General features: G+C 40.3%; 1 protein-coding gene and 2 long non-coding RNA genes across 3 annotated transcripts; 1 reads left to right on the forward strand and 2 right to left on the reverse strand.

Annotated features, from left to right (window-relative positions):
- Positions 1 to 5796: 5796 nt before the first annotated feature.
- Positions 5797 to 109580, forward strand: LOC308404698 (spermatid perinuclear RNA-binding protein-like). Its single transcript, XM_080894859.1, has 18 exons — positions 5797 to 6066; positions 49869 to 49987; positions 65709 to 65938; positions 67289 to 67454; positions 71268 to 71412; positions 80731 to 80849; positions 85834 to 85929; positions 86130 to 86241; positions 89859 to 89956; positions 93073 to 93166; positions 93363 to 93431; positions 100189 to 100397; positions 101800 to 101949; positions 104647 to 104781; positions 105929 to 106069; positions 106283 to 106406; positions 107567 to 107617; positions 107718 to 109580. Exons 2-18 carry the CDS (start codon positions 49985 to 49987, stop codon positions 107801 to 107803), a joined length of 2028 nt encoding a protein of 675 aa, XP_080750985.1. The 5' UTR covers positions 5797 to 6066; positions 49869 to 49984; the 3' UTR covers positions 107804 to 109580.
- Positions 53624 to 55279, reverse strand: LOC308404654. The gene is made up of 4 exons (XR_013973170.1): positions 55102 to 55279; positions 54122 to 54316; positions 53957 to 54033; positions 53624 to 53700 (listed from the first exon to the last, which is right to left on the reverse strand). It is a non-coding gene; the product is annotated as an uncharacterized lncRNA (long non-coding RNA).
- LOC308404699 lies at positions 62349 to 67277 on the reverse strand. The gene is made up of 3 exons (XR_013973177.1): positions 67096 to 67277; positions 64422 to 64561; positions 62349 to 63436 (listed from the first exon to the last, which is right to left on the reverse strand). It is a non-coding gene; the product is annotated as an uncharacterized lncRNA (long non-coding RNA).
- Positions 109581 to 144179: the final 34599 nt, after the last annotated feature.

Consider the following 144179-nt stretch of genomic DNA (forward strand, 5'->3'; position numbering starts at 1 on the left):
ATCTGGGTCAAACTAAATCTTCTTTTAGCATGCTAATATGGTAACTGGAACACATCCTCCATGTGCCCTGTTGGCCACACCTCAAAAACGATGACATGACTAGCAAGCCTTGTCATAAATATTCTTCCACAAAAAAAAAATCACGTCTTTTGAGATAAAAGGAGATATAAGATTTTTTTTTTTTTTTAAATAAACAGAGAACCTGGAGTGTATGTTTGAATGCCGACATGCTCACAGAACATGTGGTTTCCCTTTTTCTGTAATTTACACAGACATGTAATAGTTGCATTGCTTGAAAATGAAACTTTAACAGTCTTCACACCTTTGCTGTGAATCTTCACACAAATTCCACTGTCCCTCTCTTTTATTTAAATGAGCCCCACATAACAGGATTCAGCAGGGAAAAAAGAAGCGTTCTTGAATTTCATCAGTTACAGGACAGACTGTCCTCGTGTCCCTGAAACAAACATTTCATGGTACGTGCAGCCATTTATAACAGTGCACAGGTTCTCTGAGGTCAGCGAGGGGTAACAAGCAAAGACCATCATGCACAAAATCCAGACTGTCCTCGTTTAGGTGAAGTGGGAAAGCACCTCCTTTGCCAGTGCACATCAATTTACTTTTTGTATTTATTTTATTTGTTTTTGTAGTAGTAATAGTATAAGTAGTGTATTCATCTGCAGATGTCCAGGTATCATAGGCTGAAAGGCAGCATACACCCAGGAAAGCTTTTGAGTCCATCACAGTGCAAAAACAGCGAGCCAGACAACCACACACTCACATCCACACTTAAGGCCAATTTAGATTCAACAGTTAACCTGAAAGGCCCATGTGGTCATTTCTATGGGGAAAACTAACATGGCTGATCACGCCTTCTGCCAGGCAATAATGAAAAGTGGAAAAAGGGTGAAGGAGAACACGCATGGGTGCACCTGACAACCAGGTTCAAACCCAGAACCCTTTCTTGTTTTTTTTTAAAGGATATGATCTAATAGCACTTCCTACCGGTATGCAATTTACAGCCTTTTGGTGACTTCAATATTTCATTGGCACAATTGTGAGTGCTGTTGTCTGTCTGGTTGTACTAATTACTGTTGTTTCTGTGGTGTTTGCTGTATGCACCTTAATCCATCTCTCACTTACTTGTAGCCTACAGTATACTCTATGTATAGAAGAATAGCAACAAAGTTGAGTTTATCGCCATCTGTGCTGCAGCACAATAACTTATGTTTAAAAGAGATTTAAAAATACTTTAACACAAACAGAGGTGTATTAGAAGATACGTTTAAACAGAAAGCCAGATAGTTAAGTCAAATAAAATCAAGGTTAAGTTAAAGTAAAGTGCAAAAAAGGGCAAATAGGTGAATGTTAACATAAATAAATTAAATGAAGGAATAAAAGCAATAGAAGATTAAAATGTCAGTGTGCACGCTTCTTCAGGTTGTTTTACAAGTAGATGGTCCTGATGCCAAAACCGCAGTCACCTTTAGATCTAAGGTACACTCGCGCTGTCTTCACTTTAAAACTACAAATACACCCAGTGTCCATGAGGCTGATGTGTTTTATAACCCCTCAGTAGAAACCCAGTTTAAATCTGAAACGTGAGAGTTAGTGTTTTAGTCCAGACCAGCTGTGGAGAATAATCATGCAGGCACTCATATTTACCTCTTACCATGACTTAAAAATCAAGTGAAAACACATTTCAGATAGGCTCACATTCCTTTTGTGATTTCAACCTTCACGTGTGGGTGTCTTCACATCGCCATGACTTTGTTTGGCAATGCTGGTTCTAGAATTGCTCTCATGCCATATTTGACTGGCAGTGCCAATGGTTTCTGCTCTGCTAATCTCTTTTTGCTGTTCTTGTTCATCACTTGTATTATTTTCAATGTAGAACCAAGCCTTTACTTGCATAAATGCATGCAAGCCTATTGCCCAGACACTCACCTAGACCTAACAAACAAAACAGGGTTTTGATGGTTTTATGTGGATGTGATCTTAGTTCTCAGCCATGAACAGCAAGAAGGGCCCCAGAGAAGAGAAGAGGTGAAACTAGGATACGAATTCTGCAATGCAGCCTGAGGCCAGACCCAGATGGGTTTTGAAAGATTACAGTAAAATCTTAAGATTCACTCTGAAATGAACAAAAAGTTAGGAACTGGGTGAGGCAATGATGCCACCTCACCCACTTCCGACCAACAGCCAAGTTACTCCCTTCAGAGGGAGCCTGAGTAAAGAGAATCCTTTATGGTAGTGTGTGAATGTGTGTGTGAATGGGTGAATGACTGAATGTAGTGTAAAGTAAAGCGCTATACAAATACAGGCCATTTACCCTTTTTTTTTTTTTTTTTTTTTTTTTTAGAATGGAGGGAATTATGGAAGTCAAGGCTCCAGAAAATAAGAGGCTCAACTGAACGAATGGTTTATTTAATGGCACTAATTTTGTAGTACATGCTATAAATTGGATGTGTTTTTAAATTTTGAATTCATGTCTTTGAAAGCTGGTTGTCAGTTGGTGGGCATATGAACTGTACAGCTGTGTCACATTTTCTGTGGATAATTCAGCAGCAAAGTGATTCACACTAACTGGTAAGTGCACTGAGTGACTTTGTTGTGGGCCGAAGTCAAATTAGCTTTGAGAATATCGCGTTACAACCAGCCAGACTAGAGGTGCACGCCGGCCGCCGCAGAGGTCTGAGTGGTTGTTTTGCAGCAGCCTGCTATTGACTGGGCACAGCTTAAGAGTAAACAGTGCACCAAAGCACGGTGTGCAATGTCACGGCAGTTTTCAAATTAGAGGCTGCAGATGGAACATTTAAACAGTTGAATGGGAGGGCTTGCATGCACAGTAAGAATAGCTATGGACGATCATCCATTAATCTTCACCCAGCAGAGGCTAGCCTCCTGATGTAGCTACATTAAAGTTGTAATTTTGAGCTCTATTTTTAGTACAGCTGTGCCCAGAGTCCCTGAAAGTCCTTGGCTTGTGTTATCTAATCTGCAGGGAACTTACCTCCCCCTCAGCCTTTACACCTCAGCCTGAGTAAGCTGCACATCTCACAGAAAATCTTATCAACACTGCATCTAAAATGCAGAAAAGTACAGATTTACAAGCACAGTTTGCTTTGCTATATAGTGTACAGCACATTTAAGCCCAACAGTAGAAGCTCTTTTAGGCTCAAATTAAACCTGTATAGCCGAGTGAAAATCATGAAAATGCGTGCATGGTTGGTTGCAAATAGACAGAAGTTGCAGCACATAGATACAGTATCTGACTCAATCTAAATACCTGTGAACCCGAAGCATAACTGATCTATGAACTATGCCAAGGTACTGCAGATGGCATACCAGCATCTTCCATAGCAGCTGTGTGAACGAGTGAATGAGAAACACACTGTAAATAAGTTTGTAGAAGCACAAAGGTTAAATAAGCATAATGCATCTACCGACCATTGTTTCTGTGTTATAAATGAAATTGAGTTGGATGAAGAAAAGAAAAAAAAAACACATAAAGAAACTGTAATCTGGAATAAAAATCAGATGGAATATTCAGTGTTCCCAGAGCACTGACTTTTCTATTATCAATAATCTTTATTATTCACCATTCATTACCAGCCATCACTAATGAGCAATAAAACAGCTTTTAGTTTTAGTACTAATTTCTATCATCCATGGAATCAGGTATTTTTCTGTGTATTACTGACTGAGAGTGAAACTGTCAAGAAGCTTTAGCTTTTGTAGCCTAGACATACACAACAAATCACATAAATATAGACTGCCTGAGCATTGTGCTGATTAGACACATTCAGTTTTTCCTAAATTTAAGAGTTAATAGAGACCAAGTGTGGGAGAAATTGATATGTTTAATCTCATTCATTTTAGATTATCTCAGAATATTTTAAGTTATACCTTTCTTTTCCAAGAGTCTGGGTTAACCACCAGGCACCTATTGAAACTCAATAAAAGGCTAGATTTTAGGGAAAATTAAACTGTATTTGAAAATATTTTATATACTATATCAAATATATGATAGTCATGGTAACTGGTGGGTGCAGACTTACAGTGTCTCTCTGATAGAATAGCATTAGCTTTTATGCAGTTTTCTGTGTGTTCATAACTTGAGAAAAACTCCAAACTGAATTATAGATGAAAAACAACTTGCAAAAAATAAGCTAATTTCTGATTTAATTTTAATCCAGTTCCATTCTTTCAGTAACATTTTTCCACTCAAAAGGTCCTTAAAGGATACAAATAAAAATTCTACTGGAACCAGTCCCTGAGGATTTTATCAGAATGGACCTGGTGGGTTGTATGATATACGATCTTAACCTATATAATTTTAATATATTTAATCATCTTATAATTTCTTTTTTTTTTTTTTTTTTTGCCTGTCCCGTTTGGCTCTTTTGCCATCAGAATTGTTGTCTAAAGGCAAAGAAAGATGCCCAACGGATTTACTTTACCAAATTGACCATCCCAGCCTTGCCATAATGGTCCATTTGATTCACCTTTTATTGTTTATTTTATTTTCACTTACTGAACATGGGACAGACTTGACTGGGGGAAAGAAGGGGAGAAAGAAAGAGGGAAAGAGAAACAGCTGAGAAGAGGGACGGGGGAGAAGGGCAAAAACCAAAAACCAACAGAATGAGCAGAAAAAGAAAAAAAAGAAGAAAAAAAGAAAAAAATGCATATATCAATCACCTGGGTCACCTGCTGAGAAAGAAAAAAGAAAACAAGCAGAAGAGAACAAGAGTAATAGAATAAACAACATCACAATGATATATGGGAATATGACAGTAAATACTAAATGTTAAACATTATTGTGCAGCACATAAGATCAACAGAACACAGTGTGCTTTGAGGTAGGAGCCAAAAAGGGTGTAGTTTGTGGGTGTGATCACCCGTGTGTACACCTGTGAGCATGGACGCGCTTGTTTTTTGTTTTTTAAAAGGTTCCTTCATGTAATGATCTGCTAGAGGGTGTGGGGGGGCCACAGCCCCGTCCTCCAGGGCATGAAGCAGGTATGGAGGAGATCAAAACTCCAGACATCCAGAGGCCCCCAGAACACAAGAGACCAAGGAAGACCAACAGAGGGGCAGCCGCGCCACTGTCCCTTATAGAAATCATCTTATAATTTCTACAGAATCATGGAGGAATTTAGTGTGCATCTCATTCTGCCAGATTATTCCTTGGGATTAAGTGGAATAGGTGTTGAAAAAGGGGACAAAGATAATTAAAGAATTAGTGTAATTATTAAAAAAGAAACAAGCCCACATTCTCATATGTTTTTACATTTTGGAAATATAATATAATATAATAATATAACTACAGAATTTTAAATGTGCACCTTTTAGACTTTTAACAGATTTAATGCTACCCCCTTTTATTAAAATTATGACTTAAAATTATGACTGCTCTGCAGGTTAAAATATTATATAGGGGAAAAAAGACTGGTCCCAACAAACAGATTTTTATGCCAAAATGTTTGTTTGTTTTGTTTTGCTTCGCTTTTTAAAAACTTTTTTAATGGGGGATTGCAGCTTTTATATTGCCTGGTCCTATTGATCTGAAAATGTAAGACTGCTTCCATAGGCAGAAAAGGACAGAATGTAAGAATATTGCTTGAATTCTTGAATGTCACTAAATCTGAAAGCTGTACTGTACTCTAAAGATAGTGTGACCAGGGCACAAACCCCATTTATAGAGACAAACTGGACTGCAACTGCTCATTAGACGATCTCTGTTTTTGCAGTAGCGATCGTCGTGCGCATGCGCGGCGTCAGTCTCCACTCTCTCTCCCTGCGCTGAACGCTGACACGCAGCAGGCTGGCCGGAGACCGTTGGTGCTGCTGCCGTTGTTGTTGTTGCTTCCGCCGCCACCGGCTTCACTCCACGTTGTGAGCTTCCGTCCGGATACAAAGTGACGCCGGAGCGGGACTTACATTCAGTTAAAGGACAGAAACAACAGCAGCAAAGTGTTTTCGGAGGCTTTGGACTCGCTGACCGGCTGAGCTTTCTCCTCTCCCGTCCTCCTCCCGGTCGTCCGCGGACAGTGGTTTGAGGTAAGTGTCCGCTTTTTGTGACAGTTTTTGGGATGAGCGGTCGGCTGCTGCCCTGCGGGTGCCTGGTTTAACTTCAGACCGGCTTTAGCTCAGCTTCAGGACTCCGTGTTTTGTTTGAACGTGTTTGAACCAACTGCTCGTTCACGAGACGGACAGTTTAACGGGAAGTTTTCCTCGCGCGTGGAGACCCGCGAACCGTCCTGAATGTGGCTTTTAAGAGAAAACAAACTGTCAGCACTCCTCTACAGGGTATAAACCCTCTCCTGTAGGTAGCGTGTGTACTACCTGCTAGTAAATGCCAAATGAAGTTTTCGCTGGCGTTCATTTGTGGCTCTGACCAGCGGAGAAAGAGCACCTGTTTGTTGGAGTATTTGAGGAGGACAGGTAGGCCCGCATAGCGCAGATGCACCTACACCCTGCATGATTTATCACACATTACCCTGCAGGTTTCCACTGAACAGCATCAGTACTTTGCAGCCTTGGTAATGCTGCATGTTTAGTCTGCTGCACTGCCTCATAGTAATGCTGTAAATACAGCACTCCATCTGCTAAAGGCTGAAATATGGATCTTTTGGACAAACAGCCTTAATATTCATGCTACTCTCAGAGGCGTGTCGGGGGGGGGGGGGGGGGGGGGTCATTGGGTGGTACTGAGTAGGGCTGGGTATCGTCACTGATTTCTAGAATCGATTCAATTCCGATTCACAAGGTCCCGAATCGATTCGATCCACGATTCGATTTAATTCGATTCGATTCGATTTAAATCTGGGAAATTTTGACAGTCAGAGATATAATTCAGATCAGGACATTTACATATTTTTGTATCTATAAAAAGGAAGCTGACACTCTCAAGACTTTATCCAAGGTGTGAGCATCACAGCAGATGCCTTTGTGTCAAAGTAGCTGAAGATAAAACACAGAAAAACATGTAGGTGATTTTCCTGGCCTGGGATTTTATAAAAATATTCTGCAGTACATCAAAAACGAAAGAAAACCATTAATTAATCAACATTACCTCTGACGTTACAGCGGTTTTATTAGAGACATGGCTAAGCATTTTGCATTTTGAATAATTTTAAAAAGTTTCAATTTGTTCAGTATTGAACAGCAGAAATGAGGTTTTCTTTTCGGAAGAATGTAAAAGGGGAAAAAACAGCGGCCGACAGCGCTGTAAGCAACAGTAGACTTGTGTAACAAGCAAGCGAATAATGAAGAAAGCGAAACTGTTCGAGAGAGAGGGGGGGGGGGAGAGGGGGAGGGAGAGAGGGAGAGAGAGAGAGCTGCGCATCGCAATGGAAGCAAAACAGTAAAAGAGTGAATTCATGACGATGTTTATGTGAAGCGTTTGGATCTTCTTCTGCTGCTGGTTCGGTCAATATTGTTTGGAGAGAGATCAAACTAACAGCTTTAGAATCAGCGCATAAAGGGCGCGGACCCGGATCAGCGAGCTGTCGGCTTTCAGCCCCGACTGTGAGAAAGGCGACATCTAACTGATTCTGATCCGCGGGTCGCGCTGTGTGTTTAAGTCTATGTGCAGAATCCCTGTACCTGCTCTCATTTACTGTTTGGTGGTTCTTGAAATTTTGTGAGATGTCACCAGAGATTCTGGCATTTCGGACAAAATAAATTTATATTAAAAAATCGATTCAGGATTTTAATGAATCGATTTTACGTTATCGAAGCCAGAATCGATTTTAATCGATGAATCGATTATAAAAACCCACCCCTAGTACTGAGCCCTCTTAGTGTAACAAACAAAAAACCCACAACAGGACAAACTAGGAAGTTTTCAGCAGGTGCGCATTTATTTACCACCCACATCAGAGGAGAAAACCTTTGCTTTCCATTGAATGTGCTTCCTTGTCAGGAGAACAGACTGTTACGTACATGTTGTAGCTGTGCAGTGTCACCAGGGGGCAGTGTCAGAAATGTGTGGACCAGGTCTGTGGGCTACTCAAGCTTGTGTTTATGTGGTTGCTGTGTCTTTGTAGCTATTGCTGTTCAGTGCATGACTGTATCTCAATACCGAAGTACGCAAGTTTGTACTTGTGTACTTTGCTAGTACTTCCAGTACTTCCAGAGGACAAGTGGAATGGCAGTGTATCTGATCACATGACATCTCAGCTCAGCCCAACTCATCTCCATGTTTTTACTCCAATCCATCCATCCATCCATTCTCTTCCGCGTATCCTTTTTAGGGTAGCGGGAGGGCTGGAGCCTATTCCCCCCACCTTGGCTATGTTTTTACGCCCATTCCCCCTTAATTTCACGGATTAATATTTACGGTGGAAATTGCCCATGATATGCTTAATTACTAGATTTCTTTGAAGAAGAACAATAAGCATAAAAAAGCCATCAAGGTGAAATAATATAGAAAGATTTAGAAAATAGCTTAATTTAGAAAAATTGCAGTAAACACTTGTCGTTGGCTGTAGCTCAGGAGGTGAAGCAGGTCATCTACTAATCGCATGGTTGGTGGTTTGATCCCTGGTTACTCCAAGTTGGCGTGCCAAATATCCTTGGGTAGGATGCTAACCCAAAGTTGCTTTCCGATGCATCCATTGGAATGTGAATGTTAGATAGAAAGCACTCACTAAGAAAAAGCATAGAAGAAAGTGTGAATGGGTGAATGAGGTGACTGTTCTTTAGATCTTAAAACAAGACTAATATGATAGTAGTCAGAACCTCTAGATTTAAAATGTAATTTATATGGCACATGTATGCACATGTTACTGAAATGGGAAGTGGACTGGTTGTTATATGGCACTTTTCTACTCTGAGCACTCAGAGCAACCTCACTGCTTTTAGTCTTCATGATTATTATTAGTGATTCATATGATCTGTTTCACACTGTTTATTGAACAAAGACAAACTGTTCAGATGCTAGAATGATTTCATTTTTATTCTGGTAGACTCTCACAACTTACAACAGACAGCTGGCGTTTAGAATAGAGTTGAGTAAATATTAAAAACATAATTTGATCATTTATGGTTTATCGTTTCATAGCTTGACATCTGTCTCCATGAACAGCATAAACATGCTGGCCCAGATGTTTCTGCTTCCAGAGAAAAGGCTCATACTTTCCTCCTGGATTAAAATATTTTTAATGTTCGTTTTAATTCAGGAAAAGCTGCCGTTACAATAAGTACAGCACATTTCTACTTTAGGGAACAAACCAATTTTCTCAGAAACAAGTAAAACACTGAAATAAACCAAACATCAACAGTTAGAAATCATATGAGTGAATTATATCTAGTACCAGTGCATCCAGGAGATGTGTCTTTATAGTTTAACTCTGGCTGAGCCAGTGACGCCTAGGAAGAGTCTAGGTGACAACCAAGAAAGTTTGGTGACGACTGGAGAGACAGATGACAGCTCGGAAAGACGGCTCCAGGGGCGGGGTGGGCTAGCATCCTGGTCTGCAGTTTTCGCGAGAAAGCACCCAAAAAGCTATGGAAAGCCCTAAAGAAAGATACCCCCAGGAGACCCCGAGAGGGGGGGAGAATGAGGTCTCCAATCGGACGGACTTAAGGTTAACGACTAATGCAATGGAAAGGACTACGAGTAAGACATGTATCTGCGGCAAGCTGTGCAAGAACCAGCGTGGCCTAAAGGTCCATCAGGCTAGAATGAAATGTTTGGAGCGGCAGAGTGAGGTGCAACGCACAGGTCCTGAACCTGGTGAGACGCAGGAGGAGCCCGGCCAGGAGGCACCCCACAGAGCCCAGTCCCTCCATGCACAGGACTCTTCCAATCCAAGCAGTGTAGTTCCACAACAGCGGATTAAGTGGCCCCCAGCCAGCAGCCAGAGCGAGTGGCAGAAGTTTGATGAGGATGTCTCCAACATCATACAAGCTGTGGCCAAAAGAGGTGCCGACAGCAGGCTTAAAACAATGACCACCATCATAGTCAGCTACGCCTCAGAAAGGTTCGGCCTGATCGAGAAGTGTAACAACAAGACCCCTTACACCATGAACCGCAGGGCCATGAAGATTCATCAACTACGCCAGGAGCTTAGGAGCCTTAAGAAGCAGTTCAAGAACGCTGATGCGGAGGAGAAGCAAGCTTTAGAGGAGCTGCATAACATCTTGCGGAAGAAGCTGATTACCCTCCGTAGAGCAGAATGGCACAGGAGGCGAGGAAGAGAGAGAGCCAGGAAACGTGCAGCTTTCATTGCTGATCCCTTTCGATTTTCCAAACAATTGCTTGGGGTCAAGCGAAGCGGGCAGTTGGAGTGCTCAGCAGAGGAGGTGAATAACTTCCTTCATGAGACCACGAGTGACCCATTGAGGGAACAAGACTTGGGACCAAACAAAGCTCTCATCAACCCTGCCCCACCATCAGTAGAGTTCAAGTTGACGGAGCCAAGTTTGAAGGAGGTGTGTGAGGTCATCAAAGCAGCCCGCTCAGCATCCTCCCCAGGTCCCAGTGGCGTACCCTACCTTGTCTATAAGCGCTGCCCAGAGCTGCTCCGCCACCTGTGGAAGATCTTAAAGGTGATATGGCGGAGAGGGAGAGTTGCTGATCAGTGGAGAGGGAGTCTGGATTCCCAAAGAGGAGGATTCGAAAAACATAAACCAGTTTCGGAGTATCTCGCTATTGAGCGTGGAGGGGAAGGTGTTTTTTAGCGTTGTCTCCCGGAGATTGACCGAGTTTCTCCTTAGAAACAATTACATTGATCCATCAGTTCAGAAGGGGGGAATCCCAGGAGTTCCTGGTTGCCTAGAGCACACTGGTGTAGTTACACACCTTATAAGAGAAGCACATGAGAACAGAGGCGACCTAGCTGTATTGTGGCTGGACCTAACTAATGCGTATGGGTCGATCCCACACAAACTGGTTGAGCATGCTTTGCACCTCCACCACGTCCCCAGCAAGATCAAGGACCTAATCCTGGACTATTACGCCAATTTCAGGCTTAGGGTCACTTCTAGGGCAGTTACTTCAGACTGGCACCGACTCCAAAAAGGTATAATAACAGGCTGTACCATCTCAGTTACGCTCTTTGCCCTGGCAATGAACATGGTGGTAAAGGCTGCGGAGGTGGAGTGCAGAGGGCCGTTAACAAGGTCAGGTGTTCGTCAGCCCCCTATCAGAGCCTATATGGATGACCTCACCATTACAACATCATCAGTTCCCGGGTGTAGGTGGATCTTGCAAGGTCTTGAGAGACTCATCTCATGGGCAAGGATGAGTTTTAAACCTTCCAAGTCAAGATCGATGGTACTGAAGAAGGGCAAGGTGACGGACAAGTTCCGGTTCTCAATTTCAGGAACCATTATTCCATCCATAACGGAACAACCAGTTAAGAGCTTGGGGAAACTCTTTGACTCCAGCCTGAAAGACTCTACTGCTATCCAGAAGGCAAATGAGGAGCTGGGAGCGTGGCTTATTAAGGTGGATAAGTCCGGCTTGCCTGGAAGATTTAAAGCCTGGATCTACCAGCATTCCATCCTGCCCCGAATCCTGTGGCCCTTGCTTGTCTATACAGTTCCAATAACTACTGTGGAATCCCTTGAAAGAAAGATCAGTGGCTTTCTTCGTAAGTGGCTGGGACTTCCCCGCAGTCTCACCAGCGCTGCCTTGTATGGGACAAGCAACAGCGTGCAGTTACCCTTCAGTGGTCTCACAGAAGAGTTCAAGGTGGCTCGCACACGAGAAGCCCTACAGTACAGAGATTCTAAAGACTGCAAGGTGGCATCAGCAGGCATTGAGGTAAGGACAGGAAGAAAGTGGAAGGCTGAGAAGGCAGTTGAGGTGGCGGAGTCACGCCTAAGGCAGAAAACACTAATGGGGGTCTTAGCAACAGGGGGAGCAGGCTTGGGGTACATCCCAAAGGCCCAGGTCTGCAGGGCACAGGGAAAGGAGAGACACCAGCTACTCCAGGAAGAGGTCCGAGCAGGTGTGGAGGAGGAGCGAGTAAGCAGAGCTGTAGGCCTTAAGCGGCAGGGAGCATGGACAAGGTGGGAGAGCACCTTGCAGCGCAAGGTCACCTGGGCAAACATCATGCAGGCAGACTTCCACCGGATCCGATTCCTAGTGCAGGCAGTATACGACACTCTGCCAAGCCCAGCAAACCTCCATTTGTGGGGAAAGAGCGAGACACCTGCCTGTCCCCTGTGCTCTGGAAGAGGGACCCTAGAACACCTCCTTAGCAGCTGCCCAAGGGCCCTGGCCGATGGTCGGTATCGTTGGCGGCACGACCAGGTGCTCAGAGTAGTTGCTGAAAAGATTGCCTCAGCAATCAGCATCAGCAAGCATCATCATGCTCCGAGGAAGGCAATCTCTTTTATTAAGGCTGGAGAGAAACCCCAGGGGCGCCCACATTTGACAACTGGCCTTCTCAACACAGCCTCTGATTGGCAGCTACAGGCTGACCTGGGTAAACAACTAAAGTTTCCTCAGAACATTGCAGAAACATCACTCCGGCCAGACTTGATAATTATTTCTGAGGCCTCAAAACAGCTGATCATGCTGGAACTCACAGTGCCCTGGGAAGAGCGGATTGAGGAGGCTAATGAAAGGAAACGAGGAAAGTACCAGGAACTAGTGCAAGAGTGCAGGGGAAGGGGCTGGAAGACTTTCTATGAGCCCATAGAAGTGGGTTGTAGGGGCTTTGCAGGACGATCACTCTGCAAAGTTCTAGGCCGGCTGGGCGTGGCTGGGGCAGCCAAGAAGAGGGCCATCCAGGCTGTGAGTGAAGCGGCAGAGAAAGCCACAAGGTGGCTGTGGATTAAGAGGGCTGATCCGTGGGTAGCTACTGGTACGCAAGTCGGGGCCTGATCACCCCCGGCTGGGTCGCCTGGGCGAGGGTGTATGATGTTGTGAGACCCGAAACACCTGATGACCCTAGGATACATCACTGAAGATGCGTACCAGTGCATCCAGGAGATGTGTCTTTATAGTATAGTGTTTAACTTTCACTGAGTGGCAAAAGGGTTTTGAAAATGATGTGCCAGGACTCAGATTTTCTGCCAGGTATAATGATCCTTGAATGAGTGGTCAGCTGACAGCTAGTGGGGTTAGACCAGCAGAAATGGATATCTACAAAAACATCGGAGCACTTTTGCAAGCAGGCAATGTCTTGCTGATAAATCAAACAGATATTTGAAGTTTACAAATCTGCATTCATGCCTAAAAACATTTTAAAAGTTTGTTTAATTCATCAAAGACAGTAATATTTAAAATTTTACTTACAGTTTTGGCCGCTGTCCTCCACTATTGCCGCTTTTGAGTTTCAGATGAAATGAATTCTGGGGTACTTGGCTGCACCAAGCACACACAAGTCATGATTAATGTACCCTCGATAGAGTGGGCGGAGCAAGAACACATCTGGGCATTTTCAGCAATTTTGAATTGGAACTGTACTGGGGTTGCTACTTATTACATTTCATAAGTACAGAAGTACACACATGTGTGCATTTTGAAAAACGGCCCATACCCAAAATAAGATTTGTTCTAGGAGTGTGCGAAAGGGCTCCTTGTTCCGTCTTTTCACAATAAAAGTTCTTGTCATACACTGTGTGACTGGGCTGTGCCATTTCATGTCATCCATGTATAATTTTTTGGAGTGGAATATTTCACAATATCATTGCTATCGCAATGCCATGTGTTTACATATCCAAGTGCACACAACAACAAGACAAGCCTCAGCAAGCCTCAGAGCTGGAGGCAAATCTCAGCCTCTGATAAAGATTTAGTACCTTCAGCAAACTCCACCAAAGCACAGTGCTTTGGAAGATATTCAAAAAAACCGTTCTGCAGCCCAAAAGTAAACAATATGATGGAAATTACTGATATGGTTATGTGGTGGAAAAGCAGCGATTTAAGCAGCTGGTTACAAAGACTTGAACGAAAATAAAACATTCAAGGTAAAAAAACAAAAACAAAAAACATTGTTTTATTTTGTGGCAGTGTTTTGCAGCGCTTCTCAAGTTATAAAGTTAAATTACTCTAGTTGTTGTTAGTGTTACAGTTATTTTATACTTAAAAGACTGCATAAAATTTCCTGGGAAAACATTCCTACTACTACCAGCAGTTTGGTCTATAAAATGACAAAGTGGCCTGTCCAACACAAGCATACAATGTACTATAGTGAGTTTTAAGGTAGGGCTGCTCGATTATGGCAAAAATGATAATCACGATTATTTTCACTGAAATTGAGATCTCGATTATTTGACGATATTTATTTAACAATAACAATGTGTTGAATAATGGCTTTAAAGATTGTCAAAAAAGAATATAAAATAGTGTGCAAATACTCCTGCAAACAGTGCAAGTGTTTGCAATATAAGAAATAAATGAAAAATGTAAACATCTATGTTTAGTGAACTTTGCAGTGTTGCTCTGTGGTGCAGCTACGACACCGCAGCAAAGTTTACACACTGTCTACTTGATCCACGTCTGACTCCGCGAACCCGTAATGTTTCCACACCACTGAAGTTTTTTTTTTTGTTTTTTTTTTGTTTTTTTTTACCTCTCTTTTCAACCAACGGCAGTCACTCTCCTCTCCAAATAACTTCTGCTTAGCTTTCCAAGCTTCCCTCGGGTCCTCTTAATTGTTGTGATGCGTGTTCGAAATGCAGAGAGGTGCGCTCGATTTGCAACACGGAGCAGCGTGAGAGTAAAGCACGAGGGAGGTGATCGTTGAAAGCCCAGATCGTAATTTAGATTAAAATTCGATTAATTGAGCAACCCTATTTTAAGGTTTGAATAAAATATATGTAGGCAATGTGAAGATACATGGACATAAAATAAATCACCATAGTCCTGCTGCCATAAGAGTAAAAGCAACAAAGATCTTTCTCGTCTCAAAGGACTGATAATAATAAGTCAAATAATTTCATCATGGTTGTTGAGAATAAAGGCTCAGAGCTCTGCAGCCTCTGCAGCTGTAATGAGGATGTTCAGGTTACAAGGAGAAGGACTGGGTGAGACTACACTGGCTGTGTAATCATTGCCATCGCCTTGTGGTCATTTGAACACACCCTGGACCATGTTTGTTTAATGAGGAAAAGATTTGACATGCGGAAAAGAGTTTATGTAGCCATTGTTTTTGAAATGTCTCAGTTAGGGAACTTTAGTTTGTTTATATTTTATTTAAAACTGATTAAAAAAAATCATTAAAACCACAGGCATTCCTTAGAGAAAATGTCCTCATTTTTTGGAAATCTGATGTGTCATGTTCAAATGCAAAATGAGAATTCTTTCCTATTCAGACATTAATATTAATATGTACAATGTACCATTCATGCCTTGTAAATAATTCATTGTGTGTGTTAAATTGTGCCAGGCATCTTATAACTGTTTAATTATTAATTGGAGGATTAATTCTTCGCGCTATAAATAGCTGCAGCTGTGATTGTTGGTGTGTAAAAATGGTTGACGTGCCCGGCGTTTTTGGCGAACCTTGCCATTAACCTTGCCGAACGTTTACTAATGTTTCTTTCTTTACATCTGCCAAGGTATTTTTCCCTCCATTACTTTTTCCCCATTTAGAAGTTTTTGTTCTATTCACAACCTGAAAAACCATCAAAAAACTCACATTTCTTCTCTCCGCTTTCTGCTGGTCTTTGTTGGCATTTTTTTTCTACATGGCTATCTGCTGACTCCAAACACTGGCTCAGTCTGACTGGAAGAGACCTGGGCCATTTGCCAGTGATCATGTCTTATTCACATGTATAATTAGCCTGACAGTTGTTAAGTGTGTGCCCAATTTTAGACAGGATGCTACAAGATCATCATCAAAACAACAGATACCAGTATTGGGAGTATCTTTTGAATCTGCGAGGTTCAGTAGAGTTCTCAGGCAAACAATGCCAAGCAGCACCAAAGCTTTTGACAAAAGACGTTTCACACAAAAAAGAATTGAATAAGGATTTGGATTTACCATGGCAGTAGTTGAAGCTTTGTGACATTCAGGTGTGAAATTCATTTTAGTTAATTGGCTGCATACAGGCAGATATCAAGTAGGCTGAGCCGGTCAAACCTTTGGATAACAACTTTTATCTTTTTTTTTTTTTTTTTTTTTTTTTTTTTTGTATGTTCACATTTCATGGGTTACTTGATGTTTTTTGTGTTAGTTACAGAAAAATACTAACTACTAAATACTAATACTAAAAATACTAACTGTTACTAATACTAATGTTTAGATTTGTATAGGGCTGAATGATAAACAAATTATAGCAGTACTAAAAATGCCCTTTGTTTAAAAAGAGTGTAAATCATTCAGAAATTAACTAAAACTATCAACAGAATGTGAAGATGGCATCTTATGTATTGTGCTGCTTTGATACTGGTTAAAGTTGAAATGGGGACCATTGCGAGAGGGGAGAAATTGAAACCTGGGGAACACAACAAGGTGGAGATAAAATGAGAAATCAAGACAAATCCAGTGTGTATTTATATCAGACATCACAACTTCTACTCTTCCCAGAAAGTTAGACAAATTGATTCATTGTATTAAAATGCTTAATGAATGAAACTGCACATTATATTTATATGTCTATGTAAACGGTGAAGTTCTAATCTGAATTTTAATCACATTCAGGGAATTTGTACAGTTTAGATTTGTGTCCAAGAAGAGACATTTTAAAAATTATTAAAACTGGTGTTGGCTCAAGGTTTGTGTAGAATTCATGTTATTATTGTAGACAGTTGACATATTTTGTTGGCTAGAAGAGCTGATATTCCATTTATCCAAGGTAGGGCCTGGCACTAGGAGACACAAGCTAGTGTCACAGACCCTGAGGCTTGTTCTCTTCCAGGTCTGAAAGAAGGGATCTTTTGATGTAAAGTGAATGTATTAACCAGTACACCAGGGAACCATCGCTTAATCAAACTGAGAAAAGTAAAGCAAAATAAAATATAAAAACACACCATATTTATATGCTAAAAATGGGTAATTGTAGCCTGTTCCTAGGTGGTTGCTAGGCAACATGATGGCATCATGATATCTGATATAGATACAAACCTTCAGGTTCCTAAGGTGTACCTGGTACAGGTAATCAAACAAACCCACAGACAGAGTTGTGGTCACATAGAGCAGAGCAGCAGGCAACACAGCAGCAAAGAATCATACAGGAATCTTCCAAAACTCTGCCTTTAAACCTGAGAGAAATTATATTTTTATATTAGTGGTGATGGTATTTTTTTTTGCTTTGTCACCCAACCCTTTTCTTATTTTACATCCACTAAGGAGGTTGACTTGGTTTGGTTTGTCTGGATTTTTCAAAAATATCTGTATGTTAGCAAGAACGCTTAAAGTTGTGGGTGGGTTATTTTGCCTGAGTTTGGGCTTTGCCCAACTTGTAAATTATTAACCTTTAGAGTCATAACCAAGGACTCTTGATTCTTGGTACATTTGTCATCACATCTTCACAAATGCATATCAAATTAAGATAAGAAAAATTCAAAATTCAGAGTTCTTAAGAATTGCCCACACCCACCCAAGAAAATAATCCGAGACTGAAGTCATGCACTGTGTGGAGTGAATTTTTAGCTGTGGGGGAGGCTTGGAGTCTTGGACCGCTCTTATAACAAGTGAATCAGAGTCATTGGATTCAGAGGCCAAAAATAAGCCTTTTTACCAGATGTAAAGTAACTTAAAAAACCCTCATGCCTAATCTATGTTTAATTATATTACTCTGTCACATGTCTGTGCCAGATTGAACCAGCTGATTATGACTTAACAGTCACTTCTGAAGCTGCTGCTGTTTTAAATGACAGTTTGAGGCTCAAATGAAAGCAAGTTGGTATAGAACAGCAACAGATCCTCTCCTCCTCAGGTTTTACTGCTTGAAAGGCAACGGGGAAGAGAAATTGGGATCTTCTGGTCCTTACCTCTGCTGTAATGGACAGTCAGCAGCTTAAAACATGGAAATATTAGTGTTTGGGAACAAAGAGGAGCTCTGTACTATTACTGCTCCCCTGCATTTGCATTCCATGCATTTGCCTGAACCTGATAAATACACACACACACGCGCACACGTCACAGGTTCAGGTTTCAGATGGGGGGGTTGTACTCGGTGAGCAGAGCACTGCTCGAAGCAACTGGCTTCTCCAATCCCAAGGAAGGTAAATAGAAACGGTAACCAGAGCCTAACCTTGGAGCTCAGCCTCCTTGGGATGGGGTGCAGCTAAAAGTGTTGACGAGGATGCAACACTGCTCTTGTAAATGAGGATCAAGTGTGTGTGTGATATTTTGATTTCAATTAGAGTTGTCCTGTGCTGTATGTAAGGAATACACAAACAGTGAATACTAAGAGTTTATTTGAAGCTGTGGTGACCAGTGGTGCTGAGGTTGACTTCAGATCAGCACAAACTCACTGTGTCTGACATAAAAAACAAAAAAAACAAAACCATGCAGTGTTTATTTTTCCACCATAAGTGTCATGAGCTTTAATTTTTTTTCCTTGATACTTTTATTAACTGAGAAGTTAACAGATTAGGATGGGACAAGTTGGTAACTGTTTTGAATGACTTCCTAGTTCTTATGCCAATCAAGAGAAGAAATGTTACGTCACTGATATTTTTGTTGCACATTATGTAGAATTTCTATTGTAGTAAATCAAAGGAAACCCATTGGCTTGGCTTCTCTGGCCTAACTACTCAGAAAAATCTCTGGACTCATCACTTAAAGCATTAAATAACAGAGAACATTATCTATTATTAAAACTTTTTTTTCTCAAATGTAGTACTGCCAGTAAATCTCTTACTTATGTAGTGGTGAATGACAGGCCAATGACAGGCCATGATAACTTTGTTATGAAAAAGACTATAAAATGAACAATGATCCAGATTCATCTCGCTCAAATGAAATGAGGAATTCAGACTCCATGGGCGTAATCGATTGTTAAGGACAAAATACAGGTAAAAGTTAAAAATGCACGCCCTCCTTTTTTTTTTTTTTTTTACAAAGTCATCCAGTGGACGGGATTGGACGTTTTTGGTGGACTGCATGCTGGACATCCCAGCTGTGCAGCTGTCTAAAATCACTTCACGGTCTTTTCCCAACGTGTCGGTTGTGACATTAGCTCTGGAGCACCATCACATGGTATTTTTTTTTTTTTTTTTTTTTTTTAGCTATCCCCAGCTGTTGTGGGTCACTTCAGGTTCTGCAGTACATGCAGGGGATGGCAGTGATGCTGTCCTTTTGATTTGCCCTCCCTGCAGTAGCACACAGTGTCTTTATAGCAGAGCTGCCTGCACTAAGTGAATATCTCAGGATGTTTTATATTCCCTGTTGATCTTCCATTTTCATGAATAACATATACTGAGCATGCCTTTATTTTTTTTAGCATGGAAAGGCTTTGAAAACACATTTAGATGATCGCGGGAAGCTAAAGCTCTCCATGGAAACCAGCCTCATGAAAGTATTTGCTGTTAGAAGATCTCAACCCAGACAGACCTGCCACACTTATTTAATAACTACATGTATGAATGAGAAATGGTGGATTAACTTGCTAAAAAATGTGGTGATTAGGCCAAAACCGCTATTAAGTATTCACTGGGAACTGTTGTATAATGACTAGCTTCAAGGTAGCGTTGTTTTACTAATTCTTATAACTTTTTTAAGGCTGTAGTCGTTTATTTTATATTATTTAATATTGTACTACACTATATTTCATTCATCTCATTCTCTTTCTCTTGACAGTAATGTCTTTAAAGATAAGAAATGTGTTTTGGGGTCAACTTGAAAAGCAGATACAAAATGTCAAAGTGAGATCAGAGGTTAAATGTGACATAATATTTGGATGCTAACTGTATGACATTTAGATTTCCCATATACCTTAGTCACCCTTTGTAAAAATACACAAAGAAATCTAGCAGTGAAGGTCATACTTTGCTTACATCTTGTGGGAATCTCACTGGTGCATATCAATAGTGAAATATCTCTGCATCTCTTTAAGCTACAAGCTTCTCGTTTTTGTTGAAGAGTGGGGGATTAATCCTTTTAACCTGAAAAATATGTTCATAAATTGACTGTGCATTATTGAGATGAGATTATACATTTTTCCACCAATAATGGTGATGTTTAAAACTCGCAGTCAAACAGTAAATTTAGAGTTTATCACAGAAATAGATTGTATTTTATGACGGTAAATAGCGGCAATAACAAGTTCCTCTTACTTTCTTCTCCAGTGGGGGAACTTCAACTCCACTGTTGGACTACGGGGCGGTAGTCCTTGTTCTTCTGTAGCCTCAGTGAGCTGCAGAGTTACAGAGCAGAAGAAGAATTGGCATCGCCAGCCACCATCAAGAGTTCATCAAACTGAGCTGAAAGACCACAACATCGTCGACCTGTCAGTATTCTGGACCATAAGTCCATATAAGATGCATCTGTGATGCTGCAGTTCAAGAAATATCTAATAATGAAAACATAATCAAAAATCAAACATAAATAATGGAGATGGGAGCAATAAGATTTGATGTTCTTTAATAATGCATTATTACAGTGGAGGCCACAGATTCAGCCTGTTTTTAGAGACGGATAACTCAATATTTGGCTAGTAGTAGTAGTATGGCTTCTGTAATTCAAACTGTTTTTCTTTTCGTTTTTGTCCTGATATTTGTAAATTTGTCAGATCCGCACAAACCCATTTGTCCTTTTAAAGGACAGCCAATGCCTGAGATTAAGATTAAAACTTCATTTTCTTTATTTCTTATGACAGAGAAGCTTTGCAATGCTGGACACATGTAATCACATAAATTATGAATTGAAACTAACATTTAATGAAAATTACATCAGCATATTGTTCTCTCGACCTGCTGCCAGCATTGATCTTCAGACTCCGGTCTGCTCTCATGTATTGGCTGGTCTGCAGAGGCTTCTTGTTCTCTGTAACTGAACAGAGCTGTTGAGGTAAAACTGTGAAACCTGAGTAGAGACTTTCCTACCACCATCAGCTCCATCTTCTCTTATTTCAGCTCATCCTTCGCCCTCATTTCACCAAGCTAGAGAGCCCGGCTCATCCTGCATTACAAACCTCAGAAAGTAACCTTGCTTTAGAGCCCTGATGATGACAGAATCCAGTTGGAGCCGGCATCTCTTTGGTTTTGCTAGGGTGAAATGAATATCTCATCATCTGAGACATTTTTTTTTATTTTTTTTTAAACTTTTTTTCGAGAGTCCCTGAGGACATCTCTTCTCCTGAGCTGTTTGATGTGCTCTGAAAACAGAAACCCTGCAGCACTCTGGATGTTTGAATTGTGGTAGCTGCCAGTCAGTTTATTTCTGCCAGCACCAGAACTTGTTTACCAAACCCTGCATGGACTTTGATCACAGCCCTGTTAGCTTACATTTACACTCAATTCCTCAATGACATGCATCAAAAGCCAGACCTCTCTTGAAGTATTTCTTCATTTGCTATTTAACTATTTAATGTGTGTTGTGGTTGTGACTATGAACTTGTGTGGTGCTATTCAGCAGCTCACTGTGACTAAACTATGTCTGGTTGCTAATTTTATTTCTACTTTGCATGAGTGGCCAGTTTTCAAGTGGACAAGTCTCTTACTTTTATTTTGAAAGTTCCACTAACCAGCTAGCCCAAGCAGTACATCTCTGGAGTTGGAACAATTGGTGGTGGGCTATTTAACTGCTGGCTGGTATTTTGGCCTGAATTATAGTCAATATTTAACAGTTTAACTTTTTTAAAGTAGTGACTCGATGTCATAGCCTCTGAATAGCAATAAATGAATGTATAGATGGATGCTACCACCTGTGGAAAACCATTAAACCTGGAGCAGTAAAAGGTTGTGCAGCAGCAATAAAAATCAATGTTCCACCGAAAGTAGTGAAAAGGAAAAGATGGGCAGTAAAAAAAAAAAAAGGTGAGGAAGGGCTGAACATATCAGATCTTTTAAAAGGGAAAAGAAAAAAGAAGGGCACTGGGAGATGATGCACCCAGATGTGCAAAACTGACATGTTTTCAACAGCACAAAGCAACTGGAAGCTGTGGATAAAGAGTGAAATGTTGAAGAGTTCAGACTTTTAAGTATAATACTTGTCAATCTTTTACAGAGAATTTTGTATGCGACATTTGTATGTGGCCAGATATCACAAATCTCTTTAATTTTTTCAAAGATGACTTGCCTATGAGAAATACAAAAATTCATTGTATCCATTGTCTTTTTATAGTGACAAAAACCCAGTCTTCCACCAATATTGACCTATAAATTAGCAATGATGATCTTAGAAATTACTTTTGTCCTGGCTCAGTGGCCAAGTTTCTGCCACAGAGGTAGCAAGTACTTCTGAAGGAAAGATAATGTACTCTGGTCAGACATGCTCCATCTCCACCAACTTGGACTCCAGCTGCTGACAGTACTGCTTGAGCTTCATGTAACAGATGATTATGTTGTTTAGCTTTTTATTGGTCATGAAATATTTTGCTAATACAATGATTGCAGGAGAAGAAACATGAACAAGATTGTTTGAGAGTTCACTTAGAAAAGCAAATGTACCAATTTTCACTTCATCTGTGCCTATGTGTGTGTACACATCGGATATTTCCTGACTCAAAATGCATTTTTAAGAGAGAGGCTATTGTGCTTGTTACCATGATTAGTGTATAGTTGATGCAAAGAGTCCATGCCACCTAATTGAAGACGTCTTTGCATTTTCCTGGTATTTCTGCTCATTTATTTTTATAACCTTGATCCACAGATAATGAAATATTGTTATTGCCACTCTAGTGATTTGACTTTGGGAGAAGTCCAGAGTCTCTTTGGGGAAGGGTGACAAACTTTTTTTTTTTTTTTTGTATAATAACCGCTGTCACAAATACAATGTAAGTCTGTGAGGGAAAAACTGTTCTTCATAGTCTGATTGTCCTAACATCACCCTGTAAGACTGCCAATACCTGATATGATTGCTGTGAAGATGGGTGGGGGAGGTGAGCATCATTTTAAATCCCTGTTTCTGCTGGAAATAAAACAGTGCAGTATGAGATGGGAGAGCCAAAACAATAGTACTCAGAATAACTGCAAGGTTACTAATAAATCTGTCACTTAATCACTTGAAACAACTCCTGTCACATTTATTGGGTTTTCTATGTAATTTCTAATGTAAAAATATTGATTAATTGATCTTTCAGAGTCAGCAACACATGAACCAGTCTCACTTTAGGAGTTTGTGTGCTGCCTTAGTGCTGTCTAATTTATAAATGAAGATGCATTAGTAAACTTATGAATTTTTTAATCTCTGTATGCTGAACTTGCACAGACATTAATGTATACTGTATTACATTTTGGCACTGGTGCAGCTTCCTGATCAGCTGTCAGGCTCAAATTCAGTTCTGATGTGTTTACAGGCTGCTGGAAATAATGCATTGATTATAATGGTCAAAGGTACTCACAGTAACATGTAGGGGGTCAGTTGTGAATGCTGGGTTGCCAGTCCCAATCAAAGTCTGACATATATTTTATAACAACCAATCAACCCTGCAAAGAACTAGGATTTGTACCAGTCCTAACAAGCTATACGCATCCCAGTGCATTACCTGCACTAACCAGGCTGTAGTCTCCAGTTCTTCCACACAAACTCCAGTTACTGTGCTGAATCAGGGGTGATGGAAGCCTCCCAGGGATACAGGACTAGGATGGAGGATAGTTGGTTTCCAGATTTGGCAAGAACAATGTTCGCCTTCACAGTAAACGCTGTGCCTTACCCCTGAAAGCAGCATGTTTCAACTAAATGCTTTTACTGTCAAAGCGAATTTCCGTTTCTGGTTTGCGTCATTCTCGTCACACTTTAGCTACCTCTTAGCGAGTAGCTGGTTTAGTTGGATACTCATTTATTCCTAGCGACCAGTGGTTGCCAGGCAGTTGCCAATGAGTCTCTAGACCGTTTGAAAGAGATGGACTTGAGCCACTGCTTGTTTGAGGTTTGCTGGAAAAAGGCGCATAGAAGCAGGGTACTTTGCACACAGCATGAAAGGATGGTCTTCACTTTCTCCTCTGTGCATTCGCGTTCATCCAGCTTCCTGCAGATGAAGGACAGAGCTTATACACTGGATAAGCATAAAAATGGATTTCAGGGTGACACTGGCACATTGAGCTGAAACTAGCCCTTTTATCTATCATCAAGACATCAGCAGCCAATGATCCCTAAACACAGCATGAGGACCAAAGAAATATGCTGTGACTTTATTTCTGTAGATACTTTTTGTCATCATTCAGTCAGTCAGCAGGAAATACTATCAATTATCTGTTGACTAGACTGTTGGTGTCTATTTTTCCTAATATAATTCAGGTTGGTAGCTATGACACCCAATTAGGGCAATTAAACTGAAAATAATGTTAAATTGAAGCGTATCGTGCCAAAATAATTGAACTTTACAGTTTTCTTTGGAATGAATGTGACATGTTTGACTGCATATCATTTTGCTGTCCAGTAAACGATGTGAGCAACAAAGGATACTGGAAAACTTTCTGGGAAAATCTGGGCTGATTAAGAGAGACGTGCATCTCACTGTAGATGCACAGCTCTCATATCTAGAAACATGCTGAGTTTCTATTCTGTTAAAGGAAAGAAAAAGGAAATGTCACTAGTGTGATGTCAGTGGAGAGTTTGTTTTGTCTCAGTGGTCCACTCAGACTCTCAAATATGCTGTCTGTATTTTTGGCACGTAAATATCTGAAGTAGACTCAGATGGTTTGGATGAAATTACATTTTTTTTATCACCCCAAATGTAATTAATGCTATTGATATCTACGGTAGTTTTTTGGCTCTGATCCCAACCCAAGTTCAGTAATAGAGCAGACAATATTGAATTGACTGGAGTCCAGTGTTTACCACAGAACTGCTTTCTACTTGTGGTGATAGCAGGGGTGCATACACGTGTGGATGAGAGTTTGCATGAAAGATGGCGAATGCTGTTCGCATCCTAAATGACTTCTGTTTAATAAGTGATGACCTAATGATCCTATTTCTCGTTCCTTAAGCCTAGCGCATTGGATGAGCTCTCATCCTCATAATGAATATTTTCACCTAACAAAGCCACGCCAGGTGGCTGAGTTTGTTAGCTGCGTAAATCCATAATTTTTCGACAGTCCTTACTGTTATCATGGCTTCTCAGGGTGTGTTACCTGTTTTTGTGAAAACATGGTTTTGACACAGTTTAATGTGTATTCTGCTCTGTTCCTTTGTTGGGTTTTAAATAACTAGAATATCCCCACACTTCCAAATTAGGTCAAAAGGCGACAGTGTCCTCGTCTTTTCAGACTTGGGCTGTGTGTTGGGGTGCTAGCGCTGTTGCTTTAGTTTTCATTTTGTCTTTTTTTTTCTTCCTACGTAAAATCCTTACATACTAGTGTGTAGCAGCCCACACATTAGCACATGTGATGCTGCTGGCTATGCTCTGTGTATCAACCTAACCTGACATCGCTGTAACTCTATTGCAGCCACATGACTGGTCTGTGGGGTGCTATTACCATTGTCACTGGCTGTTCATGTTGTCTGTGAAAGTATGGATCTCTGTCAACTTTATATTGATGTTTTATATTGCGATAGAGGAACTTTTTTCACGATAATTATTTTAATGTTTTTATTGTCCAGCTGTACGTTGCTGTGCTAATATATTTATATTAGCATGCCTATAAGTCTTTTTGCTAGCCAAAATAAGCTCGACTTTACCTCCAGACATTGCTGGTATTTAGTTTTCCATCTTTCTACACATCCAAAGTTATAGCACTGCTCCTTTTTATTTATTTATTCTTTAATGGAAGCTTTAGAAACCAGATAACTACCCCAGACTCTGTTGATGCTTGTAAATCATTTTTTTCATGTCTATGTTGATATGAGATTTTCTTGTAACTGTTGGGAGAACAGTTACATGAGCTGAAAGAGTTAGCTCCCGGTGGTCTCAGTGTCTGTTTGCTTTTGGGAACTGGATCATTTGAATCTGAAATGAATAATAATGTCAGACTTAACAAGTGGATAAAGTAAGAGTCTCTACTTTTTGGAAGCACGCTGTCTTTTCTTCTAGCTGACAAATAGTCATTATTCTGCTCTGTAGCCCTGGTGAGCTGTAGGTTCTGTTTAGAGCGACCATGTTGCTCACAGTGGGTTTTGTAGAAGAACTACCATCTCAAGCTGTGATCCACAATAGTGGAGTTGAAATCCATCAGGCCACAAGAGAGACAACTTTCTGAAGAAGCATTTTAATGATATCAAGGACCACTGCGGTAGGGGTCTGCAGCTATTAGGAAAATCTGAAACTCTCATGTGAAATTTAGTATTTTGCTTAGTGTGGCCTGAGTTTGTTATAAAAAACCAGATCAAACTAATGAAGGAATGTAAATATTTGGTGATCAGATTAAAACCTGACAATTGAAACAACAAAACTGTCCAAATAACTTATTTGCAGGTTGTTTTTCTGTGTGGCTTAATATAACCACTTCAGTGCTTACATCTCGAGGTAAGGACTGTCTCAGGGTTTATACTATAAGATGGCTTCGACTGTCAGGCTGATGAGAGCTTACATTTCATCTCTTTGCTAACCCTGAGTGATATCTCTCATCTTTTGGTAGCATCATAGAGCTTTTTTTACTCAAGTCAGACTTTTGAAATTACTTGCTGCTGAACTTTAAATCAACTCATTAAACCAGGTTTAAACTGGAAGAAAATAAAAACACTTATTGGTGTATATGAAGTTAAAGCTGAGGTCATCTGATGCTGTTAGGATGGGTGATTTTTTTTTTTTTTTTAATATTTTTTTATTTCCCCCTCCCTCTCATTTCTTCGCTTCTTTTATTTCACACAGCAGGAAAGCTGTGAATAGGTATGTAAGCTGTGAGTGTGATGAGGTGGAGTCAAGAGGCACACTAATGAAAGCCATCAGTGGACTGAACTACTTCAGAGGAGACTCTCCCACAGCTTCACCTGAGCGCTATCCAGTACGGGAATTGCATCATGGCCCTCAAAAGCTGCCAGGGCTCAAGCTTTCATCTTCACTGTTGAGAACATAAAAGCTCAACTTTCTTTGTGTTTTTCATAGTGTATTTAGGGCCTGACAGTGAGTAGGTTTGGCTCAGGGCTCAGGACTGTTTCAGGCTGTTCTGATGGCCCAGCTGGTGGAAAGTACAGCCACAGCAAGCCGGTTGAATCTCAAAATGCTCTTTATATGTGAAAAATCACTTTAAAGTGAATGGACCTATTATGCTAATTTTCAGTTACAAGTGTTTATTCTTAGACTCCACTACAGTGGCTTTGCATGATTCACAGTTATGATTCATTTATGTTCTGCTCGGCTTTGGTACAGCTCCTTTATTTATAAAAAAAAAAAAAAAAATTCCTGTCCTAGCTCTGAAATGTAAAAAACAAACAAACAAAAAAAGGTATTTGAGTCCCTAGTTGTTATTGTTGTTTACATTTATAATAACAAGAAAAGAATTTTTTTTTTCCAAAGGTACAGAAAATTGTATACAATAAAAAAAAAAAAAAGTTTTTGTTTTTTTTACTTTTAAAGTTCATCTTACAAAACTAACTGCTGGTTTCCTGCTGTCAGTGTTGGAAGTCTGTGTGTGCAGGGCCACAGATGGCAATGGACTCTTGTACCTCAGGAGACCAGCAAAATGTAAAGCTTGTTGACTCTCCTTTGCATCATTTGGAAGAAGAATAGCTACTGCACTGCTGTCTCTAATGGCAGATCTTAATAAACTAAACTAGTCATCATGGCTCACGCTGAACTAAACTATATATGAGTTTGCACTTTGAAATCAACATTACAGTTTCCATGTCTTCAAATTTAGTAGGATTTTTGTGCGTGACCTCAATTTTACCGTAAGATGGTAAATGCAGCAGACTGTGCTGATGCTTTTGAAGTCATAACCTCTCTGAACTCGCCACTTTCCTACTTTACAGGTCTTTCTGTTTGTTTAGTTTGTTAGGGCTCTTCTTCTTCCTCGCATGTTTGGCATCATTTTGAAATGCTTTGTTCCTATAATAGGATCAACCAATCATCTGTCATTTGCATGTGACTGCGTATAGATCCACAACGGACTATAAAGGCAGGGAAAAATGCATCGCTATAAAGGAAAGAGCTGTGTTGATTTATTTAACAAGAATAAAATAGAGGAATAATGTTACCCTCATTATTTTGTTTTAATTGTTATTAGTGGCTCTATAGTGTGGTGGTGTACAGTACGTGTTTGCCTCTGATTTTGATCCTGGGAGGAGACACCTTTGTGGTTGCATCATTAAGGGCATCTGGTGTGAAAAGTCTGCCAAACCAAACATGCGGCACAACCCACTGTGACAGCCACCTGTGAAACAGGGAGCAGCCCAAAGTAGCTTTTTCATTTTGTTTTCATAGTCAATAAAAGTTAAAATCATAATGAAAATGTAAAATTCATAAGCAGCCCTATCTCAGTCATGAAAAACAGTTTTTCTTGGTGTTTGCTTTCATTTTCACATTCTGGTTAGGGAAGGTGGTCCACACTGCTAGGTTTAGACACCCAGTGTACTGTGCTGTGGAAAGAGATTAAACTTTAGGCCAAAATACATTATAGGAACATCTTACAAAGCTTAACACAACATTGATAATGAAACTTTTACTTGTGCGTCTTCATGCTGTTTATAGACTTCAGTTCAGCATTCAATACAATCCACCCCTCACAACTCATCAGGAAACTGACAGACCTGGGTATCAGTTCCCTCATCTGCAAATGGTTACTGGACTTCCTGACCAACCGCCCCCAACATGTCCGGCTGGATAACCGCTGCTCATCTACCATCACAATGAACACCGGTGTACCACAAGGCTGTGTGATGAGCCCTTTCCTCTACTCCCTCTTCACCCACGACTGCAGACCTGCTGATGGTTCCAACACCATCATTAAGTTTGCAGATGACACCACGGTGATTGGCCTCATCAGTGACAACGATGAGGCCAATCACCGTGGCCGCCTACAGGGAGGCCGCCTACAGGGAGGAGGTGGATCGTCTGGCTGAGTGGTGCGACAGAAACAACCTGCTGCTTAACACCGAGAAGACCAAGGAGCTCATCGTGGACTACAGGAGGAATGCTGACCCACATCCACCCATCCACATTAAGGGGACGGCTGTGGAGCGTGTGAGCAGCTTCAAGTTCCTGGGAGTCCACATCTCCGAGGATCTCACCTGGACGACCAACTGCTCCAAGCTGGTCAAGAAGGCTCACCAGCGCCTCTTCTTCTTGAGGACTCTGAGGAAGAACCACCTGTCCTCAGACATCCTGGTGAACTTCTATCGCTGCACCATCGAGAGCATCCTGACCAACTGTATAACAGTCTGGTACGGGAACTGCTCTGCCTCGGACCGGGAGGCGTTGCAGAGGGTCGTGAAAACTGCCCAGCGCATCGCCGGAGCACCACTTCCTGCCATAAAAGACATCTACAGGAAGCGGTGTCTGAAAAGGGCTGGGAAAATCATCAAAGACCCCAGTCACCCATCACATGGACTCTTCACCCTCCTGCCCTCTGGGAGGCGCCACAGGAGCCTCCGGACTAAGACCACCAGGTACCGGAACAGCTTCTTCCCCACAGCTGTCAGACTCCTGAACTCTGCCTCCTGACATCTGACCCACGTTAAACTCATGGACTGAACATACACACACCCACAATGGACAACTGTACCCTCAAACACAATAATAACATGGACTGAACCACCACTCACAACCACTAGCACTTTATATAGCCTCTGTAGAAACTATCTACACCCTCACTTATCTTAACTGCACTACTGTATAGCTCTGTGTAAATAATCATTCTGTACATTCGATAATCTTTAATCCTACAACTGTTTACAACTTGCATAGTTCCCATTTCTGTATAGCTGTATATCCCAGATTCTGTAAAGTTATTTATTTCATATTCTGTATAGTTTTTCATATTTATATCCTGTTCATATCCTGTACATAGCTTGTACTCACTACAGCCTGTACATACTTATAGTTATAGAATATTCACAACATACTTCATACCGTGTACATTATAACATACCATAATAGACCCATTTCTGTAATATACTCACATATCTATATTATTGCTAATATATATTGTAATATATCTATATCACTAAAGCACTTCTGGATGGATGCAAACTGCATTTCGTTGCCCTGTACCTGTGCATGTGCAATGACAATAAAGTTGAATTCTATTCTATTCTATTCTATTCTATTCATACGACCGTAACATCACCACCTCTTAAAGGCAACAGCCTACTGAGGCACCTAGAAGGTACAGAGACTCGTATCAGCTCAGGTTGGCCGTTCATTGAACTGAACTTTCAGTGAACACCGAGATCAGGTGCTGAAACCTCCAGAGATAATATTTAAAGAGCAACTCTGATGGTTTATGTGTTATGGTAAAGTCAGAGTAGAGAGACCGCTCAGGCCCTTGTGTGATTTGCTCTGTTTTGTGAAAGATTAAGGGATTCAAGGTAAAATCTAATGATGCTGCTGTACCTTGGATTTGGAAGCAGTATAAAAATGCATGTTTTTGTATTTGTTTCAAAGCACTATTTCTACGTATACTATCTCTTTTATGAAAGAAACCAACAATTTTCACCATTTGTGTTACATATCGTTTGAATTGAAATAAAATCCTTAAATTTCATGGCCACTTCATCAGTATTTTATTTTGATGCCAAATCTTTGCAAGGTTGCATAAAAGAGCTCATGTTGGGAAATGGATTTTTAAAAAATAAAACATCATAATATCAGGACAAAAATGGTCCCTAAATCCCTGCATAGACTGCCCCGAACTTTGAAAGTGGATTTCAGAGTGCGGCTCACAGCTTTATTTGATTCCTCAGGTGTAGTGGCAGCAGGTCTGCTGGAGCGCCGCGAGGTGAAAAGTCTGGCGGTGAGATAACTCTCTCCCAGGCACTGGATTGTATGAGGTGAATGGTTGTACTGAATTGGGCTGAGTCCATGAAGGCTGCCTGGACGGGAGCCCAATACTACGCTGCTGTGTATTATAATTAGCTTCTTACACTGGAACCTTATTCAGGGCTCACACAGGGCTCCCAGGGAAGTTTGGGAAAGGCATTTCATTCTGTGCACTCCCTTCAAAATACACAACAACCACACTAAAATAACAATGAAGGCTATGCAAGAAGCAGAAAAAATAGATTGAAAGAAATTTGTTTGGGCTCATTGGTGAATGGGTCAAATGTTTCAGTTTTTATATCATAAAGGGATGAGCCAAATGCTCAAATAATTCTATGCACCATTTACTGTAGCACACAAATAACTGCAGTGGGTTTTTGGTCAGTTTCCACAGATGATTTTTGTGCTGAACTCACTCCTGAGTGGACATTATTTACCTCACTTTATTTGTCTAATCGTGAAAAAAATCTAGCTTCTTTATCTGGCGTATAAACACATATTACATTACAATGTTTTTACGTGTCATTGTTACATGTTTTGAGTAATCATTTGAAATTGATCTTAAATGACAGTTTTGGCTTCCAGTGTTTATTATAAAAGAATCTTTGTGCTTAAGATGGTTTTTCAGTGTTTCTTTTGACTTGTCAGGTGTTAGGTGTTATTTATTCTTTTTTTTAATGCCTACTTAATCATTTATAGCTTAACTGTAAATTTAGTTAATTACCAAAATGAACTGAAACATGAAGTTAGTCTTTTCTAAAGCTCCAACACTTCAAGTTCATATTTGTAATTTATATTTTATTGTGATTTTATTCGTACTGCGATTTTACTGGAAAGCACTTTGGTGTACTTCGGTCTTAAAAATGTGCTATATAAATAAATTTTGATTGATTGATTGATTGATTTACTTGTGTTCTTGCTAAATGAAAAACTACACTTGTGTGCTATACTCCGAATGTCAGCTTGTTACTCTAAGCAGTAGCCTGTAGTCAGAGTGATACTGACACCCATTTACTCAAATATATAGTTGTTCAACAGTGCAGATATGTGAAATCGTTTAGGAAGGAAACGGCCGAGTGTAAGTGTCCACGTTCTCTGCCCTCTGAGTTCCTCTCTGCTGAGCTGTGAGTGGTCAGCCATGCATGGCCACATGATGTCTCCATTACCTGGCTGAGAGGCGGACATGCTGCCTGCCACACGCACACTTATATACCACCTGCTCCTTGTGTTCACTGCAGGCAACTCGCTTCATTGTCACTCTCTTCTGATTGGTTGCAGCCCGTGCCATGAGGCGAAATTGGATACAAGAAGTGTTTTACAGCTGCACATATACCAAAGTCTGCTCGCCAGCTTATTTGTTGTTGTTTAAGGAGTCCTCTGCAGGGCGTTTTGCACTAGTTCAGTGGTTCTTAACCTGGGTTCGATCGAACCCTAGGGGTTCGGTGAGTCGGTCTCAGGGGTTCAGCAGAGCCTCCACCGTGACATGCACGGCTCATTTTGTGCACCAATAAAAAGCATATCTATGTCTTGAATTTGAAAAAAATCATATTTTATTTTTCACTAAAGAGGGGTTCAGTGAATGCGCATATGAAACTGGTGGGGTTCGGTACCTCCAACAAGGTTAAGAACCACTGCACTAGTTATTCTTTGAGGCTGTATGGGTTGCATCCCTATTGTTGTCTGTTTTAATTATTTGAAGCTGACAGCTAGGAGAAAATGAGCAATTAATGTGGACTTGAAAGGTAAAAAATGGGTTTATTTAATGTGAATCTCTGTTTACAGTAGGACAGTTCAAAGCAGCTCTTTAACCAGGGTACAATAAAGCTGGAGTTGCCATTAACAGTTTACTTTCTTGATTAAATTTTTTAAGCCTTTATGAAAGTTGATATTTTGTGGGTTTTTCCTTTTTTTCTGTTTCTCATGGGGGTAAGAATGAATAGTAAAAAAATAATATTTTTACAGTGATTATTTTGTTTGGTGAAGGACCCGGCTCTATGCTAGTAAAATTCAAGAATTAAACATAGAGCTGGATATAATCATAACAGGTCCGTGTGGAATAAAAACTTCAGGTATCTTTAGTTCAGTAAAGAAAAGATACCCAAAAGATATTCAAATTTAAGAGCAGCACAATTTAACAACTCTGAATATTTTTTTTTTGCTTGAAAAATTGTTGTAATGAATAATTGTCCTGCCTATAAAAACTGACTTTTTTTATCTGGACGTAGTTCTCAAACTGGAAACGCTAAGTTCAGATGAACAGAACTGACTTTTCTTACCTGGATGATTGAGCATGCATCAAGAAATTTATTGGACTGGCTGTTCCTTAGATGAGGTGTGGCTTAAAAGCTGTTAATGGAAGTCAGGCGAAGGGCAGCCAGTCAGAAAAAAGGCTCCTAGGGAGCAGAGCTTTAAAGAGATGGGAGCAAAACGGCGGTTTTTCAGACAAAAGATGCACTAAGGCTCTCTGTGACTTCATGGTATAACATAAATAAGGATTATTGTGAATTTTGAATCGCGTAAAGCTATTATAAAATGGCTCAAGAATAAAAATATAGAGCTGGAAATGAGTTGGGTGAGGCAAACAACCTAAAATCTTCAGTGTGAAAAAACTAATACCTGAGTCCTGACATTGAAAAATTACTGCCTACCCACTGAATGAAAAAACTGTTTGGGTAAAATTTTAGCTTTGAGTTTCCATAGAACAGATGCAAAAAGGAAAAGGTTGCAGACTCCTGAAACTTTTCAAAGATTAATCCAGGCTTCATGTTCACGGTGACAGAATTTGAAGAATCCATAGAATCGACAATAAAACCAATGGATGTTAGAAATGCATTCAACAATGAAGACTAACCAGGCTTACCCTTACAAACACAGCGGTACTGTCTGTTAAAACAGAAAGCGGGTTTCTATTCAATTACTGTTGGTAAATATCCACAGTGCAAACTCAACTTTCCTGTTAATTTCCTGCAGCAGTTCACACAAACAGAAACACACGTACATGCATGAAATGTAAACTTAATCTGCTGCATATAAAACTTTCTTGGGCAGAAGCAAAAGTGCTTTACAAACACTATAAGGATAATAAGGAAGATGGTACAGCAAGCAATAAAAATGCAAGGCAAGCTTCCTTCTATGGATGAGAATAATAAGGCAGAAGTGAAGAAAGCAGCTGCTCTCTGTTCTGTCTCACAATTTCCAGGCGGAAATTCTTCTTTGAGTCATTGTCGATACAGAGACAGCTTTATCTGGGAGATGGTTACACTTCTGTGCTATGACAACATCCTCACATTCACAGTTTGACTCAGTTTTCCTTTGCAGGAAAACTTTGGTGGGTAAAGTTTTGGCTATTGTCAGCAGAGTCTGGCAAGTTTGAAATCCCTTACCTGCAGGGAGAAAGAAGGACAGAGAAGCACAGCTTAGTTAATGAATTCAGATCCTGAATTAGCTTAAAATGCTCAAAAAAAGTTAAAGTAAACATCTATGATCAAATAACAGCCAAGTACAGTCCATCTGGAGAAGCTGTTCAGTGGCAGCAACACAGCCAGACTCGAAGTTTGTGTCGTATTGTTATTCCGTCTTACCTGTTATACACTTTAGCTCAATTCCTTTGGGAGGGATTTCTATTTTCCTAAAAAAAGCAAGTGTGCACTCATCTAGAAGCCAAAACAACAACAACAACACAGTGCTGCTGAAGTATATTTGCTTTATGGTTTTTATTTTTCTCTTTTTTTTTTAACTCTGTCTGAATGCAGTGCAAAAAACGAGTGCAAAGAATAAAACACTTTAGCACTAAACAAATTTACAAATTATTATACAAGAAGCTCATTTTTTGTTATACATTTGTAAAATCTCTGCAGTAGATCCTGAGGTAGACATTCTGTATTAACTTAACTTAAATTTTGCAAATATATGTGACAGATTAGGTTTTTCAAATTAATAGCTCCAGAGGGACAAACAGAAATTCTGGTACCTTGAACCACTTTTGAAAAGGTTTTTTAGACCTGTCTGCTGCCCTGTTAGTGGGAATAAGTGGACAGATGGTAAAGATGGACAGTACTAGGTAATAACATTTGCTTGTTCCTTTTTTCCGTTTTTAAACTTCTTGGATGCATGAGCTAAACCCAGGCAGGCTTGAAGTCCAATGGCAAAAACTTTGCTGACAAAATGATTAGGCCTACTTGTGTCAAAGTACCACATTAATGGGTTATTGAAGGGTTTCACTTGCCTAGCTGAAATATAAGGTTCTTGTTAAAATGGTCCTGTTTGGACCATTTTGAGTTCTTACAACAAAACTGCTTAAATTTAGAATCTCTTCGTCCTAGTGTGACACAAGCCCAGTGCACAACATTTGTCTAAAGTGTGCATACAATTACACAAACATGGACACACACTGCTGCTGATGCTTTTTAGTATCAGCCAGGGATGAGATTGTTGTGCTTACTTGGATATTTTCAGGCCCTCAGTGCAGCGCTGATCCATTAATGCATTAATGAAGGCCTAATCCTCCTCTGGAGAAAAAAAAAAAACCCACTGAAGCTGCCGTTTCATAACTAAATAGTTGAGTTTCCTGAGCTCTCTGTGTGGGCGTCACCCGGCTGGGCTTTATAAACTTCACCTTCCTCCAAAGGAGCCTGACTGCAGGTGATCGTGCAGATAGTGGGCTCAGTCTATTGCTAAAACTGCTGCTAATGATCAGAGGTTAACCGTTCTGTGGAGAGACCTGAACACATGCCGCGAGGCGCCAGCCTAAAGCTTTATGTTCAGTGTGCATGCTCCAACACTGCAAAGATGACAACAATTACTCATTTATACATTTTTCTATCTGCTTGTTAATTTTTATTATTTTTTTTGTTATCATTTTGAGAGCTTACATCTGTACACATAACTCCTGAATTAAATGTAGGCATGTTCAGCACCAGAGTAGTTCAGCTGATTGTTGTCTGCACGACTTTGATGGTACAATTTTAAACAGCTGTAGAAAATAACAGGACTGGAGGCTGAAGCATGCTGTGCCAGACTGCAAATCGGCAAAAAACACAGCAGGGTGTTCTCCATATACCTGCATATACAACTGACAACCACAGTAAATAAGTGAAAATTTAAAGTACCGTTATTTAGCTTTAGATGTACATTTATAATAAAATATTTAAGAGGAAAACATTATTAGAAACTGTTTATACAAACAAGCAGAACATGGGTCAATATGGGCAATGAATGCTCTGTCATTGTGCTACGGTGTGAGCTTTGCACCAGGTGTCCTTTGGCACTGATGTCATCGCTACTGTTGGATGCAGAGAGGGATCACTGGCCTTCTAAAATGTTTCAGAGCCCACATTTGGATACTGGAGAGTGTCTCTTAGTGGAGACTGTGGTTAGGGTCCAGCTCAGGAGCTTTCGTGATTTTTGCTTTACTTAAGTGCTGCCAAGCATTGAGAATTAGTTTTATTTTTAAAATGTTTTTTCAGACACAAGCTAGCTCTGTTACACTTACTTATGTATTTAAAAGGCTCGCCATGACTGTTAATTACACATGTAATGACAGAAAGAGTTACTATGGGAAAAGAATGCAAAAATATCAAAAATCCAAATAAAAGTTCTCTGGGCAAAAAGGTCCTCAGCTGATATCAGTCCGGAGCGTGGTGCATGAAATGATTTACTGTTCTGTCATCAGTCGCTGTGTGTCTGAAGTAGCAAGAACTGCACCTAAACTCCCGCCAAACAGCTGTTATGGCTTTGTCACACAGTATGTAGTGTGGTGGGTGGATAGCCAGTGGGTCTAACACTTTCATGGTGGAAATCCAGAAAACCATCCACTGTTAGCACTGTCTTTTTTTTTTTTTTTCCACAATCACTTATTCATTTTCATAGTCAAATGTGCAAATGTTTGTAATATTTGATTATATAATCAAATTTAGAATATTTTCTGACAGGCTTACCTGGCTCAGCTTTGACTCGGTGCCATTATGGTATTGGCTTAAAATACACTCCTTCAGAAAATTAACCCAGACCTTTTTTTTTTCTTTTCTTTTTCTAACAACCATTTAATTGTGACACCGGGGGATCCTTAACAAGCTTCCAAATATGGCAAGGCCAGACTTTAACAAATACTGCTGTTCTGTTAATTTTGTCCAAATGATGATTTCAACAGAAGCCTGAAGGCTCTAGTCAGTCTTCGGACTCTCCCTGTTGGTCCGAGAGTCTTGATGGTGCATTAGGGTTCAGAGCCAAAGAACAGAGCTGTGTGTTTGTTAAGGAAAGCTTATTTCCAACAGTGATACAATATATAATCTGCTGATTATTGAGGATTTCACACGTACACTTTTATTGCGCGGGCTGTCCTGGTGTATTGATGGCCATCTGTGCATAGTTTGTCACGTATTTTAATGTTTTATCCATCCGAGAACATGCAAACACACACGTGCTTCCATCCACACTTCAGCCGCTAATACAATCGAATTCTGTGGAAAACACCATCAATAATTTATAATTAGCAACTTTTCCTTAAAGCTAGTATGAAAGAAGCATGCAGTCACCCATTGGTTAGTGTGTTCCCACGACAAAGTCTAGAGCTGAGCGTTGGTGGTCGGATCTCAGTGTGAAACTGTACGTTTTTTGGCTAAAACTTTAGTGCATATAGTTCATCATGGAATGAACTGTGTTCCAAAAACTGGGGATTGAGCCGATAAAGGACCAGTCATGTCACAGAGAAAGTAAGCATGTTTTCCCAGACATGCTCTTTTTCTTAGAGGAGTCTCCCCCTCCTGGCAAGGCCTTTTTTTATTCCTTACAAAACTGAGGCTCACACCCTCGGGCCCACCTGTGTTTTTTTTTTTTTTGTGTTTTTTTTTTGTTGTTGTTTGTTTGTTTGTTTTATATATCTATACCCATATAAGCAAAAATACATAACAAATGAAATTTTTCCCCCTTTAAAAAAAAAAGGTAGGACTTGTGTAGTTCATCTCACACAGCCAATAATCTAGTTACTATCTCAAGACACCTCAGTTGTATATCATAAATCTTGACCTCAACTAATGGATCTTTACAGCCAGTACCAATTTAAGATTTAAACGCAAACAATTGCAGAGAAAACAATTGAGCCCGGACAGGCCGTGGTGTGAACTGTTAGTCGATATGCTCTGTTTTAAATTGTGTGGACCGTCACCCTTTGCTTTGTCTGCTTAAACTACGACCAGGATGCCTGATGTTTGGAGGCCTCTGCCTCCAATTAGCACTTTTCTAGAGACCCTGATGTGGTCTCGCCTCTCATCTTTAAAGCAAATGTGTAGAAATTCTGCAGATCCCAGCCTGTGATATGGGATAATGGCTTCTTTAAAAAGACTGTGAGCAGCAGCTAAAACTTCACAGACAACCAGGTGTTAATTAACATCCCTCTTAATTTTGATGATATTTTACACGCTATTTTTATCTCTGGCTGTTAGCCCTGACTCTTCTTTCCAGTGCTTGGCTTTGTTAAGATCTAGAAATTGAGTCTTTTGTACAAATCTTTAGAGGCTCACTGAAATGTATAACACTTATTGTAACATTACTCCCTTTTTCTCGCATTCTAGTCTTACACAGGAAACTAGGCCTGGCTCAGACATCTCACCCTGTCTGCGACTCCTGGCTATAAATTCAGAGCATGCTGTGATATTTTTTTAAGGTAAATATTAGAGATGGCACGATACCACTTTTTTATGTCCGATACCGATATCATAAATTTTGATATCTGCCGATACCGATATGAATCCGATATAGTGTTTTTTTTTTTTTAATCAATAAAACTGTTTTTTGTTTTTTTTTTAATATCTTGCTGCATTTTGTATACGTTCATACTCAAGTTTAAATAAACAACAACACTAAAGCTCATCAATACTGATCAAACTAATAAAGTTAAACCTACTCCATCCTTCCTATTCTGGTATTTTAAAGAGTACTTAGCAGAAATATTAAGCAACCTAACTAATAGGGTTGCAAACTCCCAGCAAAGAAAAATAGGGAACCACCCCCCACCCTCCACCTCATGATGCTTAATCGATGTAATCAAATTTAATTTGATGCAGTGTGAAAAAAAAATGCACAGAAATAAATTATTTTTCAAGAATAATTAAATAGATTCAACATCTTTCTTCAACAGAATTGCAGACTGCACAGATGGTACCTTCCCAAAGGAAAAAGTACTATAGCTTACTAGGGTAAATGGTAAATGGCCTGCATTTGTATAGCGCTTTTCTAGTCCATAGGACCCCAAAGCGCTTTACACTACATTCAGTCATTCACCCATTCACACACACACTGGCGATGGCAAGCTACATTGTAGCCACAGCTGCCCTGGGGCGCACTGACAGAGGCGAGGCTGCCGGACACAGGCGCCACCGGGCCCTCTGACCACCACCAGTAGGCAAACACGGGGTTAGTATCTTGCCCAAGGACATTTGGCATGCAGCCAGGATGCAGCCTGGGATCGAACCACCGACCTTCTGATTAGTGGCTGACCTGCTCTGCCACCTGAGCTACAGCCACCCAGTATATTAGACTTAACAGTTACTATATACAGTAATGGACTTCTATATATTTCACACAAGATTAAAACTTTGGGTGTAAGATCCAGATAATTATTTATTAAAAGCTAGACATTTTAATGAGAATAAGAAAGAAAAGTATGTCTTTGTGCCCCCTTTTCCCTGTTAATGCCCTATCGGCCCCCCTGGCTAAACTTTGCTAGATCCGCCCCTGCACAGTTACCAGCCATCAGCTGCGTAGAAAAAGATCCTCGAGTAGAAAGTAATAATAAATAAATTCTAACAACAGCTTATCAAGCTTAAACGTGCTGCTGTTGTTCAGCCGCTGGTTTCCTCTTTCTGGTGCAAAGTGGGCCAAAAACAAAGAAGAGAGACGGACTCGCGACAGAAAAGCCGATCAGCTGATCATTGATCAGTTTCATGATTGAAGTAGCAACAGGAGAGGGAGGGAGAGAGAAGAGGCAGTCGCTCCATATATCGGTTGTTAAGCTTAACGTGTGGAATGCTTTACAAACATTCAGAGATCAACTTACACACTTGCTTTACTTCTCTCTGGGAAAACTTCCTCGGAAATGAAATGCTGGTTTGGTACCAAGGCTACAAATACACACAGCCGCTCTATCACGTGAGCACACTGCTCTGAGGTGCTACGGTTATGAGCCGAGTTACGCCATGTCGCAAGTTTTGCGAGGTGCTTTTTTGATATTTGATGGATCAGATTACATTTTTTATTTCTCTCCGATATCCGATCCAGTAATTTACGTCAGTATCGGACCGATACGTAATATCGGATTGGTCCATCTCTAGTAAATATAGCCTTGTCCCTAAAAGCATCTACCTTCGGATGTGTACCTTCGGATCTCTGTTGCTGAGTGTAGCTCTTCCCTGCCAGCTGTGGCTCACATTTATAACATTTGTAGTTGGGTTTATTGGCTCTGCAGCAGAGTCGGACATCTCGGGCTCTGCCAGGAGATCACAGAGGATCTGTGCAGCTGGTGAAATATGTTCTCTGCTGTGCTGTGAGGCGTCATAATGTTCAGGGTTACAGTACCTGCACTGAAACGCATTATGATTCTGCAGAGCTGGTGGGAGCGCCCACACAGATTGCCTCAGTGTTAGGAGAAAGCTGCAGAGAATGAGGCTCTGTCACCGAGGTTAGCGGGTCAAGACTCACATTGTTTTTGAAATTAAGTATAGAAGAAGGAGTTTCTGACCCGTCTTCACATCCTGCACATCTGTCATAATATGTGCTCTCACACTGAAAACCTGCAGCATGCCCCAAAAATATCCAAATCCGGAGTGTGTTCTGGAAATCACATTGCAGTCAGGATAAAGGAGTGAGTGTGCACAGACTGATGGACGGGGGAGATGGTGAATGAGGCTACGGTTTCATGTTGTCAGGACTTGCATGTATTTTTCTGTACAACCCTTATCAGTTTGATTTTACATTACACAAATTTTTCATAGTAAATTAGAAAAGTGTATACTTGAGTTTTTTAATGCTTATTTTTTCCTTTTTAAGTTCTCTTTTTTTTTAAATGAAAGATGTTAATGTATGGAACATTACAAATAGTAATGAGAGAGAGACTAGGATGCAAAGGTGAGTCTCAGCTTGAATCTGATTGGCTTGCTGAAGCAGCCTAACAACTTCCTGTTTAATATTTGACACAGAAATCCAAACCGACAAGCATTTTGCGTTAGATTCATAGATTGTATAAAATATGGATGTAACTTTCTGGTCAGAAAAATGTCAATTTGGAAGTGCCTTAAACCTGCAATTCATCTGAAGGTCACCAGATGGCGATAGTTGTGGTTGCAAAAACGCTTGCAATTGGCTGGGAAATGGCTTTCTTTCTGGACCTCTGTAAATACTTACGAGTTTATGGGCTCAGTTGCTCACCTTGTGTCATACTGAATAAAACCAACACTCTTATTTTGTACATTTTGGTCATACCACGTTATAAAAAGGTGGATTAGCCATGTTTTCCACGGCACATTGACTAATGTCAATCACAAATCAGCGAGCAGTCAATTTGTTTTGGGGTTTTTTGTTTTTGTTTGTTTGTTTGCATTTTTGTGTAACCAAGATGACGGAGGCCAAACATTTTTTTTTTTAAAATAAACCATGCTCGATGTAGACAATTGGCAAATAAATAACATTAAATGTTAAAGATTTATCAAGTCAAGCTCAGAATGAAGTTTGAAAGGACTTCACAGGCAGAAAAACATATTTAAAAATGGGAGAAAATTAAAATTTATCAACATATTGAAAATGCGAAACATACAAATACACAAGGAAAAATCCAAAACAACCAAAACTTTAACATGCATTAAAACCAACCGAGAGAGAAGATGAGAAAGAGCGAGAGGAGGAAAAACACACAAACTTAGAAGAAAACCAAACAGCCAGCATGGTATAGATAAAGAAAATGTGCATCGGCTTGACCTGATTACTAAATGTGACTGAAACCTAACAGTTGGTGTGTCTGGTCTCTGAATATATGCTTGCTCAAATTGGATTCAGATTCATTTTTGACATTGGCTATTTGAGAGTTTGGCCTCATGCTTGGAACAAGCTGCATCCTGTTTTGAATGAGCTTCATTCTGCTGAAAGTCCAGCAAACAACCCTTGTAGTAATACAGCTTTCTAGAAAGGAAATGAGCGTGATGCATTGATTACTTGACAGTGCAATTCTGTCGGACACCTGGCAACAAATCTCCTGGGAAAGAAACTAAAACAGCCAGGCTATAGGCTTTTGTTTTCCCCAAGCTTTTGGTAGTTTTTCTCTGCTTAAGTGGTGGATGGTAAAACTGGAAAATACAGAGGAACTATACTTCACAAAATAAATTCCTGAGAGAGAGGGTCATGGAAACAAAAACTAAAACATGAAATCATGTTAATTTTATTCTCATTAGTTTTTGAGCCGTTTTACTTTAGTTTGCAGGTATCACTTCAGAAGCAAATCTCAAGTGTAGGAAACAGTGTCATTCTCAGCACTTGGATTATTATGAGAGAGTCTGGATTGTCTTTTGTCGTCAGATCAAATGTTAGTCAGAAAAGCTTTGTATAAGAGAAAAAGCCTTTTTCTTCTCTTCTTCCCATCCCCCGCTGGTGCAAGCTCACAGGATTGCGCAGGGCATTATTTGAAGTCTTGTATGAACATAAAAGCCTGCTCATAAAAGTTCCCTGCAGTGAAAACGACCTAAATAAACACAGCCCTGAAATAAAACTCTCCCCAGGTTCAGCTAACCTTTCCTCAGAATGGAGGATGGGGACAGGAGAGGCTAGAAGAGGCATTAGGGACCGAGTGCCTGAGCATGGGATGGTTTTGTAGTGGCAGAATGCAGCTATTTGGTGGATGTAGTTGTCCAGAGTGCATTACAGCAGCATGAGTGGTTGCATTTTTAGCCAGGCTACAGTCTGACCTCTGACGCTGGTAGTGATGGTAGTGTTTCAGTCCCATTGGGGATGGAACCAGTAGCACTTCTGCCTTTCTGCACACACAGTCGCACACATTCACAAAGGTTGTATGTGGAAGTTGTCTATTTGAATTTCAGTGAGATTTCTGAAAATATCTTGAGCTGTGAAGCTGTTTGTTTGTCTGAATGCATCATTCATTCATACCTTAGTCGCCTACTGTGGCTCACGCAATCCTAGCAATCTCTTACAACATCCTATATTCTGCCAGTTGTGTTTCTAGTTTCCAATCTTCTGACTGACACCAGGTTTACTGCATCTGCTCACGTCTCCTATCGGATTGCTTTCTGTATATGGCCACATTCAACAGAACATGTAAAATACAAACTAAGTGTAACACATCCGAAAATGTGATCTGCAGTATTGAAAATACTGTGTTATTCAGGCCACTCTCATTCCAAAATCTTGTGACGGTTTGTGTAACACATCCCAACCACCTAAACATTATTACTGCCCAGGGCACACCCAGATCTCATCAACCTCTCCCACAGTTCAAGGAACGTGCTCAGAAAGAGCCCATAGCTGAGTGACTGTCCAATAAAAGTATCTGAACATGTGTCAGAACAAGCCTGATCTGCAGAGGTCCCAACCCACAAGCCACAGTGCATCCTCTGCCAGTGGTGTGTGGTAGACACCAGAGGTCTTTTGTCCGTACCGCAAAATATGAGAGCTGTTGTGAAGCATGAGTGGGACCTACCCACTGTTACATGGTTTTAATTTTATAGCTGATCAGTGTGCAGACATTGTTTTTTTGGGCTCAGCCTATGACCTGTGCTTTTTTGCAACAAGCCTTGCCACTATCGCCCTGCAATAAAAGCTATTTTCAGTTTACTCTTTACCTGAACCATTACACACCTGTGCACACCAAGACAGAACATGATCTTAATATAAAAAAGGTGGCTAAATGGACCCCAATGACAGTGTAGTTCACTACAAATCATGCTAAACATATCAATAGTGTCCTTGCAGTTAGCTACAGTAATTAAGGATGCCTTCATTTCTTTGCCATAGCTGTTGCTTAATCCTCCTCCTCCTGGTTTGTATGTTTTTTTTTAAATTCATGCATTGAAGTGCCACATTTCATTTTACAACCTTTCGAAGCCCCTGTTGGTAAAGTAATGAGAGCTCAACAGCAGTGTTGTGGGATGGTCACGACATGGGAAGATATAACTGGAGAATTCCTTTCACATTCAGTCTAATTTAGAATTCACGTTAATGTAAATCTAGACTACAGGATACTTTTAATTCTTATTGTTGGTTAAAAACATATTTTAATACATTTTAAATGCACATAATTTGCTTTGTTTTTCATGTAACTTGCAATAATTAAAGAAAGTGCCTCACAGAAGAAAAATCAAGCAAATATAATAAAAGTGTCATCACACTTGTTGGCAGATGCTAAATATTAAAAGCCTAGGTCTGGATTATGATATCTTTGTGCTCCTTATTATTTAATTAGGGACATGTAAGATCCCTTCGTGTAACTGATCCCCCTCTCTGTGCCTGTCCTCACAGCCAAGTTGTTGCCTGGCTCGACCCTCCTCTGTTATAAATAACCAGTCCTCATAAGCAACTAAGGTTATTTGTATTCCATGTGCAACAAGCACTGCATTTGTACCACGTCACTGAAGCGCAGTGAAACTAATTTTGCTTTTGTTGCTTAATTCTTGCAAACATTTGTCTTTGACAGGAGTTTAATGATGTTAATGACTGTTTGACAGAATCAAATGAAATGCATTTGCAGAGTTTTTGTTCTTGCCGAAGCTCTGAGATTGGGGAGTGCGTTTTAATTTATTGTCCTATAATGTGGGTGTTTTGAAGCCCTTTGAGACTCTAGCTGTGATTAAGTTTATTCAAATAAACCTGACTCAAAGAGAGTGGATGCATTTAACGCAGTGTTTACATCCTTTATTATGCAGGCTTTTCAGTGTAAAACATGTCAGTCCAATGATAAAAGTTGTGTGGAAAGTGTATTTTTAACAGTCTTGCTTGCTAGTGCTCGCTCCCTGGCCTGCTTTTTACTTTTTTTTTCTTTTCTTTTTTTTTTTTAAATCATCATTGTCTTTTTGTCACATGCTGAGCTCACCATCTGCCACTGCTGCAGTATCGTCAACGTCCTTAAAAAGTCATTGCTGTATACTTAATTATCTTGCTTTAATCACCTGCCCTCTTCAGGGAGATGAAAGGTTATTAGAAAATGAGCCCACACGGGGATTTTATTAAAACTGAAGCACAACTCTGTATGCAAGTGTATATACAGCCACGGTTGGGGATGTAGGTCCTGTTGTCCTTGTACCATGTGCTTCTTTTTTTCTTTTTCTTTTTATATGTGGTTGAAGCTACATCCATCACACTTGAATCCTTCCTCTGGCTGTATTTATATTAGTTCTGTATGACTTGTTTGTGTTGTTCTGGTTTTTGTAGTGTGATTGATTTTAGATCCTCCTACAGTTCTGATCAATTCCACTTTTAATCATAAAATGCTGATTTAAGAAAACAACACAGTCAATGAGATAATTTTGTTTTTGAGCATATTGAAGTTCCGACATGTCACATCACAAGGAGGCTCGCCTGCTCTTTCTTAACGAAATTAATATAATATAATATGATATAATATATGACACTAAATAATGGCACATTAATCAGCTGCCTCTGTAGTGAGTTTCCTTGGGATACCTCTGGGATCTTGGACTGCAGCGGTAGTCCAAGGAACACGAGGAAATCACCCAAGTAATAGCAGTGTGTTTACCTCCACCTGCAGCTCTGTAAAACGGTGAGAGCAATTTTGAATTTTTCTATTATTTTGTCTGCAAATGTGTCACTTACACGAGTGTAGAGAAACCCGTGGCCTGGTCCTCGGTCTGTCTGCCAACAAAAGAAGTGGTAACTACATCACCTTACTGCGTCCTCCATCCTCTTCCTCCTCAGTAATCCATCACTGGCACTCAGTCAAATCACACTTTTCATGCTAGAGATGTGTTAACCAAATGGGAGCAGAGATGTAGCAGAAAAGTGGAGCGAGGAGGCCTGAATCCTGTGGCAGAAATGCAGCTCTCTTAGTGTGAGAAGCAGGCTCGTTAGCATTCATGTGTTGCGTTCCTGGTCTCTCACACGTAGCAACATCCTCCATTATTGAGCAGTAGTAAATGCTTTGAAGTTGTGCTGTTTGGGGAGTTTGTGCTCCAAAAGAGAGTAGGAGTGGGGACGCGAGGCTTTGAAAGGCAGAAATCTCAGCTAGTTATTGTGTTGTATTGATCAAAATCCTTTTTCCTGATATTTCTCTGCCCACTGTTGCACTGTGTTTTTTCCTTTTACTGGATGGTAAAAAATGGCTGTTCCACATAAAGCAAAAGAAGCAGCAGCACCACCAGCCTGCTCTGGTCTGTCATTGAAAACAAGGTCAAGGTGACGGAGAATCTAATTGACGCTTGGCTCAACCCCGCCAGTCCCCCCGGGATGTTTAACAGCAGCGCTGCTCACTCACCCTCCTGCACCGCCATTGCCACGTGGTTACACCACAAGCTGCGACTTGCATCTCATTAGCATTTGACAGTGTGGGCCAAAGCTGCAGTTTCATCTAATGCATTTAATGGTGAGACTATATTCAGAGTAATTTAATTAATGCCTTAGTGTGAGTCTGCGGTCAGATAACATTAAAACAATTTCACAGCAGCGTCACAATCAAAGTGGTGTGTTTCAAATTGTTAATAGCTGGTTTATTTTTATTCATAATAGGGAGCACATCTTTGATATCATCCATATTAAACATAAAGCACCATCAGTGGGTGAATTTTTAGATTATTATAGCCAAATAACTTACACTTGGTACATGGTACATGTTTACAGGTCTGTGATTTGAAGGAGTTGTTGAGCAAACTGAAGAAATCCTATGGATGTCATCATATATCTTTTCTTTCTGTTTTTCTCTTTAATTTTGACTGTTTATTATTCTGCACATGTGAGAATTCAACCTGGTAAATATTTTCAAGGTGCAGTTGCTTAGTAGCGCCACATGGTAGTGGAAAGGCAGTTCCTGTTAATAACGTTGGACAGAAATTGGAGGCAGCCAAGGGTGTAGCAGGAGGTAGCCCTCGGCGAATGGAGCTAAGGGACTAAAATACTTATTTCTACATTTACACCTGCTTCTAGACTTTTTAAAAATAATTTTAATTTTCACAAATGTGAAATGGATGATCTGATTGGATTTATAACAGGACAGATTCCCCTGATTGCATTAATTTCCAAGCAATAGCTAGAGATTAAATCACAACAGAAACTTGGGTGCGTAACAAGCTGCTGACTTTCTTGTGTATAAAGTACAAAATCCAGAGTCTAAATTCCTGAATATATTAGAAATATTTTTGGTAAAGAGTTGTGGAAAGACACTGATATGTTTTGCTGAAATATTCTGCTCTTTTAAGACAATACGTTTATTGGTTTATTCATTCTTTTCAGTTATTGTGGAATGGAAAGCAACATTTCAGCAAAGAGTCGACCAATCACACACATTACTAATGCAAACTCCTCACAGAAAGTGGTTATGAAATTCAAATCTAGAAACAAATAATGCGCCATTGTGGCACCTATAAAAAAGAAAATCACTGCTCAGAATAATCCCCCCTGGGATTTACAGAGTATGTGATAGGTTACAAAAATTAGGTGGTGAATGATGGTTAGCTTTCAATTCAGTTTCATTCAGTTTCATTTCATTTCAAATCTCAAACAGTCACCTCAAGGCACTTTATTTTGTAAAGTTAAAGCCCTAAATTATTAGAGAGAAAACTCCAACAATTGAACGATCCACCCGTGAGTAGGCAATTGGTAACAGTGGGAAGGAAAAACGTCATTTTAACAGGAAAAATCCTCTGACAAAACCCGGCTCAGGAAAGGCCAGCCATCTGCCAAGAGAAGAGAGCAGAGGAAGGTGGGACAAAAGAGACACAAACGAGAGAGCTGGAGTTTAAAATTACTGACACATAACTGTAAACAGGACTTTAACTCGGGAGATTGTGGTTCATGCCCTGTGTTATTACTAGAGATGGCACGATACCACTTTTTTATGTCCGATACCGATATCATAAATTTGGATATCTGCCGATACCGATATGAATCCGATATAGTGTTTTTTAATCAACAAAACTGTTTTTTAAAATATCTTGCTGCATTTTGTATAAGTTCATACTCAAGTTTAAAACAACAACTACACTAAAGCTATTCTGTTATACCTGTATACAAAAAAAAATTTCATAGTTCAGCAATACTGATCAATCTAATAAACTCAAACCTACACCATCCTCCCTATTCTGGTATTTTAAAGAGTACTTAGCATAAATATTAAGCAACCTAACTAATAGGGTTCCAACTCCCAGCAACAACAAAAATAAATAAATAAAAAATAGGGAACCACCCCTCACGCTCCACCTCATGATGCTTAATCGACGTAATCAACCTTAATTTGATGAAGTGTGAAAAAAATGCACAGAAATCAATTCTTTTTCAAGAAATATTAAATAGATTCAACATCTTTCTTCAACAAAATTGCAGACTGCACAGATGGTACCTTCCCAAAGGAAAAAGTACTATAGCTTACTAGGGTATATATATTAGACTTAATAGTTACTATATACAGTAATTGACTTCTATTCATTTTACATCAAATTAAAACTTTGGGTGTCAGATAATTATTTATTAAAAGCTCGACATTTTAAATGAGAATAAGAAAGAAAAGTATGTCTTTGTGCCCCCTTTTCCCTGTTAATGCCCTATCGGCCCCCCTGGCTAAACTTTGCTAGATCCGCCCCTGCACAGTTACCAGCGTCAGCTACGTAGAAAAAGATCCTCGAGTAGAAAGTAATATTAAATAAATTCTAACAACAGCTTATCAAGCTTAAACGTGCTGCTGTTGTTCAGCCGCTGGTTTCCTCTTTCTGGTGCAAAGTGGGCCAAAAACAAACAAGACAGACGGACTCCCGACAGAAAAGCCGATCAGCTGATCATTAAGCAGTTTCACGATTGAAGTAGCAGCCGGAGAGTGAGAGGCAGTCGCTTGTTAAGCTTAACGCAGGAATGCTTTACAAACATTCAGAGATGGACTTACACACTTGCTTTACTTCTCTCGGGGATAACTTTGTCGGAGATGAAATGCCAGGTTGCTAGCGAAGCTCCAAATGCTATCCAGACCACCGACAGGTCCCGCATGCCACAGCCGCTCTATCACGTGATGCATACTGCTCCGACGTGCTAACGTTCTGAGGTGAGTTACGGCGTGTTGCAAGTTTTGTGAGGTGGTTTTGTGATATTTAATGGATCGGATTACATTTTTTATTTTTCTCCGATATCCGATCCAGTAATTTAGGTCAGTATCGGACCGATACGTAATATCGGATCGGTCCATCTCTAGTTATTACCATTTTTTTATTTTCAGAGTAGAATTTCTGAAACAACAGTGGAGTCTGTGGCAGATTGACGTCAGCAACGTCAGATTTATGTCCCGCCCTCACATAAAAACTAAAAGATGTGGTGGATTTGTGGAAAGTGTGGTTCCACTCCAATCTTTGCTTTACTCTGATGCTTTTCTGAAAGTTTTCTCAGTTTTCATACCTTCTGTTTTAAGTCCACTATAGTTGTACGAGGATGGAAGATTTGTGATTAATAGATGTGCAACATGGAGCACAATGTCCAAAAATGTGACATTTGGGATTATTGTTTAAGTCTTGATAATGCAGCTTCACATTTATAGCATGTAGCTGATGTTTATTCAGAGCAGCTTAGAATAAGCTCTAAATCCTGGATCACCCACATTATAAGCAACAAACTGTACAAATACAAAGATTAAAGCAATACCAGCAATCCAACAAATGAATAAACTCTCTGAGTGTGTGGGTGTAACAAAGGTTAATGGAGGACTTAATCTTTATATTTTGTCTCCGCAGTGAGACTCTGACCGAGGAGCCGACAGTCGAGAGGTGTTCGACTGCATGAGGAGGCCGAGTGACGGGACTCTGGTCCTCACCTAAACCCCTCCCACGACCTCTCCAAAAGCCTGGACATGGTGAGTCTCCTGATTATGTCTGGTGTTTGTATATTTTGTGTGTTTAGCTATCAATAGTGTGTTTCCAGCTGTTATATACACATATTCACCTGTAGTGTGAACACTGATCAGGTACATGATCAGTCAGCACGATGACCGATCATGTCTACCTCGTTCAGGGAGAGGAAAAATACATTGAAAACAAAATTAAAATGCTAGAATTCTCCAGTATAGCACGACAACTTGATAAGAAGAATAACTCTACTTTTCCATGTCCTATTTTTGAGAAAAAGCTGATTGGATGATGCCCTGTGATCTTATCACCCCAATCATAGCTGTTATTAATGGTTATCAGTCACATACACATCCCCAGCGGGCATCTTCTCTCCCGTTGAGCAGGCTCCATAGACTCTTACCATTCATTGTAACCACTGACCAGCGGAGAAAACCAGATTATGTAGACATCTAGTGGTTGTGTGAAGAAGTGCATGTAAAAGCTCTGATGGTAAATGCTGTGATAAATGTTGTGACAAAGTTTAACAGGCTGGGTTTTAACCCAGACTGTGATTTATTTTTTATTTCCTCACCCTAGAGCTAATTGTCAGCAACTGCAGTTCCTCTAGAGGCCACTTGAGGCTGTTTCAAAGGGAAGTAAATCCCTACTGACTCCCAGGTTACAATGATAAACTTTACAGCTAAAATAATAATGTACCACAAAAAAGGTTTTGGCCTGTATGCCTTGTTCCCTCTTTATATCGGCTTTATGGTGGATTGTTTCTTCTCCACTGTTGCTAAGGCTTTAGGTGTATGAGCAGTCAAACACCTAGTCATACAACACGGGCAGCTGTTCTTGTGATGCTTGTGGTTCTTGTGCCCTTTGGACCATTTATAATGGAATTATAATGGAATTATCTAACAAATAATTCCAGGAAGTTTGGTCTTGAGATTAGTCTGTCAATAGACTACTTGCACTAGGGCATGTGACGTATTTCCGTTTCCAAATAGTACCGCTTGTGCGTTTCCGGTACGTTTGCTTATCTATCGGTAGCTATGCTAATGTCGCTTCAGAATGAGTATAAAAAGGAAAGTATTTAAAACAGAACATTTTCAAAAACAGGAGAAGAAATACTCCGAGCATTGCTGTGTCCCACTTTGTTCAGCTTCAGCCAAATTTAATGGCATACTAAGTTTTCATGCCTTTCCGACCCATTCCGACTTGAGAAGACAATGGCCGGTAAACATACGCCGGGATCATTTCACGATCACCTCTCACACCAGGGTCTGCTGCAGACACTTTGCCAGTGATCAACTCATAGAGCCAACAACCCTCGATGGTCGAAGGAGGCTTATTAAAGGTGCTGTACCAACACTTTTTGAGTGGAATGGCTATAAAGTTGAACCACCGCGGCGTAGTGTTTGGGAGAGAACGGAGCGACGCCCTGAACTAGTTCCTCCTGACGATCAAGAAGAGCAAAGTCTTACAAGAGATCATGACTACTGCTCAGTCCCTGAGCCGTCTGCATTGGACATATCTGCATCAGCTGCAGAAGACCTGTCCAAAGACGTGGAGACTCTGAGGAAGGAAATACAGGAGTTACGTGTCCAGCGAGAATTTGGGTTACAGCATTTTGCTGGCTCCGACACTGACATCCGATTCTATACCAGGTACACCTAAGTTCTATTCAAGCTAACTGTTTAAAATATACCAAGGTCACCATCAGTTAAATTTCGAAAGTTTTTCCAGTCTTAATGAAAACAAAATAGATATTTACTTTTCATCTCTAATCTGTATGCTGGTTCGGTTAGTGACAAGGAACTATTCAAACAATCAGGCATTGCTGAGAAGTTGACTGAAGACATGGCAGTGATGGTAGATAAGGGCTTCCTAATCACTGATTGTTGTAAATGCAAAGTGTACTGCCCACCTTTTCTATCTAAGCAGAAGCAGATGCCAGCATACCAGGTTAAGGAGACGCAGGCCATAGCCAGACTCAGGGTACATGTGGAGCGAGTCATTAGGAGGATCAAACAGAACAAACTTTTTGATAGCATCATTACCATGTCACATGTTTATAATATCAACCAACTGTTTGCAGTGGCATGTATGCTGTCAAATTACCAGAACACAGCATTAGTTAAAAAATGGGTTAAGTGAGACAAGATGGATTTTTCCCAAGACACCAGTGCCAGTAACTTATGGAAAATGACCTGCAGCTGAGGCCACTACAGTTGCATTTCTTCCTTCTCAGCTGACAATACTTGATTACAGAACTGGTACTTGAGTGCTGATAGTTGAGTTTCAGTTATTGATAATTCAAATTCATTGCAAATGTTTAATGTTAATAATACTGTTTAATTATATTACTATATTACTATTCAGATTCAACAAAACTGTTTATCAAAATTATAAAGTAAATCACTAAATCGTTTTAAAATCATAAGTGACATTGAGCTTTTGGAACATCAAAAATACCATTTGTCATTTTCTACAGTTCAGTTGTGTTATTGTCTAAATGTATATCAGTATGCTAGGCATGGAGTTTTAAATACTTACCATGTAAATAAGTTCTGCACAAATTCAACGTTTTAATGTGTGTTTTTAAAAATTAAATTGATGCCATTGCTTAAATAACAGTTTATTGATGTCACATAAAGGTAACATGTAACAACAAAAGAATTCATGAAATATATTGAAAATAAAACATCAGTTATTTTGTTCCAGCCAGCCTGAAGGATCTGTTTTTCTTTTTGCTATGTTTTCACTGTTCATTTTTTCAAACACAGGTATCTTGGCATATATATGTAAAAAAAGAAATAGTCTGCCTTTTCTCTGATTGCATTGTGCACATCTGTATCCATGTATATTCTTTGCACTAGGTAGTCCTCTTGTGCCCACACAACAAAGTCACACCACTGCATCCCACTGATGAGCAGTTGTCCTTGCACTTGCCAGTAATATGCGTGGCTCTTTTTTAGTTTAGGGGTACCACATTCCATCTGCACATATTTGCAGTCAATAAAGTTTTGTACATTGGGACATTTGAATTCGACGAAGCCAAACTGGGGGTATTCATTGGGGTCAAAAACAACACCATCAGGAGATGCAGCAAGCAATGGGGTGAATGACCAGACCACAGGGTGAGTAGTTAACATTCATTAGCCTACTATACTCTGCTGCTATTGCAGGCTCCATCTCAGTTCCTCTCCTCATGTCTGCTGTCTGCCTTGTTCCCTTCAATATACGCTCTGCTAGTGACTCGGCCGAGCTCTGGCCTCTGACGTGACACACCTCCCGAAACCTAGAGGCAGTCACTCTGGGCCTGCGGAGCTGATGCCACTCAGACGAAGAGCTTTGCTCACGTGTAGCTTCCTCTATTTTGTGAGCCATTTCCAGAGTTACAGACAAGCTTTTCAGATGCAGAAGCTCTTCTTCTGAGCACACAAACACACAATCTGATGGCAAGATGTCATACCCCTCCAGAGGCAAGTGCGGTGTTGGTGGTGCATCGCGGTGTAGTGTGATGTACCGGGTTGTCAAAACCGGCTGCTGATATGACAGAACACTGCCCTCCTGCACCAGCCCAAAGGCACTTTTCACAAGGGGCTTGTCAGGTCTCATGTTCATTGTGGTCACAAGTGGCCTGTCCTCAATATTAAATTTTGCATATGCCGCCGTTATTCTGAACAAGCAGGGATCTGGTAACGGACCCACCATGCCTCTGTAGAAGCCACTCCTAAAGAAAACATCAATGACAATAATGTAAGGAAGAAGGTTGTTATACTGAACAACAACTAAACTAAAAACTAAAAGGTGTAAAACAGTGGTGCATAAGTTAGAGACTGGGATGTATATGTACATGACTGAGTTAGCCGTCTTCAGAAAGTGTAATGTTGTATGTAAATTAATACCTATTCTGACACATGTATGTATGAAAAAAATAGCAACATACATTTGTAACACGTGAAACCAAATTTTACAAATCTAATTACCGTACTCCAGTCTGGGCCATCCTATTTGGTACCGGCTTAGTGAAGATCATGGAGTTGATGGGTCCTGGCTTCACACCCTAACAGAAGACACATTTACTATGGATGGTGTTGCTGTTCATATGTAAACATGGACTAATTCAAAAACTTTAACCTCATTTAAATTACCACTGTCCGTGGCTTGTGCCATTGCTGTTCAGATTCCGTGCAGCTATGCACAGGGGGGACAACCGGCACTCTGAGTTGTGAGTAGTGTGCTGTTTGGAAGAGCAGTGCCACTGTGTGATTGCACATAACAGCGCCTGCCACACAGGAGCACTGGCTATGTGTCAGTATCACCGGCGATGAATCCAGAAGCTTAATCTAAGAAGAAAGAACGAAAATTAAAAATGTAACATCTTCATGGAAGAGCCGAACAGGAACATAGTTCAGTGTTATGGTTACGCACCCTCCTGAATGCTTAGTGTTTCCTTCTCTCCCTATTAAAACAACTTAACCATGCTTGATAACTGTAATAACTTAGATTGTGTATATTTGCAGTATTAACTTGTTGTCAAATGTTTCTGATCACCCAAACACACGTTGATTTAACTATCTGACTAGTCAAATTAGGAGTGATAAAGCAGGGAGACAAGGAAAACATTCAAGTTGATGGGCCTTTAGGAATGAACTTAACTAATGCTTAAATGAACTGAACCCCACTGAACGGGGATTAACAACTTTACACAGCTTCCTGCCTACACTTAGTCTGTGTGGTGCCTCACTCTTCCTCATTGACCTGTAGCACAGGGCTCTCACACCGACCTCCCCTGACAACCTGTCTTTATTGGACACTGAATAAAGATACAAGTACCATTAGCATTATTTCTGTCTTAAACATATATATTTTACACTTAGCAAGAGTAGCATTAGGTAGTTAACTACCTCCATAGTTAGCCAACTACCTAACGCCATTATAACAGTGTCTAACTACAAAAGTGACATTAGTTAAGAAAACCTCAACTATAGTTTAGGACGACATAAAACACCGTTTAAGAAAACATGTAATGTAGAGAACTGACATCAAATGAAGGACATAGCGGAGTAACGTAGTGTTTGCATTTGACGTTAGCTAGCGTTTCTTTGTCAGTTAATTTACGTTTTCTTACCTTCGTAGTTGTGTATATATGATGCAGCATATAACTTAAATCCTTTATCTAATTTGCTGGCGGGGGTAGTCGTCACTCTGCAAATCCGATGAACATCGGTGATGTTCAATTTTGGGAGCTCTTGTAGGCAGCGAGTGTAGAACGTCGCCATGGTTTAACCGCACCAGAAGCACTGGGGCAGGACTACATAGAACGCGGAAGTGTTAGTGCAAGTAGTCCATTGGCACTAATTGGCACGCAGGCCTCTGGGCTTTCACAACGCAGTCTTGTACTTAATGAATGACAACAAGATAATCACTGCATATTGGGTACTTTCAGAATTGCCTTAAACTTTTATGGCATAGGTTCAAGAAGCATTTGTCATGAATTTTAGTGCATGTTGACATGATAGCATCACACAGGTGCTGCAGATTTTTCAGCTGCACATACATGATATGTATGTTCCAACACATCCCACAGGTGCTCTGTTGGGTTGAGATTTCAGAGATGCTGTTCTGCTTGCTTTGGTTGAAAGCAGTCATCTGACACTAACAAACACGTCACATTCAAAGACACTTAAACTGCCTTTCTTCCCCATTCTGATACTAATTTTGAAATTCAGCACACGACCTTGACCATGTCTATGTGCCTAAATTCACTTATTTTTACAACCATATGATTGGGTTGATTAGATATTTTACAAACAGTTTATCAAGTACACCTAATGAGGTAGCTGGTAAGTCTAGTCTATGAACCAAACAGAATTTGTGAAGGAAATGTTGTTAAATTGCAATCGAATGATGGATCCAGGCACCGCCACACCTCCAGCCTTCAAATGTAGATTTTTGTTGTTTTCTTTCTGACTCGAGACACAGCAGGAGAAGAAAATAACCACATTTGCATTAGAGTATACAACACTTTAAGCAGAAGAGGCCACCTGCGTCTGATAACGACTGATAACAGTCATTTAGTTAAGTAACGTTTTCACACTCATCCTGATGGTAAAGATTCTCTGAGGTAAACAACATCCAAGGAGTAGAGTCTTCAAGTACTTTTCTGATAAAAGTGAAGCATTAAACACAGTAATGGAGTCCAAGTCTTACACTCTCACCTGTCAGGCTTTTAAACCTCTGAATCACTTTCTCTTAAAGTCGCAGTTTGCACCCGGTCCTTTTGAGCTCCAAACAAAACCGTTTTGAATGGTGCCAGTCAATCATTCCTGGTGCTGAAGGACTCACTAAGAATGGACTGAAAACAGTCTTTACCATCAGACAACCCCCACCTTTTATTAATAGCAGAAAGTATCATCCTGTATGTGTCAGCCTGTAACATTTTGTGTTCACGCTACTTCCTAAGTTTTGTTTTTAACCAAACAGAAGATATTATCTATTGCATTTTTGTTTGTGCACTCACCAGAAATAATGTCTTCTGGAGAGTACTGGCAGGTTAGTGGCTTGTTTATGTGTCAGACAATATAATTAATCGTAGACATTGAATGCGCCAGCCAAAAGGATTGGAAGCTTGTTTATGTTTTGTTGGGGTTTTTTTGTTCATTATTTTTAATTTTGCCATGTTAAAAAACACTTGCCTCCTTTCCTGCTCTGAAATGGTCTAAAATTAGTGGAACTCTTGTCAGGCAGTACGCTGAGAAAACCAAAATAACTGCAATAATGCCTAAAGCTATATTACATTAAATTTCACGAATGCTAACTGTTAAAAAAAAAGTGTCTTTACTATACAGATTTTAAAAACAAATACAAATGTATATTTTACTTTGTGGTGGTCAAAGATTCCACGGGTGGTTTAATTACTTGCTTTCTGTATTTAGAGCACATTTGCAGACTGTCATGAATGAGGTGTGCGGACAGCTGAGGTAGGGCTGTTTGGTATAACGATCTATATCGGATGTCGATGTAAAAACATCTATCGTTTCATTTTACGCTATCGTTTGTTTCGTGATGTCGCAAAAGAAACTGTTTACGGCAATATTTTTTGATCGTTTTGGTGGTCATTGTAGTGGCTACATATATATTTGTTTAAGTTCTCTCTTTCTCTTATATTTAATATAAGCACATTATGGACGGACAACCGCCTGTTTTTATGTGTTGTTGTTAGCAACGACGGTAAAACCATCACGTATCCACTAGAGCTGGGCGATATGAGATTTTTTCATATCACGATATGTTTTTTTCATTTCAGGCGATAACGGTATCTATCACGATATAAGCCAAATAACTATATTTGTAAGATTTAAATGTGCCGTTGCTCACAAGTAAAATGTGAAATAATCAGCAGCTTGTTTTTATTTAAATATTTATTTGCCATAATAAGTTCAACAGGGTAGATGTACTTAAGGAACATGAGACTTTTTCAGATAAATAAAGGCAAATATTGCAAACTACACAAAAGGCAGCCACTAAAGCGTTTAAGTTTCAAAATAGAACAAACAAAACAGACTAAATTGTCAATTCCACTTAGAAACAAAATATTAATTCTAAAAATAAATCTTAGTTTGTGTTACAGAAGAACAGACAAAACTGACTAACTTTTGTCAATATCAAATAAACTGAGAACTAAAAGGAAATTCTCAATCTCTCCTTGTTGTATAGCTGAGCTTTTCAAACAGTTTTAACAGTTACTTTAGTCTGACAAAAGCCGAATGACGAATTAGCGCTTCCAGTCAGAGACTGAGGCTACGTCCACACGTACACGGGTATTTTTGAAAACTGAGATTTTCCATTTTAAAAAATAATCCCGTCCACACATAAAGGCAGAAATGAAGGAAAACGCTGCTATGAACATGCCAAAGCAGCAGGTGGCGCTAGATTCCTAACCGTGCAGAAATGTTGGCCAATCAGAAGTCTAGAAGCCTCGGTGGGAAAAAGTAAACAAAGCTGGGGCATAGAAGCAGAACCGAGTCGTATGTGTGGAGGGACAGTAACTGTGTGTATATGTAAGCATTTAAACACTGCAGAGAGTAGAATTAACAGTAACAGTCTTGTAGAAATTCATTTCACCGAAACAATAACGTGGCGCACAGTGTGACGCATGCACCAGTTTATTGTATTTCCAGACTTGCTTTCGGCACAATTTACAGTGAACGCTACTCTGTTTTTTGTCAGACTTGAAATAGCCGAAATACCTTCCCACTACAGAACTTCTATGGCTCTTCCGTTCGACAATCTCTCCGGCATTGGAACCATCATCTGTTTTCTCTTCGGTCACGCTCGGTTGATTTTTCTAGTCGGCACACTCATGTCCTCTATTATGCGCTGGCTCCATTACCCGCTGGCTGCTTCCCAAACAAACACACGTGCGGCTTGGCACTTGTGCTGTACCTAACAAGTCACGCGACGCGACGCTGCGGCTGTGATTGGTTCGGCTCTGCGCTACTTAATTTGGATTGGCTGACCTTTTTTTTTTTTTTTTTTTTTTTTTTTTTTTTTGAGGACAAGAGCGGCGAGGTCTATCACGATAGCTTAATTTCTCTATCGAGTAAAAGTTATATCGCGATACATATCGTTATCGTTCTGTCGCCCAGCTCTAGTATCCACTTGTTTATTTTCCACATAAACCTTTCACAATAAAGCTCAAGATCCTGTTGAGACTTTTCAAAATAAACTGAATCCCGTGAACTAGTATGCAGAGTGTTTATGGATGAGAAACAAAAAAGAGCCGCCAGGTGCTAAAAAATAAACCTTAGACTCAAACGTTAGAACAGGCTATTCCCCGCAGCACGCCGTGTAATAAATACTCACAAAGAAAACGGCGGCTGTTACAACTTGTGTCTAAAAATGTATCGTTTCATGCATCGGTTAAAACACTCGACTCCAGGTACACAACGCCCAGCTGGAAACACTTCACGCAAGTCGAGCTGCCCGAGATTCACAAAATTTACAGAAAATGTTAAATTTTTGTAATTTGTATCATTATCGGGACTGATAGATGTCTTATATCGGGATATGAGATTTTGGTCATATCGCACGGCCCTAACCTGAGGTCTGATTCATAGTAGGAATTTCTCGCATATCTTAGAGAGGAGATATCTGCAGACCCGAACCACCTGGGTGGACCAAAATAAGTATTTGTAGACTTGAGCAGAATCACTAAAAGTTTCCATCATGTGTCTTTTTTTTCCCGTAAGTGAGCCTCTATATTCAATTTTAAAGTAAATCTATATTCAAAATTGAAAAAATGAATATACTGCTCTTTGCCTTTGGCCACTAAATTAAATAATTGACATGGCTATAGAGTGAGTTCTTAAAGGCTGGATGTAAGGAGTTTTTGTTCTTATTAAATTCAACATCTGGTTAAGTCACTCATTGGTTTCTGAAGCATACAGAAGTCCCATTGACCTTGGCATTTTAAAACTGGATGTGATGAGCGAGTGGATCTGACTGTGATGCCACAAAGTTCAGGTTTAACTCACTTTCGAAGCCAAACGTAAGTGAACTACTGTAGTGGCTTGCCGCTTGGTTTAAGCATGCAGCTAAGATGTCCTGAGAGAGCGTTTATGTACATCTTTTTATCAATGAAGAAAGACTTCTGGATCCATATCTGTATATGTCTGCTGGCTTAACAGTAAACCCGGCTGATTTTACTCTGTGAAAACCTGTTTGTGTCAGGTATCATCCTCCTGAGTGATTCCACAGTGAAAACAAAATGTTAAAGGAATTACTTCTGATTTGTATGTTAGATTTAAGTACAAGACATCCTCCGAAAAACCTTGCAATGCAATTAATTAAAGCAGTAGATTTGATTATCTTCTAATTGCAGCGCGAGGTTGAACTCCCAGCTGACTCGTAGGCCACAAACAAAAGGAAGCAGCCCGATATGAAGCCAGGCTGTGATCCAAATCGGCGCCGATGCCATGAAACTCTTAATCTTTCATGTAGATCTTGTTAATGTTTGTGTGTTATGGTTGTCGACGCTGCCCACACTTGCCGCTACACAGCCACGAATGCCCCGTGGCAGTTCAGCGAGAGATTAGCTAGGTCGTGATGAATGACCCCCGCAACTCCAGCACAAGCCCTCGAGATTCGTGGCCATGAATTATTAAAGCACCGTCATAAATAACTCACCGTAATGAGGGGTGCTTACACGCTGCAGGCAGGGAGAACAGGAAGAGAGAGGGGAGGACTGGAGTAGAAGAGGAAGGGATGATTGAGAGAGGTAGCAGTTTGACCTTGGACTGAAAGCCTGCCGTGATGTTCGACCGGCGTACTCTGGCTTGTAAAAGCGAGCGCTGATACGCTTTGCACATCAGCCCTTTTTCATCTACCCCTCAGAGAGATGGGCTCCATCCCTAAGCACATGCCATAAATGTTAATGTTAAGTAACAGCAGCAGAATCTAGGCCACGCACAGATTGGCAGCAGCGCAGGTTGCTTCAGGTGTAATGCTGTCATCGTGCTGACTGTGAGGAATCTTTCTGACACCAGAAACAAGCATTTGCAGCAGCAACAGGAGAAGCACCGGGAATCGAAGTATAAACGGTGTGTTCAAGTTCAAAGAAATCGATTTGGCTTTGGATTTAGTCTGCTTCCTCCAACAGCGGCTTCAGCTTCAGCCTGCTTTCTCTGTAATTAAAAGGAGTTGGCAGTGCTTTGATGATGGTGTTTGATGAGTAACAATGATGATGATGATAATGATAATCCAAATTGCAACCATTGAACCAGTTTTCTGGTATTTTGGCATTGATGACCTTTAAAACTTGGCTGCTGAATATCTGCATATGTGAAATCTGTTATAATCATTGATCAAATTTGGCACTTTAGTGACATGGCCATAAAACGAGAGAGAGAGAGAATATTCTGCTGCTTTAAAAGCCTCCAGGTTTCTGGGAAGACCCTTCCTACATATGCAATTGCAGACTTGGTTTTTACCTTCAGTTCAGCTTTGGTCTGGAAGAAATTTGTGTTTTAGCCCCGCCCCCCTCAACATTGCTCTCATTGGCGGCCCCATGTAAACAAAAGGATTGAACAGCAGATGGTTGGGGCTGCAGTGTCTGAGGTGACCATCATGTTGTGTTATATAGTCCTGATCATTTTGTTTTACTTGTTTGGGAAGCAGGTTGTAAATGAGTAAATAAAACTGTGTGGGTGGACCTGTCCTGCATTTTATCTACTGTAAACCACATCAGCAGTTAGTTTGCTTATTAAATGCTCTATTTATGGCTTTAAAAGCAATGGACAATGAACACAAAGAGTAATGAACGCACAGAACACATTCTTAGTTTGAATCATTACTCTGTTGACAGCCTGGTGATGATCCAGATCATCAGCACTGAATAATTTCACTCATCACTGGCAGAGGAGTGAGTTAAGAGAACCTCAATTTCCAGGGTTGTTGTTGGTGAGCAGATTGTTGCTCCACTAACTCAACTGTCGTGACAGAGCCTGTAGAAGCCTGTAAAAGATTCCTGTTATTCAGTAGTTATTACTCCTTAGTTTTCCCTGTAAAGAAAGTAAGTTGTTATATTTTTGCAGTAATATATAACACTAAACTTTTCATATCTCCATGTATCTGTTTAAATCTCTATCCACATAAGCGTAAAAGGAGGGTTTTAGTAGCCTGTTTAAATAAAAGCTGACAGCCAAGTCAGTAAAAAATCAGATATAACCAAACAGATGTTGTGTAGAAATGCAGAGTCCTACAGGACGGTTCACCTCTGCTGTCGTCAATTAAGCTTTGGCTTCTTGGTTAGGGTCTGCATGCAGTCAGCTACAGGCTTTTAGCATCATAAATCCTGCCTGTGACCACGTTAACGTGTTGCTTTTGTAGAGCTTCGACATGTTAACTGGGGTTGTCACGATGCTAATTACCCAATACTAGAAGATACACAGGAATATATTCAATACTTGATACATTTTTTTGATATGACAGGAAAAAATTATAAAACAAAAATAAAGAGGCATTAACATAAACGATGGCACTAATTTTAATCTGTCGAATGTACTGCAAAGAAATATAGACATTAACATAATTTTAAGATGTATGTATATGACAGATTCTCGTAGGTAGTTAATAAAAAAAAAAAAAACATTTTAGGCTTTTTGACTTGGTGCTGTGTTTCTGGTGACTTGGCTCCATATTTTCATTGCTGACCAGAGCTGGTAAGGTCGACTACACTGTTTTTGTCCAGCTGCTGCTAGACTTTTCACAGCCTCAGTCTGAGCTTTTAAGAGTAGTGTTACAGTTTCTAGACACAAACACTTGTATTATTCTGTTCTATTTTTATTTTTTATTTTTTTTTTTTGGGGGGGGGGGCCTGTCCCGTTTGGCTCTTTTGCCATCAGAATTGTTGTCTAAAGGCAAAGAAAGATGCCCAACGGATTTACTTTACCAAACTGACCATCCCAGCCTTGCCGTAATGGTCCATTTGATTCACCTTTTATTGTTTATTTTATTTTCACTTACTGAATACGGGACAGACTTGACTGGGGGAAAGAAGGGGAGAAAGAAAGAGGGAAAGAGAAACAGCTGAGAAGAGGGACGGGGGAGAAGGGCAAAAGACAAAAACCAACAGAACGGGCAGAGAAAAAAAATGCATATATCGATCACCTGGATCACCTGCTGAGAAAGAAAAAAGAAAGCAAGCAGAAGAGAACAAGAGTAATAGAATAAACAACATCACAATGATATATGGGAATATGACAGTAAATACTAAATGTTAAACATTATTGTGCAGCACATAAGATCAACAGAACACAGTGTGCTTTGAGGTAGGAGCCAAAAAGGGTGTAGTTTGTGGGTGTGATCACCCGTGTGTACACCTGTGAGCATGGACGCGCTTGTTTTTTGTTTTTTTAAAAGGTTCCTTCATGTAATAATCTGCTAGAGGGTGTGGGGGGGCCACAGCCCCGTCCTCCAGGGCGTGAAGCAGGTGTGGAGGAGATCAAAACTCCAGACATCCAGAGGCCCCCAGAACACAAGAGACCAAGGAAGACCAACAGAGGGGCAGCTGCGCCACTGTCCCGGAAAGAGCTGAGGAGAGTCCCAGATGAGGGCTCACTCAGCAGCCGCGGAGCAGAAGCCAGGGGGAGTTGCAGTGACGCGCCCGTGAGCTCCGCCGGCAGCCAGCTGCGCCTGAGTGACCGAGCCCCAGGCCGAGAGGCCGGGGGCACCCCACCTCCGAAGTGGCCCAAGCGAGCCCCAGGCTCCAGGCCCCGATAAGCGGCCGCCAAGGAGTGAGCCGGTGTGTACCTGGACGCCCATCCCCGGACACAAAGAACCACCAACGCACCGATGTCTGAGGGGGTCCGCCACTGGCAGGGGAAGTGGTGGTAGGGGGAGATAGGCCTCCAAACCTTGGAGGGCCTGAGATGTCCCCAGAGAGGTGGCGCCTGACACCCAACCTGACATATAGACACAGACATACAGGCACACACAGATACAAACATCCATTCCCACCCTCATGCTCTCATATGCACATTATTCTGTTCTATTAATGTTACAGACAGGGACTGATAATGTTTGATGCCAACTCTCACATAAATATTATTTTATTATTAGCCATAGCTGCTAGCTGCTACCTTAATGATAAGTTAACAGATAGCATTTTTGATCTGGCACAGGTTTTATGCTGGATGGCCCTTCTTGACACAATCTTCCTGTTTATCCAAGCTTGGGACCGGCTGAGGCCGGTGATGCTAACAGTAAAGTGCACCGACCATGTTACCATTTATAAACACTGTTCAGTACCTGAGTGCTGTTAAAATGGGAGCTTTGCTGACCTCACAAAATTTCTCATAAAAGGCACGGTGCTTACCTGTCTGCAGGTGCTGCGGGGAAGTTGTGCATTAGCGGGAGAGGTGTTTAGTATTAATTAATATCTAAATAGTGACTTTTTTCCCCTTAATCTATTTTTTAAAATTGTTTTTCCTTTGTTTACGGTCACGTTTTGCTTTTCCCTCCATGCAATAAGAAGTTGTTGTTGCAATAATTGTCCTTAAATATTGTACACCTCACTGTTCTTCTTATTCTTATTCTAAATGACTTGAGTTTGAGTGAATGTTGCACACATATAATTCTTTCTATCTAACCATCCTGCTAACTGAATAGCTTGCATAGGTAAATAACAACTAGTTTAGTGATTAAGGGTGTAATGTGTGATGTTACCCAACACTGTCCATTCATGAACTTTACATGTATACGTCTAGTGTGGCTACTTGATTATGGCAAAAATCACGTTTTGATCGCGATTACCTAAAATCGATCAGTCACAGATTGAACAATATTAGACTTAACTTTGGAAAGGAAGAAAGTTGTCATCTTAATGAAGTCAGTTTCTTTGAAGTTTAGTCAAAATAAATAAATGATTGTGAACAGAAGCAAGCTTACCACAGGCTGCTAAGGAGTGAAGCACATGTAGGAAGACACTGAGGTGTTTCTACGCCAGACGAGAGACTTTATCTCTCCGGCATGTCCTGGGTCTGCACAGGTTCACGAGTTCCCAGTAGGACATGCTTGAAATGCCTGATCTAGGAGAGATCCAAGAGGCATCATATGCTTAAGCAGGCACCCTAACCACTTCAACTGGCCTCTTTCTATATGGAGGAGTAGGACCTCTACTTTAAACCCCTGCTGAATGAATTAACTTCTCACCTCATCTCTTAAGCTGACCCCAGTAAGGAAGCTCTTTTCTGTCGATTGTAGCCTTCTTTCAGTCACTAACCACAGCTCGTGACCATAGAGGAGGGTCAGAACAAAGATCAACCAGTAAATTGACAGCTTTGCTTTGAGCCTGGCTCTTTTCACATCAACGTTAATGCGTCTGTCATTCCCTTTCTAGACTCATCCTCCAGAAGAAGCTGTGATACTCAAACTCCTGCACTTGAGGCAACGACTTATAATCTGCACTCCACACTCTGTCAGCTGACAGCCATATTTATTGCAATCAAATATTATTCTGCAAATTATTGTAGCAGTTTTTAGAATTTTTGTTTAATCTTTCTTGTGAGATAACAACGACCGACTAAGTTTCCCAACTAGCCTGCTCACTGCTCAGTCCACTGTTTTGGCTCTCAGGAGCTTTCAGCTACCTCAAGACCAGTTTGATAAAATTCATCACTCTCCAACACTGCCTGTGGAAATCAGTGTCTCTCTGTTGGCTAGGGGCTAATTTCATCCGTGATGTTTGGTGAATACAAAAAAATGTGGATTCACAGTCAGGGAAATGGAGTCAAACATGCTCTCACAGTTGACAGAAAATCAGCAAAAAATTTTTTTCTGCTCTGTGGTTTTGTTTTAATAGGAAACTCTTTCTGTTATTTATAACTGAGAATGTTTTAAACTGTATCTTCAAGTCTTGTTTTTCATTTTAAAACATTTTCTACTGAAAAAAGAAAAAACATTACAGCCTCTTTTCAGTCATTGGGTCATTATGTGCTCACTGGTGTGATATTTATGCTGATTAATAACGTTAGATCAACTAGACCATCTCAAAGGTCACAAGTTGTAAAGGCCATGGGTCTGAGTCCATTTAAGTCCATCAGTGAACATATTTCCTGTCTCCATGTCTTTGAATCTCACTATGACCCTCCACCTGCTCTCTCTGTGTGATTCATGCCTGATGTAAGCACCAGCTGGAAAGACAGTAAAAAATTCTCTCTCTCTCTTTCTCTCCAGAGGTCGTTTCGGTCGTTTGCAAACGACGACCGCCACGTCATGGCCAAGCACGCCAGCATCTATCCAGCCCCTGAGGAGCTGGAGGCTGTCCAGACGCTGGTGTCTACCGTGGAGGGAGCCCTCAAGAAAGTCTCTGATTGGATGGATGACCTCAGCAAATCCTCAGGGAAGACATCCACCAATAACGAGGCCGGGGATGACACGGTGGAGGAAGATGCTGCTGAGAAAAAGTACGTCCCACGGCGAGTGCTCTTTAATGTTTGTACCGTGACCATGACTTTTATGTTCGTGCAGTATTTTACTTCAGCTCAGTTTTATAAGAACGCGTTTTCAGAGCGTAACATGACATAAATTTATGTCTTGTTCTAGTTTTTAAAGAATGTTTTTACCTTCAGCTGTTTCCTGTGCACAGCTCGCTCCCGTTATAAAACTGTGTCGTATATCTTCATCGGGTAGTGAGGTGTGATGACTGGGCAATTAAACACTCACAGCGGTCATAAATTCACTGCATTTGGCTTGTAGCCTAAACATCCACACAGAGCTTCTATATTAGCAAAACACCTATATGAAGATTTAGTGCAGAGCTGGTTTTATACAAATAAAAGGGAACCAGGACGGTTAAAGAAAATCTTTGGTTTTTCATGTGATGGTGCAGGTCAGTACAGACACATGTTAGTACACACATGAACTGTTTTTCTTTGGGAGGAGGGGATCCTGAAGGAGCTTTGTGAAGTACACGTGGTACCTGCCCCTTTGCTCAGCATGTCATTCACGATCTGCAGGACTTCTGCAAGTGACACGCACATACACAGATTGAATATATAAATACACCAAGCCTGCATTCTCTTTAATGGTCAGCAGGGGGTGACTCATCTGGTTATAAAAATACTTCTGGTTGTACTGAAGTCTATGGGAATGTTTGGCTTCCGTGTGCTTCACAGGCATTAAAAAATATAGTAAAAGTGGGAATGACCTGCATATTACAAAAATCCCAAGCACCCAACAATAATAAAATGGGCCAAATTTAGATTGGGTATGGGTATGCTTTCATTTTTATTTTTTTTATGGAAAGAGCTGCAAAACTCTGATTGCATACTTCATACCACATATACTACACATAAAGCATTTTTAAAAAATGTATTTTTATTAGCCTTGAAACTAATCAAACGTATAATTTCCTACTATTATCTCTTATTTTTCATATTTAAGGAACCATTAACAAAAGTTCTTGTCAATGTTTTCTGTTTTTAAGTTAAACAATTTTTAAATATTTATTGGCCTAAAAAACTAGTGAAAAAGCTAACCAGTGAGGAAAAATACATGAGAAATATTTGTTTTAGCTCAGATTTGTTTAAAAAAAAAAAAAGAAAAGAAAAAGGATCGTTACCTTTGCAGACAGCAGAGATCGTTCACTAGATTCTTGTTCAGCATTGTTCAATGTTGCTAATCCATTTGGAATATCAGACCCTGTTGAGCAGCCCAGGGCTCGTTCTCTGGCTTCAGTGTGTGTGTTATCACCTCTAAACTCTCTGCATGGCTGTGGGATAATCTGACGCTGGCTGCCTTCCATCTGCCCTCAGGCTGGATGCTGCATCGGTGCTGTGTGGGGTGACGCGTGTCGGCCTGGTAGCCAAAGGGCTCCTCATCAAAGGGGACATGGACCTGGAATTGGTTCTAATGTGCAGAGAGAAACCCACCAAACTGCTGCTCTACACCATCAGCGCCAACCTCCCCCTTCAGATCCAGGTACGCTCAGCCACACCTCCACCACTGTGGTGTTCAGCACTCCGCATTTAAAATGAGCCACGCAGCTGAGGGAGGCTTTAAAAAGTGTTTATGATCCAAGCTTCAGTGGAACAACACCCACAGAGGTTGTTTGGTGACATTGAAGAACAGACGTGCTCATAATGATGATGATGATGATAAGACCAGTAGAGGAGCTCTCATGTGGCTCAATGGGACAGTAATGTATAGTGTATAAAATGCATCAGCTGCGATGAATATCAAGCCTTTCCCTTAAAAAAGGTTTAAAGTAATTAAAAAAAAAAGAAAAGAAAAAACAACTTCTTTATAGACAGTTCAAATAATTCTGTGTGCATCCGAGCGAGTGCTTCAATTAATGCTTCATATTAATTGGAAATCTTGGAGACTGTTTTTCACTTTGGTCTCTCCGACCGTCATCATGTAAAATGTTAGCAACCAGGTTTTTTGTGACTCACTTTCTTTACGACCACTCGCTGCACTCTAATGAACCGTGGACAGTAAATGGAGAAAAGCAGAAATAAAAGTCAAGGTTTCAGACTCCGTTCAATCCAGAATCCAAATACTTTCTCTTCACTGTGATGTGTAACAAAGATAGGCTTTCAAAACTAGGAAGGATTACATGGTTTTGTACCACACTTGCGTTTGGCTTGTTTATAAAAGCCTAAATTTATTAGATCATTTTCATGTTCTTAGGTTAATTAATTTTAATATTTAAAATGGGTTGTTATTGATATTCCAATCCATGCAAAAAACAAATAATCGTTTAATCATTGTTTAGACCTCTAATTAAGACTCCTGCAGAGCTTTAGCAGCACATTTAAAAATAAATTTAAGCACAAACCAACGGAGGAGCGCTGCAGTCTGAATGGAGCACAGACTTTTATAGACATCTGTCTGGGTGACGGTGTTTCTTTTTTCTTAAACCAGAAAAGGATTATTTTTAGTCCATGGGAGAGGAGAGGGTACAGAGGAGATGATTTGAAGTGGATATGATATAAGGAAGTGACTGCTGCTGCTGCTGAGATCGTACTTGATTTATGTCTGCCATTCTGTTTCCTTTAGACATCCAAAGCCCAGACTCTATAGTGTAAACTCACCCCTGCACCTCTGGCCACTGGGACTTTCCCTGCTTTTGCTCATTTCACTTGAATATGATGCATCCCGACACTCTGAGAGCTCAGCGAGTTTAAGCATCCCAGCTCTGAGCTCTGTGCTCCTGAGTCGTACAAATAATTTCATCAGAAGATCGCCTCCCTACGCAGTGTTTCTCCAAGCAACTGCAGTCGCTAACAAAGCAGCAGTGTCATCCACAGAGCCTAAATTTCTTCCTCTTCCCCTCATCTCAGTTAATTACCTGCCAAAGCTGCCGTGCGTGCTTTATCATCAAGGGAGGAAACCATTTGAAGCTCTCGTTTCCTGGGCCAAACTGGGAGAGATTGGCAGGCAGTGGGGTGATTGATGGGGTCATTTCTCAGAGAGACGCGATAGAGAGAAAGCACTTGAAAACATGCCACTGAAGGTAACAGCAATCTTAAGGGTGGAATAAAAGAAAAGAGGCATGCTGGGAACCGGCTGGCAATAACAGGCAGATGAGAAGCTGCATGTAAACACAACTGTTTGTGCCTTTTGCCGCCTTGATGGGCCTGCTTAGTGTTTCATTGTTGAGATGTGCTTTGCCATTATTTCTTTCAGTGCCTAAAGGTCATCTTTCACACGCATTTCCATAAATTATAAAAAGATAATCTGTTATTTAAATAAAGGGATGGTTGCAAATAGGCAGAGTTTCTGTTCAATAATAAGGTCAGCAGGATTATTTAGTTTTAATATAATGACTCATGTACAGGTAAATTCCTGATATATATGTTCACAGCTGTTACAACCCCACTTTGCTACGTGAAGGGAGAGCAATATTCGTTAACCAGATGGCAGAAGGTTTCGTGAGCTAGTCCGAGCAGGTTTCACAGTCCACAGATAAAAGCAAACACACACAATAAAGGAAAGACGCGGGAGTGCAATGTGATTGGCTGCAACACAACGCAAAGACACAGAGTAATAAAAGCGTAAAAGCTACCAGAGGAAAAAAATTTAATCCTTAGGTCACTGACCTGACTGACTGATATCTAACAGCTTGGTGTTTGTAGAAAAATTAGTAACAGTTAGTACCTCATCCAGCTTTCTGCCTCAAACAGAGAGAAACATGAGCAGCTTACTGAAACTGAAACCTCGCTGGGAGAAAACCCACAGCACGCAAACCTTTCTATTGATGCCTGCTATGTTTGTAAAGGAATTAAGTAATTTTAATCAAGTACCAAACAACAAAGAGGAATGGGGCAGACCGCTCGCTGGACCAATCAAAGGCAGGACACAGGAGGAGTCAGGAGCTGAGGAAGACATGGAAAATGAACAGGTCTGCACAGACTAATCAGAATAAAAAACTGTTAAATTACACAAGCAGGGAGGATTGGAGTGACCTGGGGCCTTAACAAAAACACTAATCCCACCAATACGACAGAGGTCATGTGACACCCACCGATGGGGCGCTCTGAGTTTCTCTTTTTAACACAGTAATTTTTTTAATTCGCTCATAATTCATACATATTTTTCTTGCTTGTAATCACTGTAAACCCAACATTTCATGAAAATGTTCAAATTCCTACCAGGAAATAGACTGTTTATTCAAAATGTCTATTGTCTCAAACATTTGCTTCTGAATAAAATGTGATGCTCACTTTGTAAATAATGGACTCCATTAGAATAAAAATACAGCCACTGTCTTGTCACGTCCAACTAGGAGTAGGGAAAAAGTCAAACTCTAAATCTTTAATGTAAAGGAGGCAGGGGTCATACACAGGAAAACAAACAGCAAGACAAATATTCCATGAAATGGAACAAAAGGTCATACACGAGGGAAAATGAAAAACAAGAGGAACAACAGAAACCAGCTAGAAAGCCTGAGCCAAAAAACAAGACCATCTGGCGAGTGGAAGGTGAAAGCCGTGAGTTATATATACTGAGGTGACTGATTGAACACAGGTAGGCAAATTATACAGAGCTGGTACTAACAAGGGCGGAGAAGATAATCACAAACTGACAGTGTAAATAGACCAGGAAGTGTAACATAATAGAGGAAATTACTTTAAAAAAAAATCACAAAACATGCCGGAGATTCGTTTAGGAAGCCAATGAAAAAAGAAAGCTGATGATTTCAAAATCGAATTAAAGCAAAAGTATAGAGCATCACCTCTTTTCCTGTCCACTGATACTTTTTAACTGCACATGACCAAAGCCTACTCAAGCAGTAATTGAGCTCAGACTACAAGCTGAAAAACAGAAAGCAGAAAGCTCCTGGGAGGAAAAACTCTGGGATCTTGAGACAGCTGTGTGACATGAAGGACTCGGGAGGGGGAAACACCAACCCAACCGGAGATTTTCCAAAAATGGTAATGAGCTGTTGCATTCAGCAGATTAGGAATAACATAAATGTATGAGCAACTTCATCAAATTCAGTGCTTTTTAACACCCAGCATGTGGCTGCTGCTTTGAGTTTCTTCACATGGCTGAGACTTCTCATAAAACAAGAGAAAATACGAATAGCTCTGTAAAAACTAAGTATGTCCGTTCATATTTTACATCTTATTTTCTTAATTTAACAATAAAATCTGACCATTAGTTCCCTGAGCTTGAGGTAAAACAGTCTCCAAATAGGTAGAGCAGTGATGCCTTGTTACAAACAGCAGGAGTCAGTGCTACAACTGTGATTCGATTTTTAATTAATCGTGCAGTTTTGCTTTGCAGACAATGACCGACGACAAATACGAGGTGCGGTCGTGCGTGCCCGAGGCGGCCATCCAGGTCTGCACCACCAAAGACCCCCATCTCACGCTGAAGATCACCCTCTCGTCCTTAGCCATGAGGGACGAGCAGAGCGCCACGGAAGAAGGTATTGACTCCTCCTCCATTCCCCTTCCACCCCCTCCCTCCACCCACCTTCATCTGTGCCTCCTGTTTCGGCAAGATGCCTCACCTGTTTTTATCTGACCTTTTTATGACTACAGAAGGCTGAAAGGGAAGGAAGAGGGGAGGGATGTGAAGGTAAACCTGAGCTTAAACTAAAAGACAGTCTGGGGAAAACTGGAGGATGATACAGCAAGAGGTCTGAAAGCTGAGAGGCAAACGGGCAGAAAAAAGGAGAAGGGATGATATGGATCTGGGTCAAGTGTTGTGGAAATAGCCAAGGAGAGATGATTTCCACTGAGAATGTTTGGCTTGGATTGACGAAAAAAGATATTTCCATCTTTGGTGTCCTTTTGTGTCATCCTGCATTCCTGCAACTCTGATAAGAAAAGAGTCAGCCTTCTTTTAAACAGAATAGATATATTTTAAACAACTCTGGCTGTACAAGTGAACCAATATGTGTCACCAAACAGATATTTCATCTCGTGTAACCAGCTGTGGAAAAAATAAAAAAAATAAAATCTCATTTCAGGTGACCAAATTTGATGGGAAACGTGCTCAAGAGCCGCCGGCGTTTGCCATCAGCGGTTTCATTGTTTGTTCTCGGCCCACAGATGGGAAGGAAATTAAAAATGAATGATAGGCGAGCTGGGACTGAAGAGCTGCCATTACAGAAGCGTGAGTCCCTTAGTGGTTCTCACTCACAGTGGGAAAGATTGAGCCTTCACAAAAAAGGTAAAAAAAAAATGGATTGTGCCAAACAGGAGAGAGGCAGAGCACAGCCGAGCTCAGGGCAACAAGGAAGGGAAAACTGTTTTTCTTCAGCTTCAGCACCCTGTCAGGACTCACAAGGACACAGTTTCTTTTGTTTCATTTCAGTGTGAAATGAAACACAGTGACATATTATACTGTTTTCATACACTTCAGCAGAATTTAAATGAAATATTCTAAATAGACTCAGGTGAACCACAGAGTAGCTCCCTGAAGAAACACTTCATTTAAACACCTTTTTTTTTTTTTCATGCTTGGTTTAATAATTTCTATTTAACGAGATATTATCCTGAGATATTAGGATTCTTTTTAGCAGGTGTGTCTCTGGTTGACCTAGCATGTTTTCACATAGTTGGATATTTAGATATAGCACTGTTAAACTACTGAATACATAAAGAACATCTTTTGGCCTGTCCCCAAGGTTGGTTTAAACGGCTGAAATCCAAACCGTCAAGTCCAAAAAGGTAACCTGCAACACTGTGAGCTGGTGTCGGAACTCAGCTGAAGCTTGTTTGTTACATAAAAAGACAGCACTCTGCAGCACCAATGCATCACTCTGAGTGTTTTTGTGCACTGGGCCGTCTGCTGTCAGTCAGCTCATTGCATAATCTCGGAGTCAGCGTTTGGAGTCTCCCAGTTACTCTTTCAGAGCTGTGACAAATAGGAATCCAAGCAAGAGGCTCAACGAAAAGAGAAACAAAATGCATTTAAACCAACACAGGACAACAATGGTGTGTGCAAGGCAGTAGTTTCATTAATTCAAGTAGTCAGTGGCTGTGTTACTGTAAGTGATGGGTGGGTTTGTGGAAAGTGCGGACACAAAAGTAGGTTTATATATAGGGTGAGTAGATATGAAGCTGGAATTCAGACTTCGCTGGCCATTTAAACTGGTAGTCTTTGGATAACTTTTGAAGGCAGCTTCAATTGGCCATTAGAGGAAATGTAGTCTTTGTGACTTGACCATTTGTCAGGTCCAGAGGCTGCAGCTTGGACCCACCTCCAAGACTGTGAGAAGGCTGTCACAATGTCATGTGATGTGAAAAGTTTTCAGTCTTCACTTGGAAGTACGGTACATCAGTGAAAGCAGAGGACTCCTGCACCTCCTCCCTGGCATCTGTACACATTCAAAGAGTGCTTTGGCAGTTTATTGAATGAATCTAAGGATTGACGCTGTTGATTGTTAAGCGACCAGCAGGATTATTTTTTGTTTTATTTGTTTTTGCTACATGCAGAGTAAAATTTGGATCCAACCAATAGAATTTGGAACAAGTAGATCTTTAAAAAATGGGAGAAAAAATTACACATTTTAAGCCAGAATTACTCATTTTATTCAAATGTGAGGAGGATGCATGTATACAGTTGGACCACCCAGGAGGACGTTTCCTCTGCAGAAAAATAAACAGCAATTGTAAAAATTGCAAAGATTTGGGTATCCTACTAAGTTAGTACTCAGCAGTCCCTCTATGGCAGTTTGCAAATGCTTTTTATAGTCAGGTAATAGTCTTTTTATTCTGTTCTCACTTTTAAACCCTCTTTCTCCAGATTACTTTAAGTTCTCACTGCAGATGTTCAGCTCAAATGGCTGAGGGGAAATTCTGAACGCTCCAGCTTATGTTTCTTATAGTAGCTAAAAGTGGCTTTTGATGTCTTCTTTGGCTTTTTCTGCTGTTGCTGAAGTAATCTTTTCTGTTTCATTTTCTTGACTGACTGCAGGACATCAATGCAATTGAAATTTAGCGCAATCCATCCTTCCCTCCATCATTGTAATGTTTCTGTGCCACTAGCTGTTACACAAACCCAAAGCAGAATATTTCCACCCCAGTGCTAAAAAGTCAGCAGTTGATTCTTTCCATCAAGCACTGACTCCTTTTTTCCAAATGTACGTTTGGTGATTGTGGCCAAATGGCTCTATTTGTGTGTCATTTGATTCAGATGTTACTTTGCAGACTATAGATATTGACTAGTTAATTTTGTGATGAGCTGGCTCTGAGCAGCTTTGTATCTGTGCCCAGCAGACATGCAATTTTATCTGGTTTTATTTAGTTTCAGAAAGTGGAAACTGTAATGTGGAGGCACATTTTTGACTCTTCTTGCATCATCAGCCCTGCGTCAGTTTAGACTTAACAAGTTCATGAAGTTCTGTGACAAGCATGCCAGAACTGAGTTTTGTCTGTAGACAGAAACACATGCATGAGTGTTTCAATGTCTGCAATATAACATGAGATTTAAATTTTGTGTTACATTGTGCAGGTTAATAAACATTCGCTAACTGTGTAACTCCTTTTAAATTTGACCACATTTATTGTAGAACATTGGTTCTTACTTCACCTGTGGCATCAAGCTTTGGTTAGTTACTGAAAGATGATGTTTACAAATACCAGCTGCTGAAGGTGGTCTAATCTCAGCTTTAGAGAGAGGACAAAGAGCTCCGAGTAGAGATTTGGGTATATCTAACTACATGTAGATCTAACCTCCACCCTCAAGAAGAGCTGGTGGAGTCGGAGAGAGAGAAAAGTCTGAGCCTCTGGGCTTGTGATCTGGATGCCAATAAGAGGCAGAAAATATAGATGGATGGTTGAAATAGATGGATGGATCCATAAAAAAGGTATTTAGGACGGCCATAGAGTTTAACGTTTCCAAATACTTTGCAAACCTGAAATTACATCTGATTAAGGCTGTTTCCACACAGACAGTTTCAGGAGAATCAGGTCTGGAGAGATTACACAGTTGGCAGGACATGACACCCACTTTCTAGCTGCGAATTCACTGAAATATTAGCAGCATTTTTCAGCACAAACTGAACTTACACAGACTTTAAAATAGAGAGCTGGCAGGTTAAACATGAGCTGTGCAGGGCATTTGTATTCGCACATGCAGCGCTCATGGTTGTTGCCTAGCCCTCACGTCATACTGGGCTCTTTTTGTGCCACTTTTTTCATTCGTATGAACGCCATTTCCGCTGTGTTGGGTGTAGCATAGCCAAACTTGCCAGCCGGTTTCGTTTTTGTAAAATCTTCAAATTTTCAGTCTGATTTTCTTACATCAGCCTAACACGGCTTAGCAGCAAAAATACTCACACTCAACACCCTAGGGACCGTTTTGTGCCCCATTGAAACCCATTATAAACGCTATTTTTCACGGCAAAAAAATTACGGTCAAATCGATCGTGATCGGTTATGTTTCCGTTTCCGCTTGCAGTACTGGCCTTAGAGTTGTAATTTTTTTATTTGTCCACCGGGTGGCGCCCTTGCTCCACATGTGACGCCTGCTGGAACATACACACCTTCTCCAGCGGCCTGCTCGAGACAGATACCCGGAAAAGGCAGACTAATTTCCCGCGTGCAGCAGCAGCTTGGCCCGCTGCTCGTTCCGGACCATTTTCTGACCTTAGGATCGTTTGAGGGTGCATTAATTTTTTTTAATCAACAGGAAATGACGTATTTGTTTTCACGTGGTAGCGGAAGTGTGTGCTGCAGACACGGGAACCGAACCATATGCTCCGGCGCTGCGCGAAACACACCCGCGGCAGAGGCACTCCTCCCCGGGGGAGCAGGAGCAGCAGCGCCGCCTGGGGACATTTTCGGCTTCTGCAAAAAAAATTAAAAACGGATCGAAATTAATGTTGGTGCCAATCTTTTGTCCATCTAAAGGCCTAATTATAATAACAATAAAATATTACTTCCAATTTTTTTTTTTGGAAAATATTTTATGTTTTATGTTTTTGGGGCAAAAAAAGCAGTGCGCTCATGTGACGAAACCGGGATATAAAGGGTTAAAATCCGCGAAATGTAATTAAAACTTGACATGAATATTTCAAGGAGAAGTAGGTCTAAAAGATTGGCTAATTTAAAGTGGAATAAAATATTAATATATAAATTTTTTATAGCACTTTTTCGGGCGTGGCAGAAAACGGTCCCTAGGGTGATGAACGTAAGTTTTTTAAAGTATGACGTGAGGGCTAGAAAAGTTGAGAACGTGTGGTGAGGTGAGATGCTTCAGACATGTCCAACCCTGACGCTTTCCAAGGCGGGGTTTCTGAATGCTTAAGTGTCACAGTCAAGTCCTGATAAGCAGTAGAACATGGATCATAATACAAATAAATAATTGATTTGATATGAAGGTCGTGAAACCACTGAAAGCGTCACTTGTTTAAAAAAGTTAAACAGATAACAATGCAAAATTGCTAAACCTACACTTGTAGAGGTTTGATTAATAAACAGTAGGGTTTTTAAATTCTTTGATTGAAACAGATTGTCTACTTTAACACTCCATACATCTCCACTGATGTGTACCAGTGCATTTTATTGAAAAATCCGAGCAATTAATTACTTAACTGCAGTTTTCAGGCTTTGAAAAAGCCATCTGGTGGGTTGAATAGAACCCTTTGGCAGGCTGAGAATGGCCCCAGGACACATGTTTGACACATACTGTTTGTTTCATTCTCTCTTTTTAAATAATAAGGTTACCAATGGGGTGTCTCTTCTTTCTTTGCCAAGTAAAGGTGATATCAAATCAAAATCAAGTTTAGTTCTAACTTCAGCTGTTTCTGGGTTTTTGTCTTTTACACATGTTAAAATAGAGTTTTATCAGTAATAAAATGCCAGCCAAACTCAACCCTATCTGTGCTACCTTGCAGGGTCTCTGAGGGTCTTTTTTCTGGTGACTGACCCCTGACAGTCTAAGTGGTTCCCTGGTTTTTATCGTGTGCCTCCTGTAGCTGGCCGCTGCTCACTGACTCTTGGTTTTGTTGCCATAGCTCCGCAGGTCGCCTCGCTGCGTGGATTGGCACATCTCTGCGGCCCCGCTGCTGACGAGGCATCCCCCACACCCAACAGCAGGAAACCCCGGGTACAAGGGGCTTCCCCAACAACCAAACCAAACCAACCCACTCTCACTCTCTGCCTCAGACATGCTCCTCTATCCCCCTCCTTCTTCTCCCACCCCTTCCTCTGTTAACTGGACTTCTCACTGGGTCACCATGAAATTCTGGTCCATGTCTACTGATAGAGCACACACACCAAAAGGACAAAATGACTACATTACCCAGCAGCCCACATCCACACCTGTGCTCCCTTTGCTTTAATTACTGGGGCTGACCTCTGTCTGTTGATCAGTTGTTATTGGCTCAGAGTGACATCCCATAATTTCATGTTGGAAAAATTGTGTTAATTGAATTACTCTGATGTCCCGGTCACTAATCGAAATTCCCCTAAGCTAATGATGTCGGGGAGAATTTAGTGGAGGTTGTCCTTATTTGTATGTGGTGTTGACCTCTGACTGATGGTTCCTTCATGGCCTGCCTCTGGGAAATGATTTTCACCGCTCACTGTTTCACACACATACTCCTTATTTTTCCTTCATGATTAAATCTACGTGTGTTTTTAGCCCTCTGCTGTAGTGGAGCTTTGAGTTTGTTGCCAGAATAATTCACTTTTTAATGACTGGCCAGCTGGTCCATCTAAATCTGGTTGTTGCTGTCATTTAGATGTAATTTAATTTGTAGGTGGCGCTCGGCAGTCCTGTGAACTCAATTACAGGCAGTCATCTTTAAATGAAAGCTAATCAGAATATTTAAAACAAATGCCAAGCCATGAGACAAGCTAATGCCTCTAGTAGCTTCTTGTAGGTCTTAATTTTAAAATTTAACTCTGGTTAATTACCAAAATTTATCATTGGTTTAGGTTTATATTCAGTACACAGGATTAAAAAGAAGTTCAGTGTTGATGATGAATGATGCTTTAATCCCTGCAGTTTGTATCAAACTGACTTACAAAGCAAAGAGCAGAGACAAAGCTACACGTGTTAGATAAGAATGAACTGTTTAGTTGATTAAACAACACAAAATTGATATTTGGCAATTTTATGTCAGTCAGGGATTTTGAAAATACAAACACTCACTTTTTTCAGCTTCTCAGATCAGATAATTGCTAGTTGTCCAAATGTTTTTAGTTTTGTGTTGTTAGACAAAAAATATAAAGAAAGAAATAATTAAAATAATTGATGGGATGACATCAGTAGTTATTTTTGTATATAGTATTGCATCAGGCAAATCACAGCTGCCTGCATATTGTCTTTATTGAATAAAATGTTTTAAGTCAGTCTAATAAATAGTACTTATAGTAAAAGTAGCACATGACATCTGTTTCTACAATTTTGAATTTTGAAATTTATAACTTCAAAACAGCAAAACAAACAAGCCGTCTTAATAAATCTGATTGGGTTTTTTTTGTTTTTTCACAGTGTTCATACCAAGCAGAACAAGTTAAAAGCACCTTTTAAAACAACAAAACATAAAAACTCAAAATGGTTGAATAGAGCCTTAAGTTGAGAAAAATGTCATTATAGTTTTTTGGGGGGGAGGGGGGTTTATTAGGGTTCCTAATAACAACCGAGAATCACCAGTTAACCTAACATGCCTGCTTTTTGACTGTGAGAAGAAGCCGAAGGAACCCACACTGGTACTCGAAGAACATGCGGAGTCCAGCCAGTGGATCTGAGCCCAGTACATGCTTGCTGTCAGGTCACATTGCTAACTACTGAACCACTCTGCTGCCAAAATAATTAGAATAGTAATGATAATGAGGTGTATTTCAAATCTAAGGATTTAATTGGCTCCAAAGACTCCATAGATTTCACTATAATGAAGAAGATGTCATGCAGTAAAGGTTAGGTAGGTCTCTAATGATTTAGTTTTAGACTTTACATAAAACTGAATGATTGATTCCAACTTACAAAGAAAAACGATCATTAGCCTGGCACATTTAAGAGCAGAGGAATGCAGTAAATGTAAAGGTCTGACGTGTTTGTAATACTTTTAAGATTAGCATGGCACACTTGAGACTCCATAGATCCACTCAGCCTGTCGTGTAGTGTGTAAAGTGTTTGTATCCATCATGCTCTGCTTTGTTGTCTGTTTATCTATATGGAACATCGTTTGCGTGACCCTGGTATCCAATTGTCTACTTTGTACTCCGTCTTTAGTTTATAGCCACAAACTAAGAGCCTCTTAATGGCTTGTTGTCGGGGTTCACTTCATTTTCATTTGTTTCCGAGGTCTCCAGATGCATCAAGCAAGCAGAACGTAAAGAGTGCGCCCACACATGCACGATTAAAACAAATCACGCCATTAGCTGCACACTTGCTGCCAAAGTGGTAAATAGAAGCCAGAAGTCCCGGGGGCAGAACATGAAGGTCCTCACTCAGTCTTGGTCTTGGAGGAGTGACATGGGAGAAATCCCCCGTCTCTCTCATCAGCTCCTTCGTTTGTCTTCCACCTCTTCCATCCTGTTCAGCTTTCACTACGGTCTCTACAGCAACAGACTGCCAGACCACATGCATCGCTCCTCGGCTCGCTTTACTGCTGCGGTGCCACATGGATAAATTGGAATTTGAATACTTGTGGATTTAGAGGCTACACTGCTGTTTCCTCTCTATGAGCAAGAGCCTTTTAATGCTCTGCGTCAGCACTCCTGTCAGCTTTAGTCCCAATTTAATCTCTGCTGGCTGTTGCTCATTGGAAGAGTGCTTTGAACCATAATGACACTGATTCGAGTGAGATGGTACATCAATCAATATCTGATATTTGCAACAATGTCTCAGCTTGCAGGGAACTCATTATCTTAGATTTATTTGATACGAGATAACCTGCGGGCCTTCACCGAGCTCTGCAGTGTGATCTGCGGTCTGTTCCCCCTTTTGTTTGTCTGCTTGACTGTCCCACAGTGGGCACCCCTTAGCTGCTCCTGAGAACAAACAGCCTTCACTTTCTTTCCAGGGTGGCGTTCTCACTCTCAGATGTTTATGTTGTCATCTGCTGTCACTCTTCTTCTGCTGTCGTTCTCCCATGGCTTGGCCTCCAGTCATGGCAGGAGTGCTTCCCCACAGGAACCCGGTGTGGAGAGACTGTTTCAGTCAAACATAAACATCTGACCGACCCCGCAAGAGTGAAAATACTAGCATGGCGCCCCAGAAAACTGCAAAGCCTTTTGAACAGGATGACTTTTTCCCCCTCTTCAAGTGGAATAGCTAATGTCTCTTTGCATCAACTCTGCCTGTGACCCAAACTCAGACCCCCTTGAGCCAGTTTTTCTCGATCCATCCAATGTGTTCTTGTTCTAAAGTGTTATTTTTAATCTCTAATCTGGCTTTTGGTCCTGAGTCATTGCCATGCTCTCATTTTCGTCCTGCGCTGTAATCGATAACACACTAATCTGGCGTGTTCCATTGCCTTCCGCCACTGATCTGCATCTAGAGTGAGACTTTGGCCGGGCAGCAAGACGCATGTGCTCACGTCTACTCCGGTTCCTCCTGTCAGTGTCATGAAAGATCCTGCCTTGTGCATGAGAATCCTCCCTCTCCCAGAAAAATCACACAATTTCTCAAATTTCCCCTCCTCTTAGCTCATTCGGTCAGATCAGTGGGTTTGCCTAATAATTAGCTGTCCGACCCTGCTGCCTGTGTGTCTGTGTGTGAGTGTGAGAGGTCAGCGTGCTCACGCTCAGTCTGTCTTGTCTCATCCTGTCCCTCTCTCCAGAGGAGGGCGAGCAGGACGCTGACAAACGGAGACAGGAGGAGGAGGAAGAGGAGGACGTCCTGGACAGGCAGAAGTGCCAGGCGGCACTGGCTTCACTCCGACACGCCAAATGGTTCCAGGTGAGCACAGCTGGGCTGTGACAGATTTCTCTACACTGTCTTTATATTCTGGCAACCTGAGCATTCAGCCGTGTGCCTAAAATTACATTTGCTTGGCTTTAATGTGTGACAGCAACTTGGTTTTGAAGGAAACGTAATGGCACCTAGATTTTCTTTTTATCACCATAATAAATGACACAAAGTAATGAAGTCTATCATTAGCACGCAGGTGTTACGGCATTGACATTATGAAGCTTTTTACTGCTCAACTGATGCACTCATTCCAACACTGCTGCAGCAACAAAGACACAACCTGCTCCTTACGTTCAGAGTTTTTCGTTCTCTCTACTTGTATAAGCTGAGGCAGTTTTCCACCTAACACAAGAACTTCCCCTGACTTCTTTTAGGGCTAATTTCAGGGGGAGTCTGTTCACAGTCCTGTTAGTTTATGCAGTTCAAAACCACTAGCATGGATCATTTAAGGTGTTTTTTTTGTCCACATCTGTGCCCTAGCGCTTCAAGGTAACTAGTCATTTGTAGACTAGCAAGGTTACTGCTGTGCAGGAGGCAGATTTCAAAGTGTGTTCTATTCCTAACCATGACCAAGTAATAAGTTAGAAAGTAGAAAAACAGCAGACCAAATGGGACAAGAACCAGGCTGTCTGATACACCTGCAATTACCCGTCCAACCGCCCGCTGTGGACGTTATTACTCAGCCGAAACACAGCTGTTATTTTTCTGCCATGAAGTTTTATATAGCAGTGGGACAAACAAGTGGTCAACAGAACGGCGTTATAAGACATTTTGGGATGAACATGCATTATTTTGAATACAAACACAAAACATATCGGAAGGGGGAAGCACATCATCGCTGAGTATAGAGGGACTGATGTCATAACCAATACCAATTTCAGGAGCGTCTCATCGTGTGAACCTGTCTGTTGGCATGGATGTCTGTTTTAGGAGCCACTGCTACCAAATACACTCTGTGTTTTTCTTCAACTGTCTTCAATGTGGTCCTGAAAACCTGAAGTAATTTACATGAAAATAACACTTTCAGAAAAGCTGTTCACTTTGTTACTTACTCCTGGACCACGATGCAAGCACGTGTATAAAGGACATAAGAAGAAGACTGAATATGAGCTGGGAATTGTAAATTGTTCACAGCAGCAGTAAAGTATATTTGTTTCATTTCTCTTACATAGTGATAATGCAATTTTAAGACAGTATGCAAATGAACTAATGTGCACAATAGGTCTAAATTTATAGACATTCCAAGGTGGCCGACTGGGTGGTTGGGAGGCAGCGGGGTGCTCAGGAGCCGTCAGCTTGTGGGAAGAAACTGTTGAACAGTTTGTAGAACCTGCTTCCAGAGAGGGGTGTAAAGTATGTGAGCTCTGGGATGACTCAGTGAAGCTTGTGCATCTCATTTCCCTGAAACTCATCAAGCCACAATGAACACATTAATGAGAGGTTGAAATGAAGCTCCTTTTTTAATCATTTAAACAGCAGATATAGGCATCATTCATCATGTCTTCTGTTCTTTACTCCTTTTCCAAAGCTGCTTTCCTGATCTATTAAAGACATGCATCAACATTTAATGACTGAAATCATTGGCAGTTATTTTTGCATTCGCCTAAATGCAACATTTGCAAAAATGTGGGGAGGAGAGTATTTAAATACGTGATTTAGTCATGTTTGTAGCAGTCTGTTTACTCCAAAATGCACCATTACTTAAAGTTGGAGAAAATGTTATTGTGCGCTTTATTTAGCTGCAGTAGTTGCTGTGAGGTATGCCAGGTAGTTATCCAAAGGAGCATGTAATTGATGTGGGTGGATTGCTTCAAACTGTGGGGGCTTTGGTTTTTCCCACTAGCTCTTAACCCTGAATATTTGGAGCATAGCCTCGGTTGTTCCTGGTCTTTAATAAAACTGTTATTTTAATACAACACAATGGAACTTAATGTGGAGTCAGAGTGAGAACATTGGCTCAATACAAAACACTAACAAGCAACTTGGGCTCGATTAAAAAGGCAGCAATATTGTATGAATTTTACAATGTGTCTTTCAGGTGTCACTGAGCGTAACTGATGCCCACAGGTGGAGCTAGATTCTTTCCTTCGACCTGAAATTGTCAAACCTCCCATACAGACAGAAAATTAGAGCGAGGTGTTGAAAAATTCTGGAGAGAAATGGATATAATATTTAAGATTTCTTGCTCCCTCAATGGGTCTGCTTTTTTGACTTTCCAGTTTTCTCTATTTTTGTTGTATTGCTTTTGTCCTTATTTGAATTAACTGATTGCAAATTGTTAGTAGATAACCTACAGAACAGTTCCTTCAACACAGTTATGCACTTTGTGCATTATGCTAATAAATCTTATGTGTGCTCTTTGCCGTATTTAATGGCAGATCAGTCAATAAGCTCAACTCCAGATGTCAGAAAACTGCTCTGGATAACGATGCATATTCCTTTGCCCTTTCTTTTGTGAGAAACTTGACCAGTGAGTCCAACTGTGGAGTAACAGAGCTGAATATAGATGTTTCCAGGATGAGCTTGTAGAGTTTGTTAGAAAAAGAACAGGCAGCATGGGAATAGAAGAAACGGTAGAAGTAGTGAAGTTTTTATCAGCGTGAGTAGCTGAGGAGCCTGAGATATAGCGCCGACGGATACGGGGTCATGAAGAGGTTCTTCACCAAATCAAGTTTCAGATGAGCTTCAGCTCTGCTGTCCTGAATGAACTGAGCTTTTCCTCCACTTGAGAGGCAGGAGAGAGAGATGAGGGTCAAGGTCAGGTGAACCGGCCAGTAGTTTCCCTCGGGGAAGGAGAGCTAATTGACAAGTACTATCAGAGTGAAGGGCTGCACTGTGGCCTGAAGGTGTAGCAGCACAAGCCGGGTTCTGTTTCATCATATTCAGACGGGGCTGACATGACCTGAGGATCTCCACTGATTTGTAATAACTGTAGATACAAATGGCGACGTCTGTCTCATTCGCCCTGTCTGCGTAGTTTCAGTGAGACCACCAGAATGAAATTACAGTCTTGATTATTATGAAAAGCCATCCTGTGTAAATTAAAGTGTCAGTAATCTCAGGCTTAATTTGCTTTCTATTAAAGTCTAGATGTAATAGCCTCAACCACCGTCTTCTTTGGGTAGTTCAGTTACTTTTCTCTTTATATTCTTCAAGTGGTTTCTTTTAAACTTGAAAGAATTTAGCAACAGGTTTGCTATTTTATTAAATGTAAAGGTGTTGAGTGAATCATCTGTCCTGAGTTTAGACACTTTTTTTTCTACTCTGAGGGACTGTGTGGAGAATTATCGTATTTAAAAAGTGACAAATAACACTCTCTGTTTGCTTGTCTTTTTATCTGATCTGTGTTTGTACAGCGTGCACAGAGCACAAAGTTTCAGGTCGTTGGACAGAGCGGTTCGCATCATACTTTGGCTACAGTTTGGTCCCTCTCTCGTTACTGGTGTCCCCCCTAGTGACTGCTCCACTCTGTGTAGGAGGAGAGTCATTTCTGGGTTCCTAAGTGGTCCAAAAACAGCAGCCCGGGGCAACGCTTTGGTCTAAATGCACTGTTCTATCCACTCCATAATACATCAGCATCTTCCTTTGTCCACATTCCCACCTCTCTACCAGACTTCATTAAATCCAGATGGATTTAGCAGCTCTGGGTGGCAAACGATGCTGAGATGTCTGCCTCAGTAGAGGGAAAAGTAAAAAGAAATCGATGTGTCATTTTTTTATTTTTTTCATCTCTCTAGTTTCCCTGTAATTCAAATTTTATCAATTTAATCATCTAAGAATGATGATTATGAGGAAAATGAACCACACACAAACTTGTAACAAACCAGCTATCCACCAAAATGAAATTATTCTCGATATGAATATTTATGCAGGCATTCTAGTTAATCACATTTTGAAAACTACATTTCGGCTTCACTTGTGTTATCTCAGTGTTGGCTGTTCATTTATTTCTTTGGAGAAATGTCCCATTCATTGGTCTGGTCAGGATTTTTTTATTTTTTTTTTTATTTTTTTTTTTTAAGATTTTGGTGGAGTTTTTCATTTTTCTTTTTCTTCTTTTGTGCCTTTTCTCTTTTCTCTTGTTCCACTTTGCTTTGTGTCTGTACCACAGAGCCCAGCAGTTAGCTGTGGTACATGCAGTGTTGCATAAATAGACAGAATAGAGAGATTGCAGAGCTTGTAGGGTGTTTGTGGCTCTCTAAAGAAGCACCTAATGCATCCGTTTTTGTCATACAATTGAACGATTAAGGAAAAAGATGTAAAAAGTACATATTTATATAACATATATACAATTTGTGAACAGATTAAGTTTGTCTTGCGCATTTCTTCCAAGTGCAAGAAGTCAGAACTGGACTACCAGGGAGAAATCTAAACATGGCAACCATGCTGGGAGTGGTCCAGCAGTGCATGAGAGGAATGCAGTCTTGAGGTGGGAGCTGCCCAAATTTTAATCAGATAAGGAGTTTGATTTTTGGGAGTGTGCAGAGTCATAAAGAGCTGTGCTCTCAACCCAAACTCTCCCTCAAGACAAAGTCAGCATGTGAAATTGCAGTCATTAATTAGGCAAAAACACAATAAACCACAGTTAACTTAAAGCTTAAAGTCAGCAGGAATGAGGCGACAGGATAGAAAAATTCAGATTCAGCCGAGGTACTCTAAGCCTGAATTTAGAGGTTGTGACAGAGGCAGCTGCTGCAGTATTTATTCCACAGCTGAGCTCCCCTGAATGTAATACGTCTGATATTTTCACATTGTCACGTTAAATCTCGCACTCAGTCTCTTAGAGATGTATTAGCAGCATATTGAAATTTCAGAACTCATGAAAATGCCTCTCATAACGCTGCACAATTTTCATCTTTCAGAGTCTAAAAGTTTCACTTTTTAGAGCTGGCGCTGCTGAGCCTGCAAGCACTTGCCTCTTTAAAATGCTTCTCGTGCTGTTGGTGACTTTTGCCCGTTTTTCCCTCCCTAGGCCAGAGTCACAGACCTCAAGTCCTGCGTCATCGTTTTGAGGATCCTCAGAGACATGTGCAACCGGCTGCCTGTGTGGCAGCCTCTCAAGGGCTGGGTAGGTGACGGCTCCAGAATCAGAATAATGTTTGGCGTAGATACATGGAAGATGCAAACTGCAAGCTTTATTTTAAGTTTGTCCTTTAAAAGTGCTTGGTATGTGTGACGTGTAATAAACTGCCCCAGTAACAGAATCAGGACTGTGACTGATATAGTTCATCCTTCGCTGAGTATTTTGTGTTTGTTCGTCCTCTGCAGCCTTTGGAGCTGATCTGTGAAAAGGCCATAGCCACCTGTAACCGGCCGCTGGGTCCAGGTGAAGCCCTGCGCCGCGTCATCGAGTGCATCGCCTCAGGGATTCTTCTCCCAGGTCAGCAATCATTTACACTTTCACTCTTTTCTCTCTGCTGCAATTCAGAAGCCACAGCTCATCCAGGAATATCTTAATATTCATGAAGTCATATAAAATCTGATGAATACCTGAGAGAAATTTAGAGGCAACTCAACAAATACAGAATTCACTGAGAGGTATGCACTATGAGTTGAAGAACTGCGGCAAATATCTGTAATATATAGACTTAGGATAAAATATAATCCCAGTTTTGCTTATATTTAGTTCATTCATTTAAACCTGAGCATGCACTGTTACTCTGCAGTGCTTACACACCTGATAACAGGTGTAAACTGTAAACTATCAGAACAGAAATCAGAAAAAAAAGCAAATAAACTAAGAAGCCAACGTGTACAGAAACTGATTTTCATTCAGAGTAACATAACATTACATAAAAAAATAAAATCTTACAAACAATTCAGCTGCATTCGATTTCATTTGTATAGTTGTCAACTGTCACCTTGATGCACTTTATATTGTAATGCTAAGACCCTACAATATTAGAAAGAAACCCCAAAGATGACGTGATGCCCTAAGCACGTGGCGACAGTGGGAAGGAAAAACTCACTGTAATCATTTAAAAGAAAAAAAACACAAGAGAGATTTTACCTGAGACATGAGTGGTATCCAGTAAGGTCATAAATGTTTAAGCCATTTCAGGTAACATTTGATGTTCACCAAGAATTAATGCATCACATAGTCCAAGTGAAACAGCTCCCGTGCCCTGGATTTTTACAATACTGTAAGGCATAGAAGACACTTGGAACTCGTTTTCCTCGAGAGTGCGTGGCACATCACTGAGGATCACTCACCCTTTTTCCATCACTCAACTCAAAGATGTGTCACAATACATGTTGACTTGCAATCTCACCAGACATATTTACAATCTTATTGAATTTGTTCTCGTTAACGTCAGGGAAAGTTTGAATACTCTCTCCAAAACAACAATATAAAAGATCAAGTGTGTGTGGTTGCTTCCTAAGAGTCGCAGCTTCCGCATGGAATTCAATCGCTGCAGTGCGTCTTTGTAAATGACACTTGTTTGAATGACACAGTTTTTCATCGATTGCTGTCCCCAAGCATTTATTTTCATTTACAACCTCAATCCAGTCACCATTAATGTGTCTTCCTTGCCACTAAAATAAGAAATAATTGCCTTTGTTTTCTCTGTGTTTAACTGAAGAGACACAGATTTGTATTCAAATTGTGCATTTGTTTGTGAATGAGGCCCAGTGATGGAAAGGGTTAGCAGCAAGATACAATAAAGCAATACTTGGGTAAAAGGTCCCCCAAAAAAGTCAAGAAGAAACCCAAAGAGGACACAGTGAAAGTGGATAAGCATAACAGGTAGATACAATGGCCAACTACCGCAGAGATGGGCAGGAAAACCAGCAACACAAAACAGCCAAATAAGACAGGAAACAGACATGAAGAAAGAAAAGCAGAAGACATCAGGAAAGGATGAGGACAAAAAACGATAAAGATGAACACAGCATCAAAACTCCTCAGACGGTTTTAGGACTTTGAGTTTTTGCATATGACATCATGGAAAATCACTTCAAGAGGTGTTTGCCATACTGGATGTGATAACTGTTAGCGATATCCAATAACGCAGGGGTGGGCAATTCCAGGCCCCGAGGGCCGGTGTCCTGCAAGTTTTAGATCTCACCTTGGGTCAACACATCTGAATCACATGATTAGTTCGTTACAGGGCCTCTGGAGAACTGCAGGAGCTAATCTAGCCATTTAAATCAGCTGTGTTGGTTCAAGGACACATCTAAAACCTGCAGGGACACCGGCCCTCGAGGCCTGGAGTTGCCCACCCCTGCAATAACGCGTACTTTGTTTACATAGAAATTATTGCTGCCATGTTTTTTGGCCTATATTCTGCTGCACTGTTGCATTCATCAAGAAAAGAAAGAAAATCTTTTTTTTTTTTTTTTTATCGCTTTCCTGTTGATTTGGATAAAAGAATATGGGGGCTAAAAAACTCTGATACAGCCGTATCAGTCATAGTATCAGTTATAAGGTGTTTCTGCCATCCATCTACCAGCCTCAGTCCTAAACTGAAGTCCGGTTCTGAAGTTGGTCATCGTCAGCAGATCAGACATGTGACCCTCCTGTCTCCAGACAGCTGACAAGAGCCGGCTAAAAAACATAATGCTATAAGCTATGTTTATGCAAGCTATTTTTAATGTTATGCTAACGTCCTAAAACTCTTACTTTTCCTGTGATAAACAGTTTGATTACATTCTCACAGCACATGCTAAGTTCACGTCTACCCACGTTAGATCCACTCCAAAAAAGGGTTCAGTAGCAGTGAACAGAAGCTAACTGATGGAAAATTATGGATATTCTCAACAATTCGCCTCAGTATCACTCTCATCAATCACAAATGATCTACACTGACTTGTTGAGAATGTTAGGGATAATACGCAGAGCCATGTCAATATCAGAAATTTCATAAACATCCGTTGGATACCCGAGCAGTGACCACTTGATCCTGTGACTACAGTTCCAGGCAGAGTCCCATGACTGAGGCTTCTTACTCATCTTGACACAAAATACTGATAAGCCTCCAAACTTTTATAGGGCTTCAGATCTCATCCAGTATAATTTGAGGGGTTGTTGATAACAAAATGATGAAAATCGTGAGGCGTGAAGTTGGGAAGAGGGCCAGGGTTGCACTTCACAACATGAGTAAACACACTCAGAGGGAGTAAATAAACATCCATCCTCAGCTCCTCCTTTGCCCAATTTCTCCACATAACGAGCAAGACGCTTACCATGAAAGTGTTTTACTTCCTCTGAGAGAAACACTTGTTGTTTACTCATGATTGCCATAGTTTCTCATCTGCATAATGTTTAGCAGGTTTTTCACTCACTTGATGTGTCCAAAATGGCCGACGAATTAATGTCACGTGGTAAGCTGTGACGTGTCTGCAAGACGTCAATAGGTGGTTTTTCTGCAATGTAATGTCTTTACATATATGGTCCTAAGATTCATGGCAGGCTGTGGAGTGCACTGTGATGCGTTCATGGTTTCCAAACTGGGGCACAGAGTCCCAGCGGGTTCACAGCAGCATGATTTCATTCAGTTAAAATTGGTGATGGAGTATTTTCCTGAATCATGGGAACATTTATCCCCGGAGACTCTGTTTTCATTTTCGTGCAGTCCACATGAAGAAATGTTTCCTATTTACCTCCAACAAACAGAAATATGTTCTCACGTTTATTTTTTCCACCGCTGTTCGCTGCCGTGTTTGAATGCTTCATCTGGGAAAACTTCAGCTCGAGCGAGTTCGTCCTTGTGATGATGTCACTGGACTTTTAAATTTTGGCTCCGAAGTTCCTTCAGCATTGAGGGCAGTTTGTTTCATGAATGCACTCGGTCACTGATGAGTTATTATTCAGTCTGTGCACATTAAAGTAAGGTGAGCTTGTTTGTAAAGCACCTTTCATGCACTGAGGTCTTACTGAGTGCTTTACGTGAGGCATAAAAAGCATTAAGGCAGGAGGAGAATAATTTGTTTACCTGTTGAGTGAAATAAAGTTCGAATGTCTGACTGTTTTTTCTTCTTCTTTTTCCTTCAAAGGGGGTCCAGGAGTTCATGACCCCTGTGAGAGGGAGCCCATGGACGTCCTGTCTGACCTCAGCGCCCAGCAGGCCGACGCCATCACACACAGCGCTCAGGTCAGTGAACATGTTACCCATCCGCCTGCTATGATGACATCACGGTTTCCTCTTCCTGCAGTGTGCATGCTAAGCTCTTCAACCCACAAAATTCAGAATGTATGTCACGTTTTTTGACATTATTTTTTCCCCATCCATTTCAGCTGCTGGTAAGTGAGAGGCAGGGTACACATTGGACAGGTTGGCTGTCTGTCACAGGGCTAACACACAGATACATCACCATTCACACTCACATTCACACCTATGGGCAATTTAGAATCACCAACCTAACCACACGTCTTTGGACTGTGAAGGGTAGGTGGAGTATCCGGAGAAAACCCACACAGGTACAAGAAGAACATGCAAACTGCTCACAGAAAGGTGCCAGCCAGCTGGAGGATCTGAGCCTTCTTGCTGTAGGGGAAGAGTCGACTAATTCACAGCTTAATTGATCTTAAGGCTTTGGTTTGCTCATTGTGTATCACTTTGTAGTTGAAGGCTCGTGGCTAAAGGACATTTCAGGCTCTGGTAACCATAGGCATATATAGTATAGGCATAGGTAACCTTTTAATTCAGTTCCGTTTTATTTATATCGCATCAAAGCACAGCAACAGTCACCTCAAGATGTTTTATATCATAAGGTAAAGATCCTACAGTAATACAGGGAAAACTCCAACAATCAGATGACTCCCCTGTGAGCAAGCACTCGGCAACAGTGGGAAGGAAAAACTCCCTTTTAACAGAAAGAAACCTCCAGGAGAAATAGGCTCAGGGAGGGGAAGCAGTTACATAATAATGAGATGTCGTGTGGAGCCTGGTCCTGCATGGCTTTATAAGACAAGGTCTTTATGTTGTTAATAAAATAAATGCAGAATTTCACTTGAAGCCGGTGAAGAGAAGCAAGAATGGGCTGACGTGTGAGCGCTGACTAGTGTTTCTGGAACAGCTGAAAGACGAGCTCGGGAGGACTAGAGAGAGAGAGAGATCCATGTGAAAAGTGAGTCACAGTAATCGAGACGGGAGAAAATCAAAGTGTGTACTAAAAGTTCAGAATTACTGGATGACAGTAGAGGTTTGATTTTTGTGATGTTTTTTAGATGAAAGAAACTGGAGGTGCTTTGAGATGTGAGATTCAAAGTTCAAATGCTGGTCAAAAATAACACCAGGCGTCTTAGCAGAAGATCTGATATTGCTCGCAGGCGGGCCGATGTAATGACTGACCTTTTCAGAGAAACTGTCGGGCTGAACACCAGCGCCTCAGTTCTGCCAGGATTGAGATGGAGCAAGTTTAAAGACAACCAGTGCAGTGAAGGAATCACTGAGGTAGGAGAGGATGTTGAGTAATGGTAGTAATTACTCAGCAGATATCATACTGATATGTTTTTATTCACATAAAGGTACCGATTTTTTTTTAGTATTTTAGCCATCTGCCCCATAGTGCAGGACTTTTTCCCCTCGGGTGGGTTTCAGTGTGTTTGTATAATACTGTTTGCTTTGTGTGACAAAGGCGTTACTACTACATAATAACCACATTCTTGTTAACCGGTTATCTGAAATTGATCTGAGATTACTCAGTAAATATGACAAAATGTCTCATGTGTAATAAGATGAAGGCATGATGAAGCTTACAACATTCTGCAAGAACAGACTTTGAGCATATTTTACATTTGAACACCTACTAGTATAATATTCCTTCAGTCGAGCCTTCTGAAGGAACGGAATGTCTTATTTTGAAGGAAAAGAAGACACAAACTGTGGATTTAGTGAGCCGTTATGTCCCTTTTGCACAATGATACACAGTGAGGTCCATTAATTTACAAAAATTGTGTCATTGCCCAAAAACTTATGAACCTAACTGTGCTTACACCTTAATATTATATTACCCCCTTTAGCTCAGCCAAATTACTCTCGCTCTTTGACCGTAGCTGTAAAGAAGTTCCCATTCATAATATGCTGTTTGCTCCTGGGGGATGAACCTTGAAAGCTTCAATTAAAGGACTCCATGTCTCACCTGTGGGCCACAGCTGTCCAGGTTTTAACTGGTGCTGCTGAAAATCTCCAGTTTCATCGAGTCTGGGATGAGAGAAGAAGTAAAAAAAAAATTTTATTTTTTTTTTAACACTAAATCACTAAAAGAAAGATTAAAGTTAAGTTGAGAATATTTCCGTATTTTCAGAGATCAGTGACGTCCAAACTCGTTCCTCCCTGGAGGTGAATCAGTGCTGCAAAACCACAGATGTTCTGAATTTAGAGATCCATTTTCCATCTAAGACACTCTTCTTTATGGATGTTAGATTTACATCTTTCCCTCTGAGAAATTCCCTTCCTGCTTTCCAACTATAAAACCAGCCACAGACACTGAGAAAAATCAGTTCATGTGCCAAGAAAGAAAAAGTCAGACTCAGCCATGCAACTTGTGAGACCTTGAAACATCCCACTATGGTGCGTTTCGATGCCCCCCTCCACCCACTGTACGAAAGTCAGCATTTTTTCCAGTAAATCGGACATGTAACACTCCTTCCCGCTACACCGATTGATGGAGGGTTATTTAAAACGAGTCCTGGGCCACCGCCAGTGGAGCCCTGAGCTCATGTCAGCACTATAAATAGCTGAGTGTCCACAGAAACACGGTTTCTGACCTCAGATAAGCAGCCCCTCAGTGCTGCAGAAGCTTTGACAAACTGGCAGCTTAATTAGCCAGCTAATGACCGTGGGAACGCTCTTCCTCATCTACACCCACACCAAGACTACTACAACTACTACCACCACCACCGCTGCTGCTCCACACAAAATAACAAAATCTGGCCCCCGGGCAGAAAGTGTAGGCTCAGCAGTGAGAAATATAAAGACATCCTCATCTTCATCTTTGTTTTGCTCTCTTGATGAAGTGCAAGTCTGGGAATATATTTTTCCCATTTCCTCCTTTGTTTGTGCCTCGTCTCCATAATGCATGAAGTTTCTCCCAACAGAATTAGTTGGTTTACACAAACGGCGAGCAGCTCGCTCAAGTTTCCCCGATAATTAAAGCACATTGATCTGAGAATAAATGGCCCTGCTCTCCTGTGAGTGCAGGAGGGTTTCTGTTGCTTTACCACCGCAGTGATGTGCCCTTATTCTGTCGGCTGTGTGTGTTTCAGCATGCGTTACGCCTCCTGGCCTTTGGACAGCTTTACAAGGTCTTGAATATGGATCCTCTGCCAGCCAGCAAGCCCTCACCGAGGCTGTTAGAAGGTGCGTGCAGACTTGTTTGTGCTCTCTGTTTTGCAAGTTTATTCGTTTCCCTGTTTTTACCTTTTTTAAATTCATTTTTGAGCCCTCTGTTCAGATACAGTCCTGGCAGCATTAATAAAAACAGCATGCTTAGACGGCATGTGCGTCTGAGTGGGCAGTGTGATGTTTTAAGTGCGCGGTCGTTTCCGCTCTGCAGGCGGCTGTCAGAAGAGGCTCCGGGAGGACATCGGGTCAGACGACAGAGACTTCATCAAAAGGATGAAAGGTGACTTTGACCGTCAACTCACCCGTATCGAAGAATCACTGCTCATATGATCGAAATCCTCTTCCTCTCACTTCTGAGGTGCAGCAGACACTTAGATTCAGGCTGATACACGTGGCTGGCTGTAGCTTTATATTAAACAGAGTTCATTGCTGGAAGCTCGAAGTCACACAGGAGAAAAGAGCAAGACTCCGATATAATGAATATTGATTAAAAACCTTATGTTGTGTGCTGTAATTTAACTTTAAAGTGGCTGAAGGGGCTCATTTATTAACCCAGTCCATATGTTTCTCTATGCTCTTGTGATATTTCCAAACATAAAGTTTCCTACATCAATCTACTTCCCATAGTCACTTAGATAAATTGGTTCATTGGTGTGCTGGTGGGTTTTTATAAACTTTATCAGGCTTTTGTTGTATTTTCCACATCTAAACTCTACATGTGCATGAAGGATATCTTTTCAGGGATTTTTGCATGTTTAAATATTATATCGCTCGTCCTGATCTCTGTGTGGATGAACAGTTGGTAGCTTTTCAGGGGCAGGTGCAGTTTCAGGCGATACATCCCTTCTAAACATGCCAAGTATGGCATAAAGATCTAGTTGGAGCTGTGATCCTAAAACTTCTTTCTGCATAAGAAAACTGAAAGCGTAATTCATTACATCATTATGAAAAGACAAAAAAGGAATATAAAGAAGACTATAGATATGATACAACATGAACAGAGCTGCTAAACTAGCCGGCTTTCTTGAAGGTCATAATTTATCTGAAAAATGCTTAAATAGAAGACAAAAAGAGACAAAAACACATATGCATAAGTGTAATTATTGCAATAAAACCACAGTCAGACACTTGCAGTACTGTGAGTACATGTGGGTGAAAGTATGTGTGTAATGTGAGAGTTCAGCATGCCTCTGGTTTCTGGAGCAGCAGGATAGCTGGGTTAGATTTATCATGAATTTATTATTGTTTTATATTTTACTAATGTTATTTTTATTGCATCTTATAACTATTGCTTTTTGGTCTTTTCTTTCTTTCATATTATTCTGGCCAAGAGCCACAGAGAGGTTCTGGCACTTCTTGGAAACGGCTCATCAAATATTAATTATTTATACAACTGTAGATACCATATGCAGTGCCCTCCAAAAGTAATGCACAATAGTTAACTGCAAATTGTGTTTGAATATAAGATCATAATTTGACTGAGATGAAAGTTAGAGACTAGCTTCGGCGTTTATTTAAGACCATAAAATCATTGGATGCAGTGATAAAACCATAAAGCCTCAGCTAACTTACATTTTTAAGCTCTTTTGTTCACGGTCATCTTCTGGAGTTTTTGAAGATTTCATTTTTAGATCATTGTGATCAAAACTAACACAAAGAGCAAACATCAACTCTGTTTCAAACAGACTCAAATTTTATGAGGAGTGTCATCAAAGCTGGCTCTCCAGATACAACCGAGCGGTCTTCAGCGGAAGAACAAAGGCAGCTCGTCAGGCGATGAGCGAGACTGGAAGCATTTGCTGTTTTGCTTTGCACCAAGAATTCATTTCCCACTCGGAGACCGCCAGCCCAGAGTTTTGCTGTAATGTCCCGTACCATCTGATGGAGAAAACTCTGAGGAAATGCTCTGAACTGGTGCCTCTGAACTAGTACCTGCCAGCGTGCAATCTCGTGCCAACACAAAGTGCTTTGAAAACACTGGAGTTTTTTGGCCACACCAGCACAGTTTGTACTCACCATGCGTCTGCTTGCCAGCTTTGCTTCTCTGTGACTTTGTCCACTTCCAGAAAATGAAAATCTGATTGAAGGATCATTGCTTTGACCCACTGGAGTTGATCCAGCACTCGTCACAGAGGTACAAGAGGGCATAAATGAATGATCTAAAAATAAGCCGCCACATTGGAACCTGCCAAATTTAAGTCAGATTTTTTTTTTTTCTTTTTATGAGCCCATTCCTGGAACTTTTTGGATTACAGCTGAACATTCATGAGTTAACATATGAACCAATGTGAAAGTAAGTTTGTTTTTTTTACTTCTTGTAGATAAACCCATTTTTATCTTTCTCTTTTAAATTTGCCTTTTTAATAATGATTCTTCTTAATACTAAGCTGATTTTTGTTCATTCAGATTTTGTTTAAACAGCGCGTTTGCTGTAATATTGTGGCAGCGGATTTTCCAGCTCTGTAAAAGTTATTAAGGCGGTGGTTAATTTCTCCTGCTCTCGATGAACAGTCGAATTACCCCATTGACAAACGTAATTTTCCAGCAATGTGCACTTGTGCATATCTGAGTGGCAATTAAAGTGCTGATGAAGTGCTTTAAAGCAACTCAACCCTGCATTTGTCTATAACAAAAGACACGACGTTTAGTGACACAGCGCTAATGTGTTTGTAGGGACTGGCTGTTGCAGGTTGTGTCCTCTAAAGCGCTATTTGGATTCCTTTCCACCATCATGATATTAAAAACTCTGGCTTGTCTTTAATGGAAAATGGCGACATATTAAAAATGTGCACAAAAGATTGATCCTGTGCAGGTCACATTTGCCACGTCGCACAGAGGCTGACTTCCCTGGACAAAAACTCTTCACAGCAGATAAGTGGATATTGACTGACGACTAAGAGACAAGGCTCATGGTTCAGTGTGTGTTGGACATGCACTATAGCTGTCTGTAAAAGAGGTCTTTGTGTAAAAGGTGGAAAAGTGAAGCACTGGAGCTGAAAGAAGTGAGCAGCGACGCTGATCTTTTCTCAGAAACCGGGACGCTTTGTTGTGACAGGGATCAAATCGGCCTGTCAGGCCAAAGAATAACACGGCACATTCACTTCAATCTCTGTATCAGAGGAGAGAAAATGGCCTGACCCTGCTGAAAGTGATCCATTATAGTCTGGATGTGTAAAACCCAGCAGGCAGCGACGTCCGATATCTTCATGAGATCTTATTAGGAATCCATTTCAGGAACCAGGTCGCCCCCTTCACTGCATCTCAGAGCGGCGTTAGTCAGCAGCATGAAGCGGGTTAAGGAAGATTTCAGGCAGCAGTGGCTTTTAGGTGAGATGTGTCCTCGAAGCAGAAAATTGTGTGAAGTTATCAGATTTCCACAGAGCTGATAGAGAAGCTGGTGAAGCTTAAAAGACATTCAGCTTCAGACAGTTTTAGGAATCAATCAGCTCAGGTTGACAGAGGTCTGTGTGACAGTGGCTTAATGTCAGATTTCAGTCCTGAACACCAGAACAGTGTCAAACCACCCAGATTTTTATTAGCCTTCTGAACGCTCCCTCCTCACAGAGGGTTTTGTGGCAGCTGTTTGGACAGCACTTACACAGGCGGCGTCTTCTGTTGTGACAGTGTGTTTATCAGGCTAATTTTTTAAGTATGGCATCTTGTCATATTTCTTGGCTGACATAACTTCATATGGTGCTGTCAGGACATGATTTACAGTGTTGTGTGGCCCCCCTGCTGTGCTGCTCTGTTGACATATTACACAAAGTTTCACTCAAAACACAACTTCTCACTGATTTTTCTGCTAATGAGACATTTTTCCTCTAGTGCAGCGGTCCCCAACCTTTTTTGCACCACGGACCGGTTTATGCCCGACAATATTTTCACGGACCGGCCTTTAAGGTGTCGCGGGTAAATACAACAAAATAAAACTAGTACCGGTACCGAAAAAAGAAGATTTATTCATAACACACGTGAAAAGACCCAGGAAAACCGAGTAAACGATAAAAATGATAACAAAATAACGCTGAAAACCCTGAAAACTATACATTTCACACCTGAGCCTCAACTCTCGCGGCCCGGTACCGGTCCGAGGCCTGGGGGTTGGGGACCGCTGCTCTAGTTCACTCAAATTCAATGAAATATTGATGATTTATGTCAATTTTTTAATAATAATTTTTACTTGCCCACTGATGTCTCAAAGGATTTTAACTTTCTCTTGGTTCAGACCATAAAATCCATAAAATCCACGTGCACAGGTCACCTGATATGCACAGATCACATCACCTGTGTTCAGACACTGAATGGTTTTAGCTTCTATGGTGTATTCAAGTGCATCACATCAGCTTTCACTTTCAGATCATATAGGTTTCTCTCCTAATGCACTACTTTAGTTCTGTTCTTTATATCCTGGTCTCAGCAACAAAAGAAAAAGAATCTTTGATCATGTACTGTGCTGCACACAGGCTAGTGTTGCATAAAATTAACTACAAGTAACAAATAAAAATGAAAACTTGCAAATAAACTTCAGTTTCCCTGAAAATCTCTCGCTCAGCTCTCCCCTCTGCAGTGAAGAAATCTCACTTTGAGAAAAAACATGTTTGGCTTTAGTTGCCTCTTCAGCTCAGCAGCTTTCTGCCTCGCGTCTCCTCCTCCGTGGCTCTGCATCTCTGCTGGTGCGTGGAGTTGAAATGTTGTTTGAATACAGAGCCTGTGTCGTGGTGGAAACGCAGGCCTCCCTTCACACACGCTTCTCAGTCTCCCATCTTTCTTTAAACCGCCTGCCCTCTGCACCAGTCTTTTTTTTTTCTTTTTTTTTTGCCAGTTTGTGTTCGTAAGCTCGGGTGCTGGGAAGCTGAATCCCTTTGTTTGGTTTGTTGTGTTCCTGTGCAGACCACAGCTGAGCTTAGGTGGACCAAAATGTGTTAGCCAAAAAGGGATGTTCCAACTGGATTAAAGCATACAGAGGGCTGTGTTTGGCCATGAGTTTGACACCTTTTTTGTACAGATATTCAAATGGATATTTTTAGCCATGGACTGCTCGTTAAACAAGACATTTAAAGATGTCTGGCTGCTTTTTCTGGTATTTTATAGACAGTTTAATCCAATAATTGCTAAAAAAAAAAAAAAAAAATCAGCAGATTAGCTGACAGTGAAAATAATAATTAGCTGCAGCCGTAAACTAAATGGTCTTGGCACTGATGGCTGCAGCCTTCGACCTCTTCACTCCTCCTCCCCCTCGCTCTCAGAGTCTTGTCTGTCAGTGTCACAGTAATTAAATTGGCCCTCGCTGGGACCATCGTCTCCGGCAACCCTCATCTGCTTCCAGTTCAAAGGAGGTGACGGAGGCAGAGATAGAGGAGGATTAATACTGCTGGCTGTTGCCACGCAATTATCTCACCACCTCCCACCACACACGCGCATGTTGGGTTTTACACACACACTTACAGTGCTTTAACACCTCCCCCTGTCTTCCTTCCGGCACCTGTCCACCAGCACCTCCACATTCGTTTTCTTACACCTCGTCTGCATCCATATTCATAGAAGTCGCACTCAAGTCTAAAGTGCCTGTCAGAACCTTTCAGTAATTACACACAGTGGCTGCAGAACCAGGCGGCTGCACACTTCACAAGCCTCAAGTGTCCCCGCTGTGACACCTGTTACACAAAAGCTGAAATCTGTGGGTGGCCATATGCAAATAAATGATCACCTCAGCATCATCGATAACTCTGTAGTGTTTCTCAAGAATCTGAAATTACACATGAACGTTTCTGCCGGCCCTCTTCCTCTTCAACTTTGCCCAGTCCATTAACCCTGCGTTAGATTTGAATACCTGTAATAATGGTACAGGTGGTGACAGCTGTAGCCTTGAAGCTCTAAAGCATGTTTTTTTGTTTTTGTTTTTTTTATAAAACTACAAATTAAAACTCAGATGACAAGAATAATTAAAAAAAAAAATCTAAACAGGTAACAGAATGTTTCTATGTGGATTTACTCGCTTTTGTGACGAGCCCCAAGTGGTCATTAGAGGAACAGCATCTGTCAGTCAGAGGAGCCATAACTTCTAGCCTTACCAGTATAACTCAAGGAAGAGTGGACACTATCCACAGAGGCCAAAATGGTTGTTTATTTGTTTTAATACCTGCAAGTTCATCTCTGTTTTAGAGTTGTACATTTTAACATACAAGTCTGTGGGTTTGACTCCGTTTTGAAGCCAGGCTCAGGTGGCCCTAACAGGAACTGCACTTTTTGGAAATTGATTTCATTTTTCTGCCCCGGATGTTTCCACTTGGTGACATCTGTTATCACCTCTCTATGAAACCCTGCAGGTTGTTTGAACAGTTTATTTTTTATTAAATTCATAGATTAATAAATAGAACTGACTGGATAAGTCCACGTACATGGATCTGTCTCCATTATATTGTGCACACGTTTATGTAATGAGCATTCGTCAGTTCCTTGGAAACAACCAGCACCTGTTTAATTGATCAGTTTTCCTGTGGGTCCGAAGAGTTTTTGTTTTTTTAAAGCATCTTGTTGAACTTGATTTCAGACTGTGATGTTGTTCCCATTTCTATATTAATATTAAAAGTTTGACAGCTGACAAATGTCATTTGACTTCAGTTCTGTCCTTTATAGATCTTATTTGTTTACAAAGTCAAATCTTTTGTAGCCTCATAGCACAGTTGACAGAGTTGGACTAAAATCTGCTTATTATTAAAAATGCTTATTATTTGGCGACACTCAGCACTTGTTTTGTAATGGATGTCACCAGGAGTGAGGTTTCATTTCCAATTCATCAGTGAGATATTACTGCTCAGGACTCCGGGGAGGCAGCTCATCTCTCGTCACTGTGTAGGTGTGAAGTGTCGCTGGCTGAAGTGTCAGTGGTGTAACACCCGGACGGTGTCATTCTAGTCCCATCAGCTAGCTGCTAATAGGAAAGAAGCTGGGCCAATGAAATGGCTTCTCTCACTTCCTGCTTGTGGAGTCATGAGGTCTCTGTTTCATTAATAACATGTGCATCTCTCCTCTTTAAGTGCTAGACTGGAGGATGACCGATCCAAACCATCCCATGAATGCTCTGATGCGTCTGAACCAGATCCACCCGGGCCTTCAGTACCGCCTGCTGTCCCAATCCGGCCCAGTGCACGCTCCAGTCTTCACCATGTCCGTGGAAATCCAGGGAACCACATACCAGGCCACAGGGAACTCCAAGAGAACCGCCAAGCTCCAAGTAGCTCTCAAGGTACCAACACAGTTCAAAGAGCTGCATAAAAGTCACAGAAGTCTGGGGGTTGTATTTTAATGAACCTTAGATGGGTTGTCTGATAGTCATCGGTTAGCAAATGTCTTCTTTGGGACATGTAAACACCTCAAAATCCAGAGTATGATTTGTGCTTAATGTTTGAAAGCTTCAGATTGAGACAAACTAAAATGATGAACATCACTACCATTTAATTCTGCTCAGGGTCACAATGGGCTAGAGCCTATTCCTTTAGATACTGGGTTAACTGGGTTATCATAGATAGACCGATTGATTTATAGGGACTTGGATTCCACAGCACTAGCTCCATAAACACTTAGACACAGACGAGCAGATACAGAAAGATTAAAAAACAAAACAAACAGGAAACATCACAGAAAGTGGATTCGAACTGTCCTGCAGTTCTTTTAGGCTCTAATTTCAAATTCTAATACACATATAAGAGTTTTCAAACTGCTGAAAACTGTTTTATAATAATGATAATAATAATGGATTGCGTTTATATAGCGCTTTTCAAGGCACCCAAAGCGCTTTACAATTCCACTATTCAACCAGGACAGAAAGCACAGGGATCAAACCGGCGACCTTCCAGTTACAAATGCACTTCCCAACCTCCTGCGCCACGGTCGCCCCCCGTTTTAGTCTTCTAAGACTAAAAAGAACAAGAGAAATCATGAGAACAAAGGAAATCCGGTTTGTCGTTAGTTGCAGAAACTCCACTAAAAGCAAAAGACATAAAAAATAAAGGAAAAGCAGAATAGGTCCACTTTAATATCAGCACAGGTATCAAGTTGCTTTCTCTACTTTTAAAATTATGACATCTGTAAGTGAAGCAAGTAAAAGGGGGTTCAGAGGGTTAACAACACCACTTTAGCTTCCAGTCCTGTGTCTGCCTGTTAGTTTGGTTTGTCAATAATTTTGTACTCGGGTGTTTAAAAGCTGAACATTAAGTTGGACAAAGAAACAGCAGCTGAAGTTTTCTTCTAAATCGATACGAGAACACACAATGTTCTTTTTGTGACAAATCTTTTATTGAACTAGAAGTTTGACTGCTTACACTGAGTCTTTTTCACACATATTTATTCATTCAGTTGCACTTTCACACTCTCAGCACAGCCAGTCTTTCTGTTCTTGTTGTTCGCTTTGCAGCCTCACTGCAGCAGCTGGGGTTTGAGTGCCTTGCTCAAGGACAGCTCAGTGACAAATGATGGATGTGAAAGCGTGACTCATCTCCCATTTGCGGCTGTCAGGACGTCACAAAAAGTTTATCCGCTACTTTTGTAATCCGATGACTGTCGTGTTGAATGCAGCAGGAAGTCGTGCGGTGATGAAATTTAAATGAACGTCCTCTGGCTGTTTTTGTTTTCGCTGCTGTCGTCCTCAGGCGCTGCAGGCTTTGGGCTACGTGCTCGGCAGCGATGGAGACGTGGACTCGCTGAGTGCCGACGAGAAGTCAGATGGCGAAGGGAAGAACGACAGGATGTCCACCAGCTCCAGCTCCACCTCCATCACCTCCTCCACAGACACACAGGAGGTGAGGAACGAACACACACACACAGACTATGGCCTTTTGTGAAAGGTTCTTCCTGATTACAACACATCCATGAGGTTCATTAGAGATTCAACACAATAAAAATTCTTCTGCAGATTTTCGGTCGTCCTGATTACAAAGGCTGGAAACCTTGGATTTAAACATGTTCTGTGGAACTTTCTTTTCATGTATTACTAATTTTTTTTTCCTGTCCTTATGTGAACAAAAATGTAACCTTCCCCGACTCTGTTGCCTCTGAGAGCCTGAAGGACAAATTTTCTAAAAATCCAAAAGGCCGTCATGTTTCTACTCACTCCCGGATACCTCAATGCCTCTCTTAAAATCACCACTAAAATTCATTTCTGTTTTATTCATATGGCACCAATTCACAGCAGCAATCACCTCAAGATGCTTTCATCATAAAGTAAAATTTTAGAAAGAGGATCCCCTCTTGGGGGCAATTGGTGACTAGGGGAAGGAAAAACTCCCTTTTAACAGGAAGAGACCTCCAGCAGAGTGTGGGGAGAGTTTGGGTTTCACAACCACACTTAACTAATGTTAGGGATTACCCTGAGGCCAGCAAAACAGAAACATGTCATCAGGTATCAATAACATGAGCAGCGTGAAAGCAAGTTTTGCTTAATCATCTTATTAGTTCTTATATCTGTAGCTCCGTTTGTCCCCTGCAGTCCCTTGGTTGTTGAGGTTGTGTCTCCTTTTTACTTGTATATGTGTGCGTGTGTGTGTGTGTACAGTAGGTTTACATACTTGCACACTCAATGAGAGTGAGACTTCACAGTCAGAGCCGCCCCTCGCTCGTCACGTCCGGCGTCAAACCACTGACAATGGCGATGGTGAAAACACTCAACTTGGGACTTCAAAAACGTTTGTCGACCTCACAATGGTTATGCCCGTGTTTTATAAAGAGCAGACGACCTTGCTTGTAGGTGTTGTGTGTGAAATATTAATCTCGATAGGTTTACAATCATTTTTTTAAAATGACAGATACAGCCATTTAAAATTGCTGCTCGGTCAGAGCTCAGCTGCTGGGAGTCTGGCGCCATATAAATAAAAGTTAATTGAATTTCATTCTTTTGATAGCTTTCATTGTAAACCTCCTCATCCATTAAAATATAAAAAAGTTGAGTTTTGAAAATGTAAAATAAATAAAAGTTTACTGTCAGTTTGACCATTCAGACATGTTATACTGCAAATCACCGAAACTATTTCCAGTAAGCATTTCTTCATTCATCCATTTCAGTCTAATCTAATAACATAAAAAAATAGATACAATTTAAAAGAAAATGAAATACAGTAAAATAATATTCTTACACACAGGTTTCCTCATAGATCCCAAACCAGATGTGGAGGTTATTTCTGAGACTGGTAGAACCTGATTTTTCATTTAGCCAGTGGTTTGCTGGGTTATTAGTTCATCAGACCATGAAGAAGCATGAGCTTCATTTTATTCTGTTAGGTTGCAACTTGATATTTTGATTTATTCTATAGATTTCTTTGAACTCTTCTTTAAAGTATTGAGCCAGACTTTCAGATAGTTTTTCTTTTATTTTAAGTGCTCTCCAACTTACATCAAGATGTTTCAAAGTTGTTATTTGAAAATACTTTTTTAAAATCATTTTCAGTCGTGTCCTCAGAACGTTTTTTCAAGCTCTGTTTTAACCTTCCAGTCATAGAAATTAAAGTGTGTTAGATCAGTGTTAACTTGATAGATGTGCATGGGTGTGTGACTATCAGTGGGCTGCGTTTTATGTGGGCTGGGATGATGTCTTTGAAAATGTGAGCAAAAACACAAAGAACCTCATAATATAGGCTGCATACCAAAACTTATTACTATGTGAATTCCATAAATTTTAACAAATTAAATTATTAAAGTGTTTATTTTTATTTGTGGTCAGGGTTCAGACAGGCCCCGGGGTTTCCTGTAAATTTTGCGTGGTTTATTCCCTACATTCAGGTTGAGGGGTCATATGATGATGATGCTTTGATTGAACAATCCCAAGAACCAATATAGAAAAAATATAATTTAAAAAAAGGTATCAGCTCTCAATAATCAGAATTGCATAGATAAAAAAAAAATATGGTAGCCTGGTGGTGCTGAGAGCACCGTCTGCATACTTCATTAAGACCAGGTTGAACGCTAATGACTGTTTTGGCCTACCTGTCAGCACAGAGTTTGTGCACTTATAACCATCTAACTAACTAAATAATTAAATACTGCGGGCTGGACACTTATTTGTGGGACATACGCCCGTTGTTGCATTTGTTGCGTCTCTTTCACAGCACAACTCCCACTAGGGCTTAAATACCTGGGACTCTCCACTTCTCCACTCTTCTTCTCTCTGAGAAGTGAAGAAACTTCTTGGATGAGAGAGTGAAACATCTTCAAGGAACTTAAACAGAAAACAGAAAAGAAGCAGCTTAGTAAAGATGAAAAACAAAAAGACTACATTTTCTAATTAGCTGTAATAGGCATTTGTATCTGTAAGCTGTGCAGCAAATACTGAATATCAGCAGCTTGTTCTTTCTCACTCTTCCAGCATGTAGGAGGTATACCTGATGTGAACGGGCTGCTTAGATAGCTTGTCTTACTTTGTGCTCAAGAGCTCATGTTTCCTCATTCGGGGGATAAACCGGATGTAAAGCCTGCAGCTGATTCTCTCTCTCTGCATGCGTCTGCAGTCTAGAGCTCCTGGACCGATCCTGACGGCAGGAGGTAAGAACCCGGTGATGGAGCTGAATGAGAAACGCCGCGGCCTCAAATACGAGCTGATATCGGAGAGCGGCAGCAGCTACGACAAACGCTTCATCATAGAGGTAGGAAAACAAACACACCTCCACTCACTGCTCCGCTCTGTCTCCGATGTCTTCTCTTATTAGGAGCAGATGAACGACAGAATGCGTTTTATGTTCAGAGCTTCCTGTATATGAAAACAGCTTTAAATGCCAGCAAACGCAGCCGAACATGAAACTAGTTTAGTCCCTGTAAAATCGCTGCTGTAGTTTGTTTTCTGCTTGCTTTTTAAGGCTATATGTTGTTGCAGTGCTTTATGAAAGAAGCTCTGTGTTTCTTTATGTGGCGATGATTTCCTTTGGCATTAACAACAAAAGAGCTGCATATGTAGATGTCTTATTAAGAAACAAAGGTGCTCCAGAGACAATGTTAACGACAGGTGTGGGACTGAATTACTCATATCACATAGCAGTTACTTTAATTTCCGGTTTCTCCCTTGTCGATTAAGTCATTATTAAAACAAAAGAAGAGCTTTTTCAAAGCGGTGCTTCAGGAAAAGGTTGTTTTTGACTTTTTATAGATTAAGCTGGTTGGCATAATCTATAATAGCGTGGCATAATTTATTAGATTTATTGTAACATTGATAATGAAAATCTGTATGTTTCTATTATATGTAAATATAACAGAAAAATGTAAATTTAATATGTAAATTTGTTTTTTAAATTTTAAGAAAATTCATTTATCTTAAAAAACAGGGCCTTAACTGGTATTAGTCTACAGACATCAGGCTTAATCATGCTAACATGCTTTAAAGGGGGATTTAAGGAAGCAGGAGTTAATTGTTTTAAATAAAATTCTAATATTGCAATTTAAAAGTTGGATAAACAGTTTACTGCACTGTATGTTTGCTAGCAACAAAATAAAGAAATGCACATTCAATGAGAATCAGTTCTGCAGCTGTACTGAAGCCGTGTTGTGTTTGTGCAGAATGTGTTTTAAATTTTTACATGATGGGAATCGAGGCAGCCCGCTCAAATTCAAGCATTTTGATTTTCTTCTTTCTTTCAAACATAAACTTTTTCTCTAACCATCGGGGAACAGCGTTTTGTTGAGTCGATCTTGTACACAAATCCAAGTGGTTTTTTTGTTCTTCTTTGTCGTCTTGAAGACTTCAGTCTTTAGCAGGAGGAACCCTGTAATATGAGCTCTCATCTCTGTGTGCGATAACAGGTTGAGGTAGACAAGCAGGTTTTTCGGGGAACGGGTCCCAACAAGAAAGTAGCCAAAGCCAGCGCTGCGCTCGCCGCTCTGAACAGCCTGTTCTCCGGCTCTAAATCTACGACCAACAAGAAGAAACGGCCAAACCCTCCAGTGAGTAAAACATTAAGGTTCTCAGAATGACTTTCAAATTAACGTCCTGCATTGTGTCCTGCAGATATTGACAGATGAGACAAATCAGAGAGTTTTAAACTTAAATCAGTCTTTTTCCTTTTAGCAGTTAGATCAGGATGTGAGTAAAATGTTGATAAATTCCCAGTGAAAGAAAACATGTATTGTTCTTACTGTGGTCTATTTTTTGTGCAGCCAAAGCGACCCGTGGCTTCGGTCCTCACCCTCCCAGCCCTCGCTGCCAGACCTCCACGGGTCCCCATTATCCCCAGAGCTCCCTACATCAGCACCCCACCCGCACATGGATACATCCCACCAGGTGAGTCACACAGCAGTCACATCATTGTTTAACATGTCCGTTACATATACCAAGGGGAAAATTAATAAATCAATACTCCTTCATTTGACTGACTGTTATTAAGCTGTACAAACCTGCGTTATACTGAATGATCTTTAATTCAGTGCTCAGGATTTACACCAGAGTGTAAAGTGTTTTAATTAGCTTCCTCTTGCTGTTAGCCTTCTGTATAAGAATCTGGAAATAAAATCAGTCCCCTACAAAACAAACAACCTTTATTTCCCACATACACAGTTATACAGGGTACAAGATGTAGTGAAATTCTTGCGTCCGAGCTGCAGACATAGCCGCGCCATTCCAGGGCTTGGTTTTAAGCATGGGGGGGGGGTCTAGCCAGGACCTACTGGATACCGGGTGGGAATTGAACTTGTGACTCCTGCTCCAAAGGTGTGTAGTCTTACCACTACACTATCCAGTGTCCAGGTCCAAGAGAATGGAGCAGATTAGCACCAAATATTTACCCAGAATAAATTTGAAGGACCTATCTCAAGTAGTTTTCTAGATAATGGATCTAGTGCTAAAAACACTTAACAACACCTCACCCTGATTTATTTATTGGAGAAAACTAATGACAGCCTGGACCCAAAATTTTGTATAATTCATATTAAGACATGTCTTTCCCAAGATTTCTTTCAGGCAAATTCATCTTGGTCTGGTAGGATTATTATTTTTATTTGATGAACTGACATGACCCTTGTGTCCACCAATTACAGTAGATTAGATCTTTTTTTTCCCCCATTTGAGAGTAACTTTAGCCATAATTCGGTGCTCTCTCACTGGTAAATACACACTCGTGTTCCATCTGCGCCTCACAATTAAAGCTGTAGCAGATCGATAGTGCTACATTAATTGAGTGCAACATTGAATTGCCCCCCAGTGCTGTACAAAGCTGCTCAGATTAACAAAGTTTCTGGCGAGGTTCATAATAAAAGGGCAGCTGAGCAGACAATCTACAAGGGAAAAAGGGCTGGAAGCACAACAGTTTTTAATATGATTCAACATAAATGTAGGTGAAAACTATTGCTGAGATGATAATAGATTACAAAAGCTGTGGGTGATACTGGTGTGTATATATAGGTACTATTTAATGATAACATTTGATTTATTTTATCCCCCCGCAGGTTTTGGTGCTCCTTATGGTTACAGCCCTGCAGGCACCCTCCCTGCTTACGGTAATTTCCTAGTTTCACTTTCGATCCTTAATCCATCCATTTAATCTATTCCATCACCCCAACATTTGAGTTTCTTTTTCTTTCTTTCACTCTTCCTCAGGTTTTCCCTCCAGAATGCCCTCAGTAGTTGTCCCAGTCATCAGAGTTCCCACAGCATACCCCGTCACCCACCTCTACCCCTATTAGGACTCTCCCTCACCCACTTCACAGGAAGTCACTTGTTAAAGGAATATCCTGACTGGCTGTGTATTCACGACACAAACCCAACCCTGCAGTCTACAAACCTTTAAGCATCAAATCAGGCAGTGGGATTTTTGTACAGCATTCATCCTCTGGGCTAAAACAGTTTCACAGTCATGTCATTACTATCCATGTGAACACAGAGTTTGACAAAAAAGCTCTGTATCATTAAATCATTACGCAATCAAAAGTTCAGCGTTTAATGAGCAGTGTATGGAAGACTGGTGAGGTAAATATGACAAATTAAACAGCCCTACATGTCCTGCTGGGTAATACATCCAGCAGAGAACACAATAATACAGTGTAGTTTGTTTTTCTTAAAACTTACTAAACAAAAATATATTATCCACTTAAATGTCATTAGTATTATGAGGCGCAATAAACAATAATTTATGACCATGGTTGAGTTTCGTATTGTGGGAATTTCTGTATAGGACGACTACATGATTATCGGTGAGAGTTTTTGCAGTGGGGGAAAAAGCAACTGGTTCTAATACATCATCCTACAGCGTTCCTAAATTATTTTAATGATCCAAACATTCCCTGTAGGATTAAATTAACAGGATAGTGATATATTTAGAGGCTCTTATTTTGTTCCCTTCGATCTACTGAAGATGGCTACTGCAGAGAATTAAATATGGCATGAGCATTACAAGGAAGTGAAGTGAGACTACTGAAAATACGATGCAGTAAATATGTAAATAAATACATTAAATGTTCAGAAGGGATCTAAAAATACATTTAACTAAGTATTAAGTATCTACAAAACAAATGTAATATACTAGCAGGTAGGTTACTTAAAACTAAATGCATAAATTCAGGTTTTTAGGGAACTAAATTAGCAACAACTACACACGGATGATGAAATGGCTCACTAAAACTAACTTTTAGCAAAAGAAACACAGATGACAAAGAATACGATGGGAATATTCAATAAAACATCATCTCTAGTTAAATTATTTATTTATTTAATTTCCCTAAAGTGTCCCAAAGCTTACCATATTCTATTTGATTTAATAGATTTAAAAACAAATGTTTAACTACTCGAGGGAACTAAATTAAGACCGGGTATAAAGTGACTACAAAGTAGCAAACTAAATTTTTTTTAATTATTTTTTTTATATATATTTTGAAAAAAAGAGAGTAACAAATATTCAATGTGGAAACTAGAGAACTAAAAATAAATCTGGAGGGAACCAAAGACCTTTCAAATCTAAGTAACTACTAAATACCAACAATATGGAGCTATACCGTGATTGTAAAGAACCAAAAGAGCCAACACCACACTAAACATACAATAATTCAGCGTCCCTAATAGAGTAAAAAAAAAAATCAGTTGTTGTAGGGAAATGAATAATTATAAACATACTTTGTTAAATTAAAGCATGTCCTTGAGGTGAAAGTGATCAGAGCTTCTTTGTCAAAAGGCTATGTATTCCTTTAACAATCATTCATATATGTGAATGTTGTTTTGTATTTTCATTTCTCTCCGTTTTCTGCAGATGTTTTGTTTCTGTTAGAGAGAGAAAAAAGACAGGTTTACAATATTCGGTTGCACTGAGAAATATTTTCCTTTCGTTTGGATATCGAGTGTCCGAGTTTACACTTACTGTTGAGTATGAGCCATTTTGTGTTGAGTTCAAATAATTTCTTCTCAGAGAGCTGTTTTATGTTTGTAGGTAATATTCTTTTTAAATAAATTAATATTTTTGTCAACAACTGATTAACTTGTGGTCCCCAGTTTGTTGCATGCTGAAATTTCTAATTAGTATATTGTATTAGTCACACTAATTACTCTGTTACAGGACAGGCTTTCTTGCCAAATATGTGAAACGTTTAGTTTTTCCCATGCCGATGGATATTCATCGCATTAACCAATGTATGGTATTGCTAAAAAGCCTCTGGACACCACAACCGACAGGCGAACTGGAGGGTGCTGACAGTCCGTGGGTGATACTGGTCACAGAGAGGTTTACAATGCTGCATCAGATCCCGTCTTTATTGAAGCAACGTCTTTGTGATCATTCTCACCTAGCGGCAGTCAACAACCACCCAGTTTCTAGCAACTAGTGGCAGGGTCGACCCCAACTGCTACTGGGATCGTATATGTCAAAACGTGGGTAAGAAATAATTGTAAACAATAAAAGGTGAATCAAATGGACCATTACGGCAAGGCTGGGATGGTCAGTTTGGTAAAGTAAATCCGTTGGGCATCTTTCTTTGCCTTTAGACAACAATTCTGATGGCAAAAGAGCCAAACGGGACAGGCCAAAAAAAAAGAAAAAAAAAAAAGAAATAAAGAACATGTTAACTTAAAAATAATAATTGTAAAGTATTGAACATCCACAGTCAGGCAAATATAACCTGAAGAAACTTTGTCCTGACTTGGGTAATAGAAATGCAAAACATACTCACCTATTCCATCTCACGTGTCCTCTAAGAAACCCTTAAACATGACCTCAAGTTTATTATAATTGTTACATCCAATTTTCATAGCTCTGGCTTTTGTTAGCATCATATTTTAAACTTTCAAGGCCAAGCACTTTTTAAAATAAAATCTCTGAATTTTTTGATGTACAAACAGATTTTTTTTTAAAATATGAAATCTGTCTTTCTGCAGCATTTATCAACTCAAAACCTTCTCATAATTTGAAGATAAAGTCCACCCGGTGCCTTCAGAAAAGAAGCTTTATTATCTTTGACATTAACAAATTTGTCATTGGCTAATTGAAGAATCTCAAGATAATTATTAATTTGAAGCTTCTAAAATTCATTATTTAAGGCTTTGTGTCAGAGGCGTGAAGGTTTTAGTCCTTGCAGTACATACAGAACAGTTGTTAGTTAATTAACTGTTAATATAGCGATAGCTTTAGAGCAGGATAACAGGTATTAATGTGCACAGGTCTTAAAAACAATTAAATTAGATTTCTAAACAATGCTAGTAAAGCCATGTCTGCAGTAATCTCTAATGCTCTTTCTGCCTGACTTTACATCGTGGTCACCAAGTACAAGGCTTTAATAGGTTTCTCTATTTATCTGTAGGTTTCTCTGTTTCCCTGTTTAAAGGGCTTGCATCCATCATGCATGCATTGAATCTACTTAATTCTTCTGGCCTTTAACAATCCTGAGAGCCAATAAAGCTTCCTCTAAAAACAGCAGCACCCTGAATGTTAGGGATCCGTATCCTGCTCTGCTCATGTTACAGGTTAAATTGATGACACTGGATGTTTGGTTTGTTTGTTTGTTTGTTTTTGTTAAACTGACTGCAGAGAGAAGAAAATATCTTAAAGGTGGAGTTTTAATGAACTGCATTAACACCATTTAAAAACCAAAACTGTTGCACTCGATGAGTTTTGATCCCCTGGGGCTTGTTCCAGTAAGTGAGTTTAGTTTGATAAACTTGTGATGAAGGAAACTCTGGGTTTTCTGCTCCTGAAGGAGAGCTCACATTCTGGGTAAGTTTCTACAACAAACTCCCCGAGGGCTCCACCGTGAACCTGCTCAGGCTGAAGCAACTGTCTCACATTCATTTCCTCACTCATACAGTTGATCTCCAAGCCCGTATCCTCGATCAACTACAGTATAGAGAAAAGTGCAGTTAGGTTCACTGCTTACACTGAATCGGGAAGAAAACCTTATCGCCACCTACAACATATTAAGACTTTTATTCATACTTTGACTTTACTAGCATAAAGTAAAGCCCTGCATTATTCACAGGTCTAAATAAGCTTCGTTTCTCTTATACTATGCCTCAGTGCAGCTCCCCAATTTATCCTCTGTGTTAATGAGCAGTTCGACTGTTAACACATCAATGATACAAATTAAAGTCGACTAAAACACAACATTTCCGAATTTTGTGCTGCCTCTGTTTTCTGTGCTGAAAGCGTCTCTCTTGCGACTTCCTGTTTGGAAACTCGTTAAACTCTGGTCAACCAAGACGACCTCTTACGACTTCCTGTTTAAAAATACTGCTGGATAAACTTCCTGTTTTGATGGTCCCCTCTTCATGACCATCATGCTACAGCTACCTGCGTCTCCACACAAATCTGCAGAATCAGACTGTAACATATGTTTATAAAACATGGGGGTAACTTCAACGTCTAAAAAAATGAAGCCAGCCTGGAAGTGCCTGTATTCTTTTCAATGGCCAGCAGGGGGCGACTGCTCTGGCTGCAAAAAAACGAGGCAACTCTCTTGTTTTGTGAGAAAGTGCATTACTACAGTTGTGAAGGAGGATTATCCTAGGTATGCTCATTGGCTAACTAGCTACACTAAGATGAAAATGGTAAAAACACTCTGCTCGAGGCGTCATAGAGACCTCATTAACCATTGGGTGACATCCTAGTAGCTGTGTTCATCTTTTATACCGCCTAAGGGCAGGAACAGCTCGACTAGCAAATGATTTTAACTTTTGAAAAAGTTCAAATCTCTATGATTAACAAGCTCCAGCTTTTGTTGACAGAGGGTGGACCATAACCCTTGACACGACAGATTCAGTGGCTGGTAGGCAAGCTAGCTTTCAGAGACAGTAACCAACTGTGGCCACAAGATGGCAGTAATTTTCAGATTGGATATAGGCTGAGATCCGCTTCAGAACAGCAGCTTTTGGTATGGACTTATTCTTAGTGGGTTTATCTACTCTCAGAAAAAAAGCCTTCCATTAGCTGATAATGATTATTTCCTAATCATGTTAACCCTGCCTGTCTCCTCTCCGCAGGCGGCCTGTACATCGACAGTGCCTATTACCAGCCGCAGACCATAGCCACACCTATAATCATCCACCTGGGCCCTCAGGATCTTTTCTGACCCTTCCAGTCCACAGAGGAAAGACACAGCAACAAACTCCAACCTCCCGTTGAATCCCTCACCCTTATTAAACACTGTCAGCGCCCCTGGACTACAGCGGCACAGCTCTCCCGGGCTTCTCCTTCAACAGCAGCAATATTGAAAGCAATATAGGAGAAGGAAACGCCCCGGGCAATGCTCTAACAGGTCCAGGTCTGGTTTTTGGGGAACAGGAGGCTACAGTCGAGACTCACTTTTTTCTGTCAGAAAATAATAAAACACGAAGCAATACCCCTGCTGCCTTCGGGAATCTCAGCGTGTCCCAAAGCAGCTCGACTCGAAGCGCTATTTCCAGTCCAGCTGCTGAACTCAAACAGGCCATCAGCACATTCACAACAGTGTGACCTACTGTATGTAAATATGACATTTACTATCTGTACATATGGATGTGTGTGTTTTAAATATATATATAAATATATAAACATGTTAATAGATTTGAATATGTAAAACCCAGCATTTATAATCTATCTGAATGTAAATACACTAGTGACTGAAGTAGGTTTGTATTTAAAGCACTCTCAGATATGATATCTATAAATATTGAAACTTACATTTTACAAATTGTCTATAACGCTGTATTGCTATGTTGATTCTATATAATCCCAAATTTAACATTATTGCATATAGTAGATTAAGTAGTAATTTTCCAATCTGATTGTCTTCATGTTTTCCATCTCTGCTGGTATGGTTTAATCAGTGGTTCCCAATATACGGGATAAGGACCCATAAGAGGTCACATGGCAAGTTTTTAAATAGGCAGTTTAAAGAAGTTTATTCTAAATCAACATTATTAAATCCTTAAACTAGATTAAATTTAATTCACACAGTGTCTATTCACAACAACAGTGGCTTATACTTTGTATAATATTAGAGATAAAACGGCAACAAACAGATAATCGACTATGAGAAACACTTGGAAACAGTGGGAAGAACTCCCTTTTGTATACCATCTACATCTATCTATATACGTACCATCTGCATTCATTCAAATATAACCCCAAGTAAATAAAGTAGTGCTTTCAGCGTTAATCTCGTTAAAATGGCGTTAACGCCTTAACCGCATTAACGCGGCAAATCTCCGTCTCCACCGTGCGTGGGGCTTCACGGCGTCAATGCGTTAGCGCGGTTAGCTCGTTAACGCGTTAGCACCGTGCAGCCCCAAGCACGGAGCGATACGCACTAACTCACTAACGGAGATGTTAGCGCCATAACTGCGTTAATGTGGTTATGGCGTTGACGTCATCTTAACAAGATTAACGCTGACAGCGCTAAAATAAAGTCTCAGCTTAAAAATCAAAGATGCCTGTTATTCTCATGGCGTGGTCATGTTCAATGAAAATTCTTTGAGTTTCGACAACAAGCCTTCATCAGGAAATAGTACCTCTTTGCTACTTCCACTAATAAGAGTCTTTGTTTATTAAAACAATAGCAAAGTTCCATTGCAAAGCACATAGCTGCCCGGGCGCTGCACTGGGTGAATGGGTTAAATGCAGAGGAGCAATTTCCCTATGGGGACTAACATATACACACAACCTGGTGTGAAGGATATTCCACCAATAGGAATCTTGGAACCTGGATGAGGCGTACAAAAGGATGTCCACATAAAAAGACATCTTTGGATCAAAAAGGACAATCTACGGGTCATCAACCTGGACATCCAGAACCCATCCGAATTTCAGGTTTTGGAACGGACCACTTCGTTCTTTACATACAAAGAAGCAACAAATAAAGAAGACGTACACAAACACAAGCTTCGATTTATAAATTACAGACCAGCAAACACCTCGGCCTAAATGAGGGCTTTCTGTAGATGTGAGTGCTTTTTGTTGATTCCTATTGCTAGAAGATTCCTGTTGGTTGCACATGACTAGAGAAAAGCGACGGTTTCCATCCCTCTTTCTAATTTTCCCAGATTGAACATCATCGACTCCTCTCCCCACGTCCCTCCCACCAGCGATTCAAGCGGGGGAGGCGATGAATGGAAACGACAACAACTACAGCCCATCTACTGCCGAATTTATGACCTCAGATGTAACTGTGCTCGTGACATGTTTTATATTTAGGGCATTGCATCATGTTGTGAATTAAATTCATAATATGATGCAATGTGACAGGATATCATACCTTTTTTTCAAAAATCTCACACACAAAGGCTGAATGTTTGATCCTCTTACATAACTGACACAACATATGAATAAAAAGATGAGTTCTCCTCTCTCCATGTTCTTCATAGTCCAGCTATGTGCCATGCTTCTTTTATAGTGAAGCTAAAAACATCTCCAAGGATATGTCTGTGCATCCTTAATCACAGCTTCTTCCTGTGCCTCGGCCTGTCCTCTCTCCTCTGTCCTCTTGATGCATTTTAGGAAGTGAGACATCCCTCAGCTTGGAGTACTGAGATTGATTCAGGGTCACAGCGAGGAGGACAGGGGAGACGAGGAGGCACAGATTAAAGCCTCATTAAATCCTGCTTGCTTGTGGAGTTTGTATGCCAAAGAGCATTAGAGTATTGGAGGTAAAACATGAGCATGTCATGTGAATAAAACCATTTCAAGTCATTTTTAGTAAGATTTTTAAGCTTTTCTATATCTGCCTTCCAAACTGCAATTCAAACAAAAACGACCTAAATGAAGAAAGCACTGCACCCCAAACGCAATCTAAACACGTCTCAGTCTTAGGTGAAAATTTTGGGAACCACTGGTTTCAAACGTTTGTAGATTTTCCTGAAAGAAAAGGTCCACAAGCTTGTTAACAGTGCCAATTCAAAATTCTAATATAATTATAATATTCTGATATTTATCACAGTATACATATTAATGATATATATATATATATATATATATATATATATATATATATATATATATATATATATATATATATATATATATATATATATATATATATATATATATGGGGTGCAACGATACACAAAATTCACGGTTCGGTTCGATACTTTGGTGTCACGGTTCGATATTTTTTTCGATACAAAAAATGTTCATGCCTTTTTAATTTGTCATTTATTAAAATTATAAAAATATATTTTAACTCAAAAGTACAGTTTTTAAAATTAATGTTGCTGAAACAAAGTAATAAAAAATAAATAAATCTATCTGATTGAGAAATCACTCATCTTTGGAAAAGAGAGTTTATTACAGAGAAATGGCTCTTTCCAAAATAAGCTATACTATACGCTTCTTCTGGGCTATATTCTCAGCAGCATATTAAACATATCAGGTGATTAGTAAATCTGCGTTCGACTACTCCACCTAGGCTGCACTGTCGAGCGCAGATCCACTGAGCGCTCAACACAGACAGCATCGTCAGAAGGAAAGTTGATAAAATAAATTAAAAATTTTGTGTTGTTCGATACATATGCATACAGAACCAAAAGCACTGTATCGAAAGGTTCAATATCGATACGAGTATCGTTGCACCCCTAGTATATGTATATATAAATATATATGTATATGTATATACACAGTATGTTTACAGAATATACTACAGAAAATCAATCAACAAAACAGAATTTGCCTTTTTTGGCTCATTTGGTATTAAATACATTTTATGCATTTCATGGTGCCGCAAAAATCAGTGCATGGCAAAACATATTTATTTAAATTAGCATTTTACCAATGGCATCACCATCAAAATTGTGCCAGACATTTGCTGCATTGCTAGTGTGCATTAAATACTTTTTATTTAGCGTGCCAGCCAATGAAAAAGAAGAAGAAGGAAAAAAACAAATAAATCCATGTCAGTGATTTGCTGTAGGTTGTTAGCTTTACTTTGATAAGCACAGATGAAATACAGTTTCCATTGTTCTTCAGTTACAGGTTTGTTGGTTTGTTTTTTTACTTTTATTTAACCGGGAAGTGAAGAGTGCGTTTCTTAGGCCGATACAGGGAGCATTAATCTAGTAAAACATGCAAACTGCACAGAAAGACCCAACACATGTTTGAAACCAGCAGCATCTGTGCTAATCACTGAGCCACCGCGCTCCTCATTAAAACCAATGTGAGCAGCAGTCAAGCGCAAAGTAGCACTCTGAAGCTGCTCCAGTTCTACATGATTGTAGCAAGGATGCAACAATCCAACATTTTCCAGTTCACGTTTCACCACTCTGGTACCAGTGTTTAAATGAAACAAGGGCTGGGAAATCATTTCTATGGCATCATCAGGCTTGACTCGAGATGTGAGTAAAATAAAATGTTACAAATAAATATCCAACAAAAGACAAAAGCGTAAATGAAATGTTATCACTCGTGCTTACAACACACATCAGCTTTCCAAGAAGTGTAGCAGCTCACAGCTGATCGCAAGTGGACTCTGAGTCGAAATGAATTTAACAGATGACCTCACATCTGACCAATATCCAATCCAAATACAGACTACTTGTTGCGTCCCTAGGTTATAAATACTCATTATTGTATAGACACTTCATTAACATGTTTTAGCTGTATACCAGAAACTATGTATGGAGGCACACAGGGCTACAGATGTTAATAGAATAGTGACTAGCTAACGTTAAGAGGTACCTAAAATATGCTTAAATTAACCAGTTTCTGGGGCAAAAAAAACTCTTCAAGACAATTTAGCAAATTTGGTGGGAAAAACAACTGAGAGACATTTTTTAAAAAGTAAGTTACAGCATCAGTACAATTTGATTTAAAAGAATGAAACATTTCTCGAAGCAGCAGCAGATCATATTACATTTCTGGTGACCTGAAGCACAACTGTCTCAAGCAATATTCAACTCAGGAACATCCAAACCATAAAAAACAAAACAAGAGTGCAAACTTGATCTGATTATGAGATGTGGAAATTCTCTACAGTGTAACTGCAGAAGGGATGAAACAATGTTCTGACAGATTATATTACAATGAATGCCACCGTGGATACAGTGGCATTCATTGTGATATCCAGATTGTTGTGTTGAATGTCTCTGGTAGAATGTAAAACATGTACAACATTTTTCCTTCTTGTGCAGATGATTTATCAGCATTATGTATCCAAAAGATGAAGAATTATTAAAATTATGTTTTTTTATTTCATTTTTCAGTTTATCATTTAATTCAGAATTAATTTTAAGGTCTAAGTTTAACTTTGAAGATTTACTTTTGGCTTTGGACATGAGAGTGATATCATGAACGACGCCTTTAGAGTGTTAAACGGTAACAAACCTACCACCCGTCGCTGTATGGAAGTTCATTAACAACAAAAGTATAAAACCACAAAATGTGACCAAGTTTATTAAATTCAGTGTATTTTAAACCTGATAGGCCAGCACTACTAACTGGGTCAAAATGCGAGTAGAAATTGCTTCATTATCTCACGTTTGCAACTTTTACATGTCAACATCTGTATTTACAATTCTCAAGATTTTTTTAATAACACCTTATCACAACCACTATGAATAACGTGTGTATTAGTAGTTAATTATCTTCAATTAATAGTTATTTACGGCTGCTAAAAATAATAATAATTTGAGTTGGGTAATGGTTACTGTAACCAAGCTGCAATTTGACAAGAAACAACCAGATAAGTAACCAGATGACGATCTGTCCGATCAAAATAACATAAGATTGTGAACTTTTGTCCTGTTTCTCTTTGCTGCTGATTATTAGTGTTATCAACTTATCTGCTGCTCTCAGTCAAACACAGACACACATTCAACAAGTGTATTAATAAGTTATTAATATAGTTTCCCCACAAAAGAGTGTCAAATATAAATATAAGATAAAAAATGTAATATATTAACATGTTATATTAATAATTCAATTAAATACTATTAATTGTGCAAATAAGTTCATTATTTTTAATTTTTCAATGCTAAATTATTTTTTAATTAACTTACATTTATTTACACTTTTTAAAATTATTATTATGTTTATTTTTCCATTCAAATGTATCTTTTCTTCACATTTTGGATTAATTCATTCATTTACCTATTTATTTATATATTGTCACATTTCTCCTTCATTAAGCAAAGGAGGCACTTTTTGTTTTCAAATGTTTGGGTTTTTTTTGAAATTGGAAATTATTTTCAAATTAATTTTAAAACATTGTTTTCATTCATTTCTTCTTCTTTTTTTTTTAAATTTCATTATTTACTTTTTTATGCACTTAGAGCTGAGGCACCTATGTAATCCATTTGAGAACAAGTCCAAACTCAGAGTATTCAGTCATATGTACAGCATTTCATAATTCCCTATACCAACCCTAACCTGATCACATCTGCAAACACACCTTAATAACTGAGTCTGCAATCTCTCTTAGAGTGGAGTTCTGCAATCTCTTAAACTAAACTGAAATCTTGGATTGAAATTCCTCTTTTTTTTGTCATTCTTGAACTTCCATACATCTCTGCAATCTGGATTTCTTGTCTTTAATGTGCAAAATGAAAAGTGTTTTTCTGATTTGTGACACCAAAGCAAAACAGAGAAATTGATTAAAAGTGCAACATGAATAGAAGAAAGGGATAAAAGGAGGAGTTGTAGAAATGTGTACCAGTTGTTTGCTTCTAACCTCTTTTTCATCAGGGCGAGCGCTCCCCAAGTCACGCTCAGCTGCTGCGGAGCTAATTACATCTGAGAGAAGAAAAAGAGTGAAAGAAATGTCTGATTACACACTGAGAGAATCAGATAGCAGCACAAAACAAGACATTTAAAGCAGCTGTTTGTATAAAAAGCTGCAGCACTTAATGAGAAGAAATGTGTAGAAAGAGTGTAACTCTGCAGGATGCTTATTCGGTCTCCAGTATCCCACCGATGTTTCCTCCATCTCACCTCGATGCTACATGACAGCCAGGAGACTAAAAACAGACTTAACACATTTTAATTTTCCACTGAATTAAAACCAGTGTTACTGCTGTCGAGGTAACGTTCAGTTTTATTACAATCACTGATCAAAGTCAAAGTGTTGATGTTTTCACCTGCTGATTCATGTCTGAAATGTTTATGTGTCTTTTAAATAAACTTTCATTTCCCCTAAGGCAGCACTTTGTTCTGCTTTAGTGAAATTGCAAACGTCACATAACCAGAGATGGGCGAGTTACTGTGTATCTGATTACTTTTTTCAAGTAACGAGTAAAGTAAGGGATTACTATTGCAAAAACGGTAATTAGATTACCGTTACTTTCCCGTAGGAACGCTGCGTTACTGCGTTACTAAAACCGTGATTTTTTGCAAGAATGTCTCACGATAGTGACGTAAGCGAGTGCGCCGTTAGTGACAACAGCTGTGTGCAGATCAACAATGGATCACATATCGATTGTGGGAGAGAGTATGAGCGTGCAGCGTTTAAAGCGTGGAAGTACTGACCTTACTTTGAGTTTGATTCCATAAAAAGTGACAAAAACATTAGCGTCCATTGTGCGTGCGAAGAAAACTTCTTTTTACAGCGAAAAAAAACCCCTAAACTTCCGAGCAAGCGCCGAGTGCGCAACGACGTAATGGGAAATTCACAGAGAAACTCGCGGAATCTTCCACTGACCACGGCACACCTGCACCAGGGTAAACCTCCGCCTACCGTAGTCCTGCTTTACAGGTGAAAATAGAGCAACAGGACCGCTGAGTCTTTGATTTTATTTATTTTCTGCTGTGTTTTACTTGCATCTATTTGAAAGACTGAGTGTAAACACAAAAAATATTTTATTTTATGTGCGGGAATGTGTAGAAAATAGGTTTAAATGTTAAACTAATTTATTCAAGTCAGAGAATGTTGCATATAATTAAATCTTTGCTTGATGCATAAAGTTAAAAGATTAAAACTAATAAAACAAGTTAAAAAAAAAGAGACTTTTCCATTTGATTACATTTTGTATGATGGATTATGCAGAAAAAGTAGAATTGGGCTGAAAGATCTATCGCTTTATCACCTCTTCAGGTTGTAAATCGTGTTTTTAAAAAGTAACTAAGTAACTAAGTAATTAATTACTTTTGAAAATAAGTAATCAGTAAAGTAACGGGATTACTTTTTGGGGAAGTAATCAGTAATTAGTTACTGATTACTTTTTTCAAGTAACTTGACCAACACTGCACATAACACATATTGATAAAAACTGTAATACTTCTGAGGCTTTTCTCTGTTTTTCATCAGGGGATCATGTGGAAAGTTATGAAAGCTTGAACTGATGAAAAACTCAGTTTAAGAAATGGTTGTAAAGATACTGAGGGAAAGAAAAAGAAAAAAAGTCACAGCAACAATCTGGATTTTCACTGGATAAAAACCCTGAAAAAGATCTAGGCTGGAATGAAAAGTGGAGTAAGTGTGCAGGTGTTACCAGTCCTGCTGTGTTTACAGTCAAGAGTTTCTCTTCAGGTTTGCACTTCTGAAACCAGAAGTCCAGAAAATCTGAATTCTTGACTATTAAAATAAAAAACTTGACCTTTGTGACTGCGATTTCACCGCAGACAGCAAACGTATGCAGAGAGAAATCATCAACTATCTGTGTACACTTATAAAAGTTAACTAAAAAAAACTAAAACGACATTTAAAAAAATAATAAAAATAAAAAAATACTAGGGTTGATAATATCAGTCTTTGTTTATTGTGGCAAACTTTTTTGGCAAAAAGATTCAAATAAAATACAAGTCAGAGGGAGGCCATGAAGACCAAAACAAATAACTTCACAATGACTTACGGTGTGATGCAATGAATCGTTATTGCCTCCATTTTTGCAGCTCATGCTTCTTCCCCGTGTACCAGTTTGTGTCCGTGCACAGGAGGGTGAAGATTCTCCAGTTTGAAGGGGGAAAATTGTCTGCATTTGGAGCAATGATGGTGGCATATATGTGCAATTTTTAAAGTATTTCACGACCATCTGGTTCTGTTGTTTGCAGCAGAGGATAGAGTGTTAAAGAATGGCACAGACTTGCAGTCCTGAACGTGAGATTTTTGGCACAGTGTGACATGTGCTGTTTACATCCAGTATTTGCAGTCAGCAGTCTGAGTGCTGCTTCTTAAAACCACCATGAGCCGGAGAAAAGCCTCGACGTCAGCCACCCTGAGATCCCCTACAGCCGACCTGCAATCAGAGCTACAGTACGACACCTCTGCGTGAGATTAAAGCAGTCGTAAGGGATGGGTGGGGTTTTCTTTTTCTTTTTCAGTGTGAGGTGGAAGCATGCAGATGCAGACGGTGAGGATGGTATCAGATGGAGATCCAGATCCTGCTGGTATTTTTAGCTTTGAGAGAGGAGCCAGAAGGTGTTGGATTACGCAACGTGGGCACATGCCACCCTCACTGATGGCAGTTTGTCATCTTATATGAGCACCGAGGACCACGATGCAAGGAAGTATACTGCTTATTTATGTTCTTACCCAATCAAACACCTCAAACATCGGCCCAGAGCATGAAGAACAATGTAAAACATTTTGCTCTAATATTAATAATAATAGAAACATTCTTGCTGTTGTTGGTTAAACTTTCACACTTCAACCATAATTTCGCAGACAGAAACTGTACATTATATATACGCACCAAGTTAATGGCATCAGTGTGTCTGTGTGTGTTTGTGCTGTTTTTTATTATTCGGTTCATCAGCAGTCAGAGTCCCTTTGTCAACACCCCTGATTTTTTATTACGAAACATATTAATAAATATTTTTTGTCCCATAATTAATTGATAACTATAGTTATATATCTTAGTTTAAAAAAAAAAACAGTCATACAATAATATTTTATTTGGCTTTTTTCCTTAAGATCAGAATGAAATCAGACACTGAGCTTCAAAAATCTTCTCACAGGACTTTTTGAAGGTGCAGGCTGCTGCGAGTTTTACTGTGAGACCACAGCCTCCTCTGCTGGTCGTCTTACTGAGCCGACAACATTTACCTGAGAGGCTTTTTGAAGGTTGAGGTCAGTATTTCTTCATTTGTGTCTATCTGACTTAAGGTTTTCTAAGGTTTTTTCTTTCTTCTAAAGATGTGAAGCAGCAAGAAGAAAGCCTAACAAAGTGAAGATGGTAAAAAAAAAGAAAAAAGTTCAGTAGAAATGCAACAGAAACAAACAAAAAAAAACAGTTAACAGGAGGAAAGAGAAGAAATTCAGAAAGGAGAGAATAGCTGAGGAGGATCGTGGTTTTTAAGACAAGTGCCTCCTGTCTATCCCTTCTTCTTGGTCTTCTTCTGTTTTACTAGCAGTTGGCAACTCATTTAATTAGAGCAGGTAGTTGTACTGCCCTCTAGTGGAAGAGAATGTAACCGATCGCTTAGAGTACTAATCAGGTGGAACCAGATAATATTCTATGGCACACCCATGTGCTGCAGCACAGTGGTTGGGAAACACTGCTTTATAAAGCTGTATAATAACTCTTCACTCTGTGACAGGTAAACACACCTGTCAGGTAAAAGATTTTGTATTATGCAGCTGTTGTTTGTTTATTGTTTATTGTAGACTTTACTATTTTTACTTTGTATTACTCTGCTATGGTATCAGTGAGGTATCTATCCATCTTAATCCACATGAAGACACATGGATGATCTGAGTTTGCAACACTGAAATTAAGTGTCACAGCAACTGGATGTCACGCACTACAGCTAAAGGAGGGATGCTGTTGTTTGCCAACAGCAACACTGACAAGCTGAACAGGAAATGAAGCAACAAGAAAGCATCAATCCCAAGACCCTCTGTGATCCAGGCCCTCCAAGATAAAACAGATAAAACCAATATCTGGCTATCAGTGCCTGTTTGTATTCCCCACAATAGCAGACATTAAACTGGTTTCATTTTGCTATTGAAACCATATATAGTTATATAGACTATATATACTCTGGTTATAGAGTAAAACATGGTGAACAAAAAAAAAGCTTGTTCTAGTTTCAGGTTGTCATTCTTTGAGTGGAAGTAAAACTGATTTCGTTTTTAACAGAAACTAAATGTGTGTTTTAGCCCTTAAAATCTGGAATATTTCCTGTAAGACACGAGGTGTTATAAATGTTGGAAAAAATTAAGTGATAAAATTTGACCAAACCCATAAATTACATGGCGCATGGCTTCATTAAACAGAAGATGGCAGCAAACCTCCGGCAGTCTGACTGAGCTGCGCTGCAGCTGCAGAAACACTGCCGGCTTTGTCTCCTTGAATTCGGTGAATGTTTAATTATGAAGTGAACAAAACATGTTATTGTCTGAGCCAAAGATTCGGCTGCATACACGCCGTTATCACAGGGTGTTTTCAGCTTATTTTAGTTACAGCTTCAGTGAATCAGTGAGCTCCTCCGGCCAAACACACTGGCACTTCTCCAAAAAGGTACCTTGTGTTTTAACCACCAGCAGTAAATGGTTCTGCATGTTTATCACGAGGATGATCTAAAATTATGCAACCTGGTTAAAAAAAATAAAAAAATAAAAAAATCAGCTCATTTACTTTTTCTATTATGTGAAGTTACAGAAAATCAGGTCTGAAGTGAAGGCAGCTGTCTTTGGTAAAACACAGAAGACTTAAAGGATAGCGAAGCGTAAAAAAAGAGGTGTGTAATAAACAGAAAACATCCATTTAAAGTGTAGAATTGTTATTGATTTTGACCTCTGCGTAACCACCATCGTCCTCAGGCAGCTGAACGATAACACATGAGAAACAAGGAGAGTCAGGAGGAAGCTCAGAGAAGAGTTTTTATGCCTGTAAACCACTGCTCAAAAATTTTGGACCGTGTAGAAACGTCTGTGTTTTGAAATAATGTCTCAATAATATTTTTATTTAACAAACAAAGCAATTCATTCACAAATTTTACAGATAAATCTACAAAAGTGTACAAAGAACCATAACTGCTGTATTTTCTGTGCATTTTCAATCATCAACTTAAGAATTCGCCTTAAAAAGCTGTGTTTTTGAAGCCAAACATGACCACATTTGGATGAAACGGTAAAGCTAATCAACTAATGCCAACAAGCTTAACCAGCAAGCTGAATAATTACTCAAATTAATCTAGCCAACATCATCTGCATCCCTGCAACCGCAGCACCAATCTGTCTGTCAATCTCCCCTCACTCATGAACAAACCCTGAGATACTTTAACTCCTCCACTTGGTGCAGGAGCTCATCCCTGACCCAGAGTGGGCACTCCGCCCTTTTTCAGCTGAGGACCATGGCCTCAGATTTGAAGGTGCTGATTCTCATTCCCACCACTTCACACACAGCTTGGAACTGTTCCAGTGCGAGCTGGAGGCCATCACCCGATGAAGCCAACAGAACCACATCATCCGCGAAAAGCAGAGATGAGATTCTGAGACCACCAAAGTGAAAGGCTTCCACCACATGGCCTCACCTAGAAACTCTGTCCATAAAAATTATGAACAGAATCAGTGACAAACGGCAGCCCTGGCAGAGTCCATCACCCACCGGAAGTCCGACATACTGCCAGCTATGCGAACCAAGCTCCTGCAACAGTTGTATAAGGATCGTAGCAATGGGCCAGAATTGGTCCGTCATGCTGAAGAGAGAGCTGAGGGTAAAAGCGAAGCACTCAATTTACCGGTCAATCTACGTCCCTACGGTCACGAGCTGTGGGTAGTGACCGAAAGAACGAGAAAGCAGATACAAGCGGTGGAAATGAACTTCCTCCGAAGGGTGGCTGGCATCTCCCTTAGAGATAGGGTGAGAAGTTCGGCCATCCGGGAGGGGCTCAGTAGAGCTGCTGCTCCTCCACATCGAAAGGAGCCGGTTGAGGTGGTTCGGGCATCTGATAAAGATGCTTCCTGGGCGCCTCCCAGGACACGCTGGAGAGATTATATCTCTCGGCTGGTCAGGGAACGCCTGGGTGTTCCCCGGACAAGATAAAGGAGGTGGACAGGGAGAGGGAGGTCTGGGCTTCTGTGCTTCAAGGCTGCAGCTAAGGACTCCAACAATGCTAGTGCTAGCGGCGCTAACGGCTGCAGACAGGAAGATACTGCCAGCACCGGAAACGTGCTCGTCATCTCCGAGCATGAAGTAAGGAGAGCCTTCAAGAGAGTGAACACCAGGAAAGCAGCAGGACCAGACGGCATCCCAGGTCGTATCCTAAGAGACTGCGCATACCAGCTAGCTCCTGTGTTCACTGAGATATTCAACATCTCTTTATCTCAGTCGGTGATCCCCACATGCTTCAAAGAGTCCATCATTGTTCCTGTCCCGAAGAAACCCCACCCTGCTTCTCTCAATGACTATCGCCCTGTAGCCCTCACCTCAGTAGTGATGAAGTGCTTTGAACGCCTGGTCAGAGACTTCATCATTTCTTCACTACCAGACACACTGGACCCACTACAGTTCGCTTACCGTCCAAATCGTTCCACAGACGATGCCATCTCTCATCTCCTCCACACATCACTCACTCACTTGGACACTAGAAGGGGGAATTATGTTAAAATGCTCTTCATAGACTACAGCTCTGCATTTAATACCATAATTCCCTCCACACTCACCACCAAGCTGGAGCATCTGGGACTCAGCTCATCTATGTGTCAGTGGATCTCCAACTTCCTAACTGGCAGACCACAGGCAGTAAGGATGGGCGGACATGTCTCAGCCTCCACCACTCTCAGCACTGGAGCCCCCCAGGGGTGTGTTCTGAGCCCCCTGCTGTACTCTTTGTACACATATGACTGTGTGGCCACTACCAGCTCCACCACCATCATCAAGTTTGCTGACGACACCGTCGTGGTGGGCCTGATCTCTGATAACAACGAGACGGCCTACCTGAAGGAGATTAGGAATCTGGAGAACTGGTGCCAGAGGAACAACCTCCTTCTAAACGTCAGTAAGACAAAGGAGCTGATAGTGGACTTCAGCACTAAGCAGGAGAGGAACTACCAGACCCCCGTCATCAACGAGTGCCCAGTGGAGAGAGTGGACAGCTTCAAATACCTTGGAGTTCACATCACGCAGGACCTGTCATGGTCCTGTCACATCAACACCGTGGTGAAAAAGGCCCGACAGCGTCTCTACCACCTCAGACGCTTGAGAGACTTCCAACTGCCCTCCAAGGTGCTCAGGAACTTTTACTCGTGCACCATAGAGAGCATCCTGGCGGGAAACATCTTAACCTGGTTCGGGAACAGCACCATGCAGGACAGACGAGCTCTACAGAGGGTTGTGCGGTCAGCTGAGCGCACCATCCGCTCCGAGCTCCCTGACCTGCACTCAATCTACAGCAGGCGGTGCTGGACCAAGGCCAGGAAGATCGTGAAGGACCTCAGCCATCCCAACAACAGACTGTTCTCTCTGTTGAGGTCAGGAAAGCGATTCCGCTCCCTGAAGACCAACACAGAGAGACTGAGGAGGAGCTTCTTCCCGCAGGCGATACGGTCTCTCAATCACACCACCACACAGTACTGACCCACACATACAGTTCTTACACACACACTGGACTTTCTGGACTTTGGTTTTGCACAACACTGGTCACTATATTCTTCATTTCCAGTTAATACTTGTACAGCTGCTGTTATTGTGTATATATTTATTTATATTTATATTTCTTCATACATTCTTATATAGTTCTATATTGTGTATTGTGTATTTTGTTGTACAGTTATTTTATTTTCAACTTTAATTTATATATTTTATCTTATTCTTCCCAGTTAAATTTACCCTTCATTCTAATTTGTGTTGTACAGTTATTTCATTTTTAACCTTAATTTATATTTTATTCCTTCCTAGTTAAATTTACCCTTTTTAATTTTGCATATTTATTTCCTATCTTATTCATAGCCTTTTCCTTTTTTTTGTTTTCTTTAGGTCACGAGTAGTTGTCCAAGCATTTCACTACATATCGTACTGTGTATGACTGTGTACGTGACAAATAAAATTTGAATTTGAATTTGAATTTGAATTTAGGCTGCTGCTCCCGCGACACAGCCCTGGATAAGCGGAGGGAGGAAGGAAGGATGAATGGATGGATGGATGGATGATCTCACCAACACTATAACATATTCTTCTTTGATGGCTTGTCTGTATATTATTTGTCAGAATAAGGCAAAAAGGCTCTAACACCACAAACAGCCCAGTTTGGTAACACCTGTTCATCAAAGGAGTCACAAACAACACTTAGTTTGAATAAATAAAGTTAATTTAGTGATCTTTGATCTGGCGACAGAGTAAAGGGATTTTCACATCTCCTATTTTTAGACTATGGGAAAGTGTCAGACCACTGTGCACACTGAGTAACATTCAGTGTTACTCAGAATATCAACTTTCAGAGCTCTGATGTGCAAACCAACAGAATCACTGAGAGCGAACAGAGCAGAAAAACAAATACCTCAAGATAATATTGTTTTTTTACCCACTCTGTGCATTTGTGATGATCATGAATTCACGTTCTGCAGCTGGGGTCTCGTTTGCTCTTGCAGATCCCAGTTGATCAGTTGTCCCCATATCTATCTATGACAGGGTTATCCATAAACCAGGAGACGACTGACTCCAGATATTTAACATCATTTTTGAATCAAATGTGCCAAAGTGATTCATCAGTGCATCTTTGTTCGAGCTACAAACAGAATCTATGTATGAACTTCTAGATTTGATTTCCTGACACGTCTACATCTAATCTTTTGTTGATTTACACTCTAAACACGGCCCAACGGACACATGCAAGAGTAGAATTGGTGTTTGATGGTCTATGTGCCAACTCACACAAGAAAGAGTGCCAGGTTGGTAATACACAGAAACTCTACCCGGAGGCCCTGTCAAAGCACCCAGATCTATCAAGCTGGTACCATTTCAGTAACACTGTGAGTCACAGTACTGATGCCAAGTGTATTTCTGCAAGAAGCTTAACCAGGTGTCTTATTTAGAAATTTGTTACTAATGTATAATTAACAATGTATTTTCATAATTCCTACAAATTAGCATTGTTGAGTACAATTTTTGCTGTCTCTTTGGACTTTGTTCTTTAATTCAGCAGCACTTCTCTGCTTCATTCACTGAGGACACAACTGCAAACGTGGAGGCAGCCAATACTGCTGAAGATGGCTAACATGACGCCCAACAGCTTTTGTTTGAATATGGACAAATGCACAAAAAACATCTGTCCCAATTCTGATAAATTGTCCAAGTATAAACAGAATAAAATGGTTAAAGTTCATGTTCATACACCCCAGTGAAAAAAAGCAGTCAGTCAATGGAAAGATCACACAACTAAAGTCTATGTGCAAAGAGACAAAACTGAAATTATTAAAAATAGATTTCACACTATTCGACCAAGAACTGATGTCTCGACTTCCTCTGCAGCAGCAGGAAGACCTGAACCTGAAATATTAATGAAACCACAGAACCAGAGCCGGTAACACTGTGCAGGAGCTTTAACTGCTTTATTTCATCTAAAGACAGCAGCACTGTAACCAACCTGTATCTCAGATACACTGAATAAAAATATCTATCATTCAGGAAAAGCCAGCAACCGCCCGAAGGAACAGAAATTTTCACTCTTATATGGTAACAGTTGAAGGTGTGTTGGCTCCATTTTAGTAAATACAGATCAGCACAGCAGGATGAATTTACTCGACTGATGTGTGTTTGCACCTGTTGCACTGTTAGTGGGTGTTCGTGCACCATTGCTTAAGTGGTAGGTATATGCAAATATATACCTACCACTTTACTTGCAATTGTGTCACAACTAATTTAATATTAATTAATATTAATTCATTAATAGGTGTAATTTAAGGGGGAAACAATTATTTTATAGTGAGCAGCTGAATGCATATTGGGTTAAACATCATGTACTACAACATTCATTAGGTTTCAATCACATGTGGGATTATAACATTAACTTTCTTTGATTTTGTTTAAGTTTTACACCCAAGTTTCTCTTTATTTATTAAAAAAATCATGTCTCTACTCACATTTGTGATTTTCACAGACAGGACGAGGATGGCATCGGTTTGGGGAACCTCAGATTAGCATCCCTGTTTGAACCTGTGTAAACAGTCACTCCAGGATTAGTTTTTCTGTTTTCTTCTTATTTTTGTTTACAGTACAGAACAGCAGACCCACATGACAAAGAGCTGTTACGACCATTTACTCAATGCAGAGAAAAAATCCATTTGCCGTGTTGTCACATTATTTTAGTGATTGATTAGCAGGATTACTTTCTAGAGGCCCTGTACAGCTGAACACCACAGAAACCAGTCGCCTGTGCGGTGCAGCTACAAAGGAGTCCTCCCAATGAGCAGAGCAGAGAGCCTTGTTAGTTTCAGCTCCTTGCACACTTCTCACAGTGCGACTGATTTTTGTCCACACATGGTCCATATCCTCCATTGTGGCCCATAGATTATGCTCCTGCAGTATTCGGTGACTCATTAGCTGCTGGTTCCATTATTGATGCTCTGTTTGCATGCCGCAGAGAAACCTCACTGAATAATAGATTGAACCCGACTGCTGCCGCTTTTGGGACAGAAAGGTGGGGAGCAAGAACAGAAGGAAAAAAAACGAGAATGGTCGTGGCCATCTTTATTTACTCTGCAGAAACCAAATGTAAGAATAATCATTTTGTACCGTTTTTAAAATGTAAAGCTTTTACATGATACTTATTATTAGAAAGAAACTTCTAAGTAATGTCACTTTTCTAAAAACAACTTCTTTACAAACATGTAGGACTTGAAAACAGACGCATAAGTGTGGTTATCTCGTGATATTTTCTTTCCAGAGTCAGCTGATATCTTGAATTTTCAAATAGCTGCAAATGACCTTTATCAGATGATGAGTCAGAAAAAGTATGTGCGGCTGTTTTGGTGCTTGTGTCCACTTGTGAATGATTTCCTGGAAAGTTAAACAAATAATGTGCTGCACCATTGTAGACTGTTTCTGTTAAAGAAACAATAAATACATTTAAATTATGTTAGCACTGGCTTGTGTAACGTTGCTAGCTTATCTGATAAACTGCCCCTGAAGTAACCAGCTAACATTAAAGGACCAGTTGTGTCCAGTTTTCCAGTCAAGTTCACCCCTCTCCACTCAGCCGGGCGCTTCGAGACTTTACCGACCAATATGTGATGTCAGAGTAGCCATGTTTAAATATATTTAATGGTCCTGAAAAGCAGTCCCACTGGAAAACCAGCTGGAAAATAACTGACGTCAAACCTACGCTTTGCTGACAGATAAGATCTTTTCAACGTCAGAGTAACGTTTCATAAATAACTACTTAATTAAATCACACTCAAGAGCAAAAAAGACAAAAGGTCAGTTTTATAAATAAAGTCCTAGCAACGTAATCTGATACCAGTATAAATGCAATTTAAAAAGCAAATTAAAGAATCTTAAAGGCAATTTTGTTCTTAACTGGTAACCACTGAAATGAGAGGCCAGCAGAGCAGACATGGAGTCCCTTTTAGTGCTGCATTTTCCACCAGCAGCAGAATAATATGTCTGTTTTCTGCAAATCTGCTGCCACCTCCACAAATTTCCAACCAGTGCCTCCAACAAGGTGAGCTGTGCAACCGCCTTGCAATCAAAAGTCACCCAGAGGTTGAGGATGTTGTGTGCTCAACCTCTGGATAATCAGTGGACCTTTGCAAGTACTGTAATTGTTTGCCAAAAAGATGGAAAAAAAAAATCATCCAATCATCAGCAACCAATATTTCCTGGTTAAAAGACAGTTTCTGTCCCATCTTTTCTCTAGTGTTTGTAAGTCACAAGAACATTTGTACACTGATACTATAGGATGAGCCCTTTTTTAGAGTTGGAAAAGTTGCAATATAAAATCTGTCTTTTATATAACTGATGCAAGAACTATTACCCAAATAATTTATGTTTATTTTATTTATTTATTTTCTCTGAGGATTCAGAAGTTGTGACTACTGTTCAGAAAGTGTCCAACATCGTCTCACACAAAGATCCTCTTTGCTCCATATTTGGTTTGTTAGGATCAAATCACCCAATCCACTTTATGCAATAATCAAATAAAACTATCTGCATTGGATTTCAGTTTATTTTTACACAATCTGTAGCTGCAGCAGATGAACAGATGACAGTTTAATGACTCTCAGATATCAGGCGGGTAAAACAACGAAGTGTTACTGGAAGTGATGCCTGCTGTCGAACATGGTCTGTGGTCATACGCTCACAAAGGCTGTTAGCAAACATCGCTACGTCTTTCAGTAAGATGACATCCTCACATAAAACTCTGTGCTCGAGTCAGAAAAAGAAAACAAACAGCAGGGCGGTTAATATGATTTCACCGCAGAAAAGAGCAACGCTGAGTGGAATTGGACAGTGCTGAGTGTTATTACAACATTTATTCAAATCAATTCAAAGTGAAAACAGCTTTGTTAACATGACAGCAATGGTGTGTTTCTGCCAAAGCTGCACAACAATCTCATTTGTCGAGCTTGGCAGGAGGAATGTGAGTTTAACGGTGATGAAAAGACTCATTATGATCTGTGAAGAAACCCTTAAAGGGAGTGTGTACTCTGGATTTTTGGCTGCTGTTGTTAATTTGTCAGTGGGATATCCCATCAGCTCACTAAAGGCTCATCAGGGCTTCCACATGTAGCTTTGTTTTTGCCAAAGTGCTGCAGTTTAAAGAAGTGTGGTTTACATTTTTCCCAGGCTACTTGAATTTTATTCAACTATTTCCATTTTCTGCTACTTTATTATACTCCACTTGTGTCTGCATGTTTTATGATCATTCCACTATTTAAAGAGTAGCCTAACACGGGCTAAAAAAGGACTGTTTTGCTAGCCTCTCTGCTTAAAGAGGACCTTTAGGGGGCTAAATAATGAGATCAGGATATATTCATGTAACAACTCTGAATCAAAATCTCAGACTAAATAGTGAAGTCTGAGATATATATCTCTATCTATCTATCTATCTATCTATCTATATCTATATCACTTCCCCAAAAAAGTAATCCCGTTACTTTACTGATTACTTATTTTCTAAAGTAATTAATTACTTAGTTTTTAAAAACACGATTTACAACCTGAGTAGGTCATAAAGCAATAGATCTTTCAGCCCAATTCTGCATAATCCATCATACAAAATGTAATCAAATAGAAAAGTCTCTTATTAAAACTTGTTTTATTAGTTTTAATCTTTTAACTTTATGCATTAAGCAAAAATTTAATTATATGCAACATTCACTGACTGGAAGACATTTAAACCTATTTTCTGCACATTCCAGCACATAAAATAAAATATTTTTTGTGTTTACACTCAGTCTTTCAATTAGATGCAAGTAAAACACAGCAGAAAATAAATAAAATCAAAGACTAGCGCTCCTGTTGTTCTATTTTCACCTGTAAAGCAGGACTGCGGTAGGCGGAGGTTTGCCCTGGTGCAGGTGTGCCGCGGTCAGTTGAAGAATCCGCGAGTTTCTCTGTGAATTTCCCATTACGTGGTAGCGCACTTGGTGCTTGCTTGGAAGTTTAGGGGGTTTTTTTCACTGTAAAAAGAAGTTTTCTTCCCACGCACAACGGACGCTAATGTCACTTTTTATGGAATCAAACTCAAAGTAAGGTCAGTACTTCATTTGAAAATGCCGTTTTTGTGTCGCAGTGTGGACAACGAAAATGGAGGCGAAAACGATGACGTATTTTAGTCATGTGTTGCAGTCATGTGACCAATTAAACGAAGATTATGGAGGGCATTATGCAGCAGTTGTTTTGTTTGCTCTCAATGTTGACAGCCCCATTAAAGATTAAAGTCAGTCTGTACATGCTCCAGATAGAATTAAAGAATTTGAAGAAAAGCTAACTCACTTTTGCAACTTTTGTATTACTCGCAGCAACAACTCCACCTCATTGTTAGTCCATTTAAAAAACTCGGTGCTTTTACTCGACATTTTGCCGTGACGTTTCAAAGAGCCAGAAATTAAATTAACGACAGACAGAAATGAGGCAGGTCGAATTGTCTTACGTTTCACCAGAGGTGGGACCAAGTCATTGTTTTGCAAGTCTCAAGTAAGTCTCAAGTCTTTATCCTCAAGTCTCAAGTCAAGTCTCAAGTAATGTCAGGCAAGTCAGAGTCGAGTCTCAAGTCACTGGTGTAAAAGTCCGAGTCAAGTCACAAGTCTGAAACTTTGAATTTCAAGTCCTTTCGAGTCTTTAAAAAAAAAAAAGAAAAAATAATGTTGCAGTTATATGCTAAATGTAAATATTAGACCATGTAATTTTAAAATCTGTGTTTTTCTCAACACATGACAAAATAGTGAACTTAGAAAATATACACAAATTGTGAAATTGCACCTCTTTAAAATGCAGCTCAATTAAACCTAGCTCCAAGAATAATTTTCACCGACAGTTCTGAGATAAGCTGCATGTTATTCTTGGATGCGGTTGTAGGACCGGCTTTAAAATCGCATGACAAAAATATCATACACATTAAAAAAACTGTATCACCAACGTAGCCTGGACAACATTTGCTAGTTAGATGAAGTCAGCTATCTCATCTTAGCATATTTATATGCATATTTATAATCATACGGTTCTTGGAGTGAGTGCATACACTCATGAAGTTTAGTAACTTCAGGTCACTGCAACAAGCCCAGGTACAGTTTACCGACGGATGGGTACAGGACCTTGAAATGCACCGTGTAGAACGAAAGACCATCGTACGTATCATAAGTTTACCAGTCTCACAAATCGTCGTCATAAATACACATTCCTTAACCGTTTATTAATAGGACCTTTGAGCTCAACGGTAATTAATTAGTAGTGGAAATAATTTCTGGTACCCATCACAGAAATGTAGCAGTGACAATAATATTGTATGCTGTAATCGTACTGGGCAATTAGTGATACAAAACAACTGTTTTATCCTGTGAATAAAAGTATATGTTTTTGTCAATGTACCATAATAACAGAAGCGAAACGCAATATTGTGTCAGGACAATTCACTATTTATGCACAATAAACAAAGGAGCATAGCGCGACAATTTCTGTTCAGCGCCAGACTTGCTTGTAACCTATATCACTAATTATGTTATGAAAATGAGGTATTAACTACTAAAAAACACTGACCTTCGTGTAAATGCTTGGAGCAGACTAACCTGTGAGCTGGAGGGTTCTGGGACCTTATATTTGATCTTTGAATGGCTGCGATCCAGGCCATCCGTCGCGTCTTTGTTACTTCGGAAACATGGCTTGAACAATTTCTCTTCAACGACGTAATCCGATAACAACCGATCTCTTTACCCGTCAGCTTCTCGTGGCTGTCATGCGACCGGCTATTGCAGTTAATAATACAACGGCTTCTTGACATTTTTGTGTTTCTTTTTATCGCTGTATAACTGATTTCAATTGAAAGCCTGCGTGCGCTAGTACCACTTGCCACGAGTTCCCAGAATCCTTTGCGGTTCTACCCGTGAATGACGTCACATTTTCAATCTCTATATAATATGCATGTTAAATTTTATATTTGGGGTAAAATATCAAGTCTTTTCAAGTAAACCGGTTCAAGTCCAATTCAAGTCCCAAGTCATTGGTGTAAAAGTCCAAGTCAAGTCACAAGTCTTAGAACATTTTTTCAAGTCAAGTCTAAAGTCATAAAATTAATGACTCGAGTCTGACTCGAGTCCAAGTCATGTGACTCGAGTCCACACCTCTGCGTTTCACACATGCGCAATACAGGAAGGCAGCATTTTCAGTGTGGATGAAAACAATTGAAAACTGATATCTTCAACGTCATGCTGCTCTGTTGCATGTTAATTGCCCCTTGGGGATAAATAAAGTCTTTCTGATTCTGTCCTGTAAATACTTTCTGTCAGTGATTCCTGAAATACTGTTTACATGTGTTAAAATCACAGTGATGAGATGAGAGAGAATATTTGTGCAGGGGTTTGGAAGTTGTTGGCCTTCTGTGAGGTTGGAGAGTTGTTTCAACGATTACCTAATGTGTGACAAAGGAACTCACTGTGATGCTAATGATAGTCTGCGCTCTTACCGGTTTGTAAAAGTTGGTCTTGGCCTTAAAATTACTGCAGCAGTTTATCAGAGATGTGCAGAGCACAGATGGGGAGTTTAGAAACTACAGGTGATTCATAGTGGGCAACTTTAGTAAGCAGGCAGAGCTTTGATATTTTCCGCTATGACTGTGAATTTATTTGGAACTTGTAGATGGTGAGGATTACCAGCAGCTATGAGCACAGCGCCAGAGCTTCGTGGTTCTGTCCTACAGCAGCGTTTCACTGAAATTATTAATCACTTGAAATGTTTAGAACAAAGCGCCGCATATTTCTGGCAGAAATAAACACACATACATATTGCTGTGCAATCGGAGTGCAAGTGTGTATGAACCCTGTAAATCAGGGGTAGGCAACTCCAGGCCTCGAGTGCCGGTGTCCTGCAGCTTTTGGATCTCACCCTGGGTCAACACACCTGAATCAAATGATTAGTTCATTACCAGGCCTCTGGAGAACTTTAAGACATGTTGAGGAGGTCATTTAGCAATTTGAATCAGCTGTGTTGGATCAAGGACACATCTAAAACCTGCAGGACATCGGCACTCGAGGCCTGGAGTTGCCTACCCCTGCTGTAAATGAATGAATGCTCCTCCACACTGCTCCTCCTGGTGGATACACAATTACAACCAGCGTTAGTACTCATGATTGTGTGTAACCCAACCGGACTCTACCTTGTGTAATTTTGTCTTGGATTGGGGTGCACAGTAGAGAGACCAGTCGGATACAGGCGTTCAATTTGTGGCTTGGATGGCACCGTTTATTTAGATGCTGGGGCATAAACCATAAACCAGCTCTGCTGCTGGCCCTTGCAAAGCAATCACAGAAAACATTGAGCCAAGATGGCGCTCGTGCAAACAAGAATGGTAAAATGGTAAATGGCCTGTATTTATATAGCGCTTTACTAGTCCCTAAGGACCCCAAAGCGCTTTACATATCCAGTCATCCACCCATTCACGCACACATTCGCACACTGGTGATGGCAAGCTACATTGTAGCCACAGCCACCCTGGGGCGCACTGACAGAGGCGAGGCTGCCGGACACTGGCGCCACCGGGCCCTCTGACCACCACCAGTAGGCAACAGGTGAAGTGTCTTGCCCAAGGACACAACGACCGAGACTGTCCAAGCCGGGGCTCGAACCGGCAACCTTCCGATTACAAGGCGAACTCCTAACTCTTGAGCCACGATCGCCCCAAGAAACTTGAACTACGGTGTCCTGTAGAGGACAAATGGTCAAAATTGCGCAAATCTACAGTGTCTATACAGCTCAACAGCGGCACCCTATGATGTGTTCAACTCACTACCTTACAGATGAATCGTCCACGTGACAGGCGGAGGATATCATTATGGCTGTTGGTCAGGATTCCACTGTGCATCACATTCTCACAGGAACGTGCACATATCAATCTGAAAACTTACAAAATGTATAAATGTTGTTTTATCTGTTAAATCAAAGTAACGTCACCGACCCGGCGTCTCCTTTAGGCTGTAAGCTTTAATGTTTAAATGGCACCAGTTTAAAGCTTCAGAGCTCTAATGTGAAGCCATCACCTTAGAGATGAACATCAGCACCACCATCAGCGCACTCAGTGATAAAATAATTAACTTGAATTAGGTTTATTTTACTACTCCCTGTGCACTCCAGCATTCATCGCGTGTCCTTTTTCCAGCAGTGTTGCCTTTTGCTGTTATATTTTTTTATGTTCTTTATAGATTTTTGATCACCATTTTCTCATGATCCGATTGTGTCACTGATTAGAGTAGGTGGCACTCGGAGGGATCATTTTCTGTGGAACGAATTGAATGAAACCCCCCTTTTAGACCGGTCAGATGCTGCAAACGCCACTTTTTGATGGTCTCTTCTATTGTTAAGCCGCTGCTAGTCATTTCCTGTGTGGATGCCCCCAAAGCATCACATCCTTCATCTATCAGTAATAAAAACAAGCTTGAAAAATGTTGCATCCATTTACAGTGCAATCTTTTAGTATGACCCTTCTCCCTGCAGCTTGAACCAGTGACTGAAGCCTAATATCCCTCAGAAAGCACTTAAACTAACTCAGTTAACAGAATGAAATGGGTGGGTTACATCAGGAAGGACAGCTGACATTAGAGTCTGTGACAAATCAAATATGAGAATTTATTCGCTGTGGCAACTCCTTCGTAAATACAGGAGAAGCCAAGAGTGTCTTTGTTAATGTACAGTTTGTTCAATGCATACAGAACCAAAGACACTAAGTGTGTTGTCAAAAAAAATGACAGCACATGTATCTGCTTCAATGTGACGTTTCACATTGCGTTTGTATTTTCCTTAATTCCGTGTTTTTGCTAAAAAATCCACCATGAGCTCATAAATTCTACGAACTCGGGCTTACATAACAAGCAGATAAGATGAAGAATGCACTGCCATCTAACCACGTCCAAGAAATAACTGTTTGTTCCTGGGAAGCCAGTAATATTAGCGTGATAAGAAGCAGGCGTGTGACTGGAGAGCTGACAGGGAAAAGTGAAGGAGAAACACTTTGTCGCTCTCTTTAAAGCTGCCACCACGAGCGCTCGAGGAGAAATGCTTTGATGTAGTTAACAAAGTCAATACACAGTGCAAATCAAAGAACACGCAGATGTTTGGCATATTTGTATGACACACAAACATTAAATGTCTCTACGTTCAACTCTTTAGTTTTCCTAAAATGGTTTGTTTAAATTGTTAACACGCCTCATTTAAAAAGAAGAGCCAGAACCATCTGCTGCTCGTGGAAAGACTGAATGTAAAAAAAAAAAAAAGCTACAGAGAGGGAGAAACTGCTTTAAAATATCACTTTGTTTTATTCATTTGATCTTCGCTTCTTCGTCTTTAGTTTGGTATTTTGTTATGACACGATCCAGCATATTTAGCACATACTCAAAGCTTGTTAAATAAATCCATATTTAAATCATATAATTAAACCAACAGACGTGCTTCAAACTTACGCAAAGAATTCCTAAAACTACTCTCTGGAGTTCTGGTTTCATGGGGCAGAGATAGCTGCACATGAATGAACGCGTTTACATTTTTGTAGCCCAAAAATGTAAACGCGTTTGTCACATTTTTGACTGTAGGGACGTGGACACGTGTTGTAGTTCAACTTTAGTATGAGACACTTTATGGCATCCACCATTTTTGTTCCATCAAGCGAGCAGTAGCAGACTCCTTCAACCACCACGATGTGATGCAAACACTTGTTTGCCTTTTCTGTCTAGAAGAAGCTGTGCGTAGTTATTTTATTATGAGCTGATTCTTTGAAGCATCCTTTTGTTTTGCAGGGATGGAGCAGCTCCCCCTGATTAGCCCTGAGTGAGTTAATTTGGTGCAAAACACGAGAGAGAGTTACCCAACATGCATGCTGGCCTTTCAGTTGCTGACCTCTTTTCGGCTAGCATCTACTCGAATGTGATGTCAGCAGACTGCATGCCACTGATTAGCCTGGGAGTGACGTCCATGGATGAGTCATGAGACCGACTCCTTCACAAGAATCAACTCTGCAAAATTTTGACACTCAGCAGTGAGCGAAATAGTTACACGCAATCACATTTTACCCAAAGTCTGACAAAAGTCGCAGACTGGGCAGCAAATACATGATCTACACGACTTAGCAACCCGAAACCACATTGGGGCGATAATGGAAAACAACAGATACTGAGTCAAGTCGATGCTAGCGGAAAAGAGGTACATTCAATAGTGCAACGTATCACTGTTCTGGCCAATGAAAGTGTGAGTTGCGTGCAAGTGCAAGCAACAGAATCCTGACTGCAGTTCCCTCCGCAGCCCTGACTTCCATTAAAAACAATGATTTTTCTGAGATTATGCAGAGCTCCTTTAAGTAAACCGAGTAGTTCAGTCACATTTCTTTTTGCACTTAGAAATGCAAACACAATGCTCCATTTTATGGAAGTGCTAGTCATCTTACTTGAATGAAAAAGTCAGGTTAAAAGTGTGCTTGACCAGTGAGAACAAAGACAGCCCATGTAAGCGAGAGAGCTGAAGAATGACAGGAAGTATGGATAATAAAGCTGGAGGGAAACTGGGGAATTTCAGCTTTCTGTGTGAGACGTTGGCCTCATGGTGTTGCAGAGTTCAGACCGCACTCTTTTAAAAAAAGTCAAGTCTGTAAATATTTAATCTGGACAAGGAAATTTAAAGTCCTGCAATCTGAAATAAAGTGATCTTGTTTGTTTAGATCTACGCACAAATCATTTTTCTTCTTTCCTACAACTTACAAACAACAATTAGCTGAGCCTCTCTGCATTAGTTACTTCTACAGAAATCTATGCTTACTTCTTATTTTGAAGTGTCTAACCCTTATTTTGAAGTTTAAGAGTCTGGACACTAATAAAACTTTTAAGTGAGGATTAGAAAACTGACCTCACCTTCGCTGCTCAGGAGAAAAACTGCAAGCACATACATAAACTTGTTTCCCCACACACCTTTTTCTCTCGTCTTCTGTGGCAGACAATAATAGAATTCATTAACAGCAGCATGATGTAATCTGTCTGTGTGTGTGTCTGTGTATGTGTGTGAGACCCAGATAACAAGAGTAAACACTGCTGATTATCAAGGCCAGACAACACTGTGCTGTAATAATAATAATAATAATAATAATAAAACTAATTTAATGAAGGTCCTGAACATCCATAAATCAAATTAAGATCCGTGTAAACAGGCGTCCCACTTCATATTGGACTACGCAGCATTTTTACACCACATTTTAATCTCCTGGTTTAATTTTGTCTCGTTTCCAAAACACACGAGTCTCCCAAGAAACGTGCGGCCATCCTATGATCCTAAAAACTGATGCCACCCTATAAATGGAATAAACTGAATTTAACAGCCGCTGAAAAGAAACAGTAACAAGGGGACGTCATAAGTTAGCTGCTTATCATTATTGTATTTGGGAAAATTATAGTAAAATAAAATGCGGGGAGGTTGTTCTGCATATGATCGTACCCAACCTCTGATCTGCATCGTTTCTGTCAGTTTATTATTACCTCTTAACATTAATACTCACACAGATATACTCTTGGCCTCAGACTTGCTGGGAACTGATCGATATGATTTTCTGCCTTTTACCCTTTTTATCTTTCACTTTGCTTTAGTTGAATATTTACTGGTTCACAGACAAACTGTGGAAACTTTCCACAGATACAGATCCACTGCACAGTCACCCAATGTGTGTGTGTGTGTGTGTGTGTGTGTGTGTGTGTGTGTGTGTGTGTGTGTGTGTGTGTGTGTGTGTGTGTGTGTGTGTGTGTGTGTGTGTATTTTATATATATATATATATATTTATTTATTTATTTTTTGCACATGGCGAGGAGCGTGTCAGGCTACATTTCACTGTGTGTTATACTTGTATAACTATGCATGTGACAAATAAAGAACCTTGAACCTTGAAGATAGTGTAAAAGATGCACGTACCCACCACGAGAAAAGCCAGAGATGGATCCGAGCTGTCAATCGCAGCTTCTAGCCACTGACCATCCTCTTTTCTGAAACTCAGAATAACCAAACTTTACAAAATGAACTGGCGGCCGCTTGTCGGGGCCTGGGGCCTGGGGCTCGCTCGGGCCCCTTTGGAGGTGGGGTGCCCCCGGCCTCTCGGCCTGGGGCTCGGTCACTCAGGCACAGCTGGGGGCCGGCGGAGCTCACGGGCGCGTCACTGCAACTCCCCCTGGCTTCTGCTCCGCGGCTGCTGGGCGAGCCCTCATCTGGGACTCTCCTCAGCTCTTACTGGAACAGTGGCGCGGCTGCCCCTCTGTTGGTCTTCCTTGGTCTCTTGTGTTCTGGGGGCCTCTGGATGTCTGGAGTTTTGATCTCCTCCATACCCGCTTCACACCCTGGAGGACGGGGCTGTGGCCCCCCCACACTCCCTAGCAGATCATTACATGGAGAAACCTTTGGAATGCAAGCATGCTGATCCACACAGGTATGCACACATGGGTATTCACAGACGCGGACTAAAGCTTTCTTGGCTGCTGCCTCAAAGCACACTGTGCGCTGTCTATCTTGCGTACTGCACAATATCGTTTATTACTTAGTAAATACTGATATCTATGACTAGCTAGTTTATTGTGATGGTGCTTTGTTTTCTCTATTATTATGTTGCTCTTTGTTGTTTGCTGTCTCCTCTGTTTGTTTTTTTTGTTTGTTTGTTTTTTTTCTCCATACAGGTGACCCAGGAGTTCTTTTTTTTTTTTCTTTCTCTCTCTTCCCCCCCCTTCTCACCGTCTCTTCTCCCCTTTGGTTTTCTTTCTTTCTCTCCCCCTCTCTCTCTCATTCATTCCCCCTGTCCTATTTATTTAAAAAAAAAAAAAAATGACAAAGGATGAACTGAAGCTCTGCCATCACGTAATGTCGCATACTGCTGTTTCTGATGTCATTTTAAAAAAAAGAAAGAAAAAAAAAAAAAATGAACTCTTTTATTCAATCCGATGTGAAATAAGTGACTGAGCACGTAAACTCAGGAAAGTGTCTGCAGAGGTCAACTCTGAGGGACGTTTTCCCACAAACCTCTATAGGACTGGAAGTCTGCAGGGGATCAGTGAGCTTCCTGCTTAAGTGACAGACTTTGGGGCGGAGAGTCGCTTTACCCTGAAAAACTGTATTTGGCTGGTGTACTAAACTTGATCTCAACTCATTTCTGCCTTTCAGAACTGTTTACACAGCTGTAGTCTTTATGTCTGTGGTTTGTTCCTGTCTGTTTATACATACATCTGTCTGTGGTAACAGATATACAGTATGTAGCTGTATATAAGAGACTAATTAAAGTTGATGTAGCACAGCACTGGGCCACCTCCTCGTACTAGAATATCTTCAGTCCCTATTTATGAGGCACTGTCACCATAGAAAGGAGCTTATAAAAATGTATATTTAGCCGTTTCTTCTCTTTCTTGATGTTTTAAGTTGAGTAGTCACAGTGGATGTCAAATAGCATTTTTGGTTGAAATGCCCATTCCAGCAATCCACTTCCATAATTTCTAAACTGTGCATTGCTCTGTTGTGACTCTTCACGCCAAGAGGACGAACGGACCCAAACCAAGCCGGCAGAAAAGCAAATTCCCTCCCTGCAGGGGTCGGATGTTTAGGTTTTCCTTGATTTTGAACGTATGTGATAGCAGTCAGGTGAGTCCTCGTGACTCCAGGCTCTTTTCCTCGGTTCTAAGAATAACCACCAGCATGAACGGGCTGTTTTCACTGTGATTGTAGATAGGCCCAGCAACTTCTTATCGCTTTGGTTCCCACACATGCTCAGCTTCAGCACACACACATTCAAACACTGCAGCCACTTTCAAGACCACACTGCAAAAAGCAGCTCTTGTTTGTGTTTTTGACATACTTCTATCATGGGTACTTCTAATGATGATTTCCAGCCACAACTTCAGTTGACTCTACTACATTAGATTCACAGCAAATTCATCTGTATGTTACACTGGACCTTTCTGCAAAAGCTCAGCATGTATGCTAAATTACTCATTTTTTACTCCATTCTCCTCTCTTTAACTCCACGCTCTTCTGATTGGCCACCCCTCACAAAAAAATGACCTCTGTGTTCACAGCTATACCTGTGCCTGAGATGACCTCAACAGTGATATCTGCTCTGCTTGTTTGCTGTTAGATGCACATTTTTAATTTACAAAATTGTTTATTTATTTTGAGACATATTTAGTTAATTATTTGTGAGGACAATTTTTCATTTTCATTCATTGCCTTCTGTTATGGTTGTCATAAATGTCCCCACGATTGGACAGATTCTGACTCTACCCTGTTGGACTGCAGCAGGTAGTCCTCCTCCTGCTCTGGAGAGCCCAGGCGACCTCTGAGAAGATCATGCTAACCAGAACATGAACTCAGAGGTTGCAGAACATTTTGCAAAATACTATAACAATGTTTTTATTATCAAAACAAAATAAGGTAAATACTTTTCTCATGGAAGTTTTCAGCATCCTTCTATTCATCCATCGATTCCCTACCGCTTTTAATGTCTTTTTGTCATTTTTAATGGGCGCCAAGAAAGGAGTCAATGCTGCAAATTTTTAATCAACCAATCATCGTGCAAAAAAAACTAACTGCATTGTCACAACAAATATGTGAGGTTCTTTGTGTAGGTACAGGTGTAGAGAAAAATTTTAGCTGTTTAAGTCAATTCATTCCTATTCAATCAAAGCTTTCCAGTGAACACACCCCGGCTTAACTGTAGCCAGCGTGTGGAATTAATAGAAAGTGGAATGGCATCCCTAGTTCAGCTCTGTTCCTAGTATGTGATCAGCTCTTTAAGAGCAGTCAGATGCTAATAAAACCCTGCAGTTCATCTGTACACATTTAACCCAGGACAAGGGGAAACTCCTGAAGTCATGGCAACCATGCATTGTCATTTGCATTGCCACAATTCTTGTATCATGACCATATTTTAAAATTAAATGAATTTAATATACAGGCAAAGTTATAAAATTTTGTCACAGTCCAAACATCCACAGCCCAGACTGTAAAACGCTACAATTAGACCTTCATTATGGTGCCAGTTCTAAAAAGAGTGTGGGTGGAAGAGACCCAGGATGGACGTTTCCAAACTAAATA

Source organism: Rhamphochromis sp. 'chilingali' (genome assembly GCF_963969265.1).
Source record: "Rhamphochromis sp. 'chilingali' genome assembly, chromosome: 10".
NCBI classification, from domain to species: domain Eukaryota; kingdom Metazoa; phylum Chordata; class Actinopteri; order Cichliformes; family Cichlidae; genus Rhamphochromis; species Rhamphochromis sp. 'chilingali'.

Excerpts from the sequence above, each read along its gene's own strand:
- LOC308404698 (XM_080894859.1), top strand. Across the intron at positions 106,070-106,282 it reads AGAAACGGCCAAACCCTCCA|CCAAAGCGACCCGTGGCTTC; the intron begins GTGAGTAAAACA and ends TTTTTTGTGCAG. Across the intron at positions 107,618-107,717 it reads AGGCACCCTCCCTGCTTACG|GTTTTCCCTCCAGAATGCCC; the intron begins GTAATTTCCTAG and ends ACTCTTCCTCAG.